General features: G+C 37.3%; 2 protein-coding genes and 1 long non-coding RNA gene across 3 annotated transcripts; all 3 read right to left on the reverse strand.

The window, feature by feature from the left end:
* Positions 1 to 18,679: 18,679 nt before the first annotated feature.
* Positions 18,680 to 19,395, reverse strand: LOC142169607 (uncharacterized). Its single transcript, XM_075231494.1, has 2 exons — positions 19,190 to 19,395; positions 18,680 to 19,070 (listed from the first exon to the last, which is right to left on the reverse strand). The coding sequence occupies exons 1-2, from the start codon at positions 19,393 to 19,395 to the stop codon at positions 18,680 to 18,682; spliced, it is 597 nt and encodes a 198-aa protein (XP_075087595.1).
* Positions 19,396 to 37,928: 18,533 nt separating this feature from the next.
* LOC107801686 (putative 3-hydroxyisobutyryl-CoA hydrolase 3) lies at positions 37,929 to 112,486 on the reverse strand. Its single transcript, XM_075230802.1, has 15 exons — positions 112,393 to 112,486; positions 112,163 to 112,220; positions 93,220 to 93,300; positions 92,270 to 92,338; positions 92,019 to 92,082; positions 85,983 to 86,062; positions 85,795 to 85,878; positions 84,827 to 84,911; positions 84,040 to 84,125; positions 39,337 to 39,479; positions 39,010 to 39,070; positions 38,835 to 38,933; positions 38,639 to 38,743; positions 38,520 to 38,561; positions 37,929 to 38,298 (listed from the first exon to the last, which is right to left on the reverse strand). Exons 2-15 carry the CDS (start codon positions 112,199 to 112,201, stop codon positions 38,167 to 38,169), a joined length of 1,170 nt encoding a protein of 389 aa, XP_075086903.1. The 5' UTR covers positions 112,202 to 112,220; positions 112,393 to 112,486; the 3' UTR covers positions 37,929 to 38,166.
* A 5,855-nt stretch (positions 112,487 to 118,341) lies between these two features.
* Positions 118,342 to 129,745, reverse strand: LOC107773705 (uncharacterized). The gene is made up of 2 exons (XR_001645354.2): positions 129,650 to 129,745; positions 118,342 to 129,477 (listed from the first exon to the last, which is right to left on the reverse strand). It is a non-coding gene; the product is annotated as an uncharacterized LOC107773705 (long non-coding RNA).
* Positions 129,746 to 144,179: the final 14,434 nt, after the last annotated feature.

Raw genomic sequence — 144,179 nt, forward strand, 5'->3', positions numbered from 1 at the left:
CCACGTCTCAAATCCCGAAAAAACTCATGAAATCCGAATACCCGTTCCGATACGAGTCCAACCATACAAAAATTGTCCAATTCCGATATCAAATGGACCTTCAAATTTAAATTTCTCGTTTTTGGAAGATTTTAGAAAAATCTGATTTTTCTTCCATAAATTCACGGATTCATGATATAAACGAGTATGAAATCATGAAATATAATCAATATAGGATAAGGAACACTTACCCCAATGTTTTCCGCAAAAATGCCCAAAATTTCGCCTTAACCAAGCTCAAAATGACCAAAATGAGCAAAAATATCAGACTCTTCGATATATACACTGCCCAGGCATTTTCGCACCTGCGGTGCCTGGGTTCGCATCTGCGAGAAAAATCTCGCATTTGCGAAATGGGGCTGCCAGGCGAGGCCTCGCACCTGCGGAGGAAAAATGCGAACCTGCGCTGCCTTCGCTTCTGCGGACGCGCGGGTGCGTGCAGGTTTCCGCACCTGCAGACTTTTACCCAGCCATGCCCGGGCGCTTCTGCGATCGAAGGCTCGCTTCTCCGAGCTCGCACCTGTGAGAAAAATCCGCAGGTGCGATTACAGCAGAAGGAAAAATACAGATTTTGCTTAAGTCCAGTTATTGATCCGATTTCAATCCGTATCACTCTCGGGGTACTCGGAACCCCGTACGAATATACCAACAAGTCCAATAACATAATACGGACTTACTCGGGATCTCGTATCACGCCAAATAACGCTGAGTTTTAAACTTTCAATTTGCAAATCACGTGCCAAAATATATTAAATGAATTCGGTGTGACTTCAAATTTGGCACATAAGTCAAAAATGATATAACGGAGCTGTTCAAATTTTCAGAATTGGATTCCGGCTCCGATATCAAAAAGTCAACCCGGTGGTCAAACTTGGAAATCTTTAGCCTTTAAATTGCTAGTTCCGTTAAATGGTCATAACTTGAGCTAGGAACCTCCAAATTAAATTCCGGGCATACGTCCAAGTCCCAAATTACGATACGGAGCTACCAAAACTGTCAAAATACTGATCCGGGTCCGTTTGCTAAAAATGTTGACCAAAGTCAACTCACTTGAGTTTTAAAGCTCTATTTTATATTTTAATTATTTTTCACATGAGAACTTTTCGGAAAATTTTACGGACTGCGCACGCAAGTCAAGGAATAATAAATGGTGTTTTTCGAAGTCTTAGAACACAGAATTACTTATTAAATTTAAAGATGATATTTTGGGTCATCACATAAAGAAGATATGCAAGTAAATCAGGTAAACAACCAAGGAAATTGCAAGTAAAGATGAAATGCAAAAATTGGCCAGCCTTTCATCAGAATCTCAATAACCGAACCAAACCACTGATCAGTTTTCATCAAACCGTGTTTACACCATCAAGAAGGAACATGTGAGGGTGACTCTTGGGGGGTGGATCTATATCCACACGCTGCACGGACAACTCACGTGCCAATAATATCAATATATCGAATTCACACGGACAACTCACATGCTGCACGGACAATTCACATGCCAATATCGCAATCTACCCGGCATGTCACAGACTCAGTATCACAATCCGTCCGGTATGGTCACATGCTCAATATCATAATCCGCCCGGCGTGTTCACAAACTCAATTCACAATCCGTCCGACATGGTCACATGCTCAATATCACAATCTGCCCGGCGTGGTCACATGCTACCAGTCCAATCCATATCATAAGAAAGCATATATACAAGAATATATGTACATGATCAAATTTTATACTCCTGGACTCATATAAATAACATGCTAAAGTGTATGCATGTGCAAAGTGTGCTATCACAACTCAATTAGGAAATTTCATCACGAAAGTAGCAAATATTATGTTTAATCAGGAGATTAACCTCTTTGTACCCTCAAAGATGGCTCAAACTGCTCACAACAGGGGTACAAATATAAGAAACACCATAACATTAAGCTTAGCAACCAATTCAAGGCATATCATAACCTAAGCACTAACCCCGAGCATGAATAATACCCTGGTTCACATGCATGAGCTCAACCCCACACATGTGCGCCACCCATAGCTCGTAGCTATCACAAATAACTCAGGCAACGAGTGCCTCAATCAAGTTTAGGTAAGAAACTTACCTCAAGCAAGCTAAATCAGTACTCTAAGAAGCCCTTCCCGCGTGAATCAACCTTCGGACGGCTCGAATCTCGACAAAATAACTTAATATCATCAGTAAAAGCCATAGGAAATGATTTCAAATGATAAAGCTAAGATCTTGAATCAATTATGCAAAGTCAACTCAAAATGTCAACCCCAGGATCGCACCTTAGAACCCAACAAATCTCACAAATTCTGAATACTCATTCCAATACGAGTCCAAATATATGTGTCTCAAACAAATTCGACCTCAATTCGACCCCCAAATCATCAATATATGCTTTAGAAATGTTTTTACTAAAATTCCCAATTTCTTCACTAAGATTCACCAATTACATGCTAAAATCAAAGTTAGAATCATGAATAATGAACAAATCCGAGTAAAAACACTTACCCTAATCCAAATCGTGAAAATTCCCTCCAAGATCACCCAAATTCGAGCTCTATAACTCAAAATGGGATAAAATAACCAAAACCCTCGAAATAGAGTACTTAAATATTCTGCCAGGGCATATGCGTCGCGATCTTGGGACATTTATCGCGATCTCGGAGAACAAAAATAAACCACCTAGAAAAAGGCCTTCACATTTGCGTCCACGCCACCGCGAACGCGATGAAGAACACATCACACTATACGCGAACGCAGCCTAGTCCTCGCGAATGTGTAGGCCAACTCCTTCCAGCTCCCAGCTGCTTCGCGAACGTGGAGCCCCCATCGTGAACGCATAGAAGGCGATTGCCCAGCCCACTCCAACCTTCTGTGAACGCGACAGCCTTGTCATGATCGCGAAGAAGGAAACCATAACTCAGAATTCAGTAGTCTAAAACATAGTGGATTGGTCCAAAACCCGGCCAAAATACACCGGAGGCCCTCGGGACCCCGTCCAATCACACCATTCAATCCCAAAATATAACACAGACTTACTTGAGGCCTCAAATCATACAAAACAATATCAAAACCACAAATCACACCTTAATTCAAGCCTAAGGAACTAATTCAACATTCCATATTTAAAACTTACGCCGAACATGCCTAAACAACTCGAAATAACCTTAAATTTTGCATGTAAGTCTCAAATGACACCACAGAGTTATTCTAACTCCCAAAACCAAAATCCAAACCCGATACTATCAAAATCAACTCTCGGTCAAACCTATCAACCTTCCAAACCTTCAACTTTCCAACTTTCGCCAAATAGAACCAAATCAACCTAAGGACCTCCAAATCTAAATCTGGACATATGCCTAAGTACAAAATTACCATATGAAACTATTGGAATCATCAAAACTTCATTACGGGGTCGTCAACATATAATAAACTCTGATCAACTCTTATAACTTACTTCTAACCTTGGGACTAAGTGTACCAATTCACTCCAAAATCTCCCCGAAATTAAATCAACCACCCTGACAAGTCACGTAATCACAATTACATATGTAAAAAGCATAAAATAGGAAGAATAGGGATAAAATACTCAAAACGACTGGCCGGGTCATTACATTCACTGAGGTTAGTCTTGATACTTATTGGGTATCGACCGTGGTGTACTCATAATACACTTCTACATATTTTTGTGCAGATTCAGGTATTGGTGCCAACGGAGCCCGAGAGTGAGAGCTTTCTTGTTCGCGATGATTCAAGGTAGAGCTGCATGCTGTCACAGTCCCTTGGAGTCTCATCTTTTATATTAATACTGTTAATTTACATTCGAACAGTATTGTAAATTTTGGAATGTTTTGTATGTACTCAGTTATAGCTCATGACTCTGTACTACTTAGTTCTGGGAAGATCTTTGAGTATTGCCTTTAAATTATATTAACTCTATTTTCTCTTTTATATTAATTTTTACCTTATTATATCATTAATTATTAATTTAATATTGTTAAATTATAGACTAACCTAGTCTTAGACTTGAACTCGATTTCTTGGACTTGATCTTGATTGTTTGAAACTTGAAGCTTGTAGAGAAATTTGTGGTGTTTGATCCACGAGCTGTCTCTTGCTTCTTGTTATGATTCATGGTGTCTTTTCTGAGTCATAAAGACCCCTATTTATAGTTGTGGAAAAGAAGAGTTGTGATGAGAACAAACTTTTTCCAACCAATCAGATTGAAGCGTGACAAGACCGTATTTGATTGGCCAAAAAATTCCTCTCTCAGTGTGATAGGGAGGAGCTTTTCCAGAAATAGCTGAGAGAACTGCTCCCATGTAAGTGCAGGCGATCCAACTGGTCTGGTCAATGTATAATCTCTCCACCATCTCTTGGCGGAACCCGTCATCTGAAATACAACAAAATCAACCCCATTGGTCTCAACTATACCCATGTTCCACAACACCTCAAAACAATATTCAAGATAATCCTGTGGGTCCTCAGAAGGTGTACCACTGAAGTGAACTGGAAAGAGCTTGGTAAACTTATCCAGTCTCAATAAGGCCTCAAAACACATGGCGGACCTATCACCGATCTATGCCGCAATAACTGGTTGAACTACCCCAACTGGCGGGGCTGCTGGAGCCTGATTCTGGGGAGCCATCTGCTCCGGAGCAGGAGTAGTGGGAGTTTGTGCTCCTCCCCCAGCTTGTGAGACGGCTGGTGTCACTGAAAATGTACCATTCTGGGCCACGCCCTCCATAAGACTTACCAAATGGACTAGAGCGTCCTGAAGTACTAGAGTGACTATGAATCCTTCCGGGACTTGAACTGGTCCAACTTGTACATTCTGAACTGGAACCTCCTCCTCAAGGTCCACCTAAGGTTTTACAACAGGTGCAGCTGCTTGAGCTCTGGACTGAGCTCTACCTCGGCCTCTAGCACGACCTCGACCTCTACCCCTGGCCATAGTTGCCACCGGGGAATCTGGTCCCTGTCCATCGGTAGAGGTATTACGTGTTCTCACCATCTGCGAGAGAATAAGAGTAGAATGGTTCAATCATCGATGATAGAACAAAATCGCATGATAGAATAAAAAAGAAGTGATATTATTCCTAAACTTCATAGCTTCAGAGAGATAAGTACAGATGTCTCCGTACCGATCCTTCAGACTCTACTAAGCTTGCTCGTGACTCGTGAGACCTATGTAACCTAGTGCTCTGATACCAACTATCATGACCCGAAATTCCCTCCTTCGGACCGTGATGGCGCCTAACATTTCACTTGCTAGGCAAGCCAACGTTAGAATAATATTAACAAATTTTTAAACATTTTTAAATTATTAATAATCAAGGAAACAAAAGCAGAAGCAAAGTTTGAAACATGGTAAAATAATCCATAAAAAGAACGGTGTCTAAATACCATTCCAGAATTGGTGTCACAAGTGCACGAGCTTCTAGAATAAATACAAATAAAGGTCTGAATAAAATAAAGCTGTCTGGAAATAAACACATAGCTATAGTAAAATAGACAGGGACTTCAGAACTACGGACGCCATACAGTTATACCTCAAGTCTCCTCTGGTAGCTGAAATCCGAGCAAGTCTATGGTACGCCGCTGGGACCAACTCCAAAATCTGTACAAGAAGTGCAGATTGTAGTATCAATACAACCGACCCCATGTACTGGCAGGTGCTGAGCCTAACCTCGACGAAGTAGTGATGAGGCTAAGGCGGTTCACTTACATTAACCTGTACGCAATATTAATAACAACAACAAATAATAAATATAAATCAAGTAACTCATTTATAATAATTGAAGCCAACTCAGCAGTCATAATCCATTATTATTTCAACCAATTCTGATGCAGCGTGCAACCCGCTCTAAAAATATATTCACATTCAATTCTGTTGCAGCGTGCAATCCGCTCTCCCAATATTTTCCTTTTAATCAAGTCTTTCATATATTTATTTCAATCAAGTATATATATAGACTTTTAAATAAGTCTGTTGCAGTATGCAATCCGATCCCCCAATATTGACTTTTCAATAAGTCTTTTGCGGCGTGCAATCCGATCCCCCAATATAGACTTTTTAATAAGTCTGTTGCTGCGTGCAACCCGATCCCCCAATATTGACTTCTAATAAGTCTGTTGCGGCGTTCAACCCGATCCTCCAATATGGACTTTTCAATAAGTCTGTTGCAGCGTGCAACCCGATCCTCCAATATTGACTTTTAATAAGTCTGTTGCGGTGTGCAACCCGATCCTCCAATTTATCCATTTCAATCAACTCTTATAGAAGAAATTTTTCCAATAAATGCAACAATTAATATAAAATTATAAGACAACAAGCATACAACAATTATGATTTAATTATGAAACAAGCAATGACAAATAGCAAATTATTATAGAAATCAGGGAGAAAATAGGTAGTTTAATATTTAATATGCTAAATGTTAAATAACAATTAAAACACATAATTCAAATAACATGTAACAATTAATGCAGGAATTCAAGAATTAATATTTGACAAAGAATTGGAGAGAAACAATTATTATAATAATTAATTTATGATTTAAAATAATTTATGATTTTTCAAGTAAGGAGGCAAACAATTAATTTGATGACGTATAGACACTTATCACCTCGCCTATACGTCGTTCACATGCAATTCACATAAGAAATAATTTAAGGGTTCTATTCCCTCAAGTAAAGGTTAACCACGACACTTACCTCGCTTTGCAAATTCTAATCGATTATTCAACCACAGCTTTTCCTTTTAAATTTGACTCCGAAAGCTTCAAATCTATTCACAAATAATTCGATATATTCAATACTAATCATAGAAATTAATTCCATATGAATTTACAAATTTTTCGGACAAAAAATCCGAAATTTATTTAAATATTCGACAGCGGGATCCACGTCTCAAATCCTGAAAAAACTCACGAAATCCGAATACCCGTTCCGATATGAGTCCAACCATACAAAAATTATCCAATTCCGATATCAAATGGACCTTCAAATTTAAATTTCTCATTTTTGGAAGATTTTAGAAAAATCTGATTTTTCTTCCATAAATTCACGGATTCATGATATAAACGAGCATGAAATCATGAAATATAATCAATATAGGATAAGGAACACTTACCCCAATATTTTTCGTAAAAATGCCCAAAAATTCGCCTTAACCAAGCTCAAAATAACCAAAATGAGTAAAAATATCAGACTCTTCGATATATACACTGCCCAGGCATTTCCGCACCTGCGATGCCTGGGCTCGCATCTGCGAGAAAAATCTCGCATTTGCGAAATGGGGCTGCCAGGCGAGGCCTCGCACCTGAGGAGGAAAAATGCACACTTGCGCTGCCTTTGCTTTTGCGGACGCGCGGGTGCGTGCAGGTTTCCGCACCTGCAGACTTTTGCCCAGCCATGCCCGGGCACTTCTGCGATTGAAGGCTCGCTTCTCCGAGCTCGCACCTGTGAGAAAAATCCGCAGGTGCGATTACAGCAGAAGGAAAAATACAGATTTTGCTTAAGTCCAGTTATTGATCCGATTTCAATCCGTATCACTCTCGGGGTACTCGGGACCCCGTACGAATATACCAACAAGTCCAATAACATAATACGGACTTACTCGGGATCTCGTATCACGCCAAATAACGCCGAGTTTTAAACTTTTAATTTGCAAATCACGTGCCAAAATATATTAAATGAATTCGGGATGACTTCAAATTTGGCACATAAGTCAAAAATGATATAACAGAGCTGTTCAAATTTCCAGAATTGGATTCCGGCTCCGATATCAAAAAGTCAACCCGGTGGTCAAACTTGGAAATCTTTAGCCTTTAAATTGCTAGTTCCGTTAAATGGTCATAACTTGAGCTAGGAACCTCCAAATTAAATTCCGGGCATACGTCCAAGTCCCAAATTACGATACGGAGCTACCGGAACTATTAAAATACTGATCCGGGTCCGTTTGCTAAAAATGTTGACCAAAGTCAACTCACTTGAGTTTTAAAGCTCTATTTTATATTTTAATTCATTTTTCACATGAGAACTTTTCGGAAAATTTTACGGACTGCGCACGCAAGTCAAGAAATAATAAATGGTATTTTTCGAAGTCTTAGAACACAGAATTACTTATTAAATTTAAAGATGATATTTTGGGTCATCACATAAAGAAGATATGCAAGTAAATCAGGTAAACAACCAAGGAAATTGCAAGTAAAGATGAAATGCAAAAATTGGCCAGCCTTTCATCAGAATCTCAATAACCGAACCAAACCACTGATCAGTTTTCATCAAACCGTGTTTACACCATCAAGAAGGAACATGTGAGGGTGACTCTTGGGGGGTGGATCTATATCCACACGCTGCACGGACAACTCACGTGCCAATAATATCAATATATCGAATTCACACGGACAACTCACATGCTGCACGGACAATTCACATGCCAATATCGCAATCTACCCGGCATGTCACAGACTCAGTATCACAATCCGTCCGGTATGGTCACATGCTCAATATCATAATCCGCCCGGCGTGTTCACAAACTCAATTCACAATCCGTCCGACATGGTCACATGCTCAATATCACAATCTGCCCGGCGTGGTCACATGCTACCAGTCCAATCCATATCATAAGAAAGCATATATACAAGAATATATGTACATGATCAAATTTTATACTCCTGGACTCATATAAATAACATGCTAAAGTGTATGCATGTGCAAAGTGTGCTATCACAACTCAATTAGGAAATTTCATCACGAAAGTAGCAAATATTATGTTTAATCAGGAGATTAACCTCTTTGTACCCTCAAAGATGGCTCAAACAGCTCACAACAGGGGTACAAATATAAGAAACACCATAACATTAAGCTTAGCAACCAATTCAAGGCATATCATAACCTAAGCACTAACCCCGAGCATGAATAATACCCTGGTGCACATGCATGAGCTCAACCCCACACATGTGCGCCACCCATAGCTCGTAGCTATCACAAATAACTCAGGCAACGAGTGCCTCAATCAAGTTTAGGTAAGAAACTTACCTCAAGCAAGCTAAATCAGTACTCTAAGAAGCCCTTCCCGCGTGAATCAACCTTCGGACGGCTCGAATCTCGACAAAATAACTTAATATCATCAATAAAAGCCATAGGAAATGATTCCAAATGATAAAGCTAAGATCTTGAATCAATTATGCAAAGTCAACTCAAAATGTCAACCCCAGGACCGCACCCTGGAACCCAACAAAACTCAGAAATTCTGAACACTCAATCCAATACGAGTCCAAATATATGTGTCTCAAACAAGTTCGACCTCAATTCGACCCCCAAATCATCAATATATGCTTTAGAAATGTTTTTACTGAAATTCCCAATTTCTTCACTAAGATTCACCAATTACATGCTAAAATCAAAGTTAGAATCATGAATAATGAACAAATCCGAGTAAAAACACTTACCCTAATCCAAATCGTAAAAATTCCCTCCAAGATCGCCCAAATTCGAGCTCTATAACTCAAAATGGGATAAAATAACCAAAACCCTCGAAATAGAGTACTTAAATATTCTGCCAGGGCATATGCGTCGCGATCGTGGGACATTTATCGCGATCTCGGAGAACAAAAATAAACCACCTAGAAAAAGGCCTTCGCATTTGCGTCCACGCCACCGCGAACGCGATGAAGAACACATCACACTATACGCGAACGCAGCCTAGTCCTCGCGAATGTGTAGGCCAACTCTTTCCAGCTCCCAGCTGCTTCGCGAACGTGGAGCCCCCATCGTGAACGCATAGAAGGCGATTGCCCAGCCCACTCCAACCTTCTGTGAACGCGACAGCCTTATCATGATCGCGAAGAAGGAAACCATAACTCAGAATTCAGTAGTCTAAAACATAGTGGATTGGTCCAAAACCCGGCCAAAATATACCGGAGGCCCTCGGGACCCCGTCCAATCACACCATTCAATCCCAAAATATAACACAGACTTACTTGAGGCCTCAAATCATACAAAACAATATCAAAACCACAAATCACACCTTAATTCAAGCCTAAGGAACTAATTCAACATTCCATATTTAAAACTTACGCCGAACATGCCTAAACAACTCGAAATAAACTTAAATTTTGCATGTAAGTCTCAAATGACACCACAGAGTTATTCCAACTCCCAAAACCAAAATCCAAACCCGATACTATCAAAATCAACTCTCGGTCAAACCTATCAACCTTCCAAACCTTCAACTTTCCAACTTTCGCCAAATAGAACCAAATCAACCTAAGGACCTCCAAATCTAAATCTGGACATACGCCTAAGTACAAAATTACTATATGAAACTATTGGAATCATCAAAACTTCATTACGGGGTCGTCAACACATAATAAACTCCGGTCAACTCTTATAACTTACTTCTAACCTTGGGACTAAGTGTACCAATTCACTCCAAAATCTCCCCGAAATTAAATCAACCACCCTGACAAGTCACGTAATCACAATTACATATGTAAAAAGCATAAAATAGGAAGAATAGAGCTAAAATACTCAAAACGACCGGCCGGGTCATTACATTCACTGAGGTTAGTCTTGATACTTATTGGGTATCGACCGTGGTGTACTCATAATATACTTCTACATATTTTTGTGCAGATTCAGGTATTGGTGCCAACGGAGCCCGAGAGTGAGAGCTTTCTTGTTCACGATGATTCAAGGTAGAGCTGCATGCTGTCACAGTCCCTTGGAGTCTCATCTTTTATATTAATACTGTTAATTTATATTCGAACAGTATTGTAAATTTTGGAATGTTTTGTATGTATTCAGTTATAGCTCATGACTCTGTACTACTTAGTTCTGGGAAGATCTTTGAGTATTGCCTTTAAATTATATTAACTCTATTTTCTCTTTTATATTAATTTCTACCTTATTATATCATTAATTATTGATTTAATGTTGTTAAATTATAGACTAACCTAGTCTTAGACTTGAACTCGATTTTTTGGACTTGATCTTGATTGTTTGAAACTTGAAGCTTGTAGAGAAATTTGTGGTGTTTGATCCACGAGCTGTCTCTTGCTTCTTGTTATGATTCATGGTGTCTTTTCTGAGTCATAAAGACCCCTATTTATAGTTGTGGAAAAGAAGAGTTGTGATGAGAACAAACTTTTTCCAACCAATCAGATTGAAGCGTGACAAGACCGTATTTGATTGGCCAAAATATGTCATTGATACACGCAGCACAATTTTATTATCCTTTTAATTTGATTTGGCATGCCTTTGTCATTTTGACATGTGGCATGACTCCTACTGGATCTTCCGTTTGACTTGGCATGCCACATCATTTGACACGTGGCACCAAACTAGGCCTCTAGGAAGATGACATTTTGGGCTTAATGAAGTGGGCTCATCACTTGTAGCCCGATTACATGGGGTAGTCCAATATATTTGGATTTATTTATTTAACCCATATATATTGGATTAATATAGTTAATCTAATTATATTGGCCCATAATATTTATTTGAACTAATATATCTTTAATTTAAATACAGTCCAAATAATTTATGAATTTAAATTCAATTAAATTTAAATACCTACAAATACCCCTACTTCACGACTTGTCGATGCATCTATACTTTGAAGACTAGGCTTGAAGTATTAACTTGATATTTTATTGCTCCGTCTTGACCTTAGTTTTCCTCATGCCCTTTGAAAACTTCACTGGCACTTCGTTCTCCAAATGTAAATTTGATTAGAATAAATTCTCGTTTGGATTTATGCTTTTGTTGCATTCTATTTAGACCAAAATAATGACAGCTCATCACACGCCATAATTGATCCTTAACTGTTTTCCTCTTGTGCTTAAGCACTAAATTTAAAAATGAGTTTCTAAGGGCAAGCAATTCCATTTAAACTTGATTCTGCAAGACATTTTAAAATGGAACTTTTAATGGGCATATAATTGATCTACTACACGTGGCAGTTGCTAGAGATTTTTGAATTCCACAATTGATTGTTGCTAAGATTCAATTGTGACGCCTTAATCTGAGAATCAACCAGAAACTCATTCTCCTTGACACGTATTCCTCTTACTCGGATACAGTATTTTTAATCCGAGTTGGAGTCAAATTATAGTATCCCAATTTATGCTCCAAATCAATTGTTTAAGCCGCCTTAGCCATTTATCCCACGTCGAAAATATACTTTCACCAGCTACATTCCCAAATCTATATAAACCCAATGTTATTTTGTTTGCCAACATCAATTGCAGATTACGAGCCCTGTGAAGCATAGCGTCGAGGTATTTTCCTCTTTTTTTCTTCTGCGTTTTCTTGCTTGTTCCTTTTTTCTTCCTTTTTTTTTTAGGTCAAACGAGAAACATATATTCTTGTTTAAGGAGATAATCCACATATGAAGAAGCACATCATAGGGTGTGAAGGGATAAGTACTCATCCTCACCCGAAAACTGGAAGGCCAATCTTAAGGTGTGAAGGGATGGATACTCATCCCCACCCAAATATCGGAGGGATAACTTAGGGTGTGAAGAGATAGATACTTATCCCAAACCGAAAACCGGAAAGATCACTTAGGGTGTGAAGGGATGGATACTCATCCCCGCCCGAAAACGGAGGGATAACATAGGGTGTGAAGGAATGGATACCTATCCCCGCCCGAAAACCGTAGGGATCACGTAGGATCCCCACCCGAAAATGGAGGGATAATCTTAGGGTTTGAAGGGGTGGATACTTATCCCCACCCAAAAATTGGAGGGGTAATCTTAAGGTGTGAAGGAATGGATACTCATTCCCGCCCGAAAACCGAAGACAATCTTATCTATTAAAATCTTTGTACCTATTCCAATACTCTCGATTTGGATGCTAATGATTTCTTTTGTCCTTTGTAGCTCAAAGAGATGGTAAATTTAAAAAACTACAACTCACCTTTCTCCAAACTTAAATATCTCATAATTGAGACTGAAGATGGCGCGGGACAAACTAAACTTTTGATTCACACCCCACAAGTCGGCTGGTATTCAAGCTCATGGCCTTCCTTGAGGAACACGCTTCATGTAGAAAATTGGACTTTGGATCACAAGCCTACTTCCAATCCATTATCTAAGACGTAGTCTCTCCAAGTGCCAATCCATCACCACGTAAACATTGCTAGCACACTCTTCCGAACTTAGGGCGTCGTATAATTCAAGGAGAAATACATTGGGGAAACAATGTAACAATCGAGGATAAGTATCGTCACATTCCAGGATATTGGGAATGAGCTGAAGATGTACTTGGTAGAAGCCAACAAACTTTGAGTACATAAAGATTTATGATGCTGTATATTCCTCACTTTTTACTTAAGATCGAAACTCGAACATTTTGCAAGCATTTAGTGTGGCTTGGTGCCCCAAGAAGAACACACTTCTTACATCAGTTGGAGAGCTATCTATCTCTCGTTGGGGCTTACATATTCTTGAAGGTTTGCCATTGCGGGTTCTCTGTATGAGGAAGTGGTACCTGAGACAATGGACTCACATGTTTAGAGGAAAAACAGATGAGAGTTGTTCCTCAATCTTGCGAGTACATATTTGTTGCTTTCCATTATCTTAAGAAAGGCATCGGCGTTAATCAAAAGGTCTCCTTGAGCAAGTGGACAAAAATTTATTATAAGAAAGCTTTAATATATAAATATGCCCCAATACAGAAGGAAAATAAATCCACGCGCATAAAATTAAAACATAATCCTAACAAAGTTATTCTTGAGACAACTAGATGGTCAAGTGATGAAGAAGCTGTATTTTCCAACCTTAGGGTGAGGTCTGACAAGAAAGATGAAACATATCTAGCAGCCTTCTTATCATGTTGGCTATGTGATTTTGTATTTCCCTAAAAGGCAGAAAACTATATTCACCCCGATACTTTTAAGATGGCAAGTATGATGGCAAGCAGACGAAAGATTAGCCTTGCGGTCCCAGTTTTAGTGAGTATCTATCATGGTTTGAATAAGATTTCGTGTTCTTCCCAACTTGATCAGGTCAAAATGTATTTTCCCATCCATTATGTTTATGGTTGGCTTGCCCATTATCTCAAAATCATTATGCATTTGCTAAGGGTCCATCTATTTCTTTGATGGTGCATACTCAAGAGAGGGCGCCGCGAGGTACTTTGACAAGAATGATGCAAGAAATGCATCCGCGATGGAGAAAATATAGTTTGGATACCAACAATGCTGAATAATTCTCGTCTTTATTATTATGTGGATAACGAGGCCGCTCAAGAGTTGGAGTCAAATTACTTCATGAGCTTACATATTAACCACCTCTCTTTGAGATATGATAACTCATTCATTATCGAGCCATATAGTCCGCATCGATTTAGTCGTCAATTTCGATTTTACCAAAATATTCCTGGTTTTTTGGAGAATGATATCCACACTGCCTCTTTATATGAAGGACTCAAATTTTGGAGGATTTGAATACTATATCAATCTATATCACGTGCGGCGTTCCCCCCAACGGGATATCCTGTGGAGAAGCTTTTCTCCACTAATTATATATCTTGGTGGGAAAAAGCGTATGGAAGTTCTTTGAGGATAATCTACAAGATGTGGTAGATAATGTTGGGCCAAACTATATTACTTTTCCAGGGGATAAAGATCAAGGTGTTGGAAAGACACTCCCAAAAGTCAATGAACAACCTACTCCAATCCCAAAAGAAGTTACACAACATAAGAAAATGAAGCTTAAATCCTCAAAGGCATCTATGAAAGAGGTGGTGTGCACTTCAACAGATGTCGAGAAACACCCTCAAGTTCTTCCATTTAACAAGTGAGTTCCTCAAGATAGAAGCCAAAGTACCAACGAAGATCAATGCTGGAAAAAGAAAAGGCCTAATCTAATAGAGGTTGTAGAGGTTCCAAGGGTTGATAGTCCCTCAAGAACACCCATAACTTGTAACAAAGAGGTAAAACAAAATAACCTCGCCTCTTTCCTTTTTATTATTTATGAGCAGATGGCTTTACTAAATATCATTTTCTTTCTTTACCCTTTTTTGTGGAGCTAAATGCCATTGGACATCCAGTGGCATCCCCACAGATAAGCTGCAAGTTAGTGATGATTCTATTGCAGGGCCTATGTCTAAAATGAATTCATCTTCAAAGGCATCCTTTATCCCTCGTGACAAAGCCTTAAAAAGACCAATTCCAAATGAGATAGCTCACGTCCTACCAATGACAGATGCATCAATATTTATGTTTAAAGGAAAGAGCATTGTCTTTAATTGCAAAAAGACATTCATCTTAGGCCTTTGGGAGGATATTTGCAACAGACTCTCCAAAACTCATGCAGAATTTCTCTTATCTTATAAAGAGATTTTGAGGATATGAAGAAGGCGGATGTTTTGGATCTTTATCCATTAGAGAGTTTACTAAATTCTATTTTTGAGCTTGTCGCTTCATATGGCCAAGATCAATCCAATTTGGCTGATAGGAAGAGTGAAGATAAGAAGCTAGAGCTGATTTCCAAAGCAAAGGAGTATCTCGAATTGTTCAAACTTGAAGTAAGTGAGAAAGTCACGAAATTTTGCTCTAGTGAAAAGAAACTGAGGAGAGTTGTGAAGAGGTTGCAAACATTACAACAAGAGAAGGAGAATCTAAAAGGTGTTATAGAAGCGACTCAAAAGGAGGTTAAAGAGATTCAAGCAAAAGTTTCAGCTGCCAAGACTGAAGCATCTTCATATGACAACATAAATTTGCTGACTGTTGATGATTCGCCCAATCTGGAGGAGCAGAAGAAGAACCTGGAGGCTAGATGTCAAGAATTGATCAACTACAAGTTCTGTTTAGATTAGACTATTAAAATTATCTCCTATTTTTATCTTTGTATTAGATTGACCTAGTAGATATTTATTTCATTACAAAAAAGAATGTTTCTCTTTTGCTTTACATTGTATCACTTTTATCTTAGTCACATTCATATTTATTAGCTTTACGCACTTGTAACAAAATAATTCATATATTGCTGTGGGAAAGTCCAAATGACGAACCGCTTGATTTATCAAAAATTAGACTTCAATATCTAAAATATAACCAAAATTTAGGATCGAACACCTTCAAAATCATCCAAGATAATATTCTGAAATCTACTTTAAATTTCGATGTGTTGACAATTTCAGATTTGTGAGGCTTCACCAAAACATTTATATCTTAGAGTAGGAACATCAAAATCATGAACCGTTTGATTTTTCGGAAATCGGACCTCATAATATAAAACATATCCAAAATTTGTAATCGAACATATTTAGAATCGTCCCAAATAATATTCTGAAATCAACTTTAAATTATAACGTGTTGATAGTTTCAATGCGAGGCTTCAGCAGAAAATATATATCTTGGTGTAGGAACATCGAAATCATGAACTGTTTGATTTCTTGCAAACTAAACTTCAAAATCTAAAATATATCCAAAATGCAAAATTTAATGCCATAAAGATAGCTTCAGATAATATTTCAAAATCAACATTAGATTATGATGTACCGACAATTCCAATTTGGCGCGACTTCGTCAAAACTTTCATGTCTTGGTATGGAAGCCTCGGAAACACAAGACGTTTTTCTTGCTAGAAATCAGAATTCAAGTGCTTCATTCTCACCAAATATCTTAGGTTTAAGTCTCCCTGAATTTGAAATAACGTGCAAGGTAATCTTCATTTTTATACTTGTGTTCTCTTTTTGCTGCCTCTCTTCCCTTTGTTTAGGGCGGAGAGCGGATTTGAAGACCAACAAACTTGAAGGTTTGGTGAACATGAAGACATAGCGAATCCTCGGAATTCAATGCAAATACTTGGTAGCCTCCTAAAAGACTATAATCATCCCATTGAAGACACTGATTTGCCATAGAGGCTTGCCCCCTTTAAGTCATATGAGATCTAAAGTTCAACAAAAGAATGATATTTCAGTCCAATTTTGCAAGCGCCGATTGAGTGGATTATGTTCCCTCATACTTTATTCAAACAACTATTAGGTAATATGTATATTTTGAACTCATGCGACTGAACTTAGAATGAAACTCTAAGCTACCTACGTACCTCGGTGAAGAGGATCAAGTCATATTATAATTCAGAATGGGTGAGTTTTTTAAATTTATTTTAATGTCCAAACCTTCGTGGGACCTCAGAGATAAACCTAAATCTACCAGAAAAGATGAATTAGAAGGAGAATTTGAAAATTAATTGCTTATCCATAAGAAAGTTTTTTTCTAGTTCCGCTTCGTTCTCTTCCAATTCAGAAAGACTTGTCGAAAATCGCTGGTTGGGTAGGTCTAACCAAGAAAAGCATGGGGCTTTTAGGCCCTGCTTGGACCGAGTGTTGTATGGATACCTAGCACTTTTGCCTAGGCCGCCCCTTTTGAGGTTTTCAACCTAGCAGACCTTTTTGGGGGGGCTGTACACAGTTTATACTCTTGCCGACCAGGAGTATCATGTAGATTATGCTCTTGCGTTAAGGAGCGTAGCGACTTGCAGTTTAAGCTTGTACTTTGATAAGCTTTGCAACTTGAAGATTTAGCTCAAATTCAAAGAGCTTCATGACATGTAGTTTAGGCTAGTACGTCCAAGAGCGTAGCGACTTCAAGGATAATACTTCTTCAAAGAATTTCCATTAATAGGGCCGACTCTCATGCCAACTGCATCAACCAGCTTGTAGGCCCCACTTAAATAAGATTCTTGCATCATATATGGACCATCCCATTTTGAAGTGAACTTCCCTCCAGATTTATGAGAAGTGATAATGGGTCTTCGTACGACAAGGACTTGATCTCCTTCTTGAAAGTTTCTCGGGAGAACTCTTTTATTGAAGGCGCGAGACAATCGAGCTTGATAACATTCAAGACTCTATTTAGCTTCCAACCTCTTCTCATCAAGAGCTTCCAACTCTACTAATCGAAGTCGAGCATTTTTTTCATCAGTGATCCCTTCTTGAATAGTTAGTTACAATAAAGGTATTTGATGCTTGAGTGGAAAAACGACTTCAACTCCATAGACGAGTGAAAAAAGGGTTGCTTGTGTTGGTGCGGTGAGTTGTCCTGTATGCCCATAGAGCTTCTTCCATATGGTCATGCCAAACTCGTTTGGATTTGGAGACGGCTTTCTTCAACAAGTTGAATAGAGTCTTATTGAATGCCTCAGCTAGATAATTGGCAGCAGCATTGTACATAGAAGAGTTATGTTGCTTGAAGTTAAAGAGATAAGAAATCGTGTTCATCAAGTCATTGTCGAATGGCTTGCCATTATCCGTTATTACGTAACGAGGAATGCCAAGCGATAGATGATATTTACTCGGATGAAGTTTGCAACATTCTCATTCTTTACTTCCTTGAGAGCAACAACTTTTGGCCATTTTAAAAAGTAATCGGTTGCAGCCAAGATATACGAATGTCCTCCAGAAGATTTTGGTAGAAGTCCAACAATATCCAATCCCCAAGCGTCGAATGGCCATGATGCAACAGTCGGATGTAGTACTTCAGGAGGTTGATGAATAAAATTTGCCTGGAACTGTCAACTCTTGCATCTTCGAGCGTAGTCCAAGCAATATTTTACCATCGTTAGCCCATAATATCCCATCCTTTTTACATGGAAGTGGAGCTTTGGTCTAGACTAATGTGATCCACATATCCCAGAATGTGCTTCTTGCAAAGCTTGGAGTGCTTCATCTTCCCCTAAGCATCGCAGGTGTACTCTCTCGAATGATCTTCTGTATAGAGCATCCTTGTAGTAAATAAAACGTGATGCGCGACGGCGGATTTCAGTCCGTCTCCTTGGATTTTCTGGAAGTATCCCATAGCTCAAGTAGTCAATGATGAGTTGTCGCCAATCTTCCTTCTCAGCTTCATTAACAATGACAAGATGCTCGAGTTTTTTTTCTTTATTTTCACCCATATTTGGCGGCGGTACTAACCATTTTTGGAATATAGTAACTTGTGCTTGGTCAGGGAGAGTTAACGATGAAACTAGAGCAGCTAAAATATCAGCCTTCTTGTTTTCTTTCCTAGGCACATGTTAAATTGTCAAGTCACCAACCCATCCCATTTATTTATTAGCATAATCATGATATGGGCACAGTTCATATTTCTTGACCTCGTAACTATCTAAAAGCTTGTGGATCACCAACTGGAGTCACCAAAGACTTGCAATTGAAAATGCCTCATATCGACAACCAATTCAAGCCTAAGTATTAATGCTTGATATTCAGCAACGTTGTTGGAGTAGAATTGCGTCAATGTAAAAGAGCAAGGGAAAACCTCATCTTGAGAAGTGACAAATACTACGTCAGCACCGGCTCCTCCGCGATGTGTAACACCATCAAAGTACATCTTCTATGGAGGCTGAAATTCAATGACCATTGCATCCTCATCAGGTACTTCATCAGTTAGCTCCCAATAGTTAGGTATAAGGTGATCTGCCAAGAAGTCCGCTAACGCTTGTCCTTTTATAGCCTTCTGAGGGATGTACACAATTTCAAATTGTTGAAACTGAAGGTACCACCTTGTTAGTCGATCACTAAGGACAAGTTTTGACATTACAAACTTGATGGGATTTGCTTTAGAAATAAGATGAACAACATAAACTTGAAAGTGTAGTGCCTCAACTTTTGAATTGAGGAGACTAGCGCCAAACATAACTTTTCAATTGGCGAATAATTCAACTCATTTGGTGTTATCATCCTGCTCAAGTAGTAAAGGGAGTTTTATTTCCCCTCACTATTTTCTTGGGCCAACAGTGCTCCAACAGTCCTTTCTTGCGATATACAGTATCAATGTCTTTCCAGGTATAAGAGCTGTTAAAACTGGAGGCTTCATCAAGTAGGATATAATGCTCTTAAAGGCATTTCTACACGATTGGTCTCACTTGAAAGGGACACCCTTCTTCATAAGGAGACTGAATGGTTGACATTTCCCATCTAGGTTCGAGATGAATATCCTAAGATACACTATCTTTCTTTGCAAACTTTTCAATTCATGAATATCCCGAGGCTCGGGCATTTTTAAGATTGCATCAACCTTGGATTGATCAATTTCTATCTCTTGATGTCGAACAAAAAAGCCAAGGAACTTGCCAGAAGCAACTTCTAAGACACATTCCAATGGATTCATGCAAAGTTGATATCTCTAAAGTAGCTCGAACACCAATCTTCAAGTCTTGCAAGTGGTCGTTCATCTTTCTTGACTTCACGACCAAGTCATCTACATAGAATTCAACATTCTTGTGAAGGAGTTCATCAAAGATTAGACCATTGATATGTGGCACCAACGTTCTTCAAGCCAAAAGGAATTACCTTGTAGCAATAAATTCCATTTGGGGTGTGGAATGTGATAAGATCTTCATCTTTTGGATACATACGAATTTGGTTATATCTAGACAAACCGTTCATAAAAGACATTGCCTCATAACCAGTAATAGCATCGATCACTAGCTCTGAAATAGGAAGCGGGAATTCATCTTTAGGACACGCTTGTTGAGATCCCTGAAGTCAATGCACACTCGAATCTAGCCATTCTTCTTCCTTACAGGGACAATACTTGAAACCCATGTTGAGTGTTTAACTTCACGAGTAAAGCCATCTTCAATGGGTTTGTTAATTTCAGTTTTAATCAATGGAACCAAGTCCGGCCTAAAGCGCCTTTGAGCTTGCTTAACAGGATGAGCACCATTCTTGACTGCAAGGTGATAGACTTCTACTTTGTGGTCCAAGCCAGACTTATCCTTATAACTCCAATCAAAGACATACTTATACTCCTTGAGAAACTCAATATAATTTCTTTCTTCATTGACTACTAGTAAAGCACTTAGATAAGTGGGCCTTGGCTCTTCATCAGTGCCAAGGTTTACTTTTTTCAAAGCGTCAATTGTTGTCTTTACCCCCTATTCAAGTTCAGGCAGAGCAGCTTTTGCATATTCATCTTCTTAAGGGTCCCCATCATTGAAGGATATGTGATAGCATGATGAAACATCCTCCAATTTCTTGTCATCCTCCATTAGAGATGAAATACCATACTCACCTTGCGCAGTAACATGATACGAAGAACCCACACTTTCATCATCTTCATCAAGTTCCTTAGGGTAGACTACAATATATGGCTTTACCTTCAGTACTTCTTTATATGAAATCACAAGTTTTGTTTGTCGCCTCATTCTAGAAGGAACCAAATATTGGAAATCCTTAGAGATCTTCTAGATTCTGGGTTAAGCGGGCATTCTTATGCTTTGATAATCTCTTTGGAATTTGTTCTTCTTCTTTAGTGGACCTAATCTCTCAAATACGTAAGTCCTCTCAGTTGATTTTTCAAGCTGATGAAAGATAGAGAGCCTATTGGAAGTGGCAGGTTCATCTTCCATAGTGATACAATTATTGCTTGCCTTTCTTATGGAGAAGCGCACTAGTAAGGATTGTTTATATCCCAAACCTTCATGTGGTTGCCTTGTAGCAGCTTCTGATGGGAGATTCCCTAACTTTGATGGCTCATTAGGGTTGTATCCAGCCTTTGCAAATAACTTATAAGCATTAGGATCAAAACCTTCATCTGTACGCTTCGTAGGCAGTGCTATATTTTGTGGTGGATTCTGAGACACAGACTTTCTAAGTAGCTTTGAGGACATCTTTATCGCCTCAATCCGTTTGATCGGAAGAGTTAACCCCGTTTGGAGATTGAATGATTCGCCTTCTTTTTTCTCTATCTTTGGGACGTAACGAAGTACATGGGCTACCTTCTTGCTAGAAGAAATGGCTTTCCCTCTATGATATTTATTTGGATTAGGGTGTGCCTCCTTAGCAGCGACTTTGACTTTACCAGGAGCCACCTCAGCTCTTTTAGTTGTGAACTCATCATTCTTGATCTTCATGACATCATCAGCTTTTAGCTCCTTAACGATGTGGTTCTTCAAGTAGAACTTTGCGTCAGCGAAGTATGACTCAGCCTCGGTGAAGGGCTTATCATCAGTAACTATCGTCTTCTCGACTCCTCCCTCGTAGTACTTCAGACATTGATGGTAGTTAGATGGAACTACCCTATTCTCATGAATCCAAGGCTTTCCAAGCAAGACATTGTATGAATTCTTTGCGACGATCACATACAACCACGCACTTGACTGCATATCTCCAATGGTGAGCCCTAATTTTATTGCGCCTATGGCTCTTTGCCCCCTTGGTTGAATCCTTGAATCATTAAGTGGCTTTTTGAGAGTTCATCCACGGGAATGCCAAGTTCCTTCACGGTGTGAATTGGTAAGATTGCTCACTGAGGATCCTCCATCAATCAAAATTTGATTTACCCTTTCATCGCGTATATAGCCAACCATATAATTACGGGAAATTATGAGGAGTGTCACCTACTAGAAGGTTATCATTCGTGAATGTTACTTTTTCCTCGTAAACATTAATTTCTTGAGGAATGGACTCGATGGGCTTTTCCGAAGATAATGCTAACGGTACGTTATCACTAGTTTCTTCTCCTTTATCGTCATTGCAACAAGAGGCCTCGAACCCATCATGGGAAATCTTTGTGCGTCTTGTCAAGAAATCCTCCAAGGTCACTGGATATCGTGGCTTTTGAGGGTGGTGCACCTCGAATTTTTATTTTCTTCATTTTCTTAATTGGATGTTATTTGCTCGGTCTTTTTACCATCATTTTCCTTGTTGGTTGTTCTATTGATTCTTTTTGTGGACTTCTATTGTGGCACCTACGACGAGTTACTAATGTCCAACCTTCATTATCATTAGGCTGATCAACTTTGATTTTCTTATTCTCCAATAATTCTTCATCTTTGATTTTTTTAACTGCATAGCTCATCTGGACTGAATGAGCCAAAGGTGATAGAGACTTGGTTCGCACTTTCCTTCTCATCTTCAAGCATGATCTTCTTTTCACGAGCCAAGTCCATAACTTTGTCTTTAAAGACGAAGCACTTCTCAAGAGGATGACTCACAAGTCGATGATATTTGCAGTAATTTGGATCAATAGTTTTCCCAGCGTTATTTGGACGCTTCATCTTCGGAAGTTCAATGAGCTTTAACTCGAGGAAATTTTCAACAATGGCAGGCACATCGAAATCCAGAAATGAGTACTTCTTTTCTTGCATTTCTTTTAGAGTCACTTTCCACTTGGCTTATCTTGAAAAGAAGTGGACCTCACACTCTGCTTATTGCTCACATTCATTGTGAACTTCACATGTGATTTATGGACACTCATAGCTTCTTTGTTTTAAGACTTGGGTACGAACTTGCTCCATTTCTTGACTTCTCGCTTGTTGTTCCCTTTGTGAGGCTCGTAGATAGGCATCTTTCATTTCCTGCAGAGGCTATACTTAACTCATGTCCTGGGCACGAGTGGAAAGTTCTTCAAATGTTCTAGGCTTGATGCCTTGCAAGATGTAACGAAGTCCCCAATGCTTGCCTTGGATACACATCTTTATGCTAGAACCTTCGCTAAGCCTATCTTTGCAGTTGAGACTCACATTCCCCCATCGATTGATAAAGTCGATAGCTGGTTCATTCTTCCGTTGACGAGTATTTGTAAGTTCTACCATGCTCACAGTGCGCCTTGTGCTATAAAAGCGATTAAGGAACTCTTGCTCTAGTTGATCCCATCTATCAATAGATCCATCCTCGAGGTCTGTGTACCAGTCAAAAGCATTTCCTTTTAATGAGCGGACAAACTGCTTGGCGAGGTAATATCCATAAGTCCCACCATTGTTGCATGTCTCAACGAAGTGTGCCACATGTTGCTTTGGATTGCCTTTGCCATCAAACTGTTAAAATTTTGGAGGTTGATAGACAACATGCATCTTTAACATATCGATCCATGAAGTGTAAGGCTTTGCGTAAGTAAAGGATGACTTGGAAGCAACTTTATATTTGTTTTTTATAGTCTCTTCAACGAACTACTTTAGTTGATTGATTGGAATCATTCCTTCTAAAGAGACTGGGATTTTCTTGATGGATGCAACTTGTCATGGGGGAGGATCAGTCTCTTGAACTTCTGAGCCCTTGCCACTTGCATGGATGGGTTCTTCTTCCATCAAGAGTCCTATCCTATCCGTTAACTTATCAATTCTAGAATCTTGATTTTGCGTGCATTTGGTCAAGCCAGTGATTGCTTCTGTCAATTTTGCCAATTGCTCCTCCACAGATGAAGCGTTCGTCACCAATGCTTGCATGATTGTTGTGGACGATGGAAAATATAATGGATTATCACATAGATTGATCCTTGATTGCCTCACGCTATGCGGTGTAAGTGGGGAGGATCCATCACTTGAAGTATCATCATCTTCCTTTGCAACAGAATTCTTAGATCCGGAGAGGTTAAGCAGAGGTAGAGATTTCTTAATCTTTTTTAGCAATGTTGCTTCCCCCTTTAGGCGCGTTCGCAGAGGATATTTCTCTTTTTGAGGACAAAGATTCGAAAACAGGGGTTGATACAGACAACCATTGGAGTATTTGTTGTCCTAAAGAGCTTTTTTTGTTCCTTGTAACTAGTCCAAAGCTTTCAAAGGTAACATCGAGGATGTTTTTCACATCAGCATAGAACTTGGAATTAGCAGCCTTAGTGAAAGTTGATCTGGAGTTGATTTTCTTTGAAGCCATTTCGATGTTCTTGAACTTTGATTATTCAAAAGATAAGATCATAGGTAGAGATTGCCCCACCGAGCGTGCCAAAATTTGTAGACAATAAATTGGGTCAAGAAAAATAATAAAGTCTAAAAAATATTGCAACAATCAGAGTATTTGATTTCAAGTAATATGAGTGTACAATCTATATGAATCATCTGATTCTTTGTATAATCTATATGAATCATCTAATTCTTCTTTGATAATATAAATTCAAGGGCTTCCGCGCTTGATCCTGAATTTATGCTTGTTTTTTTTGAACGATGATCTTGAATTCAACTAGCACAACTTTGATTTGAACTGGTACTCCTTGATTCGTTCTTCGTTCTTGAGCTTCAACTCGATTTCTTGGACTTGATCTTGATTGCTTGAAACTTGAAGTTTGTAGATAAATTTTGCGGCGTTTGATCCACGAGCTCTCTCTTGCTTCTTGTTATGATTCATGGTGTCTTTTCTGTGTTATGAAAACCCCTATTTATAGTTGTAAAAAAGAAGAGTTGTGATGAAAATAAACTTTTTTCAATCAATCAGATTGAAGCATGACAAGGACGTATTGATTGGCCAAAATATGTCACTTATACACATGGCGTAATTTTATTGGCCTTTTAATTTGATTTGGCATGCCTTGTCATTTTGACTCATGGCATGACCCTACTGGCTCTTCCGTTTGACTTGACGTGCCACGTCATCTTACATGTGGCACCAAATTGGGCCTCTAGGAAGATGACATATTAGGCTTAGTAAAGTGGACCCATCACTTGTAGCCCAATTACATGGGCTAGCTCAATAAATTTGGATATATTTATTTAAACCACGTATATTGGATTAATATAATTAATCAAATTATATTGGTCCATAATATATATTTGGACTAATATATCTTGAATTTAAACACGGTCCAAATAATTTATGGATTGAAATCCAATAAAATTTAAATACCTATAGTGGGATCTGGGTCGTGAAACAATAAAAGGCAATTGTCATCGAGTCGACGCAAAATTGCTTGATCCCCTGGAGAGAGAAGCTCTCAAGAGGCGGGTGGGGGTGAGTTTTTTTTCTTTCTCTTTTTAGGTTTAATTTTAAATTTTTACCTTTATTTTATTTATAGAAGGTTTTATTTTATAAAACCAAAAACTACAAAAAGAATCATATTTGTAAATGTTAGTTTTACTTTTATTTTGCAAAAGAAAGAAAATCACAAAAAGATCCTAGTAGATATTTTACAAATTATTCCACCATCTCATTGTTCTTATCATCTGCTTATCTCTAAACTAGGCACATTCTAGGAAACTCTCTTTAATTTTATTTCTTTTTCTTTTTTGTTTCTCTCTTATCCCACAAGTATATTCCCTTAGGATTCCTCCACCTCACCTTATGTGAAATTTCCTTCTCTAATCATGCTCCCTTAGAAAGGCCACAAGGTAAGACCCCTCCCTCAATCAAACTCACATGAAGAAACCTAGACTACATTTTACTTTAAAACTAAAAAAGGAAAAGGAGCTCTCTCATCTTCTCCATATACACATTAAGACAAAAAACTTAGAAACTAAAAGAGAAGGGTTGCTGCTTTCATTCTCTTGGATCCTATTTTCTCCATACCTCTTTAACCACTTTCCTAAACCAAAACCAGTTAAAAATCATCCGTTTCAGCCATGTAAAACACCACCGACGACCACATAAACCACCAAATTAAAGCTGTTGTCCTTAATATCTTACCATCACCACAAATCCAGCTGCTTTTTCACCATATAAACTAGCAGTAAACCACCCTTTTCAGCCATAAAAAGCAGCAATTTCAGCTCCAAAAACCAGCAACAGTAGCTCTTAAAATCAGCCACCATCACCCACGAAAACCACCCGAAATATCAGCTCGAAATCATTGTGAAAGTCCCACCAATGCGTCATCCCAGAAACTACGAAATAGCAGCTGAAAATCACCATAAACACCTACAAAACAACACCCTTTTTGCAGCAAAAATCAGCCACAAAATGTCACCAGTTTGCTACCGCAAATCAGGCTAAAACTACTAGTAAAGAACCAACCTTTTCATCGAGAGGTCCGTCCGAGGTTTCAGTCGAAGTACTATTTCCATTTATCCTGTACAATCATGCATCTGTAGCAATGGTATCATTTCAAGGAATTTTCATCTACAAAAAGCTGGTTCTCTATCTCAACTTCTTGGTATTTATTTTAGATAAGTTTCTTGCTTATATGATTTCATCCAATCTTCCAGTGAATGTTGACGTTGTTCGATGAATATTAAGTGATTTTTATTAAATGTTAGAGCTTAAGTAAAATTTGGCGTGAAGTTAGATACATTGTTGTTTGCAATTTTTTAGGTTACGTTTGAATCTTTGCTTCTTATATTTAGTAAGAAACTGATGAAATTCTATAAGATTGGTGTTGAGTATTGAAGTTTTGATGATAACAAAGTGTGACTACCTGCTCAAAGAACCAGGTCCTCAATGTAGCTGCTTAACTGTTGTGAAGAACCAGGTTCTCATGGTTAATACTTGTACGTATGAACAAGACAGTAACTTTATCTCAAAGTTACCCAGGTCCGAGTTTGGTGGAAGATGACTACTATAAGTGATAAGGGTCGTTTCCCAAGAAGATACGGATAAGTCAGTCAGAGACAGAACTCCCAAAGCTTGTGGAATCCTTGGAACAGTAGGAGTCCTATCAAAATTGACAGAAGAAAGGTTGTTGATTAGCTGATCATTTCCATTACTCATTTTATCCATTTCATTCATTAAGGTCACAATTATGGCCATCAGTTGCTTTTTGGACATAGCATGAATATTTTCTTTCAAGTCAGATATACTTACCTGGTTTGCCTCATCTTCAGTTTCTGAATCACTCATGGCCATCATTCCTATCACTTCTTCCTCTGTTTTTTATTCTTCAATCGCCATTAGAGCCACTTCGATATTTTTATTTCCAAAGTCAGTTTCCAAGGTCCTCCATATGTCATGAGCAGATATGCAAGAGGACACTCTGAGGAGGGTGTTTCTAGACAGACTTCTGTAGAGAAAGTCCTTTACTTTAGCATTTTTCTGAACTAGCTGACGATTTTCCTCATCGTATTCCTCTTCTCTTTTGTTGCACTTGTTACCTTCACCATCCAATTTGGTTGGGAGAATTGGTCCATGGCTGACAATTATCCATAGGTCAAAGTCAGTATCCTGAAGAAATATTTCCATACGTAGCTTTCATTTATCATAGTGGTGTTCATCAAACAAAGGAGGTCTTCCAATGTGCATCCCAAGCTGTACTAGAATTCTGTCTTCATAGCTTGGTGTTCATCAATCATAGCATAGAGACTTATAGCCTCATCCTCCTTTTCTTTCTCTTGATCACTCCCACTATCCTCATATGCTGCCAGGAATGCCTGCTTCATGGCTTCAGTAAATCCTTTGCCTAGGATTTTTCCTTTGTTGGAACCCTTTTCTCTCATCTTCTCCCGTTTCTCCTTTGCAGCTCGTTCTTTCCTTCGCTCGATTTCCCATATTGGGTAGTCCTTTACCATGTGATCTAGCTTTCCACACTTGTAGCACCCATCATAGTTAGCTTTGTCGATCTGCTTATGCTTACTACTGGTCTCTCTCTTAGATGCACTTTTGGAATTCTTCATGAACCTTTTGAACATGGCAAATATTGCTAGATCAGGATCATCATAGTCAGATTCATCATCTTTAGATGCTTTAAGAACTAAGGCCTTATCCTTCTTTGGTTCTTCTTTGCGCAGTTCTATCTTTCTCATTTGATGAGTTTTTAAGTTTACAACTAACTCATCAAGTGAGATTTTATCCAATTCCTTGGCTTCCTAGATTGCAGTGACTTTTGATTCTCATGAAGCTGGAAAGATTCTTAGAACTTTGCTAACCAACTCTTCTGAGATAAACACCTTTCCAAGTGATTTCAGTTCATTGGTTATTATAATGGACCTAGTCATCATATCCTGGATGGGCCCAGACTCCTTAATGGAGAAAAACTCATAGTTTCTCATGAGTAGTTCAATCCTTGATCTCTTTACTTGATTTATTCCTTCATGAGCAGTTTGGAGTACATCCCAAATCTACTTCGCATTAGAGCACACATAAATTTTATTGTACTCATCAAGACCAATTCCACAGATAAGGATTTTTTTAGCCTTTGCATTCTTCTCCATCATTCTGAAATCTGCTGCCACAAATTCGGAGGGGTCCTTAGGAACTGTTTCACTTTGTGCATTTTGTTTAGTAGGGAATCAAAGGACCTTGATTTACTATGGTCCATAGTTCATAGTCTTCAGCTGTCAAGAAATCTTCCATCCTTGATTTCCACCAACTGTAATATTTTCCATTGAACAAGGGTGGTCTGTTAGTTGATTGTCCTTCATTAATTCCAGGTGGAGCACTCATCTTTCTTCCAAGATCTCTCTATGTGTTAGCCGTGTAAATGAGAGAAACTGCTCTGATACTAATTGTTAGTTTGAGTCCCCGTACGGATTACTAAAGAACTTGGTTCTTTACCATGTTCCTTAAGCATAAAGTAAGGAAGAAATACAATGAACACTGAGATTTTTACGTGGAAATTCACCCGGCTCAAAAGGTGCAAAAATCACGACCTACCACGTAGGATTTTCAACTCCAACTCTACTAGAACAATGAGCCAAAAATGTATCGATTATAAAACTGTAATTCAATACTCTCCAGTACTCCTACTACTCCTATTTGATTCACAAGTTACTCTAACTTATAAAGAAAAATATTCATTCCAACTCACTAACTGTTTATGACGTTTGATTACAACTCAATTTCCTAAAACACATTCACTAGACTGACTCGAAAGAATACAAAGCAAGTACTCAACACAAGTAAAAATAACTTATGACACTTTAGTTGATGTGTGAAAGGATAGTTCAGAAGTCTAAAGTCAATCCTATTTAAACATGACTTGAGATCTTCTAGGAGTCTATTCATAGTCAGCTTTGACATCAAAGAGCTTGAATCTGACAAAGCTAGTTTAGAGAAATAAGTCAAAGGCCTTAAGAACCAGGTTCTTGAACTTACTTCTGAGAATGAGAAGTCTCCTGATACACATGGAAAAGGAAAAATGAGTGATCTGCAGGATAAGCTTGAAAAGGAACTAAAAATTGCTAATGATAATCTTTATGATGTTGAATGTAGAAATAAAGTCCTGCATGAAAACCTAGAAAAAGCTAATTATGAACTCTCTAGACTAACAAATGACATAGACCTTCTGATGCCTTGAATTGGCTACAGAAAACCTGTCCCTAAGTTTGACCCAAAGTATGTAGGAATTTCTGATAATAACATGTGCACTCATTGTGGAAGAGTAGGACACTTTAGAGACACTCGTCCTGCCTTAATTCATGCTCAGTTTATAAACACCTTTGGTATTGCTAAAAATGTGAAGAAGGAAGAGGAGCCAAAGGTTAATCCTCCTGTCCATAGTAAGTAGATTAAGGTTAGCAAGAAAATAACTTCTAATCCTCTCCCCTTCTGGGCAAGAAGGGATCTGATTCATCCTTTTTCAAATAAAAAGCAACCCAATCTAGTCTGGGTTCCCAAAACTAACTTGTGAATTTTGGTGTAGGCTAAGGTGAAAGGAAACAATCAGGACTGGTATCTAGACAGTGGATGCTCAAGACATATTACTGGAGAAAAGGAAAACTTTCTTTCTCTGACAGCCTTCCAAGGAGGGAGTGTGTCATTTGAAAATAAGAAAAAGGGCCAGATAACACATATTGGCAATATTGGCAAGTCACTCTCTCATGCTATAGAAGATGTGTATTATGTGGTAGGTCTTAAACACAATTTTCTTAGCATATCTCAAATGTGGGACAGAGGAAATGGGGTAAAATTCAATTCCAAAATTTGCACTGTCACTAAGCTTGATACTGATGAAATAGTGCTAAAGGGAAAGAGACATAACAATATCTACAAGATATCTATTATGTCACTTTACCAGAGTGAACGCACATGCTTGAGTGTAGTGGAAGATGATCCACTACTATAGCATAAAAGACTGGGACATGCCAGTCTCTCTCAACTCAATAAGTTGGCAGTAAAGGACTTGGTCCTTAGGCTACCTAAAGTTGAGTTCAGTGTTAGAGGGAAACATGTTAGGTCATCCTTTAAATCTAAGAAGTTTGTAAGTACTTCGAAATCTCTAGAACTCCTTCACATGGATCTATGTGGACCAATGAGAATAAGGAGCAGAGGAGGTAAGAGGTATGTGTTTATGATTGTTGATGACTTCTCCAGGTATACCTGTACTTTGTTTTTGGGATCCAAAGATGAAACCTTTGATGTTTTATGTGAATTTGTCAGAATGATTCAACAAAAGATAAGTTGTAATAATTAAAGTATAAGAACTGACCATGGAACTGAATTTGAAAATTCAAAATTTCTTGAGTTCTGTGGCTCACATGGCATTGACCATAATTTCTCTGCACCTATAACTCCACAACAAAATGGAGTTATAGAAAGAAAGAATAGATCCTTAGAAGACATGGGGAGGAGCATGTTGATTTCCAGTGGACTGCGTAAGAATTTCTGGGCCGGGGCAATCAATACTGCTTGCTATATGCTAAATAGATGCATGGTCAGACCCATTCTTGAGTAAACTCTCTATGAGTTACTTCGAGGAAGAAAATCCAACATTACTCACCTGAGAGCCTTTGGGTGCAAATATTTTGTGCATAATAATAGGAAAGAAGCTCTAGGTAAGTTTGATGACAGAAGTGATGAGGGAATTTTCTTGGGTTACTCTCCACATAGTAAGGTCTATAAGGTTTTTAATAAAAGAACTATGTGTGTGGAAGAAAATATTCATGTTATTTTTGATGAATCTAACAATTTGGCTGAGAAAGGTCTGCAGGATGAAGATTATGATATATGATTCACTGGTGATGGAGATACAAAGGAATCTGATGAAGATGGATCTAAAACCACAAGGAAAATGACAGTGATCATGAGGAACAAGAAGAAGAAAAAACTACTCTAACTGCTGACCAGACAAATGAAGCCACACCTACTGAACCTGCTCCTTTGGATCACTCCCCAAGAGAATCTTCTCTGGGTATACAGATCAGACCATGGAAGCATCAAAGCTCACACCCTCTTGAGAATAACATCTCTAATCCAAATGCAGGGGTACAAACCAGGTCTTCTCTAAGAAATCTATGTACACTCACAACATTCCTCTCACAGGTTGAACCTAAGACCATCAAAGAAGCTCTAAAGGATCCTGACTAGATCATAACCATACAAGAGGAGCTAAATTAGTTTGAGAGAAGCAAGGTCTGGCACCTGGTACATAAACCCAAGAACAGAACTGTCATATGTACCATATGGGTGTTCAGAAACAAGTTGGATGAACAAGGAAATATCACAAGGAACAAGGCCAGACTAGTGATTCATGGATACAATCAAGATGAGGGCATTGACTATGATGAGACATTTGCACCTGTAGCTAGAAGGGAGGCTATAAGAATGTTGATAGCCTTTGATGCCCACATGGAATTCACTTTATACCAGATGGATGTGAAGAGTGCCTTTTTGAATGGGTACCTGAAGGAGGAAGTGTTTGTCAAACAACCTCCTGAATTTGAAAGTGAAGAATTTCCTGACAATGTATTCAAACTGGATAAAGCTCTTTGTGGTCTAAAACAGGCTCCTAGAGCTTGGTATGAAAGGCTCTCAAAATTCCTCTTAGCCAACAACTTTATAAGAGGAAAGGTAGACAACACTTTATTTCTAAGGAGCAAAGGGAAGAATATTCTGATTGTACAAGTGTATGTGGATGATATTATCTTCAAGGCCACCAATGAAGCAATATGCAAGGAATTAGTGTCATTCTCATCTTCACTATACCCCCTCGTTCAAAATAAACTACCCATGCACCTGAGCTTGCTACAAAAAATACCTCTAAGACAGCAAAGGTCAAAGCAACTTCAAGAATATTTGTCAAGATAATGCATGAGGCTGCTACGCAGGGTGACACTAGAGTCAAGGAATCTGTGATTCAGGGGGAATCAGGTATAGGCACTACTGATCAGGTACCACATCCTACTTCCAAGTAATATGTCTTGGTTTTTGCTATAGATGTTGCACCCCTAGATACTCTTCCACCTACGAGTGAGAAGTCACCAGTGGCAAAATTCACGGTAGAAGAGCATATAGGGGATCTAGGAAAGGAGGTAGATACAACGGCTGTGGAGCCTGTGGTTGAGTGGGAAGGACGTAAAGAACCAGTGCAAAAGGAAGCTTCTGATGGCTTTGATTTCAGTTGGACTAAGGACGAGGAAGATGATAAAGGTGAAAAAGAAGAAGAAGTTGTGACCAGGCATGAGGAACATGATGCTCAAAACATAGCCAATGAAGAAGAAAAGAGTGAGAATGAGGGAGTATCTAGAGATAAGGAGGAGAGTGATACATAGGATAAGACAGGTGAACATGATAATAATTATGCAGAAGAAGAAAATCAGAGTGAAGAAGAGGAGGTTTCTGAAAGTGAGGGTGAGGATCAAGAAAATATAAGTGAGAGTGAAGGAGGTGATGACGAGAGTAAGGAAGAAGAGGGGAATGTGAGTGAGGAATCTGAAGGTTCCATGACAATTGGAAACACTGTCATAGCCCCTTTAGAAGAAATTGGTGAAGAGACAATGGCTCAAGAACCTGGGTATATGTTAACTCCTTTCACTGGAGATGAAGAAGTTAGCAGTGACGAAGATGATATGCCACTATCTGAGGTAGGAAAGAAGAACAGAAAGACCACTATGAAAGATACAAAGACAGCAGTCTCAACAAGGAAATGAGTGGTTCCTCCTGCTAGAACTCCCCTCACAAGGAGTAAAATAAAGGTCATTGATGCACAAATCATGAAGGAGTCCAAAAGTGCAAAGATGCCAAAGAAGAAAGTTTAAATTGTGGAACCTTTTGTTGAGGTGGATGAAGAAGATGAATCTGACTCAGCCTTGCCAGCAAAGTCTGCCACACCAAAGAAAAAGGGAGACAAAGTCACCAAACATGCTACCTCTTCTGCAAAGGCTAGTAAGGGTAAGACAAGAAAGAATGTGCCAGCTGCAGTTGATCGACTCACAGAGTTCAGAAACAGAAAAGTGCTAAATTGGAAGATTCTTGCGAACACTGGTGAGAAGGGAATGGCTCAACTGGTTGAGAAACATGAGCTACAGGGGTGGAATCACATATTTGCCAAAGCTTTTCCCCCAGTATGTGTTCCTGCTGTGGTGGAGTTCTACACAAATTTTACTTTTGATGGGAAGTTAGTTAAGAGTAAAGTAGGGGGCTTCGACATGGAGTTTGATGCTGAGGAATTGGGGGCTGCTTCTGAATATCCCTTCTTTGGGATTTGACAATTATTTAAAGAAGAAGTGGCCAGCCATAGACAATGATGCTGACACAGGCATTGTGGTCATCAGAAAGTTCTCCCAAAAGTTTGAACTAGATGCTCCCCAGAAAGTGTACAAGACTGATATGATTCCCTTTCACAAGCTACTGTTTTAGTTTGTCAACTCTTGTATTCTTTAGAGGTTTGAGAGAAGGCATGAAGCCACTCTGCTAGACATAGCTGTGATGGAACTGCTTGACACTGGTCGACCTATCAATCTTCCTAGCCTGATAATTCAACACATGGCAAGAGCTGCAGATACTTCCAAACTAAAGCATGTTATGCCATATGGTTTCATGTTGATTGAGTTATTTGACAAGCTCAACATTGCCTTGCCTGAGCTTAAGTTTGGAAACCACAATGATGTTTTGTATGTTGTTACCCTCAAGCAGTGTGGCTATGAGGACAAGGCTAGATTACCCATAAGATCTGCCATTCTTCCTGGGAGCAGTAAGGTTGCAGAACTCAGCAAAAGGTTGGATTTGGCTGTTGAAGAGAATGCCAAGCTTCGTGAAGACAATAATGAGCTGAGAAAGGAAACAAAGCAACTCAGGGAAGAGCTTAGAAGAGACAGGAGACCCATGCTCAACAGATTGCTACCCTTGTGAAAGCTTTGACCCCCTCTGCTTCTCACCCTTAAACCCGTTCCTTCCCGGTGTCCTTAGTTCTTTTACTATTCTAGTGATGCCTTATCTTTTGTTCCTTTTGTCTTAGTCTGAGTAGTTGGAAGTATGCTTAGTTTATTTTGTTATACTGATAAAGACAAGGCCCTGGGCTTAGTCTGAGTAGTTGGAAGTATGCTTAGTTTATTTTGTTATACTGATAAAGACAAGGCCCTGGGCTTCTTTTGGCACTACTTAATGTCTCCTATTAATCTGCTTTACTGCTTTGTACTCTATTGGATCATCAACCTAGTTTATTTGCCTTTTCTTATGCTTGTGTTGTCGCCTGTTTGGCCATGAATCTTACATTATATGTGCTTAACGTATTACATGTGTTTGTGTTCTTTCGATGATGCCAAAAGGGGAAAGATAAGGTTGGAAGGTTGGTGTGTTGTGAACATACATGTATGTCAAAAGTACTTGTTGTGATCATCTGGCTCTTTGATGTGATTGCCTGCTTCTGTGTACAAAGTTTGTCATCATCAAAAAGGGGAATTTGTTGAGTATTGAAGTTTTGATGATTAATAAAGTGTGACTACCTGCTCAAAGAACTAGGTCCTCAATGTAGCTGCTTAAAACAATGAAGAACCGGCTCCTTAGGTTAAAGGATCAGCTCCTCATGGTTGATATTTGTACGTACGAACAAGATAGTAACTTTATCTCAAAGTTATCCAGGTCCGAGTTTGGTGGAAGATGGCTGCTATAAGTTATAAGGGTTGTTGCTCAAGAAGATACGGATAAGTCAGTCAGAGATAAAAGTCTCAAAGCTTGTGGAATCCTTGGAACAGTAGGAGTCCTATCAAAGAGGAAACTGACTATGAATAGGACTCTTAGAAGATCTCAAGTCGTGTTTAAATCGGATTGCCTTTGGACTTTTGAACTACCCTTTCACACATCAACGGAAGTGTCATAAGTTATTTTTACTTGTGTTGAGTACTTGCTTTGTATTCTTCCGAGTCAGTCTAGTGAATGTGTTTTAGGAAATTGAGTTGTAATCAAATATCATAAACAGTTAATGAGTTGGAGTGAATATTTTTATTTACAAGTTAGAGTAACTTGTGAATCAAATAGGAGTAGTAGGAGTACTGGAGAGTATTGAATTACAGTCTTGTAATTGATACATTTTGGCTCATTGTTCTAGTGGTGTTGGAGTTGAAAATCCTATGTGGTAGGTCATGGTTTTTGCACCTTTTAAACCGGGTGATTTTCCACGTAAAAATTACTGTATTTATTGTATTACTTATTTACTTTACGCTTAAGGAACACGGTAAAGAACCAAGTTTTTTAGTAATTCATACGGACACTCAAACTTACAATTGAATATACAAGTTTTTTTTAAGTCGGTTATTGTTGAATCTCGTCGACACCTATTAATTTCTTTCATTTGCTATTATTTCACCTAATGTAAGCTTCATATTCAAGTTCACTACTTGCATAAATCTTGTCTAATTTGTAAAAACAGATTAACTGATAAGTTTGCTGGGACATAAAGGGTTAAATATTTCTTTATTCTACAGTATGTTTTTCTTGTTGAGAATTGAATTTGAGTGGGCAACAATGAAAGGAATTTGGGTTCAGTAATAGATCATGTTAGCTAGCCTATTTCTTTCGCACTAGTAATATTTTATTCATAAACTCATGCCTCCGTTTCAATCTCAACCTAGGAAAAAACTATACACGCTAGTATGCTTTAGGCACGTTTTTAAATACTATGGTTATATATACGTTTGCATAACATAGCTATGATCCATAATTTAAAGGGCAAAGCACACGTTCACGCGGATTAACTAAAATTCTTAAAATAATAATAAATTATTTTTGATTGTGTATACATACGCATGACATGATTTGAGCATTTAATAAAAGCAAGGATGCGTGACTCGTTCAAAGATATTCTTCCATAATTCTTATAATCAAGCAATTAAAAGCATATAAAGGCAAAGATGCAAAAACTCATAAAATATAGAATATCTGGAATTATTTTAAGACGAGTTTACGTTAGTTAAGAGATCATGCTAGAATCACGGAATTCAAGGAGTGTCTCTCACACATTCTCCCTGGTCAACAGAATTTCTTACCCGGTCTTCTATGCGCACCATAAATTGGAGTCAAAACTTTTCTTGATTAGGGATTTAAATAAAATGTGACTTGGAACATCGAAAATAATCAATTCTAAGTGACGACTTCTTAAAGTAAATAATTTTTATTCTTTTTAAAATAATATCACTTTAATTGAAAAAATTATGACGCATGCATACATATATAGCGACAATATAATAGTAGTAGTTTTGTCAGTGCGGCTAACCGACTCATCCGAGGACATACAAATACGTTAGCTGGATCAATGCTACGGCTAGAGTAGCTGATAGGTTGAGAAGTAGATCGTTTCAAGTGTTGCTCCGGCCTTGGGATTTTGTCTCGGATCACGTAACTATTAAGCTGACTCAAGAGCCCGTTTGGGTTGATTTAAAAAAATAGTTTTTCAGCGAAAATAGTTTTTAAGTCAAAAAATAATAATTTGGGATTGCCTAGCTTACTGTTTTTGACTTGTTTTAAGTAGTTTTTAACTTATTTTAAGCATTTTTTAGTTTTGCCAAACTCTAAAAAAAAGCTAAAAAAAATTTAAAATTGATTTGACCAGCTCAAAAGTCAATCCAAACACACGGAAGCTTTTTGAGGTTTGAAATTAGTTGGACATGGCATGTGCTTGCTATTTCAATAATGTTGTAGGTGATTTGATGGAATGGTGACAACTTTGATACTCTTGTTGCGGGTGAACATTAATTATAGTAGGATTTTCGTAGTGAAAGGAGGTACGCAAACTAGGTAGGTTTAGTCACATTTAACGCGGTCATGTTGAATTGTGACGGAGGACAAAGGTCCTGTTTACCAAAGAACAGTTTACAGTTACAAGCTAAATTGTTACATTTTTATACAGTATAATAATATTCACTCTTCAGTTGTCCAAGTCAATATTTATTTAGGGGGAATCAGGTTTTCAGTATTATTATTTCCTTCAAATCTGTTGACTAACCTAACCGGAAAAAAGGCCTGGTAAAAGATTTGTACTCAATTTTCTTTAACTATGGTTTACCATCTAAAAAAGTGACAATAAAGAAGAAAAAAAAGGAAATTCTTGAAAAGTAATACACAAGGACAATATCAACATCTAAAACGATATTATCTTAGAGAAGTGACTATAAGATTTAATAGTGTTCACAAAAACAAATCACTGTCAAATAAATTTTCATGACATAACTGCTTTCAAAGAGCAATTATATATAGTTTATGAGTTGCAGTAGATCGTAAAAGAACAAATAGAGATCGTACATTTTGATTTATTAAGCACTGTATATATGTGTAAAAGTTCTTTCATATAGTATATATATATATATAATCAAAGTTTGGACCTTTTCAACTCATGTGATCTATCTGGAATTTCCAAGTAGCCCCAGCGATCATCGTGGACCACTTCAAAAAACTGCATTACAGTCGCATCTTGTACTTGCTCCAACTTTGATGGTTCCCACTATATATATGTAGAAAAAAAAAACAGCACTTGACGTATATTTTTCAAAACAAAGTTATAAACTTTGATAATCCCTTTTTTTTAATCACATTAGCACGTTGTTGTAAAGTTAGATGAATATTGAAGATGCAGGACAAAAGGCGCAAATTTGTGCTTGGATTCGCTGAAAGTGCTGATTCGTTTTGCGTACTATACATATATATATATATAATTAATCATACCTTAAACTTTTTGCCTTTGTCAAAAAAGAATGCTTTACCACCCTACAAGTTCAACCAAATCAGGAAGTGAAGATCAAACAAAGACGTAAAATTTATATGATGTGAAGATTGCAATATACCTCATAGAAATCGTTGTAATTGAATGATCTAAGTACGATGCGACTACTAATATTAAATTCGCGAGATAAACACTGTCGAAGTGATTGCTTCCGTCCTTCTCTAATCTGTAAAACAATAATGTGTTAATTGCCTATATTAACTTTTATAAAAGAACCAACATAACAGGTGAATTGAATAGTCGGCAGTTAATATTACAGATCGTAGAGAAATCTTAAGGCTTGTTGGTGAGGCAAACTTCATAGACTTGATTGCATTAGTGATCCACTTGTCATCCATTCTAGTTGCTTCTTTTTCCTACCAAAGAGAAGAGGTTAGAAGTAAATAAATATGTTTAGTTCACTCATAAATAATAAGGAGATGAATAACTTACAAGTGCAGATAGTATATCTTCAACTGTGTCCTTGCCAAAGCAATGATTGATAACTTCAAGTCTATTTTGGTGATTCACAATGTCATGCAAGGAACAAATTAAGATGAAATTAGATTAAGAAAGAAATAATTGGAAACTGCTTCTTGCAATACATGAAGTTACATTGCATCCCATTCCTTTGGAAAATGACACAGATTTTTTCTAATATTTGAAATCAGACATATCCATTTCTTCCTGAGCTAACCAGCAAATAAAAATGTGCTAAAGTCATACATAAAACTAGAAAATATATCAAGAGAAATAAATATTAGAAGAAAAGAGCATTACCTTTTCAAACTACTTCCTTCTTTCAACACTGGATTATGAACGAACTCTTTTATGATTCTTGAAACGTCCGACTCATGACCAAACTCTAATGATGTGTTTGATGAGAATGCTCGACATAATGCATCTTCCATTGACTCTATATCCTACAAAAGGTTCGGTTGTGCTTTTTAGAATATAGGAAACAAGTAAATAACATGAAAAGGACCAATTAACGTGAAGTAAGCTGATCCAAAGAGATGCTAAATGTTTTGCAGGAATGTTGGTGTACAAATACAATTTAATTATGTTTGATTGAATATATGCTCTATTTCATGATTCTCATGATACATATGTGTACTAAGGCTAATCTATGCAAAGATTTAATCCGTAAATACTAGTTAAGAGACTTATGTGTTTTGATGTGTGGCTATAATTTCATAGTTTCGTACATAATGTGCCTTGCATTTTACATGCTTTAATGATAAATTACACTTTATTTGCGCATAATGGAGTCTATTTTATGTGTAGGTGAATTGGACATGAAAGTAGAGCAAAACGGATACTTAAACGTCGAAGGTGTGCTCGAGAACAGTAAAAAGAAAAGACCTGGTGAGGCCAGCCTAAGGCCAGGCTGGACCAGGCTTTAGCCTGGCGAGGCCAGCCAAATTCCAGGCGTTAGGCTGGCGATGCCAGGCCTGAGGCCAGGTCCAATCCGAGTTTTGAAGACTTAATTCATTCCGGATTTGACTAGGACTCGACCCACACGTTTAGGGTTTCTTTTACACATATAAATAGACCTAAAACACCACTTGGAAGGACATTTTTTTTGGCAGCTAGAGGCAAGAAGAGCTTGTGGAATCACTCCTTGGAGTTAGAATCATCATTTTTACATCTTTTCATCTTTACTCTCTATTTTAAATATGCAAAATATTTGAGATATTGTTATTATGAGTATGAGTAGCTAAATTCCTAATCTAGGGTTTTGATGGAACCTATTGAAGGATGATTTTCTTGTTATGTTAATATAGATTTGCTGTAGTATTTTCTCTATTTGTTCAACTATATTATTCTTGTGGTTGATTGAAGGGCCTTCAATTAGCTATGCCTATTTAGTATGTATTACTCGGGAGAGAGTGCATATTTAGGTAGTTATTGAATAACATCACTCCTAAACGTATATGAAGGATCAATACGGAGGTTTAAAGGTGGGTTTAGGGATAACAAAACCTTGGTGCGATCTGAGTGAGTTGTGCTTAATGCTAGCTAGCGTAATTCGGGAGAATATGTCTAGTAATTGTGGTAATTACTCGGGAGAGAGTTACGACAGTTAGAGTGCTCATGATCGGTAGAGAAGACTTAGGCAAATTTGTAGAAAATATAGCGAAAAAGATTCCGACAATAGGGGAAATCACAACCTTAGATCATTCCAATTCTTGTTTACAACCCGTTCGTAGTTAGTTGTTAATTATTACATTTTAATTACGTAATATTTAGTTAGTAAAACCCAATCTGTTACTTAAATCTTTCTGAAGATTGATTGTGTGAATTTGTGCGAGTCTAGCAGCTGTATTTGATAGGTTAATTCCTTGTGGGATTCGACTCCGGACTTATTAGTTGGAATATATTTGTGACGACCGCTTAATCCTTTTTATAAAGCATAGCTGGGCGTGATCAAATTTTGGCGTCGTTGACGGGGAGTTAACGGTATTAATTACAGCTAAAAGAAGTGCTAGAATTCTTAGTGTAGTCAATTTTTCTATTTTAAACCAAATATATTAAAATTTTAATGTTTGTAGTCTTTGGCGTTACAGGTGCATGCCTAGGAATTCCTCAAGAACTGGTGAATTGCTTGAAGCGATATCAGATCCTGAGAAAGTTTTCAAGGCACTAAATTGTGCAAACAAGAGAAGCAAACAACAACGAAACTCGAGAGAACAAATCAAACCAAACATGGCGGAAGGAATAGAAAATCCAATAAACAATAGAAACAATAAGAATGAACCAAACATTCGGGGTGTGGTGCCTCTTGTACCAGAAACAACATTATATGATTGGGCACAACCCACCGCCGACAATCTGGCAACCGCAATTGCGGTCCCTCAGATACAAGAAGAATCATTCCAAATCAGAAATAACATGCTACATTTGTTGCAGAACAACGGACTATTCTCTGGGTCACACATTGAAGATCCTCAACAGCACCTGAAGAATTTCATGTCAATATGTTTAACGCAAAGGCAACCCAACGTAACACCGGACGTAATAAAGCTTTTGTTGTTCCCATTCTCGCTGACAGGAGAAGCTCAGACTTGGCTTAATTCACTCCCCATAAATTTCATCACTACTTGGGAGGAATTAGTCAAGCAATTTTTGAACAAATTCTACCCACCAAATAAAACTGCCTAACAGATTGATGATATATTTAGCTATAGGCAGAGACCAACAGAATCACTACAAGAAACATGGGAGAGATTCAAGGGCATGTTGGTTAAGTGTCCACATCATGGTATCCCAGATCAGATGTTGGGGCAGATATTCTACATGGGACTGGCTGACAGCTTAAAGGCCAATGTTGATGCTTCAGCGGGTGGAATATTTCTGAGTAAAACATTCCTAGAATGCAAGATCCTACTTGATAAGATGGCATAAAACTCAGGATGGATGACTAGAGCTTCCACGATCACTCCGGTAGTTCACTCAGTGGCGTTGGATCCAAACAACTCCATAGCTGAGAATGTGGCCACCCTAATGACGCAAATGAGTATCCTCACCAAAAAGATTGATGAATCAGGCCAGAAGCAGCAGGTTCACATAGTTGACATAACTAATGGGGGCTTATGTACACCATGCATTAACCAACCATATATTTGCTCGTGGAGTGCGGAAGGTGACAACCAGCAATATCATGAAGATATGAATTATGTAGCCAACTATGGGGGACAGAGGCAAGGTGGTTTGAATTGGGATCAACATAATCAACAATATAGACCAGCGCAGCAGCAGTACAATAACAACAACAATGCTGGAGCTATGCGACCAATGGGTCAAGTTGCGCCTTACCAAAGGCAACAAGGCTACATCCAGCAAAATCAGCAGCTGACTTATTCAACAACCTCAACAACAACAGATTATGAGACCAGAGGATGGGTTTACTAAACTTGAGGGAATGCTGCAACAATTGATTGGGTCCACGGGAAAAATGCAATAGAGGGTAGACTCGCATGAATCAGCAATAAAGGGTATTGAGATTCAATTAATACAGATTTCTATGGCCCTAAACAATCGTCCCCAAGGGGCGTTACCTGCAGATACACAAGTCAATCCAAAAGAATAGGGCCCGAAATAGCTTATGGCAGTGAGTCTACGAAATGGTAGAGACCTAGATCTGGAGCAAGAAATGGCTCGCGAAAGCCGGCCTACTGAAACACTTGTGTCTGTGCCCATCAAGATAGATGACTCAACAGGGTTAACAGAGGTGATGGTACAACATGCGCCAGCCGAAACAAGCAAGGAAAAAGAAGTCGCGAAGAAAATTGAGTCAGAGCAAGAGAAGGTAGCAGAAACAGTGCCAGAGCAGCTTCAAAATCAAAGCACATTAAAGAAGCGGCCTCCAGCACCCTTCCCACAAAGATTGGCCAAATATCAAAAAGATGAGCAATATAAGAAATTCTTGGAGATGTTGAAGCAAATTCAGGTAAATATTTCATTGATTGATGCCTTAAAGGAAATGCCTGGTTATGCAAAAAAGATGAAGGACTTGATGTCTCGTAAGTTCGACTTTCAAGACTTGGCCATGGTTACACTGACTCGGACATGTAGTGTTGTTGTGACAAGACCCATAGCTGAGAAGTTATCTGATCCAGGGAGTTTCACAATCCCATGCACAATAGGCAATTATGCATTTGCTAAGGCACTTTGTGATTTGGGGACAAGCATAAACTTGATGCCCTTGACTATCTACAAAAGTTTAGGCATTGGAAGAGCTATACCCATATCTATGTTGTTACAGCTGGCTGACCGGATAGTGAAGAGGCCCTCTGGTGTCATTGATGATGTATTAGTACAGGTGGGGAAGTTTGTTTTCCCAGCAGATTTTGTCATTTTAGAATGCCGGGTTGACGAGGAGATTCCCATAATTTTGGGAAAGCCATTCTTGGCCACTGGGAGAGCCCTAATTGATTGTGAAATGGGAGAGCTAAAGATGAGATTGAACGATGAAGAGATAACGTTTAATGTGCAAAAATCTATGCGGCGACCTAGTGAGTTTGCTAACTGTTCTCTGATAGAAGTTGTGGATGTGATTTTGGAGGAGGAAGATGAGACTCAGAATGCAAAAGACCCTCTAGTCGCATGTCTTATGAACTTAGAAGAAATGAATGGTGAAAACTTGACAGAGTGGGTTTTGGCCCTTGAAGGGCGAGGGTACTGGAAAAGAGAGCTCGAATTTGAGCCCTTACACTTGGAAGAAAGAAAAACACCTCCAGCTAAGCCGTCAATTGAAGAGCCACCATAGTTGGAACTAAAACCGTTACCTTTTCACCTCAGGTACGCTTTCTTGGGACCTAAATCCACTTTACCTATTATTATCTCATCCAGTTTGTTAGATGTGCAAGAAGAACAACTTTTGCAGGTGTTAATGGAATGCAAGACTGCAATTGGCTGGACCATTGCAGATATTAAGGGGATCAGCCCGACATTTTGTATGCATAAGATTCTATTGAAAGATGGGCACAAACCTTCGAGAGAACATCAAAGAAGGCTGAACCCCAACATGAAAGAAGTGGTAAGATGCGGGAATCATCTTCCCAATCTCTGACAGTAATTGGGTTAGTCCAGTACAGTGTGTGCCAAAGAAGGGCGGAATGACTGTAGTGCCCAATGAGAATAATGAGTTGATCTCAACTCGTACAGTAACGGGTTGGCGAATTTGTATGGATTATAGAAAACTGAGCACAGCCACCCGGAAAGACCATTTTCCTTTACCATTCATTGATCAAATGTTGGATAGACTGGAAGAGAGGTCTCACTTCTGTTTTTTGGATGGGTATTCGGGGTACAATCAGATTTCCATAGCCCCTGAGGATAGAGAGAAGACATCATTCACTTGCCCGTATGGCATCTTTGCCTTTCGGAGAATGTCGTTTGGCCTATGCAATGCACCAGCCACCTTTCAGAGGTGTATGTTAGCCATTTTTACTGACATGGTTGAAGATATTATGGAAGTCTTTATGGACGATTTCTCTGTGGTAGGGGATTCGTTTGAAGACTGTCTGCACAATTTAAGAAGAGTGTTAAAAAGGTGTGTGGAGACAAATTTAGTGTTGAACTGGGAGAAGTGCTATTTTATGGTACAAGAAGGTATAGTGCTGGGGCATTGAGTGTCTAATAAGGGTATTGAAGTTGACCATGCTAAGGTTGAGGTGATTGAGAAGTTGCCACCGCCCACTTCAGTTAAGGCAGTAAGAAGTTTCCTTGGGCACGCCGGGTTCTATAGGCGATTTATAAAGGATTTCTCAAAAATTGCTAACCCCTTATGTAAACTCCTTGAAAAGGATCATTCTTTTGTGTTTTCTGATGACTGCAGGAGCTGAAAAGGAGACTGGTGACTGCACCAATCATCGTTGCACCCAACTGGGAGCAACCATTTGAGCTCATGTGTAATGCAAGTGACTATGCTATAGGAGCAGTCATGGGGCAGCGGAAGGACAAACTGGTGCACCCAATTTACTATGCAAGTAGAACGCTGAGCGGTGCACAACTCAATTATACCGTGACTGAGAAAGAGATGTTGGCTGTGGTGTTTGCATTCGACAAATTCAGGTCTTATTTGATTGGTTCAAAAGTGATTATTTATACTGACCATGCAGCACTTAGGTACCTGATAGCAAAGAAGGAGTTAAAGCCACGCTTGATCCGTTGGGTTCTTTTGCTACAAGAATTTGATTTGGAGATCCGCGATAGAAAAAGGGCAGAGAACCAAGTGGTAGACCACCTTTCAAGGTTGGAGGGAGCTGAAAAGAAAGTCGAGGTAGAAGATATAACTAAGACATTCCCAGATGAATAATTTCTAACAGTGATATTGGAGGAAGCGCCATGGTATGCAGACATTGCAAACTACCTGGAAAGCGGTAGTATCCCCTATGATCTTTCCTCTGTTCAAAAGAAAAAGTTCTTTCGTGACTGTCACATGTATTATTGGGATGAGCCTTATCTATTCAGAATTTGTGTTGATAACATGATCCGGAGATGTATTCCCGAGATAGATCAATCTTCTGTTTTGCAGGCTTGTTATGCATCTCCATATGGTGGCCACTTCGGAGGAGAAAGGACCGCCGCGAAAGTGCTGGAATCAGGCTTCTACTGGCCGACAATGTTCAAGGATGCACACTTATGGGTGAAAGGTTGTGACGAATGCCAACGAACTGGGAATATTTCCCGTCTACATGAGATGCCTATGAACCCAATTCAAGAGGTAGAAGTGTTTGACGTGTGGGGAATCGATTTCATGGGGCCTTTCGTCAGCTCATATAGCAACAAATACATACTCGTAGCTGTGGACTACGTGTCGAAATGGGTGGAGGCTGCAGCGCTCCCGACAAATGATGCTAAGGGAGTAATTGGCTTTTTGAGAAAGAATATATTCACCCGATTTGGCACTCCAAGGGTGATAATCAATGACGGAGGCACTCACTTCTGTAATCGAGCCTTCGCAAAGCTGTTAGAAAAGTATGGAGTACGTTACAAAGTTGCCACCCCATATCATTCTCAAACGAGTGGGCAAGTAGAAGTGTCGAACAGAGAGATAAAGAGTGTTTTGACCAAGACTGTGAATGCTACAAGAACGGATTAGGCAAGAAAGTTAGATGATGCACTCTGAGCCTATCGTACAGCTTTCAAAACTCCGATTGGTATGACGCCATATAAATTGGTATTTGGGAAGGCATATCACCTACTAGTGGAGTTGGAGCATAGAGCTTTATGGGCAGTGCGACAGTTGAATCTTGATATAGAAGCTGCGGGCACAAGTAGAGTCATAGAGCTGCACGAGCTTGATGAATTTCGTTACCACGCTTTTGAGAGCACAAGATTATACAAGGAGAGAATGAAAATAATGCATAAAAATATTCTTGAGCGGAGTTTTAAACCTGGAGATAAGGTATTGCTATACAACTCGAGGTTGAGGTTATTCCCGGGTAAGTTAAAGTCACGATGGTCGGGACCATTTAGTGTGGTGGAGATTCACCCCACCGGAGCCATAGAGATTGCTGCATCAACTGACTCTCGCACGTTTAGAGTCAATGGGCACAGGTTAAAACATTATTTGGGCATGGAAGATGTGATGGTAGTGTTGGTGACTCATTTGCTCGAGCCACCAAGGTTAAGCGAGCCTTAAGTGCAATTATCTGCATCGTGCCACGACGTTAAATCAGGCGCTCGTTGGGAGGCAACCCAATTCATAGTTGATTTTTAGTGTAGTTAGAATTTTTCCTTGTTTTGGTTTTGTTTTTAGGTACTAACAAGTTTGCAGGCGAGTTGGGCAAGTCAAACAGGGTTTCAGCATCACCTGACGGACAACAGGCGCTGGGGTTGGCGATGCCTGGCTAACGCCAGGGTCTGCCTGGCCTTAGGCTGGCGACGCCTGGCTAACGCCAGGTACTGGGCCAGGCGACGCCAGGTAAGTTATTTTGGCCCAGCTCACATTATTTTAGTCAAACCTCCTCACATTACACCCCTTAAACACTGAACACAATACACACAACCCTAACCTCACTTAAACCAAAAACATATCAAGCTTTAGAAAAGAAATTCAAAAACACACACATCTTCTCATCAATGTTGCTCTCAACTAAACACACTGCATGAATTGCCCTCACCCACAAACACTCAACAACACATTGCCATAGTGGTATCACCCATCCCCATTGAAGTCAAGTTTAGTCTTGCTATTCTTTCACACTAATCAGAAATTCTCAGGCAGCTTCTTCCACTCAAAAGCTTCAAAGATATGATTTCACTTCTTCCCTTTGCAATTTCGACAGAGGTACATGTATAATATTACACACAAAAATTGGTGGATGTTCTTCATTGTGTTATTGAGTTTGTGTGCCCCAACCCCATAAAACCCCATAGGAATGGTGCTGCGATTATGAAAATATGTGGTAGTACGGAACCCCCAAGCCAATTTGGGAGGATGAGGCAATCCCTCATATCCATAAGAAATACCATGGCACTAATGCACGTTAAGTGTTTGATATAATGCCTCAATGGCATTCCTTGTCCCCATTGGAGCCCGAGTCTCCGGGATTAATAGACTAGTGTTATGAAGTCATACACCACGATAAAATCTTAAGTGTGGGGTGGCTCGCGGGTAGCCCATGTATTGTTCTTTGATTATAATATTAAGGAAAGACGAGGTGAAGTTTGAGTAACCTCGGGAAGTCGGGAAAAATTATGTGTGTAATGTGTAATGCAGTTTTATCTGACCACTGCTTATTTGTGTAGGAACAACGATGCCTCCCAGAAAAGATATCGGAAAAGCCAAGGCTACTTCCACTGCGCCGGCTAAAGTAAAGGCAACCTCAGCACCTCCCCCAAAGAAGAGAAAAGGGGGGGAGCTACCTCCAATCTAAGTGGAGTACAAGCTGTGGCAGCTATAGCAGCTATGCGTCAACAACCACAAGGCCAAAGGAGTTTGGCATCAACAGCATACCACCGCACACTAAGGATTGGTACAGGCATTGTAGGCCTAAACATGTACACCCGGAAGTAGCTATCAATGAACGCAGCTTGAAAGCGAAGTATCAGGCAATTTGGAGGGGCATTCAGGATATGGGGTTGAGCTATGTATTCAAGAACACAGGGAACATTAATCTCAACCTAGTCCGAGAATTTTATGTAAGGTTTGATCCGCAGAGTACTGAACAGCTAGTGCCGATTCGTGGACGATTAATAGATTTCTCACCCACGGCCATGTGTAACTTTTTAGGTGCTCCGGATGTTCCTGTGGATCCATTAGACCACTTCATTCGCCGGCCTACATATAATGAGTTGAGACACATGCTTTGTGGTGCTGATTCTATGGCAGCATGGGTCCGGGATAAGATAACTAATCGGCACAAGAGGTTTCCCAAAAAGAAGATGAGGGCGGAGGCTGAAGTGTGGCTTAAACTGATAAATGCACGGCTCCTACCGTGCAATCATGACACACTCATTAGCCGTGAGAGGACTTGTGTACTCTACTTCCTCATGACGGGTGAAAGGGTAAATATGGGTCATCTGATCCGCTACCAGATGTCTGTAGTCAGAACGAGTAAAAAGATCGATCGAATGCCATTTGCCAATTTTCTAACTCGGTACTTAAGACACGAGGAGGTTGAGGAGGAGCCAGAGTTTGACCACGCCATTGATCAGCCCCTACGACAAACAGACATCACTAGCCTCCGACTGAAAGAAGAGGCTGCCATGACATCGTTGACAAGTACCGAGCACAACGCTCGGGATGATAGTTTTATGGCCCATCTCTATGGGATGATGGATTTGCAGCTAAGGATAGGAGGTCGACAGGCCACATCTGAGGAGAGAACTGAATTGGAGCACCGGTACCCGCTCAATGCTCATGCCCAGCAGCTGGTTGGGTTAGGAGATGGATACAGACTACCCAATGATGAGGATATCAACACACCGGAGCAGTCTGAAGCTGAGCCAGAGCAGTCAGATGGTGAGGGAGATGATGATGATGAGGAGGACGAACATGATGAGGAGTGGAGAGCTTCAGAGGATGAAGACGTTGCTTGATCAGGGAGTTTCTTCACACCCTACTCATTTTTCGTGTTTTGTCATTTTGTGCATGCACTGAGGACAATGCATGATCTAAGTGTGGGGTGGGGACTTGTACATGGTTAATTTTAGTCATTTAGTTATTTAGTGTTAAATGTTTTAGTATGTGTTTTAGTAGTTTAGTAATTGATTTGGCTAAAAAAAAAAATTGGACTCATCCCGACGATGGATCTTCCAGACAGTTTTCTTGAGGGAAGTAAGTCAAAAGAAAATACCAAAAGGTTTTTTTTGTGTGTGCAGGTAGTGTAGTAATTACCCCTTGGTTTTTCTTTGGGCCGCGGTTCTTTTCCATGGGCTTTTAGTTGAACCGGGTGTAGTTAGTTTTAATTTTTAGGAGTAGGAACCACGAAGCTATGCATTTAATTGTAGCAATATCTCTTAGCTTTGTTATGCCTTGAGAATAGTTAGTATTATGGTTGTGACGCTTAGGCTCGGTTTTTGACTCTCACATAAGTACCTTAAATCGTAGATTCCTAATTTTGCTTAACTGCTTTGACTGAAGTGTCGCAATGAAACCAATCCTGAGTGAGTTATGTGCCATGCGTGTGTGAGTTTTGTATGTATTTTGTGCATTGCATTTGATGTCTATAACTTGCCCTCTGTGTGTGCAAAGCGAAATAGTAGTCTTGTTCAGTCTGAGAAGTGATATAGGCGTTTCTTTGTTAAGCCAGATATATATATTTTACCCACCTAAAAGTTATGTAACATAGTTAACCCCTTTGAGCCTGTAATCCTGTTTCTTTGGCAACCACCACACTGCAAGCCTTACCCAATTGTTTGAATTAACCGTCTATTTGAGCCTTTTCACCTCGAATGAGCACTTGAATTGTTATGAATTTTGTAAAATTTAAAGTGTGGGGTGATTGGTTTGGTTTTTGAGTGGAACCAATGAAATAAGGAGAAAGGTGAACTGTTTTGAAAAAGTAAGAGCTGCTTGAATCGAAAAAGAGAAAAAAAAGAAGAAGAAGAGAATATTCGTTGAAAAGTGGCGACTCTTAATGTAATTATGCTTAAATAAATATGGGGTCATATAAATTGAAGTGAAGGTGGAATGTTTGATTTGGCACAAGTATGGGATGTGTATTAAAGTATATGTATTAAAGTGCTAAGGGAGGTGTAGTCACTCATATCCAAATGTATCATATCCGACTCGCAGCCTACATTACAACCAATGAAAGTCCTACTTGATCTTAGACTGAATGAACTCGATTCGTAGAGTATTACACTACGGGCAAGCCTATGGTGCATCATTTGTAGCATATGAATGTTATTTCTGAGAGCGAGTGAATTTTGTCTATCTTGAGTTCCTATGTTCTTAAAAATTCATTGTGTGTGGAACTAAGCTCTTTGATTGGGTGAGGGCATATGACTCATAAAGGAAAGGTAATGTTGTTGATATCCATGTCAGAGTAAGTAAGTGAATTGTGAATAAGGCATGGTATTTGTGAGTCGAATCTTGAGGCGAAGATGTCACACTTGTGTGATTAAACTGTTTTAAAAATTCTTGGTATAATGAGTTAGGAGAATTGCTTTAAAAGGTCGTATCTATAAGTGTAGTTTGATTGCTCGAGGACGAGCAATGTTTAAGTGTGGGGTATTGATGTGTGGCTATAATTCCATAGTTTCGTACATTATGTGCCTTACATTTTAAATGCTTTAATGATAAATTACACTTTATTTGCGCATAATGGAGTCTATTTTATGTGTAGGTGAATTGGAGATGAAAGTATAGCAAAACGGATACTTAAACGTCGAAGGTTTGCTCGAGAACAGTGAAAAGGAGAGACCTGGTGAGGCCAGCCAAAGGCCAGGCTGGACCAGGCTTTAGCCTGGCGAGGCTAGCCTAAGGCCAGGCTGGACCAGGCTTTAGCCTGGTGAGGCCAGCCTAAGGCCAGGCTGAACCAGGCTTTAGCCTAGCGAGGCCAGCCAAATTCCAGGCGTTAGGCTGGCGACGCTAGGCCTGAGGACAGGTCCAATCCAAGTTTTGAAGACTTAATTTATTCCGGGTTTGACTAGGACTCGGCCCACACGTTTAGGGTTTCTTCTACACATATAAATAGACCTAAAACACCACTTGGAAGGACGTTTTTTTGGCAGCTAGAGGCAAGAAGAGCTTGTGGAATCACTCCTTGGAGTTAGAATCATCATTTTTATATCTTTTCATCTTTACTCTCTATTTTAATTATGCAAAATATTTGGAATATTGTTATTATGAGTATGAATAGCTAAATTCTTAATCTAGGGTTTTGATGGAACCTATTGAAGGATGATTTTCTTGTTATGTTAATATAGATTTGCCGTAGTATTTTCTCTATTTGTTCAACTATATTATTCTTGTGGTTGATTGAAGGGCCTTCAATTAGCTGTGCCTATTTAGTTTGTATTACTCAGGAGAGAGTGCATATTTAGGTAGTTGTTGAATAATATCATTCCTAAACGTATATGAGGGATCAATACGGAGGTTTAATGGTGGGTTTAGGGATAACGAAACCTTGGTGCGATCTGAGTGAGCTGTGCTTAATGCTAGCTAGCGTAATTTGGGAGAATATGTCTAGTAATTGTGGTAATTACTCGGGAGAGAGTTACAACAGTTAGAGTGCTCATGATCAGTAAAGAAGACTTAGGCAAATTTGTAGAAAACGTAGCGGAAAAGATTCCGACAATAGGGAAAATCACAACCTTAGATCATTCCAATTCTTGTTTACAACCCGTTCGTAGTTAGTTGTTAATTATTACATTTTAATAACGTAATATTTAGTTAGTAAAAACCAATATGTTACTTAAATCTTTCTGAAGATTGATTATGTGAATTTGTGCGAGTCTAGTAGCTGTATTAGATAGGTTAATTCCTTGTGGGATTCGACTCCAGACTTATTAGCCGGAATATATTTGCGACGACCGCTTAGTCATTTTTATAAGGCATAGTTGGGCGTGATCATGTTTCTCCTGACGGAAGTGTATCGTCTAGCAATGACGACTCGAATTACTGGTCGTTGGGAATTCTCACAAGACAGATAAAATTTCTTATTTCCACCGACTAAAAATCCCTTTGATGAATGCAGAAAAAGCCTTCTTTTTCAACACCCATAATAGTGCTTATATAGGCTAGTACTATAGTTTTAGGAAGAAGACTAGCTAATTGGTTAACGGGCTCATTAAAATTCTTATGGGTGGACCCGACCCAATAGTAACTTTCCAACACACCAGTATTATATGATTTGACTATGCATATAAGATGATACAGGCTATTCGTATACGTGTGACTAGTTATGTGTTCTCCATACACTTGAAATTGTATTGAAAACTATTTTTTTTTTGTTCATAATGATAAAATATTTTATGAATGATTAGTACCAAGAGGTTACTTTACAAAAGACAATGTCAAGGTCACTGCATTAAATACAACATCATAAACTCCAAAGCCTTCCCGAAAAAAAAAACTAAAAAATAGATTTTCCAATGGCTACTTACTACACTAAAAATATTGTGTTTGAAAATTGTTCAACTTGATCACGTATTATGTTTTGATTATTAACAAACCAAAATTGATTGTGTTGAAGAGAACCAGGTTTCATGTTCCAGGTTGGTGCGCTACTAGACGGGTAACTACAGACATGAAATACGAATGCCAAGATGTAATGACTTAGCCGGTGATTTCGTGTATTCTAGCCCCGTTACCTTCCCTATGTGTATTTGTTGTTATGTGACTTGTAGGGATGGTTGATTTGGTTTCAGAGATATTTTGCAGTGAATTGGAACATGTAGTTCTATAGTTGGAAGCTTAAGTTGTAAGGGTTGACTTTTGTGATTCCAATAGGTTCGTATGGTGATTTTGGACTTAGGCGTATGTCCGGATTTGGATTTGGAGGTTCCTAGGTTGTTTTGGCCCTAAATGCCGAAAGTTGACAATTTAAAGGTTTAGAAGGTTCATAGGTTTTATCGTGGGTTGACTTTGAGGTTCTCAGATTCAGATTTTTGTTTGGAAGTTGAAATAGTTCCTTTTGTCATTCGAAACTTGTGTGGAAAATTTGGGTTCATTCTGAATTGCTTAGGCTTGTATCAGACACTTGGTTTGAAGTTTGAATGTTCTTGAACTTAAGAGAAGTTCTATTTGCGTTTTGGCATTTGATTCGTTATTGTAGTATTACCGCATATGTTAGGAGGCTTTGGATAGGTCCGAATAGTGTTTATGGACTTGTTGGTATGATTAGATGGGGTCCTGGGGGGCTCGGGTGAGTTTCGGACCCCTCAGAGCATTATGGACAGTTGAAGATTTTGCTTGTGGCAGGTCTTCATCGCGATCACGGAGTTGGGTCAATTGTGAGCTAGGAAGTTGTCCTTCATCGGGTTTGTGGCTTGGTTTTGCGTTCACGGATCAGCTGAGATCTGGGGGTCTATTGTCTATGCGTTCACGAGGTCCTGTTTGCGTAGGGTCGGGTTGGTTCTTCATCGCGTTCGCGAGGTGGTGTCCCCGAACGTGAAGGTATATTTTGAGGTAGTCATTCTTGTGTTTCGGGAATGCAAGGCACGTGCTGTGTTCACGAAGGGCACACCTGAGCAGACCTTTTAAGAGATGAATTTCAGAACTTTTATCCATTTTATCATATTTTGAGATTGGGAGCTCGGATTAGGGCATTTGTTTAGTCGTTTTCACCCACTTGGATTGGGTAAGTGTTCGTGACTCGGATTTGATTATTATTCATGATTACATCCTTGCATTTGGCATTTGATTGGTGAATCTAAGTGAGAAATTGAGGATTTTGGAAAAACTTTTCTAAAAGAAAAAATATAAATTTAAACCCCGATTTGGGGTCGGATTTGGATGAAATTTGTATGGTTGGACTCGTATTCAAATGGGTGCTTGGGATTTGTGAGTTGTGTCAGGTTCCGGGTGCGGGCTCTGGTTGACATTTTGGTTGACTTTGTGTATTTGTATAAAGATCAAAGCTTTATTGTTTGGGTTTTTTTTTCCTATGGCCTTAATTAATGTTATTAAGTTATTTTTGCCTAGATTCGAGCCGTTTGGAGGCCCCCTTGCACGGGAAGGCAGTTTTAGAGTGTTGATTTAGCTTATTTGAGATAAGTATCTTGCCTAAAATTGATTGAAGCACTAGTTGCCTAAGTTTTTGTTGTTGACTATGTGCTATGGGTGGCGCACATGCGAGGGGTTGAGTCCATGTGCGTACACATAAATTTATCTATGCTCGAGGTAGTGCTTAGTCTATGGTATGCCTTAAATTGATTGCTAGGCTTCATGTATTTGTACCCTTTTTGTGAGCTACTTTAACTGCATTAGAGATCATGTTTAGGATAAACCTCATGTTCAAACATGTTAACTGCTATTTTATGGTGTAATTGCCTTATTGGAGCTTTGATAGTACACTTTGCACATGCATACACCTTAGTATGTCACTTTTATCGGTCTATGAGCTTACAATTTAATATTCATTATTCGTATATATGTATTGTTGTATATGCTTTATGTGTGATATGGACTGGATTGGTAGCACGTGAATTGTCCGTACAGTTTGAGTTCTGATAGCACGTGAGTTGTCCGTGCAACATGTGAATAAGGATCCATACCCCTAGGGTCGCCCTCTCATGTTTCTCTCTTAATAGTGTACACACGATTCGAGAAAAATTGATCAGTGTTTGGTTATTGCATCTCTTCTTTATTTGCAAATACCTTGGATGTATACATGTTTCATTCGTATATCTTCTTTATATGCTAGGTCTGGAATGTATAAATGCCTCGTTTTGCATATCTTCTCTATATGTTGTTTGGTTTGACTAGTACCATTGCTATGTACTTGTGCAATTCATGAACTGAGTAGGTTATTATCGAGTATCATTGGTAATTCTTGCCACTAATACCTTGCCAAGTTTAGTTATGATACTTCTTGAGTACATGGGGTCGGTTGTACTCATACTACACTTTATACTTAACTGTGCAGATCCAGGTGTTGGACCCAGTTGAGAGTTGTTCGCGATTGTTGTGAGCTGCCGAGAGACAAGGTAGAGCTGCATTCCGACTGCAGTCTTTGACGTCTCTTTCCATTTCAGTTACTGTTGTTGTTATTCAGACAATATTTCAATTTCGCATTTTCAGACTTGTATTTCTATTATAGAGCTCATGACTCTATATTTTCAGCTCTGGAATTTATACATTGACGCAGTTTATTTATGACATTTGATTTTAGATTTGTACTAATTTTGTTAATTTTGGATAGTGGCTATGTAGGAAGAACTCAATCAGTTTGAAAGAAAAAAAGTATGGCCCCTAGTCCTAGCCCAAAAGATAGAACAGTCACTGGACCCAGGTGGGTGTTCAGGAACAAACTGGATGATCAAGGGAATATTACCATAAATAATGCAAGATTGGTTGTGCAAGACTACAATCAAGAAGAAGATATTGACTATGATGAGACGTTTTTGCTCCAGTTGCAAGAAATAGAGTCAATACGCATGCTCATTGCTTTTGCATCATATATGGATTTCAAATTGTATCAAATGGATATAAAGAGTGCCTTCCTAAATAGATATTTGAAAGAGGAAGTGTTTGTGCTAAAGGCCCCATGATTTGAGAGTCATGAATTCTAATATCATGTGTATAAATTGAGCAAGGGATTGTATGGCTTAAAACAGGCTCCAAGGGCTTTGGTATAACAGTCTGTCAAAATTCCTCCTGGAGAATGGTTTCTTACGTGGAAAAATTGATAACACATTGTTCCTATTGAGGAGTGGCAAGAACCTGTTGATAGTTCAAATATATGTGGATGACATCATCTTTGGATCCACAAACGAAGCCTTATGCAATGAATTTGCCAAACTAATGGGTAGTGAATTTGAAATGAGTATGATGGGAGAATTAAACTTCTTTCTTGGACTTCAAGTTAAGCAGACTGTAAAAGGAACCATGATACACCAATAAAAGTACATCAAGGAGTTACTCAAAAGGTTTGATATGGACAATGCAAAGATAATTGATACTCCCATTGCTACAACAACCAGGTTGGATATGGATGAACCTGGTACCTTTGTTGATGAAAAGAAGTACAGAGGTATGATTGGGTATTTTCTCTACTTAACTGCAACATGCACGATAGTATATGTAGTGTGGGATTGTGTGCAAGATTTCAGTCAAGTCCCAAAGAATCACACTTGAAGGCTGTTAAAAGATAGAACAGTCACTGGACCCAGGTGGGTGTTCAGGAACAAACTGGAAGGACTGCAAATCCTGGAATGACGGTTCGACCCCGTCCTTGGCCTCGAGGAGTGGTGAGCAGCACGGAACTTGTTTCAATCAAATGGCATAGTATTAGGGTAGGAGGCTTTCCTTTGTTATAGAAATCCACAGACAACATTCTGGAACTTCCAAACCAAAGAAATGCATCCATCTGTATAGATATCATCATCTACATCCAGAAAGCCGTATGCTTTGGAAGAAGCTTGTACAGTTTGGGAAGGGGTTTTGATCAATTCCCAAACTCTTTTTCGAGGGGAATATTACCATAAATAATGCAAGATTGGTTGTGCAAGACTACAATCAAGAAGAAGATATTGACTATGATGAGACGTTTTTGCTCCAGTTGCAAGAAATAGAGTCAATACGCATGCTCATTGCTTTTGCATCATATATGGATTTCAAATTGTATCAAATGGATATAAAGAGTGCCTTCCTAAATAGATATTTGAAAGAGGAAGTGTTTGTGCTAAAGGCCCCACGATTTGAGAGTAGTGAATTCTAATATCATGTGTATAAATTGAGCAAGGCATTGTATGGCTTAAAACAGGCTCTAAGGGCTTTGGTATAACAGACTGTCAAAATTCCTCCTAGAGAATGGGTTCTTACGTGGAAAAATTGATAACACATTGTTCCTATTGAGGAGTGGCAAGAACCTGTTAATAGTTCAAATATATGTGGATGACATCATCTTTGGAGCCACAAACAAAGCCTTATGCAATGAATTTGCCAAACTAATGGGCAGTGAATTTGAAATGAGTATGATGGGAGAATTAAACTTCTTTCTTGGACTTCAAGTTAAGTAGAGTGCAAAAGGAACCATGATACACCAATAGAAGTACATCAAGGAGCTACTCAAAAGGTTTGATATGGACAATACAAAGATAATTGATACTCACATTGCTACAACAACTAGGTTGGATATGGATGAACCCGGTACCTCTATGGATGAAAAGAACTATAGAGGTATGATTGGGTATTTGCTCTACTTAGCTGCAACATGCCTGATAGTATATGTAGTGTGGGATTATGTGCAAGATTTCAGTCAAGTCCCAAAGAATCACATTTGAAGGCTGTTAAAAGGATCTTGAGGTATCTTCAGGGTACTCAAGACCTAGTTCTTTGATATCCAACTTGAGACTCCTTTGAATTGATTGGATACGCAGATGCTGACTATGTTGGATACTTGGTAGATAGGAAGAGCATATTAGGGATGGCTCGTTTCCTTGGGTCATGTTTGATTTCATAGGCATTAAAGAAATAAAATTCACTGCCTCTATCAACCGGTGAAGCTGGGTATGTAGCAACTGCCTCATGATATACTCAGCTACTATAGATTTAGAAATAACCGGAAGACTATGGAGTGATGATTGAACAGTTTCCCATATTTTGTGACAACACAAGTGCTATGAACATGGCCAAGAACCCGGTCCACCACAAGAGAACCAAACATACTAATGTGAGGCACCACTTTTTGAGAGATAATATTGAGAACGGTCACATCTCTATGGAGTTTTGCAAGATAGAGGAGCAGATTGCAAATATATTCACCAAAGCTTTGAGCATGGATCACTTTAAAAGAAACCGCTTGGAGCTTGGTTTGATCAAAATGGATTAGGACATTGTGGACTTCCTTGATGATTGGCTATGTCTTAATAATTTATCTAGTGAGTCAGTGTGAAGAAACAAATTTAACTCAGTCTTATACTGTACTAGGTATGCACGCACGACATTGAATCTAGGGCATGCATGCTCAATCTAATGACAAAATCCTGGACCAAAAAAGTTCTATCTGCCAAGATTAACGAAATTAGTCAAGGAACCTGGTTGTGTGACACTCAGGTACGTACTCCCTATCCAATTGATAGTTGTACTTAATTGTTAAACTTTCACATTACTAAAACCTAGTGTCACTCACCTTGCTTATATTTTATGGCTTATTCCCTTTAACTGATGAAACTAAAAAAATGGATCAGGTTCCAATATAATAACCGTCAGTCGTAGGAAAATCATAACTAGCTCCAGTTCGCGTGTAATCGAGGCACCAGTTTCCTAAACTTTCCTGAACATATCTCTGCCGTCCAATTAAAGTCCCTAACCGCCATTTTTAAAATTCAAAAACTAACAGTTACCCTCATTCCCTCTTAGAATGGGATTAGGTACAATTAAAAGAAAACTCAAAGCCGGAAAACTATCAAATCACCCTTTATAACACCCTCTCTCTTGCCTATTCCCTCTAATTCGAGCAAGATTGGTCAAGAAATACTCAAGCTAAAATTGAAACCCTAACTCTTTCAATACTTCAAAATTTTAAAATTCACAGCTATGTCAAACTCACCAAGCCAAATCACCTCAGAAATTCCTGAACCAAACCCTACACCTAACTCTATTGCACCCTCCTCCATACCTGTAAAGCCCCGTGAATTTTAATAACTAATTCGCACTAATTCAAGCTTAAATACAATTAATCAAACTGAGCCACGGTCTGCACGAGTATAACAGTCATAGGATAACTTGTAACTAATATTGGTATAGATGGAATTCATGATAACTCAAGGGAATAATTGTTTGAATTTCTTGAATGAACCAGAGTTATCAGAATACCTTAGAGTAATTATTCTATCAACGATAAGTTATTGGAACTGTATGAGATAAGTAAATCAATTTGAATGGCCTAAATGAATTAACTTGTGAAGCTTTGGAATTAAATGAGAAAAAAAAGCTTTCAGTTGACTAGCCAAAAAGGAACTGGAAACAAGGTATTACATTGACTAAAGAAAGTCATTGACTAAGCAATTAAAAAGTATTAAACTACAAAGGTCTACGTGCTGGGACTTACGTGTAAAGAGAGTAGTGATTGGATTATTTGGATACTCAATAAAATTGGACTAAGGATCTAAAGGAAAGAACCAAGAAATGACACCAGGGATTTGACGCTTCCTTGGTGCGTTGCGTGTGCTATCGCATCAATAAAAAAAAGGAACTGCCTAGCAGCAAGGCAGTGAACTGGCTGGAGGGCACTAAGCTTGGCATCAATATTGTCCCCGCGCCTGTGGCCTTTTAAAGGCTATCCGTAGAGAGAGAAAGTCCAAATGGCTTAGACTTGTTCTTGAAAGTTAGAGAGAAGAGAGAGCTCCAATCTCATTAATGCTACTTTAAGGTGAGAATTTAATATTATCTTTATTAGATTTGGTCAATTAATTCTATCCCCTACTACTGCAACTACATGGAATTCATAGATTCTTGAAGAATCTCTCGAGAGCATTTCAAGAACACAAGCTTTAAAATTTTAGGGTTTGATAAAAAGATAATCCCTTCACTCCAATTATATACATTATACTCCATGGACTTAGTAGAATATATTTATAAAGAAAGATTTACATTTAAGCATTTATTCATGAAATCTTAGAAAGCTAGTTTTGAAATTAACAAGTTTGTAGGTTGAGAAGATGAATAGTATTGGGTATATTTGAGTGATGTCATGTTGAGCTTCTAATGGAACAACTAGATTCCATAACATGTTAGTGGATGAATTAGAGTTAAAATCCAAGGATTAACCTTTAAATGGTGAGATAAGAAATTTTGTGAAGCTTGTGAAATTAGACCAAGTGTTAGACACTTAGTTGATTTGATTCGTAGTGTTGCGACGCATTATTGATATATGTGAGCTAAAAAATATAGATTATGAATTGTTGACGTCGTTGAGCTTTTGGGTAAGATTTGAAAAGCGACTTGAGGTAAGTCGATTAAAACTTACTCTACTTGAGGAATTTTCTCTAAACATATATTTTGACTTGATACATGAGATTGTTCGTAAACGTGTATCCGTACTCGTGGGGACAAGCGAGAAAGGATGTCACCATGTACTTTTGATTTGTGTTGCATATGAAGTAGTGGCATGTTGTTTTGAAAAATCTTATTTTCAAAAACATGTTAGCAAATGGCACTTGAGGCAAACGCTATAAGTGTTGTAAAAATAAAACTTATGTTGATGATAAAGGGATTAAATATTTGAGTTCTATTGCTACCTTTGTTTTAATAAAACGAGAAATATAATATTTTTAAAATCTTTATATTTTGAAGTAGCACTTGTTAAACATTTAATTAAGGATTTAAATCTCATTTTGTTTTACTGCTTCATGTAAAATGAGAAAGGATACTTATTTGATTTGTTCAAACGATTTGGATTGACTATGAATGTCATGATGTGATAAAATAAATACTTTGAGGCTACTTGGCAATGAATTTATTTTTGGAGCATCAACTGTTTTGGAAATTACTTGTATTCACCGAGATTGGCTTCGAATATATCGTGTTCGTCGTCATGAAACTACACGTGCCGGTGTAGGCATATATGATCACTTTGTGGTATAGACTACGACACAGAATCCTCCTTGAGAGGGTGTTATTTTTGCTATTACTAGCATGGATGAGTTGATTCGTATGGCACTGCGATGAGATGACCTGAGCAAGTAGAGTATATGATACTTGCCGCTAAGTACATAACTTAGTTGACCTTCTTATGTCGGTGATGGTATAGTACTCCCGGTGAAAGGTAAAAGATAATTTTGTTATGTACAGGCCTAAGGAGTCGAAAGTGACTTCAAATGACTTAATTAAGTTGAAATGATTTTGCATGATTTTATAGAATCATCGGCTGATATAAGTATATAAAAAGTTTGTATCATGTTTTACATTTTTACTAGTCTTTTTGTTTAAAATAATAAAGTATGAACTGGTGTAAGGGTTTATCGCTTTATATAAAGTGTTGGTTGCATATGTTTTGTAAAGCCTTGTCCCAGCAGGAACTCGAGTTAAAGAGAGTCTATGACACTTATTGAGTATCATGGTGGTGTACTCAGCCCTTAGGGTCCCCTCTCCAGGGTCCCGCTTTCTTTACATGTTTTCAGGATAAGATGTGGCATGTGATGGGTAGATGAGGCTAGGATGACTCTCTTTCCAAGGTATATAGTGAGACACCATTTCTATTTCGTGGTAGTTGTCGTGTTGATCTTACTTTCTTCTGGTTGGAGTATGCCCCAAGTATTTATTCTATCCTTGTGTCATAGAAATTTCATAGACAATTGTCATTACTTTGGATTGCAATTGAGAGTTATTCATATTGCATGTATGAAAGAAATATTGTCATCTTTATGCATTTTTACTATTAAAAATGGTGGATTTAAAGATTTTGTTTCATGTATAGTCTTAATTATTTAAAATAATTGCGTTTTCTAAAAGGTTTTCACATGCATCTATTAGGCATATAGATGGGTATTCTTGTACGGGTTGGTTCACTCAGGTTGGGTAGTATGCCGGATGCCGTCACGTAGTTTTGGGTCGTGACAAACTTGGTATCAGAGCACTATATTCTTATTCGAGTCATAGGAAGTCTATGGAATCGTGTCTAGTAGAATTCTCTTTATCGGTATTTTATATACCACACTTATATTGGGAAGGCTACATGGACATTTTAAGGTTGTCTCTTTTTTTCTCACTCTAGATTGTGCCTTAAAGCTTGAAACAAGAAGTGGAATTCAAAGCCGTGTAGAATTTTCGACGAGATTAGTAAGGAGAAGTTATGAGCATATGGATTAAGATTTAAGTAATGACTGTAGCTGTTGGAGGAGTAGTGAGGAGGGTGTCCGTGGCCCTTGATATGAATATTACAGCAAAAGTCAGGAATGAATCGAACTGTGCAACCTGAATGAGGAAGTAGTGGGTTGGAGTATATAGCTAAGGGATAATGATTTGTCTGAGGGAAGATGAGATTTGGATATCATTGAATGTTGTAATGACTTCGAGGATTGTAGAAAGTTTGTTCTACCAAAACGAGAAGGACTGATCTTAAATTCTACTAAGGACCAAATGGACTCTCGACATGATGGGTCAAGGTCAATGCCGTATCACATGAGTTAGTAATAATATGGGGAGGACAAAAAGAATGCATAAGTATAGTAAAGAATAATTGAACCATGTCCCATGTAAATGACAAGTGTGGAGTTTCAAATGGGTTTCCAAATAAACAAGACAACTGAATGACGTAAATAAGAAATGATGAGTACAGATATACACAGGAACAATGTAAGTATACCTAAATGGGTAGGTGGATACATGCTAAGGCATGAGGTGTTAAAAAAAAACTTCATTGTTAGAGGAGTGACACGACTTGTCTTAGGCGTCAAGTTGGAATGAGAGGCAATTTATATGTCATTTTGATGTTAATAAAATTCATAAAAGAAGAAGTTCCGAGAATATGCTCCAACACTCCTTTAAGTGAACCTACTGAACAGTCGAGTGCAAATTGATTAAAACCCTTGTTATAAGGGTGGGGTGGAATATTCCGAACGGCATATGAGGCTAAGTTGATACTTCTGTTGAGTTATAAATACTACATGAGCGACATAAAACTATAGAGCTAGAGAACAGTAATGATACATTTTAGAGAAAACAAAAAGTAAGTGTAGTGTTCCAAAAGATATGTAGCGATATCGCATGCATCCTATAGGTTGAAAATGAAGCTATATGAGTTATGAAAGTATGCATTTGTATCCACGCGTTAAATTTCATGGATAGTGAGGGTAACCCGATGATTTGCATATGTAAACGTGAAAAGACCGTAAGTTACTTGTTTATTATTGTGAGAAAACAAGACTTTAATGTGAAAGTGCACGAAGATGATATACTGATTTCTAGTGAAGAAATCGTACTTGTAAAAATTGTTAAGCATGGATCCAAGGGCACCAATGAGTCATACTCACCGATGATATGAGTCAAGTTTGGACGGAAGTAGAAAACTGTAAGATAAGATTACTGGTTGCAGAAACAAATGACCCTTAATATTAGAGTAGACACATAAGTGGTCAAGACAAGTTTATTTGCAGTATAAAGACTTAGTAAATGGGGGAGAGTCGGATATGTAATTTCATCTTAAGGTGATAGGTCGTAAAAGAGAGATCGTGCCTACTGGAAAGAGTAGGACAAGTTAAATGTGTCAAATATCTCCCAGGATGGCCGGAGAAAGTAAAAGACGACAAAGGAGATGGTACTAGGGCTATGTGCTTGCTGTAACCGAAAGAGATATAGTATTTCACCATGGAAGTTAAAGAGACAGATCGTGATTATTCAACTTGCTATCAATGAATGAATGAGTGGTTCAAATGAGTTCGAGAAGTTTGTGTCGGGTATAACTGGACCATGAAAATGTCATAGGCAAACACTTAGTGCAAGATTTAATAGGAAATATTTTTTGTTCCAAGTGTATTCCTAGATGAGAAGTGAGTTATGTAAGTTAAGATATGGTTTCCAAGTAAAAGGGCAAGATGTCGGAAGCGAAATTCTTAAAAGATGTAAATACCATTAGGATCACGTTGTTGACCAAGTATTGAAGGCCTTCACCGGATTGGTTGACTATTCTGACGAAGAATAATAAAGTGAAGGGTCTAAAGGTGGAAACCCAGTGGAGTCACAAATTGAGGGGGAAGATGATGATGAACAGGAGCAAAAGGACGATATTGAAGAAGCAGAAGAGAATATTGGTGTGTTGAACGTGGTTCAAAGGGAAAGGGAAGTAGTAGAAGAGGTAGTAAGTAAGAAGGTGAGTGAGATAGTAGAAGTTGAGACTCATGTAGAAGCAGATGAAGTCAATGAGTCGTTGAAAGAAAAAGAGGTCGATGAAACTGTTAATGATGTGAGTAAGGGAACAACTAAAGAAAAATGGTGGAACCTAGGGAGGAAGATCTAGGGAGAGTGTTTGTGTTATAATAGAAGCATCAGAAGCCCCTAGACGACAACCAGGTCCTTCTGTTGCCGGTGAGGGAGAAATGGCTGAAGTCGGAGATGTTGAAGTGGTTGTTATGCAAGAAACTCATCAGGTTTAAGAACTTGGTTCTTTGAACACTGATCCTATAAAATTAGAATCCTTTGATTAGACTGACTATGAGAAGGAATGAGAGATAAAAGTTGGGAAAGAAAGTAGTGATGATAGTGATGATGAAGCTAAGATAAATTTGATTGCCAGGATGAAGGAGAAGAGACAAGCTGAGGAGAAAATCCTCCCTAATAGGGTAAAAGCAGTGGCAAAGAAGGTTGTTTTAACCCCGAGTCTATCACTCTTCTGGAAAGAACACATGTAACTAGAGGAAAAAGTTAGGCAGCGCTTGAGAAGGCATTAGAGGAGAGTAAGAAAAAAAAGAAAGATAAAGAGGGATTCAGACTGGTTGATGAGTCTGATGTGGAGGAAGTTGACATGGTGAGTGGATATGAGGATGAAGAAGAAGAGGTTTCTATGTACTTGACTAATAAGTACACACAAGAAAGAAAAAAGTTGATTGCAAGGAAGGTAGGAAAGGGGGAGATGAACCAGTTCACAAGGTTTTGTTTGAGTTTGTGAATAAGTTTTCCTCGATCTAAAAGGAGGCATGAGGCCACAACCAGGATTTAGCTATGATGGAAGTGCTAGATCAAAACATGCCAATTAATCTCCCATCACTGATGTTGAAGCACATGACAAGGGTAGTTGATTAAGAGAAGGGTACTCAGGCTCTGCCCTATGGGTTCTTGCTGACTAGGGTGCTTGAACACTTTGAGCTTCTCTTAAGAGGTCCTAAAAAGGGAACTGAAAAGGACATGTTTGATGAGGAGACTTTGAAGGAGTGTAAATATTTTGCTAGACCACCGGGAACTACGAATAAAAGTATGGTCACCAACCTTCTAGAGGAGTTGGCTACTGCCAATGAGGAAAATGAGAAAATGAGAGAAGAAATTCCTGCATTAAATGAAAAAAACAAGAGGCTGAATGAGAAGATAAAGAAAGAGTAGGAGGCCTCCGCTGCTAGGTTTGATAGGCTTTTGGGGCTTATTCATGGAGAATTTTCTTCCAGAAAGAACCTAGTCCTCATTCCTCTTAGGTTTCCTAGTCTGTCCTTACTCAGTCCCTTGCTCTGTCCACTCTATGATCAATTTCTAACTTTTTGTTTTGTTTTTGATGTTATTGGAAGTTTGGCGAGTTTGTTCAACCTTCTTTTGGTTTGGGATCTTTTGGGCTTAATGTTGCACAATAATAAATGAATATAATTTCATGTTTCAGCTAACTACTATGTTTTTGTCTTGGCCAATTTTATTGGATTACCATTCTGTGTTCGTGATGATATGTGCATGTTAGTATAATCCGGTGGCAATGAGTTTTACGTTGCGATATTCTCTCTTTAAATCCATTGATTTCTTACTTTTTCGATGATGCCAAAAGGGGGGATTTAAGTATATGCACACACACTAATTCATAAACCTAGTTCTTTACTGACACTTGGACTAATAAAGGAGGAAGTTATTGAGTTGTCTATTTGCAGGTCTTGTAATGAATCATGCCTAGACATATTTAGGGTTGCGATGAATTGAAGGTGAGACCCTTACGCTTGTGCAAACAAGGACAAAATGAATAAGATTATTGTCAATAAAACTGGTTCTTACGATGAAGATTGATAAAAATAAATTGGGCAAGTTGTTGACTGATTTACACATGGGTTTGTCATCATCAAAAAAAAAAAATTTGTTGAGTTGAGCGCGTATTATTTTGATGATTAACAAACCAGAAATGATGGTGTTAAAGAGAACCAGGTTTCATGTTCCAAGTTGGTGTGCTACTAGACTGGTATGCAGACATGAAATATGAATGCCAAGAGAACCAGATTCATATCAGACTCATGGAAGAATGTTGATCAGACATGGAAGGCTAGTATACCCATGCAAGATGAAAATTTCAGAAGATCATATCCGTATCCTAAATGGAATATGTAAATTAGAGGTTTGTGGACAAAAAGAATTTTATATTTATGGGAAAGACTTGTATGGAAAGAGAATGTTGAAGAGTTAGAAACAAATAAGAAAACCAAATCTGAATAGGAGAGGTTTTCCTCAACCGAAAATTCTAGGTTTTGGAGCATTAATTGAAGATGATTTTCGGCCAACCTTGCAACTATAAAAGAAGACTTTTTGCCGCAGTTCAAGACTACTGCTATTGAGAGAAATCATATAGAATCACCTCTGACAATAGCAATCACAGCAAAAAGATACTTTTGATATTCAAGCTAATTGACTGAAGAACTAGTTCCCGAAGATGAAGCTGCTCAAGTTCTTTAGTTGTTAGGTTGAGTTAAGTGTTCTAAATTGTAACCTATTTACTTTTTGAGAAGTGTAATAGTAGGTTATTGCTGAAACTTTAGTTTGTAAAGCTTTCGAGACTAGAGTTTAGTTTGGGAAGGGGTTGCTACAATTGAGTTTATTGTAGGGATTAGGATACTAGAGTTAGTCCCCTTGGTTATAAAGTTATAACCTAAAAATTGCTCTTTGAAGTTTAGTGGAGACTTTAGAAAAATCTTACTGAGTAGGTCGTGGTTTTTACTCATTTGAGAAAGGAGGTTTTTTGCGTAAAATCTCGGTATTGATTAATTTTTTGTAATTATTTCTATTTGTGTCTGTTTGGATAGTTCAAAGAACCAGATTCTTTGAAATTACGAAAATCGGGTAAGACACAATTCAGTCCCCTTCTTGTGTCTAGGTGTATCCTAAAATAACAAAAATCATAAAAATTCATAGAAAGCTTACATATGTATGTGTAAGCATTATTTGGACTACGATAAAGGTTTACGAGAAGAAACATTGGCAGTTGCTAGGCCATACAGGAGACAACACTGACTCTACGTGTTACTATACTCTAATAAAGATGATGATGTTACACATGCTAGCATCCCCAGCTAAAATAGGTAATTTTCAACTACAACATTGTATACCCAGTCATGTGATCCTAACTAACATGAGTTTTGTCAGACCGTTGCATGCATTCAATTGCTAATATTTTTGACTTCCAAAGTTAATACATTGATTTGACCAACAATACATGATTTCATATGAAGCAAGTATGAATATGCAATGTTTTTGTAAAGACTTATGCATGTATGTGTAAAAGTTCATGGCATGCGGTATAAGTTTTGCTTTTCCCGAAAAGGGTTATTCATTAATTATCATCACTGAGTTGTGAGACTCACTTCTCTCACTCCTATTTTTTACATATATAGATGACGAGCTCGATCAATCAAAAGGTCAGGCATATAGAGCATTTGACCCACCTTTGTCTGTATGGGCTACTTTTTTATGATTTGTTTCATTTCAAGAACATGTTCATACACTAGATGCTCCTTTATATTCAGGATTATAAAAATAGTACAACCATACTAAATTTTGTGTTGTTAGTTAACTCAATCATCATCTTGAAATGTTTAAATGAATGTTAAAGACTATGGTATGATGGGAATAGCTCTAAGAACTTTAATTCATAGATGTGATTGTACATGCAGGCTAAGCATAATGTGGGTTAGGCTAGATGGGACATCATGACGTCCTATACGCTGGTCAAGACTAAGATTTGGGTCGTGAGAACGTTAGTATTACTGATCTAGGTTATTCTTATGATTAAAAGACCAAATAATCTTACTAAAGTCTAATATGGTTATGTACTTCCGCTAGATGACTAGGACATAATCTTCAGGTCGTGGACCTGAGTATGAGATGCAAGACTCACTAGGGATAACTTTTGAAAGAGAGAGGAAGTTACCATGGACCAAGGTGGTGGAAGAGATTGTGGCCAGGCAAGCAAATATGTCGAAGGACCTAATCTTTGGGAGAATGTGATGCCACCTCCTTAGGATTGAGATGGCATCACGGAAGATATTGGTTCAAGGTCTATAGGGCATTCTTCAAGTTATTGGTCTTATTGGGAGACTTGAGTGATAGGAGAGGATTGGGGCGCTTTGAGATGGTGAAATGGGAGCCTAGGTTCAAGGTTAGACATATACCACGAGAGGCACTAAAGGAGTTTCTTTCAAACTTCTTAAAGCTAAAGCCATTACCTTTACTAGACCTAGTACCATAGAGGACTCGCACCAGTCCTCTGATTGAGCAGCATAGGTGTTGTTCGGCGAAAATGTTATACCTTTAGCACATTACTCGCCCTATATTTTATTGGTTTAGTGATTTATTATGCGACATTTGAACTAAATTGTGTTGTTTTATGTGTAGGAACATCGAAAGAAATAGTTGAATGAAAGTTGCACAAAAAGAGGACAAAAATACAAGAAAAGAGCGCAAAGGCAGCCAGGTTGACCGTGCTATAGACCAGGCTTTGCAAGGTCTATAGCCAGGTTGACCGCGCTATAGACCAGGCTTCGCAAGGTCTATAGCCAGGTTGACCGCGCTATAGACCAGGCTTCACGAGGTCTATATCCAGGTTGACCGCGCTATAGACCAGGTTTCGCGAGGTCTATAGCCAGGTGATTAAAAGTCGCGGGGTAAAAGACTCTGACCTAGATTTGGACTCAAGGACTTCGACCCTAACATATAAATACTTCCCAAATGAGTTGAGAAAGGGTTGGACACTATTTTTGTAGAAGAAAAAGGCTACAACACGGTGGAGCAAGAATTAAACGACAATTCCCTCCATTTATCTATGTACTTTGTAGTTTAATGTCTTTGAACATCATGATGATTGTAGATAAATTTATGAGTAGCTAAACTTTCTAATCTAGGGTTTGATGGAACCTATTGGAGGATGATTTTCTACTACGTTTAATATAGATTTGCCTTTGATTTATCTCTACTTGTTCAACTACGTTTACATTGTGGTGATTGAAGAGCTCTCAATCGACTGTGCCTATATAGTGTGTATTGCTTGGAAAAGGATACATATTTAGGTAGTTGACATCACTCCTAACGTATGTGAGGAATCAATATGTAGGGTTTAAAGGTAGGATTAGGTATAACGAAACTTTGGTGCAATTCTAGTGAGTGGTGATTTAAAGCCAACTAGCGTAGTTCTGAAGAATACGTCTAGTAAATTGTGGTAGTTACTCGGAATAGAATTACGACACCCAAAGTACTCACGATCGGTAGAGAATACTTAGGCGAATTTATAGGAAACGTAGCGGGGAGGATTCCGACAATAGGGGAAATCATAACCCTAGACTTTTCCAAATCTTGTCCACAACATTTTTCTCTATTAGTTATAAATTACTGCATTTTAATTACTTTGCTCTTAGTTAGTAAATATTCAAATCGTTATTTAATATTTCTGAAGGTTGAATACTTGAATTCGTACGGAACTAGTGGTTATAATTAGTAGGTTAATTTCCTGTGGGATTCAACTCCGGACTTGTAAACCGGATTATATTTGTAATGACCGCTACACCTTTTAGGAGGCATAGTTGGGCGTGATCAAATTTTGGCGCCGTTGCCGGGGGAATTAAAGGTGTTATTAATTACATCCAAAAGAATTGTTAGAATTCATAGTTTATTCAGCTTTCTCGACTTGAAATTCATTATATTGAAACTCTAACGTTTATAGTATTGTGTATTACAGGTGCATCCTAGAAACTCCTCAAGAACTTGTGCACCCTTCCTACAGAGGTTGGCCAAATATCAGAAGGATAAGCAGTATAAGAAATTCATGGAGATGTTGAAGCAGATCTAGGTGAACATTCCACTGATTGACGACTTGAGGGAGATGTCTGCGTATGCAAAAATGATGAAGGACTTGATGTCTCGTAAGTTTAACTTTCAAGACTTGGAAAATGTTACACTAACTCAGACATGTAGTGCTATCATGACGAGACCCATAGCTGAGAAGCTATCTGACCCAGGGAGTTTCACAATCCCATGCACAATAGGCAGCTATGCTTTTGCTAAAGCATTATGTGATTTGGGGGCGAGCATAAACTTGATGCCCTTGTCTATCTATAAAAGGTTAGGCATTGGAAGAGTAAGACCCACATCTATGTTACTACAGCTAGCCGACCGAATGGTGAAGAGGCCATCAGGTATACTTGATGATGTACTTGTGCAGGGCGAAAAGTTTGTGTTTCCAGCATATTTTGTCATTCTGAGCTGCCAGGTTGACGAAGAGATTCCCATAATTTAGGAAGGCCATTCTTGGCCACTAAGAGAGCTCTGATTGATTGTGAAACTGGGGAGCTAAAGATGAGATTGAACGATGAAGAGATAACGTTCAATGTGCAGAAATCTATGCGGCGACTCAATGAGTTTGCTAAATGCTCTCTGATAGAAGGTGTGGATGTGATTCTGAGGGAGGAAGATCAGGCACTGAATGCAAAAGACCCCCTAGCAGCCTGCCTGATGAACCTAGAAGAGGTAAATGGTGAGAACTTGGTGGAGTGGGTGTTGGCCCTTGAAGGCCAAGGGTACTGAAAAAGAGAGCTCGAATTCGAGCCTTTACACTTAGAAGAAAGAAAGACCCCTCCAGCTAAGCCATCAATCGAAGATCCACCATAGTTGGAGCTGAAACCCTTGCCATCCCACCTCAGGTATGCTTTCTTGGGACCTAGTTCGAAAATGCCTGTTATTATCTCATCTTGTTAGATGTGTAGGTAGAACAACTTTTGCAGGTTTTAAAGGAGTGCAAGACTGCAATTGGATGGACCATTGTAGACATAAAGGGTATCATCCTAACGTTTTGTATGAATAAGATTCTACTGGAAGATTGGCACAAACCTTCTAGAGAACATCAAAGAAGGCTGAACCCCAACATGAAAGAAGTGGTGAAGAAAGAAGTGATCAAGTGGTTAGATGTGGGAATCATCTTCCCCATCTCTGACAGCAACTGGGTCAGCCTAGTTCAATGCATACCAAAGAAGGATGGAATGACTGTAGTGCAAAATAAGACCAACGAGTTGATCTCAACAAGAACAGTTACTGGATGATGAATCTGTATAGATTACAGAAGATTAAACATGGCCACCCGAAAAGACCATTTTCTGCTGCCATTCATTGATTAGATGCTAGATAGATTGGCGGGGAGGTCCTATTTTTGCTTCCTGTATGGATACTCGGGGTATAACCAGATCTCTATTGCCCTAGAGGATATAGAGAATATGTCATTCACTTGTCTGTATGGCATCTATGCCTTTCGGAGAATGTTGTTTGGCCTATGAAATGCACCCGCCACATTCCAAAAGTGCATGATATCCATCTTCACAGATATGGTAGAGGAAATAATGGAGGTTTTCATGGATGAGTTCTCAGTGGTGGGAGATTCATTCAATGATTGCCTTATGAACTTGAAAAGAGTATTGAAGAGGTGTATGGAGACTAATCTGGTACTAAATTGGGAAAAGTGTCATTTCATGGTACATGAAGGTATAGTCTTGGGACATCTAGTGTCAAGTAAGGTCATTGAAGTGGACCGTGCTAAGGTTGATATAATTGAGAAGTTACCTCCACCCACTTATGTCAAGGCCATAAGAAGTTTCCTTGGTCACGTCGGTTTCTACAGGCAGTTTATAAAAGATTTTTCCAAAATTGCTAACCCTTTGTGTAAATTCCTTGAAAAAGCTCACCCCTTTGTGTTTTCTGATAACTGCAGGGTAGCGTTTGAAGAGTTGAAGAAGAGACTGGTGACTGCACCAATCATAGTGGCACCCGACTGGGGACAACCTTTTGAGTTGATGTGTGATGCACGGGACTATGTTGTGGGAGCAGTTCTTGGGCAGAGAAGAGATAAAGTCATGCATCCAACCTACTATGCAAGTAGAACCTTAAGTGGTGTCCAACTGAATTATACGGTGACAGAGAAAGAGATGCTAGCAGTGGTGTTCGCATTTGACAAATTCAGGTCATACCTGATAGGCTCGAAGGTAATTGTTTATACTGACCATGCTGCTCTCAGGTACCTCATTGAGAAGAAGGATTCAAAGCAGCGCTTGATTCGATGGGTGCTATTGCTGCAAGAGTTCGACTTGGAAATCCGTGACCGAAAGGGAACAGAAAACCAAGTTGTTGATCATTTGTCCAGGCTTGAAGAAGCTGAAAAGAGGGTTGAGGTGGAAGAGATCGTAGAGACCTTCCTAGATGAACAACTTTTAGCCACGAGCCTTGAGGTAGCGCCATGGTATGCAGATATTGCAAACTACCTGGCGAGCGGTGTTGTTCCCTATGACTTGTCCTCTATATAGAAGAAAAATTTCTTTCGTGATTGTCGCATGTATTTCTAGGATGAACCATATTTGTTTAGGATTTGTATTGATAATATGATCCGAAGATGTATTCCCGAGATAGACCAAGCTTGTCTGTTGCAGGCATGTCATGCTTCGCCTTATGAAGGTCATTTTGGAGGAGTAAGGACAGTTGCTAAAGTGATGGAGTCGGGCTTTTATTGGCCGACGTTGTTTAAATATGCACACTTTTGGGTGAAAAGTTATGATGAGTGCCAACGGACGGGGAATATTTTCCGTCGACATGAGATGCCCATGAACCCAATTCAAGAGGTGGAAGTATTTGACGTATGGGGAATCGATTTTATGGGACCATTTGTCAGCTCATATAGCAACAAGTACATACTGGTAGCTGTGGACTATGTCTCGAAATGGGTAGAAGCCGTGGCACTCCCAACAAGTGATGCAAAGGGAGTTATTGGTTTTTTGAGAAAAAATATTTTCACCTGATTTGGTACTCCAAGAGCGATCATCAGTGATGGAGGCACCCACTTCTGCAACCGAGCCTTTAGAAAGTTGTTGGACAAATATGGCGTTCGCCATAAGGCTGCCGCTCCGTATTACCCACAAATAAGTAAGCAAGTGGAGGTGTCAAACAGAGAAATCAAAAGTGTTTTGACCAAAACTGTAAATGCTACTTGGACTGATTGGGTGAAAAAATTGGATGATGCGCTATGGGCCTACCGCATTGCATTCAAAACTCCGATTGTTATGTCACCGTATAAATTGGTGTTTGGAAAGGCATGTCACTTACCGGTGGAGTTAGATCATAGAGCCTTCTGGGCGTTAAGACAATTAAATCTGGACTTGGAGGCCACTGGAACGAGTAGAGTCACAGAGCTGCATGAACTTGATGAGTTCCGTTACCATTCTTTTGAGAGTGCAAGGGTATATAAGGAAAGAATGAAGATGATGCATAACAAAAATATTCTTGAGCGAAATTTTAAACCTGGAGATGTGGTATTGTTATACAATTCGAGATTAAAGTTGTTTCCGTGCAAGTTGAAGTCAAGATGGTCAGGACCATTCCGTGTGGTAGAGATGCATCCCACCGGAGCCATAGAAATTGCATCAAAAGATGGCTCTCACAAGTTTAGAGTCAATGGGCAAAGGTTGAAATATTACTTGGGCATGGATGAGGAAAGAGTTGTATCGGTGACTAATTTGCAAGAACCAAAAATGTTTAGTGAACCTTAGGTTCGATTGCCTGCGTCATTCCGCGACGTTAAATCAGGCGTTTTTTGGGAGGTAACCCATTGTAATGTTGTATTCATTATGTCGTGATGTTAACTAAGGCGCTCGTTGGGAGGCAACCCAATTCATAGTTTATCTTAGCTTAACTAGAATTTTCTCTTTGTTTTTAGGCACTAACAAGTTTTAGTTAAGTCTTGGTGTTTGAATAGGTAATGAAGCACGTTGGGAGGTCATTGCGCTTGGAGTCGTGCACAACACGGAATGAAAATCACATGAGTACGCTCCAAACCTCGATGTCTACCTCGTGCCACAAAGCCTAAAGAACAACAGACCTGGCAGCAGACTCGCATTGCCATGTATTCATCTCGCTACACAGCTCGCGCTGCAAGGCATATAGCACGCTAGACCTCGCTACAGATTTGGTGTCGCGTGACCTATAGCTCGCTGCATGCCTCGCGTTACAGTGCTGTCGTGAGGTAAGGTAAGTTGTGAATTTTTTTTTCTTTTTAATCCCCATCGGTTTAAAACACTACACACACACAAAACTTCATTAAAACAAAAACACAAACTCCATTGAACACACACACAAACTCCATTGCTCGCCCAATTTACCCCTCCCCTCACACACAAACTCCATTGAAGCCATTCATTCATCCACTCCTTCACTAACTAGCAATATCAATTGAAGAGTAATTTCCCCTCCTAAGCATCTAAGGTATGGTTTCTAACTCCTTTCTTTGCCAAATTTCGAATTGTGTAAAGTAATGAAATCGGATAACTTTTGGGTGTTTTCTTCATAGTAACAATGTGCTTGTTTGTCCTATCCCTATAAACCCCATAGAAATGGTATTCTTGTTGTGTACATAAGTGGTAGCATGGAATTCCCAAGCTGATTTGGGAGGGTGAGGCAATCCATCACTCCTACAAGCACTTTCATGGAACTAGTACACGCTAAGTATTTGTCAAAATGCCTCAAAGACATTCTTTGTCCCCATTGGAGCCCGAGTCTCCGAGATTGTAATGAGAGTGCTATGCCGCCTTGCACCACTTAAAATTTTAAGTGTGAGGTGGTTCACCGGTAGCTATAAGCTTCGAAATTGTAGTAGACATCATTGTGTCATTGCTTGATTCTCATGCTAAAATAACGAGGTGAAGTCTGAGTAGCCTCAAAAATTGTTGAACATCATGTGATCAACTCTTAAGTGTGGGGTCGCAAAACCATGTTTTGAAGTGATTCAATGCATCTAAGACTGACTAATGTTCACTTGTGTAGGTACGAACATGCCTCCTATGAAAGATAACGGTAAAGGCAAGAGAAAAGCCACTGCTCCCACCAAAGTTAAGGCTTCCTCCGCACCTCCACCGAAAAAGAGGAAATGAGGGGAAGCCACTTCAAGCGAGGTTGAGGGATTGCAAGCAATTGCAGCTCTAGCAGCCTCACGCCCACAACCGGTGGGACAATGAGAATTTGGTCTTAAAAGTATACCCACATCTGCCAAGGACTGGTACAAGCTTTGTGGGCCGAAGCATATATACTCTGAGTCGGATGTTCATGAGCGCCATCTAAAAGATAAATATCACTCAATTTGGAAGGGTATTCATGATCTTGGATTGAGCTACGTGTTTGGAAACACTGGGGATATCAATGTAAACCTTGTCCGTGAGTTTTATGCTGGGTATGATCCGAATGACCCTGAGCAGCTAGTGCCTATTCGGGGGAGGTTGATTGATTTATCTGCATCAGCTATATGCAATTACTTGGGAGCTCCAGATGTTCCCCAGGAGCCCCTGGATAACTTCATTACCCGTCCAACATATCTAGCGCTGAGACATACTCTCTGTGGTGTCAATTTTGTGGTCGCTTGGGTTTGTGACAAGAAAGCCAAACGTCATAGGAAATTTCCAAAGAAAAAAATGAAGTCGGAAGCTTAGGTGTGGTTGAAATTGATCAACACGCGCTTACTACCATGCAACGATGAGACTCTTATTAGCCGTGAAAGGGTATCCTGTTGTACTTCCTAATGATTGTCCAGAAAGTGAATGTGGGCCACTTGATATGCTACCAGATGGCGCAGGTGAGAACAAGCAAGAGAATTGATAGATTGTCCTTCGGTAACATGCTGACTTAGTATCTGAGAAAATAGGATGTGGAGGAGGAGCGAGCTTTTGATGTAGTCATTCCACCACCCCTCTGACTGACAGACATCACCAGCATTCGGACGAAGGAGGAGAGTGCGATGGCCTCACTGATAGGGGCCGAGCGTAATGCTCGAGATGACAGCTTTATGGCCCATTTATATAGGATGATGGACTTGCAGCTTAGGATTGGAGGGAGGCCAGCCACTACAGAGGAGAGGGCCATCTTGGATGAGCGTTTCCTTCTCAATGCTCATGCCCAGCAGCTGGTTGGGCTTGGCAATGGCCAACGACTCCCAGAGGATGAGGATGTCAACACGCCAGAGTATTCCGAGGCTGAGCCAGAGTAGTCCGAGGAGGAGGAGGATGATGATGCGGAGGAGGGAGCAGAAGATGAAGAGTGGCCAGCTGCAGATGGGGCCTTCGAAGATGAAGGCGATGACGATGACTGATCAGGAAGTTTTTCCTACCACCCTACTTATTTTTTATGAATTTATATATGCACTGAGGACATTGCATGAATTAAGTATGGGGTGGGAGGTTTTATTCTCTGTGACTTGTAAATATTAGATACACTAAATACTTCTTATTTTATTTTTTATTTTATTTTTTTAGCTTCGTCTTTTCTATTTTAGCATAGAATATAAAAATTAAAAAAAAAATTGAAATGATTGGACTTTTTCCGACTATGGATCTCCTTGACAGTTTTCTTGAGGGACTAAAGTCTAACAAAAGAAAACAAAAAAAAATGAAAAAACAAAAAAAATCTAAAAATATGTCTTTTTATTATTTTAGGTAGTAATAATCCCTCGTGGTTTTTCTTTGTACCTCAGTTCTTTTTTACGGGATATAGTTGAACCGGGTAGTAGTGTTTTTTTATCTTTAGAGTAGAGTAGGATTTAGGGAATAAAAGGATGGGAAAAATGAGATTTGCTAGGCACCTTTGACCAGTTTGATAGTAGCATATTTAGGCTCTAGTATGTGTAGTACCTTCCCTATGATGTGAAAATGCTTATGATGCCTTGTTGAGTAGATAACATATTTATTGACGTCTATATCTCGTTTTCTTGGCTTGTGTCACTTTGTACTTGATGCTTAATATTTTGTGGTTCTGTGAACACTTGCAATTGTTTGAGAATCGGAATAGAACCGTATTTAGCGAGTCATGTGCCATGTGTGGTAAGAAATTATATAGTCTGTGTATTTGCATTAGAGTCTAGAACTTTTCCGGCATGTGAGTTGAAGTAAAATTTTAGGTTTTGTTCGGTTTGAAAAATTGATTTTAGGCTTTCTTTGATGTGTCTGAACTTAATGCTTACCACAAATAATATTTATCCCTAGTCAATCATTTTGAGCCTATAAACTTTTGTTTGGCAACCATATTACAAGCCTATACTCCTTTGTTCTTAATTATGACTGTTTTGATCCTTTCACCTCTTAAAGCACTTTAATTGTAAAATGAGCGCTAAAAGAAGTAAGGAGGGAACTTGGATGGCTTTTGAGTGGAACCAATAAATGAAAGAAAGGTGTACTTATATTGTAAAGAATATACCACTAGCTGGAATGGTAGAAAAGAAAAAAAAATATTGTTGAAAAGAAAAAAAATGTAGCAAAAAAAAATAAGAATATCTTGTTCTTGCTAGTGAATATGAATTAAAGTAGTGCTTAAAGAAAGAGAAAATACTTTGGGGATGATATTTTTTGTGAAATTGCAGTTAGGTTGAAGAAATATGCGCTTAAGTTAATTTTGTGATGTGTTAAAGTACTTAGGAGGGTCAGCCACTATTTCCAAATATATCCTACCCGTCCTTTAGCCCACATTATAACCATAAAAAGTCCTAATTGATTTTAGATCGAGCAAGCCTACATTAGTAGAGGTTTACATAATGGGCAAGCCTATGGTACTTTATGCATGCATGTGACTTCTTTGCGAGAGTGAGGGATTTCTTTGATATATCTGAGTCCTTAAAATATATTTGAGCATTTGATTCGAATGTGTGGATTCAACTTACTCTCTTGTTCTTGTTGTGAGGGCACATGATTTCGCAAGGGATAGGTGACGTTATTAGATTTCTCTATGATGTTAAGTGTTCAAGACATGAATGCATTGTGATATTGAGTCGGTGTGTGAGGTTAGGATTGTTATAAGTATGTTGTCTTGTTGTTGAATAAATTTTTGAAGTATGGCATAGAGTAAAGGGAAGTGTGTGTTGAGAGCATATGCTAAAGTTTAATTGTTTCTATCAACCATAGTCATAGGTATGGTGTGCTTCGGATGTGCTAAAAGAAAATAAAGCGCTCAATGTTAGTGTGAATTGGTGGTTGACTCGAGGACAAGCAATGTTTAAGGGTGGGGTGGTGATGTTCGGCCAAAATGCTATACCTTTAGCACATTAGTCGCCCTATATTTTGTTGGTTTAGTTATTTATTGTGCGACATTTGAACTAAATTGTGTTATTTTATGTGTAGGAACATCGGAAGAAATAGTTGAATGAAAGTTGCATAAAAAGAGGACAAAAATACAAGAAAAGAGCGAAAAAGCATCAAGTACACAAATTGTGCTCCAGACCAGGCTTCGCGAGGTCTATAGCCAGGTTGACCGCGCTATAGACCAGGCTTCGCGGGGTCTATGGCCAGGTGATTAAAAGTCGCGGGGTAAAAGACTCTGACATGAATTTGGACTCAAGGACTTCGACCCTAACATATAAACACTTCCCAAATGAGTTGATAAAGGGTTGAACACTATTTTTGGAGAAGAAAAAGGCTACAACACGGTGAAGCAAGAATCAAATGATAATTCCCTCCTTTTATCTCTGTACTTTGTAGTTTAATGTCTTTGAACATCATGATGATTGTTGATACATTTATGAGTAGCAAAACTTTCTAATCTAGGGTTTGATGGAACCTATTGGAGGATGATTTTCTACTACGTTTAATATTGATTTGCCTTTGATTTGTCTCTACTTGTTCGACTATGTTTACATTGTGGTTGATTGAAGAGCTCTCAATCGACTGTGCCTATTTAGTATGTATTGCTTGGAAAAGGGTACATATTTAGGTAGTTGTTGAACAACATCACTCCTAACGTATGTGAGGAATCTATACGGAGGGTTTAAAGGTGGGATTAGGAATAACGAAACCTTGGTATGATCCTAGTAAGCAGTGATTTAGAGCCAGCTAGCATAGTTCGGAAGAATACGTCTATTAAATTTTGGTAGTTACTCGGAAGAGAATTATGACATCCAAGGTACTCATGATCGGTACAGAATACTTAGGCGAATTTATAGGAAACGTAGCGGGGAGGATTCCAACAATAGAGAAAATCATAACCCTAGATTTTTCCAAATCTTGTCAACAACATTTTTCTCTGTTAGTTATAAATTACTGCATTTTAATTACTTTGCTCTTAGTTAGTAAACATTCAAATCGTTATTTAATATTTCTGAAGGTTGAATACTTGAATTCGTGCGGAACTAGTGGTTGTAATTAGTAGGTTAATTCCCTGTGGGATCCGACTCCGGACTTGTAAACTGGATTATATTTGCAATGACCGCTACACCTTTTAGGAGGCATAGTTGGGCGTGATCAATAGGACACTAGAACTCTCGCTCGTCTGAACACATGATCCTGGTCGCATCCATAGGAAAAAAGAAGGAAAAATTTCGAATCTACTTAAAAAAAAAGAGAATTTTGGAAGCAGTAAAACTGGGTCAGGTTGAAGGATGTAGCCCATACCTGGTATCAAAATTTATTGTTAGGAATGCCTACTAGTAAATCCCTGATGACATGATTTTCTACTACGTTTAATATTGATTTGCCTTTGATTTGTCTCTACTTGTTCGACAACGTTTACATTGTGGTTGATTGAAGAGCTCTCAATCGACTGTGCCTATTTAGTATGTATTGCTTGGAAAAGGGTACATATTTAGGTAGTTGTTGAACAACATCACTCCTAACGTATGTGAGGAATCTATACGGAGGGTTTAAAGGTGGGATTAGGAATAACGAAACCTTGGTATGATCCTAGTGAGCGGTGATTTAGAGCCAGCTAGCGTAGTTCGGAAGAATACGTCTATTAAATTTTGGTAGTTACTCGGAAGAGAATTATGACATCCAAAGTACTCATGATCGGTACAGAATACTTAGGCGAATTTATAGGAAACGTAGCGGGGAGGATTCCAACAATAGAGAAAATCATAACCCTAGACTTTTCCAAATCTTGTCAACAATATTTTTCTCTGTTAGTTATAAATTACTGCATTTTAATTACTTTGCTCTTAGTTAGTAAACATTCAAATCGTTATTTAATATTTCTGAAGGTTGAATACTTGAATTCGTGCGGAACTAGTGGTTGTAATTAGTAGGTTAATTCTCTGTGGGATCCGACTCCGGACTTGTAAACTGGATTATATTTGCAATGACTGCTACACCTTTTAGGAGGTATAGTTGGGCGTGATCAATAGGACACTAGAGCTCTCGCTCGTCTGAACACATGATCCTGGTCGCATCCATAGGAAAAAAGAAGGAAAATTTTCGAATCTACTTAAAAAAAAGGAGAATTTTGGAAGCAGTAAAACTGGGTCAGGTTGAAGGATGTAGCCCATACCTGGTATCACAATTTATTGTTAGGAATGCCTACTAGTGCATCCCTGATGACATGGAGTTTACCAAGGCTTTCATGGAGTGGTTCTTCCTAATTGCTTTAGAGACGAGTTGACTCAAGCATTCTAGAGACAATCCATATGAAAAATATGATTGTGGATAAATATGATGTTTAAATATACTTAGGGCTATGCCCCTCACTTGGTTCATGATGAGAACATGAGGAATAAGACGCTCGTTGAGGGATTGCGAGATCCATTATTTAGGGTCTTAGAACCTTTGATGTGCACAATGACTTACATTAGAGGCTAGACACTACTAGAAGGATTGAGGCGAGAAGATAGGAGAGAAGCGTGCCTCTCGAGAGGATAGCAAAAAGATAAAGATAATAGGATATACCATTTAGTTGAGGCACTAGTACTGGCTAGGCATCCACGTCATACGAGAAGCAAAAAGGCTCCATGGGTTCATCATTGTCATTTGAGCAATCATCAGCTAGGTTCTTAACTTAAATAGGACTATAGAGGTTATGTATAGTCTGAGTCATCAGAATGTGGATAGTCTACCCTCGCAGTTGATGTTAGATTATAATTCTATATTGTATGGTATTACATGCCTTATATTTTGATGTAACAATAATAATTTGTGAGATATTTGAGCTTAATTAAATTAGTTTTGTGTATAGGAATATTTGGACATGAAGTGGAGAGAAGTTGCATAAAGTGGTACAAAAAATGATTAAGTAGAGCACGAAAGGAACAAGGCCACGAGGCAGCCATTCCTTAGCACCATAGACAGCGCGAGGCGATGTCAAACGCGGAGAAGATGTCGCACCTACAGTGGGAGGCGCCCTTAGACAGAGTCAGTTCAAGGCGCGAAGCGCCAACGACCCTGTCCAAGCTGGATTCTTCTCCTTTTCAGTTTTGGAATTGGCTACTCCGGCCTAGGATTTATCCTACCCTATAAATACTCTCTAAACTTGTTTTTTTAGGGGATTGGACATCTTTCGGAGGCAACAAGGGCTATGAAACACGTGTGGGGCGCGAAACCATAGCATTTGTTTTTCCTTTAACTAGTATTTATAGTTTTATGCTTTCAAACACTATTGTGATTGTTCATATGACTATGAGTGGCTAAATTTCCTTATTCTGAGATTATGGGAAGTTCTTGCTTGTTGACGTTGAACGGTTATTTTGGTTACTCGATTTTATCATATTAGTTTATTTATTTAATCTTGCAGCAATATAATACTATCTACGAACCTATAGTTAAACTCGAAAGTGGAAACTTTAGATTGCATAAAGGTATTAAACAGAGTATGTTCTTGAACCCGTGCATCAAAAAATATATGCGTCATTAGGATAGACATATGCTAATTGCTTTACTTGATTATTGTTGCAGGAATTATGCATGCATTCTAGTTGACTATGATTCTAAGAACATATAGGTATTAGGTTGGCTTGAATAGGCGAGTAAAGCGTTGCAAGAACCTTGTGAGCAATATAAGCCCTGTTAATTAACAAATTAGATATGTCAAGTAATTAATTTAACTGAAAAAACTTAACAGGATTGACATTAATCTCATAATATTGGAATGTCCTCATCTCATTGATCTTGCTCATAAGTTGTTTGTTTGCTTTGCTCGTATTCTTGTTTTCTTGCTTTAATATATTTTTTTTTGTAGTAGTTATAGTTAATTAAAATCACAATCACTTCTCAAAAAATTATTTGAATGAATAATTCATAAATAGTTTAATTTAATTCATAGTTAATCATTAGTCTCTGTGAGAACGCTACTCTACTCATCACTATATTACTTGTCGATCACGTATACGTGCTTGTACGTTTGGCCCTGACAGCAGCACCCTTTTTAGATGTCGTAGACCTTACTAAGGTCAATGTCGACTAGAGACTAGAGTATGTTTCATTGTAGAATATTAGGGCACATTAAGCGGGACAGTCCTACACTCCAAAAGATTTTAGCCATGAACTACTACAAATCATTTTGCGAGGGATATTTCTATTCTCAAGATAGTCTAGAGATTGGGGCAGAACAGGGCACAGGCAGGGGCTGCTCAACAAAAGTTGTAGCCCAAAGCCAAGCTAAAGAGGCCTAACATATTTTAAATAAAATTTTATTTATCTAGATTTTTGAAATGATTAATAAATTTTTCTTTTTACTTTTTTCTGTGTAAATTTTAATATTTTATAAATATTTTTAAACCATCAAGCTATCTACTAGAAATTTCGGGGCCTTAAAGCCAATGCTTTATTAGCTTTGGCCTTAAGCCGACCCTGGGCACGGGAGGTCGAGGTTCTGGGGGATTTGTATTTATACCCAGTTTTTGGGTCACAATTTAACTTATACCCGTTTTGTAAAAAAAATTGCAAGCGTACCCACTTTTCTGGTAACTTCAGATATACGGGGCCTGAAGTAGCAAGAATTTATGTTTGAAGTTTGAACTTCAGAATTTTTTGCCTGAAGTGTGACCTTATCAAAGTAAAACTTCAGATATTTTCGTCTAAAGTTTGGCCTGACTTGCAAAAGCAATTAAAAAAATGTCAGTTCGTAGTGCAAACTTCAGACAAATTAGTCTGAAGTTCTTCAGTTTGTAGTGCAAACTTCAGACAAATTAGTCTGAAGTTCTTCAGTTTGTAGTGAAAACTTCAGACAAAATCAGCTTGTTATATTTGAACTTCAGATAATTTTTTCTGGCATGATAGTTGCAAACTTCAGACAAAATTTAACTTGGTAATGTCTGAAGTTTGGCCCTGCAGTCCCAAACTCCAGTTGATGCTTCTTCGAGTTTTGACAATAAACTCTTGTTTTATTATTTACGTACTTTGTGTTGGGGTGCAAACTTCAGACAAATTAGTCTGGAGTTCTTCAGTTTGTAGTAAAAACTTCAGACAAAATTAGCTTGTTATATTTGAACTTCAGATAATTTTTCCTTGCATGATAGTTGCAAACTTCAGATAAAATTTAACCTGGTAATGTCTGAAGTTTGTCCCTGCAGTCCCAAACTTCAGTTGATGCTTCTTTGAATTTTTGCAATAAACTCTTATTCTATTATTTACGTACTTTGTATTGGGATGTATTAATGTTTGAGAGGCAGTGGCGAGTCTTTCTTTCTTTTTGATTTGTTGCTTTGTCCAATTACCAGAAACGATAACATGTGTAACTTACATGATAACATGTTTGAGAGAGAAAAGAAGAAGAAGAGGAGGAAGAAAGGAGCGCATAGGTCGCAGGATCTGAAATTGTCAAAATTAGGATATAGGTTAAATAATTTTAAAAATATGGATATAGGTTAAATAGGGCCCATGCAATTTTTACCGAGGTTTTGGTCATGCTGAACTCTATTTAGGTTGTGAGGACATTTCATCAACTAGCCTTAAATCAAAGGATAAGATTTTCAATAGCCCTAAGTCACACCTATATCTAGAATTCTTTTAAATTAATTATATCCGGTGTCAAGAATAATACGTATGACATGGAGCGGAAGAAATAAGACTTTCACAAAACAAACATAGAGTGCATCGAGAACTTCAAAGTCATGATGGTATAACTTTAAGATTATTTTAAGATATAATTTCCCAAAGATCTATAGGATCTATTTTAAGTTTGTTGAACAGAATTATAAAATAATATCATACCTTTGAGTAAACAAAATGAGTTGCAAGGCCACATGCAAGCATTTCTGACCCATTTATTTTTGCCCCTGTTAGTCCCAAGCATTCTCCTGTTAACAATAAATCGAAACTAAAAATAAAATATCAATCATATATATAAACATAAACCATTCAAGTGTCAGCTATTATTTTCTTATTAATGTGTAGAATTTCATAATTTATGACAAACCCCAAAACAAAGAATGTAAAACTAATAGCAGACATATTACAAAGAAATAATAAATAAATATTCCTAAAAGCAATATATTTTAAATGATGAGCCCTTGAGTTTTCTTGTTGATTTTGAGATTCATGTTGGGACATATGGTAGTATATGATGTTACATTCAGTACAAATGCTACATGATAATTTAACGTGGCAATTTATGAAACTGTACTCAAGTGACGTCGAAGACATGATCATGCATGCATACATGTTATGTGATTGTACAAATTTGTTAGTGACATTATTATATAACCTAAAGCTATTTAGAGATCTTAATAGAGGATATTTTAAATTTAAGCTGACAAGATATAACCATAAACAACGAAGTCTTATGCCACCGAGGGATGTGGTACAGTGGATGGGGTTGCTCCTTTCTTAATCGGAGGTTTCGGATTCGAGCCCTTGGTATGAAAAAAATTTTGGTATAGAGTACTACCCCCGAATGGGGCCTATCCGGCGCGAATCCGGATATAGTCGGGCTCCAATACGGATATCGAATACCGGGTGGGAAACCAAAAGAAAAACAACCAAGTCTTGTTTACTTTACCAAAATGCCCAGGTAATCTTGAAAGAAAATAAGATGCTCCAACATCCGGATGATGTCCAAATGATGCTTCTGGCATGGCAAACACCTAATTATCCATAAATAATGAAACTATTATGATATACTGTCCAAAATCTACTAAAAGTAAACATATCAAACATTGGAATTAATAAACTCCAAATCGTAAAAAAAAAAAAAAAAAAAAAAAAAAAAATTACACAAGGAACGAAAACAATAAAGGAAAATGCTCACGCATACTATCATGATGACTAGTTTGAAAGAGCCTTCTATAAGGCACATGTATAACGACTAAAGAGGAGAACTAAATGAACTTGCAAAACATAGCCTATAAAGGACAATGCAAGATATTATTATTATTATTATTATTATTATTATTATTATTATTATTATTATTATTATTATTATTATTATTTCAACATTGGAAAAAACTTCTCTTCATTACAAGACTGATCGGTCAGGTACCATTTTGTATGTTTATGTTTTTTTTTTTTTGTGTCACTACCCTTTTAAACCAAAAGGCCAAAGTGCAATATTAAGCTAAAACTAAACCCTTCGCGATTAGTGGTATCCATTCTTTTCTCACGTTGAGTTTTACTTCCTCCGTTTCATTTTAGATGATATAATTTGACTTGGTATAAAGCTTAAAAAAAAGATTTTTGAAATATGTAGTGCTAAAAACTTAGTGGGCTCATGGTATTTGTGTGACTATAAAAGTTTCTCATTAAGAATAAAGTGGGTAGAATGAAAAGTTTAAAGTTAAAATTATTTCTAAATATAGAAATATATTATTCTTTTTGGAACGGACTAATAAGAAAAGTGTGTCATCTAAATTGAAACAGAAGAAGTAATTGATAGTTACGGCGTGCTCTTAATATTTGGCTAAAACATATAATTAGATAACCAAGTTTTAAGGCTATAAAGAAAATTAGTTGTACGTCTTCGAAACGCACCGTATTTTCGGTGATGATTCGGAATTTTGCGTTCATGGATAGTCCAGCACCTCCTCCCATAACGGCTCCATTGATGAGGAAAACCTTCATATTTAACATGGATTATGATGCAAATAATTAGCATAAAATAAAATAACAAGTGACCCCTTTAATTTTAAATTTCCTATGATACTTATAATAAAGCTTACCACTGGTTTTTTGTATGTTGCCACCAAATAATCCAATGTTAGCTGTTTTCTGTAAAAGTCCAGAACAGAACGGTAGTCACCTGACAAATGAGCAACGATAAGAAACACAGAATTTTTGTACGAAATTAGGAGTAATTATTTATGCTTGAAAAATAATGTTAAAAATTGGAATTTCTTGTACCTCTATTGCAATTTAATAAAATTAAATGACCTTTCATTAGACAAATTAAATTTGTTGTGTACACCAACTTGCTTTTGGTTTGGAGTCGTGCACTCATCTCCCTTATTATCCTAATGTCCATATTTTCTATAAAAATCTTCACGCCTTACTTCCTGCGCTTGGAGATAACACTCAACCTCATACTTGCACATTTTTTAAAACACTAGAGATAATAGAAATCAGGAGGGAGGGGTATTTGTAGATTCAAAAAATCAAATATGAAATTCAAGATTTTTAAAACATAAAAATGGATGTATTAGCTATAATTTATTTAACACATATTTTTTATGAGATACTTATTAGATCAAAAAAAATATTTTTCTGAGATTCAAGAAACTAAAATGTAGAAATGAACACATATTTTCTCACAGAATTAGGGAGGATACATAACAAATTAGATTAGAGTAAATATCTCTGGCATTTTTCAAACCAGAGTGAAGGTTTATTTAAGTAAAAGAAATGATCATGTTACTGATAAACACACCAAATAAAAGTATTTGCTAGGATCGGGAATCCAGGTAGTGTGAAATTTAGCCAAACAACGGTATAATGACAATAACAAAGACAATAGAAGTTGATAATAACGGCAATTAAAGAATATAAAGAAGACACAAATTTAACGTGGTTCGGTCAAGGTGACCTACATCCACAAGCGGAGAGGAGCAATTTCACTATACCAACAAGAGTACAAAAGAGAGTACAAAATTAGAGTAAATACTCTAATTAATCCCAAATATCCCAAGAGAATAACCTCACAAGATCACTCCAAAGAAAGGGTTCACACAAATATTTCCCAACACTCACTCTCTTACAAAATACTCTATAATGAAATAAAGGAGGAGAAAGAAAGACAAGAGTAAAAAGCTCTTGAATTGATGTGTTTGCAAATGAGGAAAAACTCCTCTATTTATAGTAAGAAATCCTTGGCCTAATAATGGATATTATGTCATGGCAAATGTCATGATCCACAACTTTGTTATAATGGATATTATGTCATGGCAAATGTCATGAACCACAAATTTGTTATAATAGATATTATGTCATGGCAAATGTCATGAAAATTTGGCCATATTACAAATCTCCACCTTGGCCTAATTTTGGATTATATATAGTAAATTTGCTCCACCTTCTCCGCAAAAACCCCAATGGGAAAAATCATTCTTTATAAATGCCAATCAAGTTCAGGCAAAGCTTGAACTTGGACACTGGAAGAGGTTTTGTGAACATGTCAGCAGGATTGTCTCTAGTGTTGATCTTCTGAATAGAGACTTTTCTTTCAGCAATGGTTTCTCGGATGAAATGATACTTTATATCAATGTACTTCGTCCTCTCATGATACATTTGATCTTTAGTCAAGTGAATGACACTCTGACTATCACAGAAAATGGTAATACCACTTTGATGTAAACTGAGTTCCGCAAATAGTCCCTTCATCCATAAAGCTTCTTTGATCGCCTCGGTCACTGCCATATATTCTGCTTCGGTAGTAGATAAAGCTACTACATGTTGTAATGTAGCTTTCCAACTAATAGCGCAACCACCGATGCAAAATACATAGCATGTCGGTGATCTTCTTTTGTCAAGATCACCTGCATAATCTGAGTCTACAAAACCAACCAAAGTGTTAGTATTTCTCCCAAACTCCAAACATGTGTTTGGAGTACCTCGCAAGTATCTGAGAATCCATTTCACAGCATGCCAATGTGCTTTACCAGGGTAAGCCATATACCGGCTTACCACGCTCACTGCTTGTGAAATGTCTGGACATGTACAAACCATTGCATATATAATACTGCCGACTGCACTGGAATAAAGAACCTGTGCCATGTATCTCTCTTCTTCCTCTGACCGCGGGGACTGAGCAGCTGATAACTTAAAATGAGCAGCAAGAGGGGTACTAACTGGTTTAGCATCTTTCATGCCAAACCTCTCCAAGACTTTCTCCAAGTACTTCTTCTGGGTCAGAAATAACCTGTTGGCTTTTCGATCTCTTTTGATCTCCATGCCAAGGATTTTCTTAGCTGCTCCCAAATCTTTCATCTCAAATTCACATTTCAGCTGACTTTTCAAGTTGTGAATTTCTATTAAATCTTTAGCAGCAATGAGCATGTCATCAACATATAATAATAGGTACACAAATGAACCATCATTTAACTTCCGGAAGTAAACACAACTATTATACATGCTCCTCGAATAACCATGACCCAACATAAAGGAATCAAACCTTTTATACCATTGTCTTGGAGACTACTTTAATTCGTACAAGGATTTCTTCAACAAGCAAACATGATCTTCTTTTCCTTTAATTTCATATCATTCGGGTTGATGCATGTATATTTCTTCCTCAAGTTCGCCATGTAAAAAAGCTGTCTTAACATCAAGTTGTTCTAATTCCAAATCATACATGGCAACGAAGGCAAGCAAGACACGAATAGAGCTATGTTTAACAACAGATGAGAAAATATCATTAAAATCAGCTCCTTGTACCTGACTATAGCCCTTTGCAACTAATCGTGCCTTATGCCTCGCATCTTCAACCCCTGGAATGCCATCCTTTTTCTTGAAGACCCATTTGCAACCAACAATTCTTTTTCCTGATGGCGGCTTCACAAGAGACTAAGTACCATTCTTGTGGAGAGACTCAATTTCTTCATTCATTGCAATCAGCCACTTGGCTGAGTCAGCACTAGAAATTGCTTCTAAATATTTTGATGGTTCTCCAATTTTTTCAGTTTTCTGTGCAACTGAAAAAGAAAATGCAACATAATCTCCAAACCTTAATGGTTGTTTACCTTCTGTTCTTAGTCTATGTTTGGTTGTAGAATACTCCTCTTCTTCTGGTTCAACTTCAGGAGTCTCAACTTCAGGAATTTCAGCTTCTGTCTCAACTTCAGGAGTTTCAACTGTATTTTGCTCCAAAGTTGATGAGCTTGGCTCAGAAGGAATGCCAATCTCAATCTCTACCTGGTTCTGTGTACTCTTTCCTTTATCCGTATTACAAGAACTAGAAGACTCTTTTCTAGAATGTAATATAGAGGATTCATCAAAGGTTACATCTCTGCTAATTATAAATTTTGGTGCTATGCGATCAGGATACCATAGTCGGTATCATTTCACCGCAGATGCACACCCAAGGAAAATGCACTTTTTAGCCCTTGGCTCTAATTTTCCATCATTTACCTTCATGTATGCATGGCAACCAAATATCTTTAAATCAGAATAATAAGCAAGAGTACCTGACCACATTTCCTCTGGAGAGTTAAAGTTAAAAGGTGCATAAGGAGCTCGGCTGACAATATAACAAGCTGTAGAGATAGCTTCTGCCCAAAAGGCGTTTGTCAACTGAACATTTGAAATCATGCAACGAGCCCTTTCCAAAAGAGTTCTATTCATCATTTCTACCACACCATTTTGCTGAGGTATCATTCTCACAGTACGATGTTGAGTAATTCCTTCATTCTTGCAAAATTCGTTGAATTCATCATTACAAAATTCTAAGCCATTATCTGTTCTAAGCCGCTTAACCTATTTTCCTATTTGCTTATCAATCAAAACTTTCCATTGTTTGAAATTTAAGAAAACATCACTTTTATTTTTCAGGAAATAAACCCAAACTTTCCTCGAATAATCATCAATGAAAGTTAACATATACCTGGCACCACTTTTTGATGGGGTACGTGAAGAACCCCAAAGATCTGAATGAATGTAATCCAAAGTACCTTTTATTCTATGAATCGCTGGAGATTTGAAGCTGACTCTTTTCTGCTTTCCGAACACACAATATTCACATAACTCCATATTTTCGGTACTTTGGCCATATAAGAGACCTCTTTTACTGAGGATGGATAGAACTTTTTCACTCATATGCCCCAATCGCATATGCCACAATTTGGTGATGTTAGAATCTGATTTATCTGATATTGAAACTGCAGCAGCACCTGTAACAGTAGATCCCAAAAGAGTATACAACGTATCAGATCTGCGTGCTTTCATGATCACAAGAGCACCATGAGAAATTTTCAGAACTCCACCTTCACATGTGTACTTGCACCTAAGAGATTCTAGAGTGCCCAAAGAGATGAGATTTTTCTTCAAGTCAGGAACATGTCTAACATCGGTGAGAGTTCTCACCACACCATCATGCATTTTGATTCAGACTGTACCTTTTTCAATAACTTTGCAGGTAGCATTATTGCCCATCAAGACAACTCCACCTCCAATAGATTCATATGTGGTAAATAAATCCTGACTGGGACACATATGATAAGAACAACCCGAATCTAAAATTCACTCATTGTTAGATTTGAAACTATTATTAGTTGCTAAAAAAATAGTTCCCTCAGTCTCATCAGCAGCTACACTTGCTTCGGCACTGTCAGTATTTTTGTGCTCATTTTTCTTTTCTGTATGCTTTTCTTTGTTTTTCAATTTAAAGCATTCAGAAATAATGTGACCTTTCTTATGACAATATTTGCACATGACATTTCTGTATCTGGATTTTGACCTTGATTTAGGTTTCTCACTACTTGAATCTTTCTTATTGGATCTACCTCTTATGTATAAGCCTTCCTCTTGGTTCCAACTAGTTTCCCCAGTAATATCTCTATCTATTTGTTCTTTTGATTTCAAAGTAGATTTGATATCTTTATAAAAGATATTATCCTTTCCATAAAACATAGTATCTCTTATATGTTTAAACGACTGGGGTAAGGAAACAAGCAATAACACAGCTTGATCCTCATCTTTGATTTCAGCATCTATGTTACTTAAATCCATAAGAAGAGAATCAAAAGTATCAAGATGAGTAAGTATAGAGGTACCTTCAGCCATACGAAAAGTGTAGAGTTTTTGCTTTAGGTAAAGCCTGTTTTCTACTATTCTTTTCATATATAGGGTTTTAAGCTTTTTCCATATGCCTTTGGCTGAGCTTTCTGCTGCAACTTCACGCAAAACCTCATTTGAAAGATTTAAAATAATACCTACTTTTGCCTTTTTGTCTATGACGGTAAACTCCTCGTCTGTTATTTTATCCGGCATCTTCTCCTTTCCTTGCAGTGCCTAATCTAAGCCATCTTGAATTAGGATAGCTTCCATCTTTAATTGCCACATTTCGAAGTTTGCACTTCGGTCAAATTTCTCAACATAAGACTTTGTTAGAGTCATTTTGGCTATTTAACCTAACCCGATTAGATCTGGCTCTGATATCAATTTGTTAGAATCGAAAACCCGGGTAGTGGGGAATTTAGCCAAACAACGGTATAATGACAATAACAAAGACAATGAAAGTTAATAATAACGGCAATTAAAGAATATAAAGAAGACACAAATTTAACGTGGTTCAGTCAAGGTGACCTACGTCCACAAACGGAGAGGAGCAATTTCACTATACCAACAAGAGTACAAAAGAGAGTATAAAATTAGAGTAAATACTCTAATTAATCCCAAATACCCTAAGAGAATAACCTCACAAGATCACTCCAAAGAAAGGGTTCACACAAGTGTTTCCCAACACTCACTCTCTTATAAAATACTCTATAATAAAATAAAGGAGGAAAAAGAAAGACAAGAGTGAAAAGCTCTTGAATTGGTGTGTTTGCAAATGAGGAGAAACTCCTCTATTTATAGCAAGAAATTCTTGGCCTAATAATGGATATTGTGTCATGGCAAATGTCATGATCCACAAATTTGTTATAAAGATATTATGTCATGGCAAATGGCATGAACCACAAATTTATTATAATGGATATTATGTTATGGCAAATGTCATGAAAATTTGGCCATATTACAAAATTAAAAATAGAGCTTTATGTTATAACCTCCTAGCATGGATTGTATCACTCGAACAACGTCTCCTCCAGCACAAAATGCTTTTCCTTTTCCCTACATTGAAATGAAATCACAAACAAAGCTGCGATTTAGTATCAGAAAGGAGGAGAAGTGATATATATATATATATATATATATATATATATATATATATATATCCTTTACATAAAGAGCATTGGTTCTTGGAGTTGTAAGAAAAAGAGTGAATAAATAGAAATCACAATGTTTGATTGTTATTTACCTTTACTATTACAAGTCTAACTTGTGGATCTTGTTCATACTCTTTGAAAGCTCGTAACAATTGAGAAATCTGCAGAATTCAAAAGAAGAAAACAGGAAAAAGAAAAAACGTAAAACAAGGTTTTGTGTAATTTGTATGTCGTGTCATTCAGCTATATTCACTTTCTTCTTTAACAACTATTATCACTACTAATAAAAATGCTGCGAAAACAAACTTACAGAGTAATTAAATTCAATTACCAATGTGATTTACCTACTAAATAAAAATAAATACTTCTTAATCAAAAAAGGTGTCTAGTCCATTCAAAAAATTCTATATATTGCAAGAAGAGCATATAGATTAATTTGATATGAACTCAAAAAAGTTAAGTATAAAATAGAAAGAACTTGGGTTTAAATTTTTTCGCAAAGGTAGAGGTACCGGGGGTTGGCCGATAGTAAAATATGATTAATGTATAATATAGGAGAGTAACTAAGGACGGTAAATTGCAATACCTTTACGTAAACCATTTTTCTATTTTGAATTGGAAAAGTACGTAAAAAGTATTAACTCCGTTTTAATTTAAATGATATATTTTTTTAATTAGTTCATTTAAAAAAGAATGACACATTTTTGTATTTAGAAACAATTTAACTTTGAACTTTTCATTTTACTCATTTTACCCTTAATGAGAAGCTCTTATAACCACACAAATATTATGGCCCCACCGAGTTTTTACCCCTTAAGCTTTTTAGATCACATGTTTCAAAAAAAAAAAAAATTCTTAAACTTTATGTCAAGGCAAACTATTCATCTAAATTGAAACGGATGGAGTACAAGAAACATAAACCAAATAAAGCTATTCTTTTCCATATCTCTTTTTTCTCGTATAATAATTTCTTCTTTGTTCTCTCTCTACAAAAATAAAATATAATAGATCAGAATAATGATTGGTAGACGCTCAAACATACCATCTCGAAAGTCAAACAATTCAATTGTCTTGGTCTATTTAGAGTGACTTTGCGCACGCAAGACGTAGCTTCAAACACCACCTGGGGGAAGCAAAGGAAAAGTATCTCTAATAATTAACGAAAATTAATATAAGGAATTGAATGAATTATAGGCAAATGTAATGTTATAATGCCAGATTAATCATGTGACTGCCTTAACGTGGTGCAATGCTTTATTAAGCTTACTTTATTTCTTTGAAAAGAAGAAAACCGCACTGATAAATAAAATGACTAAAGCTACTTTCTTGATTATAATAAATAACACTTCTGAATCAATTTAACAAATTCAAACCATCAACCTATACGTATAATCAGGGGCGAATCTGCATTGGATCAAGTGGTTCAACTGAACCCATTTCGTCAGAAAAATTTATTATTTATATGGATACTGTTATAAAGAGGTCTGAATGTATAAGGGCGAAACTACAATATTACATACGGGTTGGAACAAAACTAATAGCTTTTGTTTAGATCATATGCTTGTAGTAGGATATCTATTAAATATGTATAAATATTTAATTGAAAATCCAAAAACTAAAACGAGCTATAAATTCGATATCAAATTTGGAATTCACAAACTTCAAATACTAACTCCATCTCTGTTTTCGTGGTAATGATCTTTTGTCTTTCTCGGTTGTAGGGAAGGTCCGAATAGGGAAAAGGTGAAGGGAAGGAAAGGTTTTGATAAGAATTGAATTTTACAAGTATCTTTGTAGTTTTAAATCCTTTTATATTCTTTATCTACGTATCGTTTCTTAAGAAAAGAATTATAGCTCAATACCAAGCTGTAGCATAATGTCCATATACACCAGGAAATCGCTCGGCAATAGTGCCATAATTTTGTTTGTAGTACTTTTGATCATTAAGATGGTATACGAAATAGATTTTGGCCTTCGTATGATTGATTGTGGTCGAAACATAATGGATCAAAGAAAGACTTCGTAATGTCGAGATGGGTTTCGAAGGTGGTACAAACAAGCTTCAAATTTCGGTTATAGATCAAACACCGAGTTTGAAGTCATTATCGAGCTCGGGTCCGAATCGAACTATGATGAGAAGATTTCGAGCTTAAGGGGCAGAGGCCAACCGGGATCGAGTCCGAATCATCACCTGATCCCGAGTCCATATCGAGTTCTAGAAACAATACTGACCAGCACCGAGGCCGATCGAGCTCGAGCTCACAGACAAGAGCCGTTGCAAACACACTAAGGGAGAGAATCTCGGCAGAAATTAGGAAAAAACTGATTTGTCATGGGTTCTCCACTATGTATTTTTAATTATATCTAAAGTAGGATCCTCCACTATAAAGAGGATGGTTACATTTCTGTAGAAGGCGATTTTTTTTGGCTTACATTGTAATTCAAGCACCATATTCTCATATATTCAAGAGTTACTCTTTTAAGCTTCATAAATTGATTCATCTTCCTTTGTCCTAAAAATCATCTTCTTTACAACCTTGTTTATTTTGCATTCTTTGCAATCCATATTTGATCTTTCTATTTATCCTTGCGATTTGTATTAATCTATATCACATATCCTTATAACTACGTATAAATTCATCTCTATCTATTTTTCGAATAAACAGTTTGGCGCCCACCGTGGGACTAAGGATAACAGTGGTTATTTGATATGAATCTTCAAAAACACACCGTTTTACGCTTGTTTCCGAAAGTATCTCGGATTTCGGAAACGTCGTTGGAGCTCGGATCGGAGTGCCGATAGATATCAATTCGCATGTGGCCATTGAGACGAACATACATTTTGAACCTGAAAATAGCATTCATGGTGGCACTCGGTCTGCAGCTCGAAACACCCATAACATTGAGGAAAATGACGTTAGCTTGCGTATGATTTTTAAATGTTGCAAGCTCAACAGGTAGCGATAGCTCAATTGCAGAGCCAAACCCAGCTACCAAGCAGGCCGGAGCCCAGTCCACCCTGAAAAATTGCCCGCAGAACGGAGCCAGCCATAGTGAGGTCAAATGAGCAAGAATCGGGGACTACTCACGAAATCGCTAAAATACTCGAGCTCACAAAATGAGTCGAAACCAACGATAAAAAAGTAGAAACATATAATTTCAGGGTCGATCAGATCCCGGGGGCTCCACCAATGGTAATAGGGTTGGATTCCAAAAAATTCGTGCAAAAGCCTTTCCCCTCGAGCGCAGCACCAAAATCAATCCCCAAAAAATTTCGTATGCCCGAAATTCCCAAATATAACAGAACGACCGATCCCAACGAACACGTCACCTCTTACACGTGCGCCATCAAGGGTAATGATTTGGAGGACGATGAAATCAAATCTGTGTTGTTGAAAAAGTTCGGAGAGACCCCCTCGAAGGGAGCAATGATTTGGTATCACAATCTACCACCGAATTCGATCGACTCATTCCACATGTTAGCAGATTCTTTCGTAAAGGCACACGCCGGGGCCATAAAGGTCGCAACGAGGAAATCAGACCTTTTCAAGATAAGACAAAAGGATAACGAGATGCTAAGGGAGTTCGTATCTCATTTTCAAATGGAACGAATGGATCTGCCACCAGTCACAGACGATTGGGCTGTTCAGGCTTTCACTCAAGGTTTGAACGAACGAAGTTCGACGGCATCACGGTGATTGAAGCATAACATGATCGAGTACCCAGCTATCACTTGGGCCGACGTGCACAATCGGTACCAATCAAAAATTAGAGTCGAAGATGATCAGTTGGGGGCTGAACCCGCTACTTGAAGGGATATCAATCGAGAACAAGGTCCGATCAGGGATCGATATCGACCGTATAACGGAAACCACATAACCAATGAATCGAGATGTAACCCCGGACAAATTAACAAAATGAGTGATCGAGGTCAAGGGTCTCGGGGACTGATGAACATAAGTGGGTTCGACAGGCCTACCGGATCTAAGGAAGCACCTCGGTAATCGGAGTAAAACTTTAGCATTGATGCATCCGCCATCGTGTCGGCTATCGGACTCATCAAAGACACTAAATGGCCTCGACCCATGCAGACCGATCCTGCCCAGGGAAATCCTAATCAAATGTGCGAATATCATGGCACCCGTGGACACAGAACGGAAGATTGCAGGCAACTAAGAGAGGAGGTAGCACGATTATTCAATAAAGGGCACCTTTCGAGAATTATTAAGCGACAGGGTGAAGAACCATTTCAAAAACAGGGATTTCAGTAAGCAAAACGAACAAGAAGAACCACAGCACATCATTCACATGATCGTCGGCGGCGTCGATACCCCTCAAGGGCCGGTGCTTAAACGCACTAAGACATCATTTGTAAGGAAAAAGTGATCTTGAACTCAGGATTACGCACCCATAGGAACTTTGTCCTTCAATGATGAAGATGCAGAAGGAGTCATACAACCTCATAACGATGCACTGGTAATATCCGTACTTATGATTAAAACTAAAGTTAAGCGTGTGTTAATTAATCTAGGGAGCTCGACCAACATCATTAGATTAAAGGTCGTACAACAACTCGGTCTATAGGACCAGATCGTACCCGCGACCCTGGTCCTAAACGGATTCAATATGGCATGTGAAACCACCAAAGGCGAGATAATTCTGCTGATAAACGTGGCCGGGACCATCCAGGAAATGAAGTTCCACGAAATCAAGGCGACATGAGGTACAATTCCCTTTTTGGAAGGCCATGGATCCACAACATGAGAGTTGTACCTTCGACCCTACACCAACTTCTTAAATTCCCAACATCGAGGGGGGGTCATAACAGTGTACGGAGAGCAATCGGCCGTAAGAGAAATGTTTGCCGTCGAGGAAGCGAATCCAATATCCTCGCCTTCGCCAATAAAGGGATCGAGCTCAAAAGGGGAACAAGATGCTAAATAGCAATCACGGACACTAGATTTAACCCAACCAGAAAATCAGAAGATCGATGAAGATGATGATCATAGGATTCCTCGATCCTTCGTGTTTCCCGATGATTCCGACGCTACCCAATCAACGATCGAAGAATTGGAGCAAGTCATATTAATCGAGCATTTACCCGAACGAAAGGTATACCTGGGAATGGGATTAACCCTCGAACTCAGGAACAAACTTATTCAATTTCTTATCGATAACATGGATTGTTTTGCTTGGTCATATTTAGATATAATAGGAATCCCACTAGATATAACGACGCATCGGCTAAGCTTGGACCCTAGGTTCAGACCGGTGAATCAAAAGAGAAGACCCCAGTCCGAGGTAAAGCACGCATTCATAAAGGAAGAGGTAACCAAACTTCTCAAAATAGGGTCCATTCGGGAGCTGAAATATCTTGAATGGTTAGCCAATGTAGTTGTAGTGCTTAAAAAAGGGAACAAACTTAGAATGTGTGTAGATTATAAGGATTTAAACAAAGCATGCCCCAAAGATTCTTTTCCGCTGCCCAACATCGATCGCATGATCGATGCCACGGCTTGCCACGAGATCCTTAGTTTTCTCGATGCCTATTCCAGGTATAATAAAATCCAAATGAACCCGGAAGACCAGAAAAAGACTTCATTTGTCACCAAGTATGGAACATATTATTATAATGTGATGCCCTTTGGGCTAAAAAATGCAGGAGCTACTTACCAACGCTTAGTAAATAAAATGGTCGAGGAACAAATAGGTAAATCAATGGAAGTTTATATTGATGATATGCTAGTTAAGTCCCTGCGCGCAGAGGACCATTTGACCCATTTGCAGGAAACATTCGAGATTTAAAGGAAATACAACATGAAGCTCAACCCCGAGAAGTGTGCTTTCAAGATCGGTTCGGGCAAGTTCCCCGGCTTCATGATGTCAAATTGGGGGATCGAGATTAAACCCGATAAAATCAAAGCCATCGAAGACATCGCCATTGTGGACAGATTAACGGGACGGACTGCAGCCTTAGGCCGATTCATTTCAAGGTCGTCAGATCGAAGTCACCAATTTTTCTCTCTACTAAAAAAAAGAACGATTTTGCTTGGACCTCGAAATGCCAACAGGCATTAGAGGAATTAAAACGATATCTATCTAGCCCGCCACTGCTTCATACTCCAAAGACGGACGAAAATATTTGCTTGTACTTGGCAGTATCGAAAATCGCAGTAAGTGGTGTCCTAGTTCGAGAAGAGCGAGGTACGCAATTTCCCGTTTATTATATAAGTCAAACCTTAGGAGAATCATAAACTAGATATCCGCACCTAGAAAAATTGGCACTTGCACTGATAAGCGCCTCTAGAAAATTAAGACCATACTTTCAATATCACCCCATATGCGTATTAACCACTTACTCGCTTTGTAATATTTTGCACAAGCCCGAACTATCAGGCCGATTGGCCAAATGGGTTGACGAACTCAGTGGGTATGATATCGAGTATCAACCCCGCACGGCCATCCAGTCTCAAATTTTAGCAGACTTCGTGGCCGATTTCACGCCGACCCTCGTACCCGAAGTCGAAAAAGAACTCTTATTGAAGTTGGGTACATCATCGGGGGTATGGACTCATTTTACGGACGGGGCTTTGAATGTCAAGGGGTCCGGGCTAGGCATCGTTTTAAAGCCACCCACGGGTAACACTATTAGGCAAACTATCAAAACTACTAGGTTGACAACAACGAGGCCGAGTATGAGGCCATGATTGCAGGTCTTGAGCTAGCTAAAAGCTTGGGAGCAGAAGTTATTGAAGCCAAGTGTGACTCTTTGCTGGTGGTAAACCAAGTAAATAAAACCTTCGAAGTTCGAGAAGATAGAATGCAAAGGTATTTGGACAAACTACATGTCACTTTGTACCGTTTCAAAGAATGGACTTTACAGCATGTTCCACGAGAGCTGAACAGTGAGGCTGATGCACTTGCAAATTTGGGATCATCGATAGAGGAAGGCAAAATAAGCTTGGGGACTGTCGTTCAACTCTCGATATTTGTGATCGAAAAAGGTCATGCCGAGATAAATTCTACGAGCCTAACCTGGGATTGGAGGAATAAGTATATTGAATACTTAAAGAATGGAAAGCTCCCATCGGACCCTAAAAATTTGAGGGCCTTACGAACCAAAGCTGCTCGATTCACATTAACTGCAGATGGAACGCTATACCGAAGGACATTCGATGGACCATTGGCAGTATGCTTAGGTCCAGGAGACACCGATTACATCCTACGTGAGGTGCATGAGGGCACTTGTGGAAATCACTCCGGTGCCGATGCATTAGTCCGAAAAATAATCAGGACAGGGTATTATTGGATCAATATGGGCAAAGATGCAAAGGAGTTTGTTCGAAAATGTGACAAATGTCAAAGGTTTGCACCAATGATCCATCAGCCCGGAGAGCAACTTCACTCAGTCCTATCTCCATGGCCATTCATGAAATGAGGAATGGATATCGTCGGCCCTCTGCCATCGGCCCCAGGTAAAGCTAAGATCATTTTATTTATGACTGACTATTTCTATAAATGGGTTGAAGCACAGACGTTCGTGAAAGTAAGAGAGAAAGAGGTTATAGACTTTATCTAGGATCATATCGTATGTCGATTTGGGATACCCACTGAAATAGTGTGTGACAATGGGAAACAGTTTGTCGGCAGCAAAGTGACGAAATTCTTCGAAGATCACAAAATAAAAAGGATATTATCAACACCGTATTCCCTCGGTTGGAACGGACAGGCCGAATCAACAAACAAAACTATCATTCAAGACCTAAAGAAGAGGTTGAACGACGCTAAAGGAAAATGGAGAGAAATCCTACCCGAAGTTTTTTGGGCATATCGAACAACATCAAAATCTAGTATGGGGGAAACCCCGTTATCCTTATTATATGGCTCCGAAGCCTTGATTCCTATCGAAGTCAAGAAACCCAGTGCCAGATTTCGATATACAACAGAAGAGTCAAATAACAAGGCTATGAACACTAGCCTCAAATTATCGGATGAAAAATGAGAAGCTGCTCTCTTCCAATTGGCCGCCCAAAAGCAGCGAATCGAAAGATACTATAATCGAAGAACCAAGCTTCACCATTTTAAAGTCGGGGACTTAGTGCTAAGAAAACTCACCCTCAGTACCTGAAATCCAAACGAAGAAAAACTAGGACCAAACTGGGAAGGACAGTATCAAGTTCTCGAAAATGTCGGAAAAGGATCATACAAGCTCGGTATTGTAAACGACAAACAACTATCAAGCAATTGGAATGTGTCGCACCTAAAACGATACTACTGCTAAGGTACGACCCTCCCATATTCGTTTATATTTCGAAACTAACCCATACAGGAGTCTGATCAGGATCTAGGATGGATCCTTCAATACGAAGCCCTCAAATACTGAGGGGTATTAGACCTCAAATATATCAAGTTCTGATGCAAGAAAGTTATTTCGTAACAACAAGGTTCCAATAGGAAAATTTGTAATAGCCAAATGGTCAAAACGAACCATGCTCATATAGTTGGCCCGAGCCCTGACGCAAAATATGAACATATGTATAATGACTTGCAAAGAAAGTTCTCTTCTTTACCGATATTTTATATCCAAGAAAAATTCCTCTATTTCGAGATTTATTATGCAAAAAGGATTGAGATAAATCTATGAGTCCGAGCAGGCACTCACTCAACTAATAAGCCTACGGGCTACTCTTATTCCGAGTTCGAGCAATAACTCACTTGACCATTATGCCTACGGGCTACATTATTTCGAGTTTTAATCATTCACTCGACCATTAAGCCTACGGGCTACTCTTATTCCGAGTTCGAGCAAGCACTCACTCGACCATTACGCCTACAGGCTACATTACTTTGAATTCGAATCATTCACTCGACCATTAAGCCTACGGGCTACATTTCTTTGAGTTCGAAAAAATTCACTCGACCATTACTCCTACGGGATACATTACTTCGAGTTCGAATCATTCACTCGACCATTAAACCTACGGGCTACATTTCTTCGAGTTCGAAACATTCACTCGACTAATAAGCCTACGGGCTACTCTTATTCCGAGTTCGAAACATTCACTCGACTACTAAGCCTACGGGCTATATTACTTCGAGTTCGAAACATTCACTCGACTAATAAGCCTACGGGCTACTTTTATTTCAAGTTCAAGTAAGCACTCACTAGACCATTATGCCTACGGGCAATATTACTTCGAGTTCGAAACAGTCACTCGACCATTATGCCTACGGGCTATATTACTTCGATTTTGAAATAGTCACTCGACTATTACGCCTACGGGCTGTATTACGTCAAATTCAAACCACTCAACTCGACTACTAAGCCTATGAGCTACCTTATTTCAAGATTGAGTAAGCGCTCACTCGGTTATGAAGGCTACGAAGTCCAAATTCGATCAATTTGCCTAAATCCTTGTGAAAACGTTCATAAGGCATGAACACAATCTTCACAAGGCAGGAAACAAAACAGAAGCAAGTTGGCAAAAGAAAACGATATTTTTATATATACAAGATTGTTTACATGATTGATTACAACATAGAAACTATGGGCTAAGTTTCTTGGTTATCTCCGAGAGCAGTCTCTTCTCCATCGGGCTCCCCCCCGTTCTCGGACCCGCTCTTACTCCCATCATCGTCATCATTATCATCATCGTCATCATCAAAAATCAAGGCTTCAACATCGGCTTCCAGTTCTTTAGCCCTTTTTATCTCTTCAGCGAGATCGAAACCTCGAGCATGGATATCCTCGAGGGTCTCTCTCCGAGATCGGTACTTAGCAAGTTCAACGACCCAATGTGATCGAATATCGGCGGTCTTGGATGCCTGTCTTGCTTGGACCTAGGCAGCTTCAGCGTCGGCCCGATAGATGGCCACGAGTTCATCTGCATCAGCCTTTGCCTTTTCGGCATTAGATTCGGCCTTCGCAAGTTCATAGGCCAACCGAGCCTCGAGCTCCTCTATTCTTCTTGCTTGAACCGAGATTTTCTCCTTCATACTTTGAAGTTGGTTTTCAGCCGATGATAATTGGGCTCGAGCAACTTCTTTCTCTGCAGCAAAGCGATCCGTACCTTCTTTCCACTTCAAAGACTCCGCTTTTATCTCATCGACCTCCTCACAGAGTTTCCCGATCATCTTAATTTTTTGCTGCAGCTGTGAGGCCAAAAAATTAGCCATCGTTCCGATATCGAGCCTATAGGCTTTTAAAAGTATCATTACCTGCTCGGACAGATCGATCTGATCTTGATAAGCCTTAGCCAACTCAGCTCGGAGGTCTTTTATTTCCTCTCCCCTTTTGCCCTAAGAGGAGCTTAAGGGATTTCCTCTCCTCCGTAACCCGTTGAAGGTCGGTCTCATATCGACGCAGCTCGATTCAGGACTGAGAACATGTTTCTCGATGAACTGCCGCGGCCTACAAAGAAAGAAGAAACGAAGTTAGAAAAGAAAAGCAAACATAAAGGTAATGCCATATAATTTAAGGCTTACCTGATTCAAAGCCTGCTGCACTCTGTGAAAAAGATCTGATGCGTCATTTGTACCTGTAGCATCCTCGACACCGGTAAACATTTCACGAAAAGGATCCTCTACATCATGAGGCCTGTCTAATTCGAGGGCCCCCGGAGCTTGGGCTTCCCGAATCGCCCCTGCGAAAAAAGCAGGGAAGGTGGGCGAGTCTTCGATTACTACTGCCCCAAGTGAATCACTTGGAGCATTCTCTTCGGTTCGAAGAGATTCGGGGAGAGCCCCTTCAGACATATCCCTCATCCGTTGGCTTCGATGGGAGGCATCTTCGATCTCCAATAACTCGTGGACTCTGCCTGAATCTTTCTCCGATATATCCTCAGTTCGAGGTAGAGCCTTATGAACCACCATCGATACAGCTAGCTGTGGAACATCGGTGGTCTTCTTTGTTTGGGCCGCCAGCGTGGACCCGTCATTTTCTTCTTCTTCTTCTTCTTCTTCTTCTTCTTCTTCTTCTTCTTCTTCTTCTTCTTCTTCTTCTTCATCCCTCAGACGCAAAATTGATTCTACCGTCAAAAGAATGATATTCTTGTTCGGCTTACGAGCCGTCCTCTTCTTCGGTTTTTGATCTTCGAGGACGAGGGCTCTTTTCCTCTTATTATCTTTCACCGGCTTTGGGACAGAGGCCGAAGCCTCTTCCCCGACGGACGAGGGCCTCAAAACCGTATCTTTGCCCATACCTACATACGGGAAATTTTATTAAAGTGTGTGAAAAGCATATTGTTTGAAACAAATACGAGAAAAGGGCTTACCATGATTTTTGGCCTCCCATCGGCCCTTTGACAAGTCACGCCATGAGCGCTCGGCGTATGAGGAGGTCGAAACCAGATCCCGCACCCAGTTCTTGAGATCGGGCACTACGCCGGGCATCCAGGGAACTACTACATCACAAAAGGGGGAATATCGATGAGAAAGGAAATGAAAGGACAACATAGTAGGAGATAACAACAGAATTACACTTATGCTTCATGTTCCACTCCTCGGGAAAAGGTATCTTTTCAGTTGGAATCAGGTCCGAAGTCCTTACTCGAACAAACCTGCCCATCCAGCCTCGATCTCTATCCTCGTTTATGCTCGAGAACATAGCCTTGGTAGCTCGACGTTGAAGTTTTATTAACCCTCATCCAAAAAGGCGAGGACGGTACAATCGGACGAGATGATCGAGGGTGAAAGGTATCCCCTCGATTTTGTTCACAAAATATCTGATCAAAATAATGATCCACCAAAAAGAAGGATGGATCTGGCCTAGGTTTATTAGGTATTTACGACAAAAATCTATGATAACAAGGTCGAGAGGACCTAACGTGAAAGGGTAAGTGTACACACTTAAAAACCCTCTCACGTGAGTAGTAATATCCTCTTCGGGAGACGGCACTACCACTTCTTTGTTCCCCCAGTTATAATCTTTTTTTATCTGCTCGATATACCCCGGGTTATCGAACAAATATATCTCGATACGGGATCACATCGGCCAGGAACTGGCAAAACTTTCTTGAACCGGCAAACACACGCCGCCGGAACGCACTCCTCAGGCCGTGGATCCACCGGCGTTTTGTCAGCGGCAGACTTGATAGAAGAAGCTTTTTCTTTTTGGGGGACGTTTTTTGATGTCTTTACCATTTTTGGATTTAAAGAAGGTGACAAAGATTTGGTGGTTTAGAAGAAGAATTTTGCATAAAAGAGTCAAAGATCAGCGAATAAACTCAAAAGAGACGAAAAAAAACTTGAAAAATTTTCTGAAGATTGAAGAAGTAAAGGTGATGAATGGTGGACGAAAAGGCTATTTATAGGTTGAAACAATGAAGGTTCAATATCAGCGGTGGCCGACCACCGTCTGACATGCATTAAATGCCTTGAAAAACTAAATAGACGGGACAACTATCACGTGCGTCATGATCGAGCCCAATGTGAACGTCAGCTTATAATCCAATCGAGCCATTGAGAAATCATATCGTTTCTCACTACATCCTTCCCGAGAAACTAGGGGACTATCTGTATACGATCGAAATAGATTTCGGCCTTCGTACGATTGATCGGGGTTGAAACATAATGGATCAAAGAAAGACTTCGTAATATCGAGATGGGTTCCGAAGATGGTACAAACAAGCTTCAAATCTTGGGTATAGATCAAACACCGAGTTCGAAGTCATTATCGAGCGTCCGAATCGAACTATGATGAGAAGATTTCAAGCTTAAGGGGCAGAGGCCAATCGGGATCGAGTCCGAATTATCACCTGATTCCGAGTCCATATCGAGTTTTAGAAGCAATACCGACCAGCACCGAAGCCGATCGAGCTCGAGCTCACATACAAGAGCCGTTGCAAATACACTAAGGGAGAGAATCTCTGCAGAAATTAGGAAAAAACTGATTTATCATGGGTTCTCCACATGTATTTTTAATTATATCTAAAGTAGGATCCTCCACTATAAAGAGGATGACTACATTTCTGTAGAAGGCAGTTTTATTTGGCTTACATTGCAATTCAAGCACCATATTCTCCTATATTCAAGAGTTACTCTTTTAAACTTCATAAATTGATTTATCTTGCTTAGTCCTAAAAAATCATCTTCTTTACAACTTTGTTTATTTTGCATTCTTTGCAATCCATATTTGATCTTTCTATTTATCCTTGCGATTTGTATTAATCTATATCACATATCCTTAGAACTACGTACAAATTCAACTCTATCCGTTTTTCGGATAAACAACAATCTTTCAATAATACCTTTAGTGGATAGTTAGATTTAATTAAGGATTATAAACAGAGAGTTGCTGCACTAAATTTATAAACGGAACCTAAGAAAAATAATTCAAAAATTTATAAAATACTGATAGTAAAACCTTGTGTAATATGGATGCTGATTAGGTTATTGAATGTTATGTAACAATCCATAAACACTAAGTATGTTAAGAGATCACCAATTCTTGAATTAGTAAGGATTAATTTTAACTAAACTGAAGTAAATAATCAGACAACTAGTGTTATAATGATTTACATAAACTATGCGCGTTAACGTATGGACTCTGGTAGTACTTCAAAACATACACACAGAATAGTAAAATTTTATTTAGTGTCTCACATGCGAAGTCATACTTGAGGCTCTTTATTAATTGAAAAGTTGACTCATGTATCCCATTTGCTTACTTTAAGAGATAAAATTAAAAAAGACAACTTAAAATTACAGACTTTTCCTATTTAAATTTCTCAAACTAAGGACCATAATAAGAAATAAAATATTAATAAATATGGTAATAGAATATCTGTAATGAAGAAGCTAACCATTTACGGCAGGTCCGTTTTTTTTCCGATGGGAAAATGAATTCAGTTCATTTGCGTTGAAGATAAAGCGAGGAACTAACATGGAGGATTTATAAGCTGACGCTGTGAACTTGGAAAAAACATGCTTGAATTTAAATTCAATAACAATTTTTCATATTCTTTGGCATATATAATTATCATTTAGCATACTTTTCCAACTCGAATAAATATTTTAGCTTCTCATATATAAGTGCCAATTATCATTAGATAGCATACTTATTCAATTTGAATATATATTTAGCTTCTGAAATTTCTCACGTCGGTCGAAAAAACCATGTTTGCAAAAAGATGAACTTTTTATGGTTCTTAGTTTAAGCATCTTAAATAGAAAAAAGATAGAACTTTTAATTTGCCTTTTTCTAGTTTTGACTCTTGGAGTAAGCAAATGAGACCCATTAGTCTACTTGTCAATTAATAAAGAGCCTCGTATAAGTAAAATTTGGCATGTGAATGAAATTTCACGAGAGAGTAAGAGAGACTAAGAGCCTGTTTGGTCAAGTTTTTGGGAGGCCAAAAATACTTTTTTTTTCCAAAAAAGTACTTTTTAAAATATTTGAGTTGTTTGACCAATACAGAGAAGTACTTTTGACCGGCAGAAGAAGTAGTTTTTCTGTTTTTGAGAAGAAGCAAAAAATTCTAGCTTCTTCCAAGAAGCAGAAGTAGAAGTAAAAAATTAATTTATTCATGACAAAACTATCCTCACCATAAATTTATATTTTTCAAATTATCCCTTACTAATTTAAGTTTTTTTCTTTCATTTTTGTTTCTATTTTTACCATTTTATTAAAATTAAAGATATTATATATATGAATCATATTGTAACTTTCCAAATTCTTTATTGACTTTTCTTATTTTTAATTTTTTTTCTTTGTGTAATGTCTTGTAACTTTCTAAATTATCTTTTTCTTTTTTCACACTAAAGCAAATTATCTACATCCTTCTTTGGATTATCAATTCTCTTCCTACAAATAATCATTATAATTTCTTCTATTATATGTTATTAGTTCCTGAATCTTTAAAACAATTATCAAATCTAATTTGTGAAAATAACCTACAAATACATAATAAATTTACAATTGCATTGCATAATCTATCTATATATTATTAAAAGAAGAAGAAAATATATTCATATTAAGTCAAGTGACAACCTCACAATAGGCCAATTGGCAATTTACGACAAAGTTAGTAAGGTTATGTAATAATTAGTTTCTTTTTAAATTTAAATTTTTTTAAAAAATTATACATTATGTGTTGTTAATAATTAGTTACTCTTTTTGAATTATTTTAAACATACTTAACTATTTATTTTATGATTTATTTTATATATTTAAAATTATTTCTATTTTATGCTCAATGCCATTTTTTAAGTTTGACACTCAGAATTATCTAGTTATAACTACCATGGCTATACATAATTTCATCCGACGATATTCTTCTACCGATAAAGAATTCAACTATTATGCTAATGAAGACATTACTGCAGAGATTGATGAAGGAGATAAGCCTTTTGATATTCCTTTAGAAATGTGAGGCAAGTCTTCTACTAATATGGAGGCGTTGTGTGATAGAAGTAGAGATGAAATTGTTGAGAAATATTATTATGTGTGTGTGACTTTACTTATTATTTCATGATGGATTATCAATATATAGTAATTTGTGGATAGACTTCTAATTTATATTGAATAATGTATTTTAGTTATTCAAATCATCATATAACAATAAGTAATTATACTAGATAATATCATATGCTTTGGTATAACTATATATGTAAAATTGATCTAAATCTGTAATATGTTTGTTTACTTTATATTTTATATTTTAATTAAATATAATAAAATAATAATAAAAGTCTCTTACGATAAATATTTAAGTTCATTTTTCTATTTAAAAGAATCATAAGACATTGGTACTATCCTTTTTGGTAATTTGACACTCAAAAATACTTTTTTAAATGATTGGCCAAATATAATTTGTTTATCAAATGTTGCAAAAAATACTTCTTAAATACAACAACAACGACAACAACCCAATATAATCCCACTAGTAAGGTTTGGGGAGGGTAGTGTGTACGCAGACCTTACCCCTACCCTGAGGTAGAGAGGCTGTTTCTGATAGACCCTCGGCTCCCTCCCTCTAAGAACTCTCCACCTTGCTCTTGGGGTGACTCGAACTCACAACCTCTTGGTTGGAAGTGAAGGGTGCTCACCACCAGAGTAACCCACTTTTGTTAAAAAAAAATACTTCTTAAATGAATTGGCCAAACACAAATAGTTTTTTTTCAAAAGTACTTCTAAAAAAATACTGCTAAAAAATAGTACTTTTCAAAAAAAAAAAAAAAGAAGCAGATTTTGAGCCAAACGGGCTCTAAAGCATCTTATGTTTGATTTTGTTTGATCTAAAGTACAGTTGGCAATAAATTTGCTTCCTTTCTATCTGCAATTAATGAGATTGTACTTAAAGTAGGAATTTCTTTGTTAGGCCAAATTCGTTAGGCCTCTTAAACTTGTTTATAACAAACAAAATGTTTACATTTTATTTTTATTTTTTAAAAAAAATAAGCCAAAATATACGGCCAGGCCAAACGGGAGCTTATTATTTATGGAACACCAACATTACTCAACATCTATTTCAATCAAATACTTTTTTCTTAATGTTGATGCAAAGGGTCAGAGCGTGATGCCAAATGCCTATTACAAAGTGATATGAGCTAATTAATATATGACACGTGTATTTTATTTTTAAAGAGAAAATCATTTTTTAAGATCATCTTCTTCTTTTTTCAAGTTAAATATGTAGATAGCCTCTTAAAGTTGGCATAGTTTATAAGTTAGACCTTGAACTTAACTAGGGACCATATAGACATCTATTCTTGGTAGAAGTATGTCTCGTAAACCCATCATGCCGACATTGCGGAGTGAGTGTTTTTCGCTGAAATTGAGAGCGTAAAATAACTTAAAATTATGTTTTTTCTTTTCTTTTTTTTCCAGAAAATTAACATTCACTCAATAGACCCTACCTTTCACATCCTCCTCCTCTTCAACTTTCCACCACCCTAAGAAATCACCATTGTTTGGCTGTTGAAAACTAATTGCCTTTACATTTAATTTATTCCAGCACTAGATTCAAATATTCACCGTTAGAATTCTCTTATGTTTGAGCAGCGGTATAGGGGCACCGATTTATGACAAGATTTAAAGATCTTCATTTGACACTTGTTTGCCAAGGGTTTTAGTAATACGAACACAGTATCTGCTTAAAAACTTGAATAATTAGGATTGTCACTTTATGGAGCTCTCGAGCAAGAGCTTTAGTTGTTTCATGTATGTGTAATTGGACAAATCTCTTTTTTTCCGAATAACATACTTAAAAAAGCAGTAAATGTGTAAGTGTAATTTTCGGTTTGTGTCGTTTTCAAGTGTATTCAGGTGAATAACCCTCTTTTAAAGTTAATTAATTAAAGAGTTTTTTCCTTTTTATTTTGTTACATTTGGCACCTCAGTAGCAAGTGTATCTCACTCACTGGTTATTTGATACACTTCTACCAAGTCTGGTCACTAGCTAAGTTGCCAATTTTAAGGGACTATCTAGGTATTTGGCCTTTCTTTTAAAGAATTCTCCCGTAGCCCACCGCGGGTCTTTTTCCTGCTTCCGCCTTCTTTCCCTTCCCTGCCACCCTGCCCTTTCTTTTTCCCAACTCCACCAAGAGTGAAAGTGTAAGACACATAAATTTAAACGACGGGAGTATTATGTAATGTTTTTAATTAAGAGGCAAACTTCGTATATGGATACTAACTGAGAAATATTTTAGGCCGTCTGAGTAATCATTAGAAAAACTCTTTAAAACATAAATGTAAATATTATCGATGTAATCTTACCTGTCGTAATAAGTCACTTGTCACAATTTGCAGGTTATTTTAATTAAAAAGTTACACTCTTCGTTTAATTTATGTGATACTGTTGTAACAAGAATGATATATTTTTATATTTAAAAATAATTTAATTTTAAATTTTTTTGTTTACCCATTTTACCCTGAATAAGAAACTTTTTAAGCAACATAAACTGAAAGCCCCACAAAAACATTTATATTTTAAGCTTTTACACTACAAAGTTTGAAAGTCTTTTTTTTCTTAATCTTTATATTGAATCAAACTACATCACAGAATTAAAACAGATGGAGTTCATGCTTGTGTTAAATGAAAAATCTTTATATTTTAATCGTATAAAAGTTATACTCTTGTACTGCTAGCACACCGCCTACTTGTGATGAGATACAATATCTAATATAATTCCGTATTTTACCACAAGAAAGAAAATATGACTCACAAACAAAATTAAATTTTACCTTACCCGCTTAACATTTTAGGGTAGGAAAACAATACTTTTATCACCTTTTGAATGGGAAAGAAAACTCCCTTGACCCAAAAGTTAACAAATGATTGAAAAAATCCTTAAAAAGTCATTACTATTAATCCTTGTTTGTAGGGTAAATTCTAATGATAAAAGTTTATGCACATGGAATGTACTTTAATTTTATTTTTAATTTGCAAGGTTTAACGAGGAAGACTAAGTTGATTTCAAACTTGTTCAGTAATACAACCTAGAGGATCTCAATTGCACAAACAATCAACATCTTTTGAAGAAGTTATAATGTTCTATATTCAAGTTTCAGTAGTTGGACAGATGTTCATAACGATGCAACGAACTCATTGGGTAGTGTCCTCAAATTCGCGTATATTGGATTTTAGAGTGATTAATAGTCATCTTTTGATGGATGCTACTTTTTGGAACAAATTCTTATGACTAGACTAATCATATTTTTTTATCCTTAAAGTTTTCCCTCTAGACAAGGGACAATAATTGTTTTGTAAATTTCGGTTATGACTTTGGGTTCACGTTTGAGTCAAAAGAGGTTATGCCTTTCCTATTCAATACGTGATAGAGATATTATTTTCTTAATTTACCTAAAAGGTTAACCTCTTTTGACCCAAACGTCAATCCCACATGGTAGGGGTAAGGTCTGCGTACACACTATTTTTCCCAGATTTTACTTTGCGATCATACTGGCCGGTTGTTGTTATAATTTACCAAAAAAGTTAAGGGGGTAAGATGAGTTTACTCCACGAACAATCCATGAAATTGTACTTGAATAAGTTCATGTTTAATGCTCTTTCTTTTTAAGTTTATTTTGTACTGCTTTTTTAAAAGTTTTTTTCCTTAAGAAAAAGTAAAACGTGTCTGTCTCAAGGAGCACTTTGTTTTCCAAAACTAAATTCAAGAATTAGATTTTAATAACATCATCTATTATTGAGATCTTGCACACAGTGGGAACCCAACACTTTCACCAAGAGGGATTACAGAAGGTACTAAAATGGTCCTATAATGAGCCTTGAACAGAGATCTCAAAAATCTCTTGACCTTCCTATCTTATGTTAAGTTAATTAATATTCTCCACATCTCAATTTATGAAATAATATTTGACTGATCATGAATAAGTTTTTTTTTGACATACTAAAAGTATATTATACTTTATGATCTTAAGTATGTCATGACTTTTATATGGCTCGAAGAGTATTTCTTTAGAGATAAAACGGAAAGTTAGATTTAAATTATTTTCAAATATAGATGGTGTAAATTTTTTTAAGACAAGATTCGTAAAGAGTATGATATAAAACGAAACAGAAGGAGTAATATATAGATGTACATACTTTTATTTTCTTCAAATGCAATATATCTCTATAGATAGAGAAATTTCCAGACAGTTGCTCTTTCATACAAATAAAACATAGATTAGCTTTACTCTTAATATTTAATTATTTTTCGTTTTATAATTTTTATAGGTGTACTGTTTGAATGGATTATAAAGAAAGAAAGATATTTGGAACACATCAAAATTATCGTTGAAACTTGTGATTTTGAATATGGATGCCATGACATTTATATAATTATAAAAGTATGTTATTAGAGTAAAATAAATAGTTTAAAGTTAGAGAATTCTCAATATAGAATGTCCTATAAAATGAATGTGATCGAATTGTATATTTCTAAACAAACTGGAAATCAAGAAACTGTAAAACCAAAAACGTATACTCTAACGAAATAAACCTTCTTTTTTTTTTTGGTTGATAGGAAAAAGGAGTTCATACCTGATTAACGTCACGATCGGACGAAACACTAGAGGCCATGTCTTAGTTATCTTGTTCTCTGAAAGCAGCTCAAAGGAAAGAAACAAAAGAAAAATCAAATCAAAGAAGAAAATAGCCATCACTAACAACCCAAAAAGAAAAAAAGACAACTAAAAGAACCATTTGAGGGTTTTTATCTTTATTTTTATGGGACGGAGGGAAAGAGAAAGAAAATAGAGTAGTCTAAGAACCTGAAATGGCAGAGCTGAGGAGCAGAGAAAGAATGGCAGATGTAGTGCATGGGATATGTTGATATTTATTGGAGAAACCAGCCAGTCACTTATAATGCATTTATTGTGATATGGAAAGTAGGTCTGGAGACAACAAAAGTGTAGATTTATGGCGCCTCCATTTGATTCCACGAAAGTCGTTGAGAAATAAATTTAACTGATATTCAATGTACGTGTATATATATGAGTATAGTAGACTAGTTAATTTCTAAGTCCCTGGCAACGACGCCAAAAACTTGTTGCTCCCAAACGTACACGCAAGTATACGTGATCGACAAGTAATATAGGATTGTAAGTCCAGATATCGTACCCACAGGGACTTGTGATTAACTATTTATTAAATTAAAATAAGACAATTAATCTATTCAAGCGATTTTCTAAAGTACAAATATTTAACTAAAATTAATCTAGAATAATAAACTATGAAATTAAAGGAAACAAGTCTGCAATTTTAGAGAAGAGTTCAATGGGAGAAAATATTCTAGAGTTATGGGTTAGCTAACAATCACGTTGAGTTTTTCACTTAAATTGTCTAATTAATTTATCTGGTTTATTGGTTGACAGGGTTAATATTGCTCGTAGCCTTCTCCTGAAGTACTACTCGCACATTCAAGCTAATCTAACGCCTATATTCCTATAGAATTAGAATTAACAAAAACGCATTAATAATTCCTATATAGTAACCAAGCAATGCGATTAGGTATATTCCTATCCTAACCGCAAATCCGTCCCCTACTCAGAGTTAAAATTTTGCTCTACTCAATCTTATATGCAATCTAGAATTCCCTCTCCCGAGTTCAATTTTCGATTCGTAGATAGTATTCAATTGGTGATTGTAAGCACGAAATTTTTGACCCGCGCAACTTTTAAAAGTAATATTTTAAAAAAATAATTACTTATTTTTATTTTTTTTTAGGATTTCAATCAAACTTTTAATTTTAATTTTAGAACATAAGTTTAAAAACATAAAAATAGTGTTATAATATTTTTTTCTCTTATTATATATCTTTTCTATTTATCTTTTTTTATTTATTTAAGCTTATTAGTATTTTATAATAATAATATTTTAATTTTTACCATTACTTTAACATAATTTTTTTTTACCTTTTTATAATGATGATAGGAAAATGTGGAGGTCGAGTATTAGGGTTGTAGGTTAGGAGGTAGTTGAGTCGTGCCTTACTTCGTACCATTGTGGGACTAGCCATGTAGGTTTTTGTCTAAGATAGCTATTGGCAATGTTGTGGCTTACTATTTCGTTTTTCAGTGCATGTCCTATTTACTAGCTATCGCTTTTGCTTTGCATCTTTCTTCTAGATTTTATGGTGTTTTTATTTTTCTTATGATTGTTGTGGTGATACTAATATTTACTAATATTGTCTCCCTTTGCTTTGCATCTTTCTTCTGGATTTCATGGTGTTCATATTTATCCTAAGATTGTTGTTGTGATACTAATATTGTTTCCTTTTTGTCATTTTGTCTTTTTATTTTTTTGAGCCGAGGGTCTTTCGGAAACAGTCTCTCTACTCCTTCGGGGTAGGGGTAAGGTCTGCGTACACACTACCCTCCCCAGACCCCATTAGTGGGATTTTACTAGGTTGTTGTTGTTGTTGTTGTTATTGTTATTGTTATAACATTTAAAAAATATCAAAAATATTTTTATTTTAATATATAGTTCACTTTAATAGTTTATTCTTATTAACTAAGATTAATTAATATATTTTGGTAGTATTTTTATTTTTATTTTTATTTTGTTCAATGAGAAAGAATTGAATTTGGGCCAATTGGGAGCTCATTTTCGGATTTTAGTGGCCCAATTTCGGATTTGTCTTCTAAGTCCAAAATCTATTAGCCCAATAACCCCCAGCAAACCCTATTTGATAACTCTCTTTCACCTCTCATGGACGGAGAAAAAAAGAAGAACGAGAGCACAAAGGTTGAGAGAGAAGAGAGATCTGAAAAGAAAAAGAAAAAACAACAGAGAGGGGACGGAGAGAAGAAAGGGGCAGCCACAGTTTCACAAAAATGGAGTTTATGATTTCTTTTTCTTCCGCCATTAATGCAGTTTCACAGTAGTACACAAAGCAGCCCCAAACCCTCTTCTTCCTCCAAAAAGCTCCATCAAACCACCTAAAAAACGACCTCTGAAACTCCATTAAACCAGCCCTCAAATTCGTCCAAAACATCATCATTTTCAACCCAGCTGAAACTGCCTCCAAAACACCTGAAACCACCATGAAAACAGCCCAAAATACAGCATAAAACACTCATAAAATCAGTCACAATTTGCCTTACAAAAGCACACTTGCACTGTCCATCCTCTGTTTCTTTGAGTCGAGTTGCGTGGCGGTCATTCAAGTTCGATATCGTTGGTCCTGTTCACGGTCTCGCTTTTAGTTTGAGTATTCAATATTCGCTATTGTACTAGTTGGTTCGCTCGGAAACTTTCATCAATAAAATGACGAAGAAGCTTCATTGAGGTTAATCTTATTTTCTTTTGCAGGTTTTTTTTTTTTAAGGAAACATTTTATGCCTACTTATAATGCTTTACTACCTTCTCATTTAATTTTAGATAAGTTTAGTTAGTGTCAATATTTTGCTTCTTATTTCTATTTGTTTTGTTTACTGCCTTATCGTTTGCTTTAGGTAGCTTAGTTGGTAGTATTGTGCTTCTTATTTAATTTTGTTTGTGGTCATGTGTTAGAAATTTAGTTTTATTGTTATGCATTTGTTTTAAAATGAATAACTGAGGAAAATAAGTTTAAAATAGTTGAGATGAGATATATTTAGTAAAGAGAATGAGGTTTGGACTTAATTTTACCAAGATTTATGGCTAGTAAGGATTCTGGTCGTTTGGTTTCAAGTGGAAAGTCAATTTGTTGGGCTAGAAATTAAAAGAGTTTTAAGCTTAAAATATTTTCCATGTCTTATTCTTCTAATTGGTCACGTTCATAAGCGTTATAAATAGATTATAGTGTTGGAACATTAACTCATATTTTTAGCATCTTTTCCAATAAATTCATGTCAATTAATTCACATCACCTCTCCCACAATAATCTTCCATAACTTAGCCTCACAATAATCTCAAGGTAGTTTAAATAAACAACCTATAAATATTCGCAGCTTGCTTTAGGTGCGATTAATAAATCATCGTAACTATGAGTATGGTTCCCGTGGCATAGTCATAATACATAATTCCCCAATTCGAGTGTGCGTTTCACGTGACTCGACCATAACTTTAAATAATAATAAAATTAACATGTTGTAGATCGCGGGTGCGTTTCACGTGACGTGATTTGTAATGTGTACAAAACAAACGAATTGCGACATCGCAACTTGTTCAAATAAATCCCATAAATATAGGGAAATTTTTCCAATTAAAGTGATATTAATCGAAATGAGATTATTTATTTAATTCAGAGTCGTCACTTGGAATAATTTATGGTGTCCCAAGTCACCGGTTTATTTTAAATCCCAAATCAAAAATATTTGACTATGTTTTAAAGTCTGCGAAACCAGAAGACCGGGTAAGGAATTCCGTTAATCCGGGAGAAGGTTCTAGGCATTCCCGGATTCTCCGGTTTTAGCACGGTCGCTCCACTATCAATAATTGGCTTAATTATCTGATTTAATACATATTTAAAACTTGTTGTGCATTTTGATTTCTAACCGCTTTTTAATTATTTATTAATCACTTTTAATATTTATGGGATTTATTTGAACAAGTCGCGATGTCGCAACTCGTTTGTTTTGTACACATTGCAAACCGCGTCATGTGAAACGCACCCGCGATCTACAACATATTAATTTTATTATTATTTGAAGTTATGGTCGAGTCACGTGAAACGCACACTCGAATTGGGGAATTATGTATCATAACTATACCACGGGAACCGTACCCATAGTCACGATGATTTATTAATCGCACCTAAAACAAGCTACAAATATTTATAGGTTGTTTATATAAACTATCTTGAGATTATTGTGAGGCTAAGTTATGGAAGATTATTGTGGGAGAGGTGATGTGAATTAATTGACATGAATTTATTGGAAAAGATGCTAAAAATATGAGTTAATGTTCCAACCCCATAATCTATTTATAAAGATTATGAACGTGACCAATTAGAAGAATAAGGCATGGAAAATATTTTGCGCTTAAAACTCTTTTAATTTTTAGCCCAACAAATTGACTTTCCACTTAAAACGAAACAACCAGAATCCTAACTAGCCATAAATCTTGGTAAAATTAAGTCCAAACCTCATTCTCTTTACTAAATATCTCTCATCTCAACTATTTTAAACTTATTTTCCTCAATTATTCATTTTAAAATAAATGCATAACAATAAAACTAAATTTCTAACACATGACCACAAACAAAATTAAATAAGAAGCAAAATACTACCAACTAAGCTACCTAAAGCAAACGATAAGGCAGTAAACAAAACAAATAGAAACAAGAAGCAAAATATTGACACTAACTAAACTTATCTAAAATTAAATGAGAAGGTAATAAAGCAATATAAGTAGGCATAGAATGTTTCCTTAAAAAAAAAACTTGCAAAAGGAAATAAGATTAACCTCAATGAAGCTTCTTCGTCATTTTATTGATGAAAGTTCCCGAGCGAACCAACTAGTACAATAGCGAATATTGAATACTCAAACTGAAAGTGAGACCGCGAACAGGACCAACGACATCGAACTTGAATGACCGCCATGCAACTCGACTCAAAGAAACAGAGGATGGATGGTGCAAGTATGCTTTTGTAAGGCAAATCATGACTGATTTTATGACTGTTTTATGCTGTATTTTTGGGATGTTTTTCGTGGTGGTTTCAGGTGTTTTGGAGGCTGTTTCAGCTGGGTTGAAAATGATGATGTTTTGGACGAATTTGAGGGCTGGTTTAATGGAGTTTCAAAGGTCATTTTTAGGTGGTTTAATGGAGCTTTTTGGAGGAAGAAGAGGGTCTGGGGGCTGCTTTGTGTACTACTGTGAAACTGCGTTAATCAAGGAAGAAATCATAAACTCCATTTTTGTGAAGCTGTGACTGCCCCTTTCTTCTCTCCGTCCCCTCTCTATTTTTTTTCTTTTCCTTTTCAGATCTCTCTTCTCTCTCAACCTTTGTGCTCTCGTTCTTCTTTTTTTCTCCGTCCATGAGAGGTGAAAGAGAGTTATCAAATAGGGTTTGTTGGGAGTTATTGGGCTAATAGATTTTGGGCTTAGGAGATAAATCCGAAATTGAGCCACTAAAATCTGAAAATGAACTCCCAATTGGCCCAAATTCAATTCTTTCTCATTGAACAAAATAAAAATAAAAATACTACCAAAATATACTAATTAATCTTAGTTAATAAGAACAAACTATTAAAATAAACTATTTATTAAAATAAAAATATTTTTGGTATTTTTTAAATGTTATAAAAAGTTAGAAAAAACTATGTTAAAGTAATGGTAAAAATTAAAATATTATCATTATAAAATACTAATAAGCTTAAATAAATAAATAAATAAAGATAAATAAAAAAGATATATAATAAGAGAAAAAATATTATAAAACTATTTTTGTGTTTTTAAACTTATGTTCTAAAATTAAAATTAAAAGTTTGACTGAAATCCTAAAAAAAAATAAAAATAAGTAAATATTTTTTTAAAATACTACTTTTAAAAGTTGCGCGGGTCTAAAATTGCGTGCTTACAGCTTTCCCTCTTTGCTTGAAAATACAAAATATTTTCGGAGCAAAGAACAATAAGCAACGCAATTGATTTATGACCCGACGCTTATTCAAAACGAAACAAAGATGGACAAAAGATTGTGACTGAGCCCTGGTATATGAGTTGCCTACATATTCTTGGCTATAAAGAAATCATGCCACGTGTAGTTCAGAAATGAATAAAGTGATGGAGTGTGTGGTGAGGATGAGAAAGTCGAGTAAGTTTCCGTTGAGGTTCTGGTCCGCGGTACCTGCCATTACATCATGAATTGAAAGCAAAAATTACAGCAAAAATAAAAGAAAAATATACGATCCTATCTACTGCTTGTCTTGAATTTTCCTTAAATCTCCACTTGGTCCTTCAACATGAAACTGAAAATTCACCCCATTATTTAGGTGGGCATCCTGCTGACTTGAATTTGAAGAAAACTAGAAGTTGACCCTATTCTTCAAGCGGGCACCCTGCTTCTTGCACTTGAAATACACTTGAACTTGCGGTAGACTTGAGCTTGCAAACCTTGTTCTTTAGGCGGCTCGTGCTACATCTGATTTGAATTGAAAAACTGGAGGTTAACCCTATTCTTCAAGAAGGATCCTGCTGCCTCTGACTTGAACTTGAAAACTGAAAATTGACCCTGTTCTTCAGGCGGGCTCCTGATGCCTCTCTGACTTGAACTTGTAAACTGAAAATTGACCATGTTCTTCAGGCAGGCTCCTGATGCTTCTATAACTTGACTTGAAAATTGAAAGTTGACCCTGTTCTTCAGGCGGGCTCCTGATGCCTCTCTAACTTGAACTTGAAAATTGAAAGTTGACCATGTTCTTCAGGCGGGATCCTGATGCTTTTCTGATTTAAACTTAAAATTGATTTCTGAAATATTGACCCTCGTTCTCAAGGTGGGTGCCTGCAAACAAAATAACAAAACAAACAAAATTTTCTACCCCATTTTGAACTAGGAAGATTTGTGAGTTGTTAGCAAACCTGTAAATCACCTATGCTATCGATAAATGATGCAATGATGAGACTAAAACTAGAGACTTGACTAGGATGTGCGTCTCCTGTGAGTAAAACCAAGAAAACTTTGACTTGCAAATGGTCTGCTAAAAATAAAACTTGAATGACCCAAACTAGGAAGTGCGTCTCCTAGGGGTGACACTTGAATGACCCAAACTAGGAAGTGCGTCTCCTAGGGGTGAAACTTGAACTAGGAAGTGCATCACCTAGAAACTGAATAACTCAAACTAGGAAGTGCATCTCCTAGATGTAAGATTGAGCCTGAGGAAAACTATAAACTGAGCTTGACTTAGAATAAAAATTGACTCTATTTTCCAGGCGGGACCCCTGAACATAAGGAGCGCTAAAGATTAACAACTAAGAACTGAAAACTGACCTTATTTTTCAGGCAGGACCCCTGAACTAAAGGAAAACTAAAATTAACAACTTAAGAGAATTAAGGACTGACCCTATACTCCAGGCGGGATCCTGAACTTAAAGAAAGCTAAAGACTCTTCCGGCTAGGGAAACTGCCTAGGAGGTACATTTTTTTTCAACTATGGAAGATGTCTAAAAGGTAAAAACCTTCTCAAATAGCCTTTGTGCTGACAAAATCTGGCACGACACCCGAAAGTTTCAAGCTTCCAAGCTTTGATTTGGACATAGTCTTCGTCCCTGTTTCAAACAAAGAAAACTTGTGAGTTTAAAACATGGTGGTTGGTTTGTGGCCTTGATCTTGAGGGCGTTGCTCCTACACTTGCCATGGTAACTTTGATTTCAACTTGGAAGACCTTGATTGTTATTGGCTAACCACTTTATCTGTCAACCCTTGTCCCAGAAAACACCTCTGATCTGTTCATAACCAATACCTTCTATCTCTTGCATTGTGCTCATGAATTGACATTTACCAAACCTTTACATTTCACATGAATCCCAAAGCACGCCAATTGTCGCCAACTCAGTGCGCATACTACTCTTTCCTGACTTATGCCACTTTGATGTGCTAGCCAAACTCCACTTTGTGCAATTGGAAAGATGGTAGCAAATTTTGAAGTCATTTCTCACTTGTTTTGACAAAACATACTCAAGAGGACTTAAACAAAGCAAGAAAAATAGATAAAGGGGACAATGGAAAGAGATAACATCTAACAAGAAAATTACCAAGTAAAAGCTTATCAAATGTGGATACCAACTCTAATGACTATGACATGCATTTTGGATTAAGTGGCCTGATATGTCACGTAAGTCTGATCTTCAACTATTGTTGTACCTCTAAGCCGTGAAACTGGGCTTTAATGCTCCGATAATCCTATTTGATTCACGATCCTTATTCGACTTGTAGTGCCATAAGGGTTTTCACCATCAAGCCTCTCTCATTTTGTTCTTTCTCTCAACTCACCGTCACCTTATGGTGCCTGTAAAAGTTTTCACCGATAAGACTCTCATTTTATTTTTTTCTTCTTATTTTCTCTGATTCTGCAGATGAAAAGGCATTAACCATGGTAAAAATATCATATGTTCCTGGAATGTCTAACTCGGCACTCTCAAAGATTATCTGGAAGGTCTTTTATGGACTATAATGTGGCTTTTGGACAGGGTTAGAAAGAAAGAAAAAAAGCATGAAGGCTCAAATTCAAACTAAGACAAAATGGGGTATAACTTTATAAATTTTGGAATCTTCTTTTATAGAAAATAATACTCCTGCCCCAATTTCTTTTGAAGCGAGGAATTTTGATTTTTTTTCTTTTTTTTTTGAAATGGAATTTCTAAGAAAAATTGCCCCACTCTTGACTTTGTGGGATTATGAAATAATTTATTTGGTGCGACCGAACCGTAAGGCTGCATACATATCTTATGATGATAAGAATCAGGTCGAACGTAGTTCAAAAGAATACTTTTTGTTGTTGCTATTTTTTTTTCTCTTCTTTTTTGTTTCTTTTTCTCTTTTTTTTTTCTTTTTGAATTTTTCTTTTGGAATGAACTTTCTAAAAGAAACCTTATGGGGACATGACCTTTTTTTTTAAATGACTCTATCTTGATTCCAAAAGAGGGGAGGTCAAAGAAATCAATACGGGCTCAAAAGGGTATAAAGTATTTGGGTAGCTGAAAGAGGGCCTCCCAATCTCTGAAAATGCCAAGTATAACACATGCAACTTGAGGGTGAAAAATTAAGATCATACACAATATTTCTTTTGCCGCTTCGGTATTGATATCACTGATATGCCTTCCATCTCTCTTTAGTGCCATGTCAAGTACAAAACTCTCGATGTGTGATTTCTTCTTCACAATAGATACCCTTCATCAGTTTAGGACAAACTCCCTTGGCTTTATCTTGTAACTTGAGATGAACTTGAACTCAAAGTTACTTGCTTCAAATTGTCCAGGACGCACTCTCTTGTAACAAATTCTTGTCGTCCTCTTAACTTCCCAAACTATCCGTCCCAGTTTCACACAATTCGGGCTTTAAATAATTTCACAATGTCCAAATCTTTACTTGTTTCCCTCAAATGTCTCTGTCATCTTCAAAACTTGTTTCATTACTTCATGATTAGACTAACTTTCAAGACCAGGCTGAGAATTATGCGTGCATGTCATATCACTAGAGTCACCATGAAAAGAAGTATAAAAGGAAAAGATAACTAAACAAAAACTGATTAGAAATAACAGAAAACAGGAGGTTGCATTAGAGAGACGGTGAAATGGTTTGAAAAACAAAACAAGCAAAATAGACATGGGTTACAACCCTGGAACAATCCTAGATAACACTAGATGAGTTACTACAACTAAACGAGCTAGCCAAAATAAGAGGAACACGGGTTTGAGCCACAAGACAATATCCGGATTATAACCCTGAAATAATCCGGACAACAGAAACAACAACAAAATAAACTACCAAGACTCCTTTATGGCTAACCAAGAAAGGAGTGTCTTTCCAATTTCCAAGCTCGACATCTTAGACACTGAGTCGCACATCAACATTACTGGGACCTTTACCAATTTCAATCACATTGACCTCAGCAGGTGGCTTTGGGGTCCCTTTTTCCATACTGTGCCCCGAGGCATTAGAGCAATATGCACACCTTTGAAAATAATCGAAATTTTTTGGAAGGGGGTTCGGAATTTTTATCTGAATCGGCTTTAACATGTCCAATTACCTCAACTTTTGGAACAAACTGGCATATGATCCTCTAATAGGCGTGAAAAACCTTTCCTTTTATTGCTGCCTTTTCATTTTGTACTCCGGCCTCGGTTGGAACCTCTTGCGGGTAGGTGGTTAATATGCTTGTATAAGTGGGTAAGACATTTGTAGAGGTGGTGCAGGCCATTGCGGGTCTTCTGGATGTGGAGCATATGGCGGTGCATTGTGGATAGAGTACTGGAAGGGTAAGGTATGGCTTTAGGAATTTTGTGGAGAGAAATAGCATCGGGGAGGATTATTCAGGAGTACGGGGATATTCATGGGTTCGATATTGAGGCTGAAAGCATTGAGCAGGAACGCCCGCTAGGACTTGTCGTTGGCGGGGCTCAGCAATATCTTTTCTATTTCTCTTTCTTCCACCCAAACTTACTGAGATGTTCTGAATGTTTTTCGTAGTACCTTTTAATGCAAAATAGCCCATGATTTTGCCCGACTTGATTCCTTCTTCTACCATCTCCCCTATTTTTACCACATCATTGAAATGTTTACCTAAAGCCGGGATCAAGTGACTGAAGTAGGTGGATCCCTGAGCTTGTAGGAAAAGTTTAACCATTTCTTCTTCATCAATAGGGGACTGACCCGAGCAGCTTGTTCCCTCCATCTGAGCCCAAACTCCCTAAAACTTTCCTCGGGTTTCTTTTCCATCTTAGATAGGGAGGAACGGTCTGGGATAATGTCTATATTATACTGAAAGTGCCGAACAAAATCTCGAGCTATGTCATCCCATGCATACCACTTACTCACATCCTGGCGAGTATACCATTCCAAGGCTGCCCCATTCAAGCTCTCACTGAAATACGCCATCAACAACTCATCTTTCCCGCCAACACTTCTCATTTCACTGCAGTAACCCCTCAGATGGGCTACTGGATCTCCACCCCCATCATACAAGTTAAACTTTGGAATTTTAAACCCCTCGGGTATATGCATATCAGAAAACATACACAAGTCATTGTAAGACATGTTAATCTGATTTCCCATCCCTTGTATGTTCTTTAAGGATTGTTCTATACCTTTTAGCTTTCTGGATATCTCATCCCGTCCTTCTTTTCCTGCGAACTTTTCATTTTCAACATACGGCTCATTCTGAGGGTTACGATTATACGAGTTCGGGACCTGGTGGGCTAACTCTAGGGAGTAGTATTGGGCATCATGAGGTTTGAACTGGTATTCACTATTTAGCTTCTGAAATTTCTCACGTCGGTCGAAAAAACCATGTTTGCAAAAAGATGAACTTTTTATGGTTCTTAGTTTAAGCATCTTAAATAGAAAAAAGATAGAACTTTTAATTTGCCTTTTTCTAGTTTTGACTCTTGGAGTAAGCAAATGAGACCCATTAGTCTACTTGTCAATTAATAAAGAGCCTCGTATAAGTAAAATTTGGCATGTGAATGAAATTTCACGAGAGAGTAAGAGAGACTAAGAGCCTGTTTGGTCAAGTTTTTGGGAGGCCAAAAATACTTTTTTTTTCCAAAAAAGTACTTTTTAAAATATTTGAGTTGTTTGACCAATACAGAGAAGTACTTTTGACCGGCAGAAGAAGTAGTTTTTCTGTTTTTGAGAAGAAGCAAAAAATTCTAGCTTCTTCCAAGAAGCAGAAGTAGAAGTAAAAAATTAATTTATTCATGACAAAACTATCCTCACCATAAATTTATATTTTTCAAATTATCCCTTACTAATTTAAGTTTTTTTCTTTCATTTTTGTTTCTATTTTTACCATTTTATTAAAATTAAAGATATTATATATATGAATCATATTGTAACTTTCCAAATTCTTTATTGACTTTTCTTATTTTTAATTTTTTTTCTTTGTGTAATGTCTTGTAACTTTCTAAATTATCTTTTTCTTTTTTCACACTAAAGCAAATTATCTACATCCTTCTTTGGATTATCAATTCTCTTCCTACAAATAATCATTATAATTTCTTCTATTATATGTTATTAGTTCCTGAATCTTTAAAACAATTATCAAATCTAATTTGTGAAAATAACCTACAAATACATAATAAATTTACAATTGCATTGCATAATCTATCTATATATTATTAAAAGAAGAAGAAAATATATTCATATTAAGTCAAGTGACAACCTCACAATAGGCCAATTGGCAATTTACGACAAAGTTAGTAAGGTTATGTAATAATTAGTTTCTTTTTAAATTTAAATTTTTTTAAAAAATTATACATTATGTGTTGTTAATAATTAGTTACTCTTTTTGAATTATTTTAAACATACTTAACTATTTATTTTATGATTTATTTTATATATTTAAAATTATTTCTATTTTATGCTCAATGCCATTTTTTAAGTTTGACACTCAGAATTATCTAGTTATAACTACCATGGCTATACATAATTTCATCCGACGATATTCTTCTACCGATAAAGAATTCAACTATTATGCTAATGAAGACATTACTGCAGAGATTGATGAAGGAGATAAGCCTTTTGATATTCCTTTAGAAATGTGAGGCAAGTCTTCTACTAATATGGAGGCGTTGTGTGATAGAAGTAGAGATGAAATTGTTGAGAAATATTATTATGTGTGTGTGACTTTACTTATTATTTCATGATGGATTATCAATATATAGTAATTTGTGGATAGACTTCTAATTTATATTGAATAATGTATTTTAGTTATTCAAATCATCATATAACAATAAGTAATTATACTAGATAATATCATATGCTTTGGTATAACTATATATGTAAAATTGATCTAAATCTGTAATATGTTTGTTTACTTTATATTTTATATTTTAATTAAATATAATAAAATAATAATAAAAGTCTCTTACGATAAATATTTAAGTTCATTTTTCTATTTAAAAGAATCATAAGACATTGGTACTATCCTTTTTGGTAATTTGACACTCAAAAATACTTTTTTAAATGATTGGCCAAATATAATTTGTTTATCAAATGTTGCAAAAAATACTTCTTAAATACAACAACAACGACAACAACCCAATATAATCCCACTAGTAAGGTTTGGGGAGGGTAGTGTGTACGCAGACCTTACCCCTACCCTGAGGTAGAGAGGCTGTTTCTGATAGACCCTCGGCTCCCTCCCTCTAAGAACTCTCCACCTTGCTCTTGGGGTGACTCGAACTCACAACCTCTTGGTTGGAAGTGAAGGGTGCTCACCACCAGAGTAACCCACTTTTGTTAAAAAAAAATACTTCTTAAATGAATTGGCCAAACACAAATAGTTTTTTTTCAAAAGTACTTCTAAAAAAATACTGCTAAAAAATAGTACTTTTCAAAAAAAAAAAAAAAGAAGCAGATTTTGAGCCAAACGGGCTCTAAAGCATCTTATGTTTGATTTTGTTTGATCTAAAGTACAGTTGGCAATAAATTTGCTTCCTTTCTATCTGCAATTAATGAGATTGTACTTAAAGTAGGAATTTCTTTGTTAGGCCAAATTCGTTAGGCCTCTTAAACTTGTTTATAACAAACAAAATGTTTACATTTTATTTTTATTTTTTAAAAAAAATAAGCCAAAATATACGGCCAGGCCAAACGGGAGCTTATTATTTATGGAACACCAACATTACTCAACATCTATTTCAATCAAATACTTTTTTCTTAATGTTGATGCAAAGGGTCAGAGCGTGATGCCAAATGCCTATTACAAAGTGATATGAGCTAATTAATATATGACACGTGTATTTTATTTTTAAAGAGAAAATCATTTTTTAAGATCATCTTCTTCTTTTTTCAAGTTAAATATGTAGATAGCCTCTTAAAGTTGGCATAGTTTATAAGTTAGACCTTGAACTTAACTAGGGACCATATAGACATCTATTCTTGGTAGAAGTATGTCTCGTAAACCCATCATGCCGACATTGCGGAGTGAGTGTTTTTCGCTGAAATTGAGAGCGTAAAATAACTTAAAATTATGTTTTTTCTTTTCTTTTTTTTCCAGAAAATTAACATTCACTCAATAGACCCTACCTTTCACATCCTCCTCCTCTTCAACTTTCCACCACCCTAAGAAATCACCATTGTTTGGCTGTTGAAAACTAATTGCCTTTACATTTAATTTATTCCAGCACTAGATTCAAATATTCACCGTTAGAATTCTCTTATGTTTGAGCAGCGGTATAGGGGCACCGATTTATGACAAGATTTAAAGATCTTCATTTGACACTTGTTTGCCAAGGGTTTTAGTAATACGAACACAGTATCTGCTTAAAAACTTGAATAATTAGGATTGTCACTTTATGGAGCTCTCGAGCAAGAGCTTTAGTTGTTTCATGTATGTGTAATTGGACAAATCTCTTTTTTTCCGAATAACATACTTAAAAAAGCAGTAAATGTGTAAGTGTAATTTTCGGTTTGTGTCGTTTTCAAGTGTATTCAGGTGAATAACCCTCTTTTAAAGTTAATTAATTAAAGAGTTTTTTCCTTTTTATTTTGTTACATTTGGCACCTCAGTAGCAAGTGTATCTCACTCACTGGTTATTTGATACACTTCTACCAAGTCTGGTCACTAGCTAAGTTGCCAATTTTAAGGGACTATCTAGGTATTTGGCCTTTCTTTTAAAGAATTCTCCCGTAGCCCACCGCGGGTCTTTTTCCTGCTTCCGCCTTCTTTCCCTTCCCTGCCACCCTGCCCTTTCTTTTTCCCAACTCCACCAAGAGTGAAAGTGTAAGACACATAAATTTAAACGACGGGAGTATTATGTAATGTTTTTAATTAAGAGGCAAACTTCGTATATGGATACTAACTGAGAAATATTTTAGGCCGTCTGAGTAATCATTAGAAAAACTCTTTAAAACATAAATGTAAATATTATCGATGTAATCTTACCTGTCGTAATAAGTCACTTGTCACAATTTGCAGGTTATTTTAATTAAAAAGTTACACTCTTCGTTTAATTTATGTGATACTGTTGTAACAAGAATGATATATTTTTATATTTAAAAATAATTTAATTTTAAATTTTTTTGTTTACCCATTTTACCCTGAATAAGAAACTTTTTAAGCAACATAAACTGAAAGCCCCACAAAAACATTTATATTTTAAGCTTTTACACTACAAAGTTTGAAAGTCTTTTTTTTCTTAATCTTTATATTGAATCAAACTACATCACAGAATTAAAACAGATGGAGTTCATGCTTGTGTTAAATGAAAAATCTTTATATTTTAATCGTATAAAAGTTATACTCTTGTACTGCTAGCACACCGCCTACTTGTGATGAGATACAATATCTAATATAATTCCGTATTTTACCACAAGAAAGAAAATATGACTCACAAACAAAATTAAATTTTACCTTACCCGCTTAACATTTTAGGGTAGGAAAACAATACTTTTATCACCTTTTGAATGGGAAAGAAAACTCCCTTGACCCAAAAGTTAACAAATGATTGAAAAAATCCTTAAAAAGTCATTACTATTAATCCTTGTTTGTAGGGTAAATTCTAATGATAAAAGTTTATGCACATGGAATGTACTTTAATTTTATTTTTAATTTGCAAGGTTTAACGAGGAAGACTAAGTTGATTTCAAACTTGTTCAGTAATACAACCTAGAGGATCTCAATTGCACAAACAATCAACATCTTTTGAAGAAGTTATAATGTTCTATATTCAAGTTTCAGTAGTTGGACAGATGTTCATAACGATGCAACGAACTCATTGGGTAGTGTCCTCAAATTCGCGTATATTGGATTTTAGAGTGATTAATAGTCATCTTTTGATGGATGCTACTTTTTGGAACAAATTCTTATGACTAGACTAATCATATTTTTTTATCCTTAAAGTTTTCCCTCTAGACAAGGGACAATAATTGTTTTGTAAATTTCGGTTATGACTTTGGGTTCACGTTTGAGTCAAAAGAGGTTATGCCTTTCCTATTCAATACGTGATAGAGATATTATTTTCTTAATTTACCTAAAAGGTTAACCTCTTTTGACCCAAACGTCAATCCCACATGGTAGGGGTAAGGTCTGCGTACACACTATTTTTCCCAGATTTTACTTTGCGATCATACTGGCCGGTTGTTGTTATAATTTACCAAAAAAGTTAAGGGGGTAAGATGAGTTTACTCCACGAACAATCCATGAAATTGTACTTGAATAAGTTCATGTTTAATGCTCTTTCTTTTTAAGTTTATTTTGTACTGCTTTTTTAAAAGTTTTTTTCCTTAAGAAAAAGTAAAACGTGTCTGTCTCAAGGAGCACTTTGTTTTCCAAAACTAAATTCAAGAATTAGATTTTAATAACATCATCTATTATTGAGATCTTGCACACAGTGGGAACCCAACACTTTCACCAAGAGGGATTACAGAAGGTACTAAAATGGTCCTATAATGAGCCTTGAACAGAGATCTCAAAAATCTCTTGACCTTCCTATCTTATGTTAAGTTAATTAATATTCTCCACATCTCAATTTATGAAATAATATTTGACTGATCATGAATAAGTTTTTTTTTGACATACTAAAAGTATATTATACTTTATGATCTTAAGTATGTCATGACTTTTATATGGCTCGAAGAGTATTTCTTTAGAGATAAAACGGAAAGTTAGATTTAAATTATTTTCAAATATAGATGGTGTAAATTTTTTTAAGACAAGATTCGTAAAGAGTATGATATAAAACGAAACAGAAGGAGTAATATATAGATGTACATACTTTTATTTTCTTCAAATGCAATATATCTCTATAGATAGAGAAATTTCCAGACAGTTGCTCTTTCATACAAATAAAACATAGATTAGCTTTACTCTTAATATTTAATTATTTTTCGTTTTATAATTTTTATAGGTGTACTGTTTGAATGGATTATAAAGAAAGAAAGATATTTGGAACACATCAAAATTATCGTTGAAACTTGTGATTTTGAATATGGATGCCATGACATTTATATAATTATAAAAGTATGTTATTAGAGTAAAATAAATAGTTTAAAGTTAGAGAATTCTCAATATAGAATGTCCTATAAAATGAATGTGATCGAATTGTATATTTCTAAACAAACTGGAAATCAAGAAACTGTAAAACCAAAAACGTATACTCTAACGAAATAAACCTTCTTTTTTTTTTTGGTTGATAGGAAAAAGGAGTTCATACCTGATTAACGTCACGATCGGACGAAACACTAGAGGCCATGTCTTAGTTATCTTGTTCTCTGAAAGCAGCTCAAAGGAAAGAAACAAAAGAAAAATCAAATCAAAGAAGAAAATAGCCATCACTAACAACCCAAAAAGAAAAAAAGACAACTAAAAGAACCATTTGAGGGTTTTTATCTTTATTTTTATGGGACGGAGGGAAAGAGAAAGAAAATAGAGTAGTCTAAGAACCTGAAATGGCAGAGCTGAGGAGCAGAGAAAGAATGGCAGATGTAGTGCATGGGATATGTTGATATTTATTGGAGAAACCAGCCAGTCACTTATAATGCATTTATTGTGATATGGAAAGTAGGTCTGGAGACAACAAAAGTGTAGATTTATGGCGCCTCCATTTGATTCCACGAAAGTCGTTGAGAAATAAATTTAACTGATATTCAATGTACGTGTATATATATGAGTAGACTAGTTAATTTCTAAGTCCCTGGCAACGACGCCAAAAACTTGTTGCTCCCAAACGTACACGCAAGTATACGTGATCGACAAGTAATATAGGATTGTAAGTCCAGATATCGTACCCACAGGGACTTGTGATTAACTATTTATTAAATTAAAATAAGACAATTAATCTATTCAAGCGATTTTCTAAAGTACAAATATTTAACTAAAATTAATCTAGAATAATAAACTATGAAATTAAAGGAAACAAGTCTGCAATTTTAGAGAAGAGTTCAATGGGAGAAAATATTCTAGAGTTATGGGTTAGCTAACAATCACGTTGAGTTTTTCACTTAAATTGTCTAATTAATTTATCTGGTTTATTGGTTGACAGGGTTAATATTGCTCGTAGCCTTCTCCTGAAGTACTACTCGCACATTCAAGCTAATCTAACGCCTATATTCCTATAGAATTAGAATTAACAAAAACGCATTAATAATTCCTATATAGTAACCAAGCAATGCGATTAGGTATATTCCTATCCTAACCGCAAATCCGTCCCCTACTCAGAGTTAAAATTTTGCTCTACTCAATCTTATATGCAATCTAGAATTCCCTCTCCCGAGTTCAATTTTCGATTCGTAGATAGTATTCAATTGGTGATTGTAAGCACGAAATTTTTGACCCGCGCAACTTTTAAAAGTAATATTTTAAAAAAATAATTACTTATTTTTATTTTTTTTTAGGATTTCAATCAAACTTTTAATTTTAATTTTAGAACATAAGTTTAAAAACATAAAAATAGTGTTATAATATTTTTTTCTCTTATTATATATCTTTTCTATTTATCTTTTTTTATTTATTTAAGCTTATTAGTATTTTATAATAATAATATTTTAATTTTTACCATTACTTTAACATAATTTTTTTTTACCTTTTTATAATGATGATAGGAAAATGTGGAGGTCGAGTATTAGGGTTGTAGGTTAGGAGGTAGTTGAGTCGTGCCTTACTTCGTACCATTGTGGGACTAGCCATGTAGGTTTTTGTCTAAGATAGCTATTGGCAATGTTGTGGCTTACTATTTCGTTTTTCAGTGCATGTCCTATTTACTAGCTATCGCTTTTGCTTTGCATCTTTCTTCTAGATTTTATGGTGTTTTTATTTTTCTTATGATTGTTGTGGTGATACTAATATTTACTAATATTGTCTCCCTTTGCTTTGCATCTTTCTTCTGGATTTCATGGTGTTCATATTTATCCTAAGATTGTTGTTGTGATACTAATATTGTTTCCTTTTTGTCATTTTGTCTTTTTATTTTTTTGAGCCGAGGGTCTTTCGGAAACAGTCTCTCTACTCCTTCGGGGTAGGGGTAAGGTCTGCGTACACACTACCCTCCCCAGACCCCATTAGTGGGATTTTACTAGGTTGTTGTTGTTGTTGTTGTTATTGTTATTGTTATAACATTTAAAAAATATCAAAAATATTTTTATTTTAATATATAGTTCACTTTAATAGTTTATTCTTATTAACTAAGATTAATTAATATATTTTGGTAGTATTTTTATTTTTATTTTTATTTTGTTCAATGAGAAAGAATTGAATTTGGGCCAATTGGGAGCTCATTTTCGGATTTTAGTGGCCCAATTTCGGATTTGTCTTCTAAGTCCAAAATCTATTAGCCCAATAACCCCCAGCAAACCCTATTTGATAACTCTCTTTCACCTCTCATGGACGGAGAAAAAAAGAAGAACGAGAGCACAAAGGTTGAGAGAGAAGAGAGATCTGAAAAGAAAAAGAAAAAACAACAGAGAGGGGACGGAGAGAAGAAAGGGGCAGCCACAGTTTCACAAAAATGGAGTTTATGATTTCTTTTTCTTCCGCCATTAATGCAGTTTCACAGTAGTACACAAAGCAGCCCCAAACCCTCTTCTTCCTCCAAAAAGCTCCATCAAACCACCTAAAAAACGACCTCTGAAACTCCATTAAACCAGCCCTCAAATTCGTCCAAAACATCATCATTTTCAACCCAGCTGAAACTGCCTCCAAAACACCTGAAACCACCATGAAAACAGCCCAAAATACAGCATAAAACACTCATAAAATCAGTCACAATTTGCCTTACAAAAGCACACTTGCACTGTCCATCCTCTGTTTCTTTGAGTCGAGTTGCGTGGCGGTCATTCAAGTTCGATATCGTTGGTCCTGTTCACGGTCTCGCTTTTAGTTTGAGTATTCAATATTCGCTATTGTACTAGTTGGTTCGCTCGGAAACTTTCATCAATAAAATGACGAAGAAGCTTCATTGAGGTTAATCTTATTTTCTTTTGCAGGTTTTTTTTTTTTAAGGAAACATTTTATGCCTACTTATAATGCTTTACTACCTTCTCATTTAATTTTAGATAAGTTTAGTTAGTGTCAATATTTTGCTTCTTATTTCTATTTGTTTTGTTTACTGCCTTATCGTTTGCTTTAGGTAGCTTAGTTGGTAGTATTGTGCTTCTTATTTAATTTTGTTTGTGGTCATGTGTTAGAAATTTAGTTTTATTGTTATGCATTTGTTTTAAAATGAATAACTGAGGAAAATAAGTTTAAAATAGTTGAGATGAGATATATTTAGTAAAGAGAATGAGGTTTGGACTTAATTTTACCAAGATTTATGGCTAGTAAGGATTCTGGTCGTTTGGTTTCAAGTGGAAAGTCAATTTGTTGGGCTAGAAATTAAAAGAGTTTTAAGCTTAAAATATTTTCCATGTCTTATTCTTCTAATTGGTCACGTTCATAAGCGTTATAAATAGATTATAGTGTTGGAACATTAACTCATATTTTTAGCATCTTTTCCAATAAATTCATGTCAATTAATTCACATCACCTCTCCCACAATAATCTTCCATAACTTAGCCTCACAATAATCTCAAGGTAGTTTAAATAAACAACCTATAAATATTCGCAGCTTGCTTTAGGTGCGATTAATAAATCATCGTAACTATGAGTATGGTTCCCGTGGCATAGTCATAATACATAATTCCCCAATTCGAGTGTGCGTTTCACGTGACTCGACCATAACTTTAAATAATAATAAAATTAACATGTTGTAGATCGCGGGTGCGTTTCACGTGACGTGATTTGTAATGTGTACAAAACAAACGAATTGCGACATCGCAACTTGTTCAAATAAATCCCATAAATATAGGGAAATTTTTCCAATTAAAGTGATATTAATCGAAATGAGATTATTTATTTAATTCAGAGTCGTCACTTGGAATAATTTATGGTGTCCCAAGTCACCGGTTTATTTTAAATCCCAAATCAAAAATATTTGACTATGTTTTAAAGTCTGCGAAACCAGAAGACCGGGTAAGGAATTCCGTTAATCCGGGAGAAGGTTCTAGGCATTCCCGGATTCTCCGGTTTTAGCACGGTCGCTCCACTATCAATAATTGGCTTAATTATCTGATTTAATACATATTTAAAACTTGTTGTGCATTTTGATTTCTAACCGCTTTTTAATTATTTATTAATCACTTTTAATATTTATGGGATTTATTTGAACAAGTCGCGATGTCGCAACTCGTTTGTTTTGTACACATTGCAAACCGCGTCATGTGAAACGCACCCGCGATCTACAACATATTAATTTTATTATTATTTGAAGTTATGGTCGAGTCACGTGAAACGCACACTCGAATTGGGGAATTATGTATCATAACTATACCACGGGAACCGTACCCATAGTCACGATGATTTATTAATCGCACCTAAAACAAGCTACAAATATTTATAGGTTGTTTATATAAACTATCTTGAGATTATTGTGAGGCTAAGTTATGGAAGATTATTGTGGGAGAGGTGATGTGAATTAATTGACATGAATTTATTGGAAAAGATGCTAAAAATATGAGTTAATGTTCCAACCCCATAATCTATTTATAAAGATTATGAACGTGACCAATTAGAAGAATAAGGCATGGAAAATATTTTGCGCTCAAAACTCTTTTAATTTTTAGCCCAACAAATTGACTTTCCACTTAAAACGAAACAACCAGAATCCTAACTAGCCATAAATCTTGGTAAAATTAAGTCCAAACCTCATTCTCTTTACTAAATATCTCTCATCTCAACTATTTTAAACTTATTTTCCTCAATTATTCATTTTAAAATAAATGCATAACAATAAAACTAAATTTCTAACACATGACCACAAACAAAATTAAATAAGAAGCAAAATACTACCAACTAAGCTACCTAAAGCAAACGATAAGGCAGTAAACAAAACAAATAGAAACAAGAAGCAAAATATTGACACTAACTAAACTTATCTAAAATTAAATGAGAAGGTAATAAAGCAATATAAGTAGGCATAGAATGTTTCCTTAAAAAAAAAACTTGCAAAAGGAAATAAGATTAACCTCAATGAAGCTTCTTCGTCATTTTATTGATGAAAGTTCCCGAGCGAACCAACTAGTACAATAGCGAATATTGAATACTCAAACTGAAAGTGAGACCGCGAACAGGACCAACGACATCGAACTTGAATGACCGCCATGCAACTCGACTCAAAGAAACAGAGGATGGATGGTGCAAGTATGCTTTTGTAAGGCAAATCATGACTGATTTTATGACTGTTTTATGCTGTATTTTTGGGATGTTTTTCGTGGTGGTTTCAGGTGTTTTGGAGGCTGTTTCAGCTGGGTTGAAAATGATGATGTTTTGGACGAATTTGAGGGCTGGTTTAATGGAGTTTCAAAGGTCATTTTTAGGTGGTTTAATGGAGCTTTTTGGAGGAAGAAGAGGGTCTGGGGGCTGCTTTGTGTACTACTGTGAAACTGCGTTAATCAAGGAAGAAATCATAAACTCCATTTTTGTGAAGCTGTGACTGCCCCTTTCTTCTCTCCGTCCCCTCTCTATTTTTTTTCTTTTCCTTTTCAGATCTCTCTTCTCTCTCAACCTTTGTGCTCTCGTTCTTCTTTTTTTCTCCGTCCATGAGAGGTGAAAGAGAGTTATCAAATAGGGTTTGTTGGGAGTTATTGGGCTAATAGATTTTGGGCTTAGGAGACAAATCCGAAATTGAGCCACTAAAATCTGAAAATGAACTCCCAATTGGCCCAAATTCAATTCTTTCTCATTGAACAAAATAAAAATAAAAATACTACCAAAATATACTAATTAATCTTAGTTAATAAGAACAAACTATTAAAATAAACTATTTATTAAAATAAAAATATTTTTGGTATTTTTTAAATGTTATAAAAAGTTAGAAAAAACTATGTTAAAGTAATGGTAAAAATTAAAATATTATCATTATAAAATACTAATAAGCTTAAATAAATAAATAAATAAAGATAAATAAAAAAGATATATAATAAGAGAAAAAATATTATAAAACTATTTTTGTGTTTTTAAACTTATGTTCTAAAATTAAAATTAAAAGTTTGACTGAAATCCTAAAAAAAAATAAAAATAAGTAAATATTTTTTTAAAATACTACTTTTAAAAGTTGCGCGGGTCTAAAATTGCGTGCTTACAGCTTTCCCTCTTTGCTTGAAAATACAAAATATTTTCGGAGCAAAGAACAATAAGCAACGCAATTGATTTATGACCCGACGCTTATTCAAAACGAAACAAAGATGGACAAAAGATTGTGACTGAGCCCTGGTATATGAGTTGCCTACATATTCTTGGCTATAAAGAAATCATGCCACGTGTAGTTCAGAAATGAATAAAGTGATGGAGTGTGTGGTGAGGATGAGAAAGTCGAGTAAGTTTCCGTTGAGGTTCTGGTCCGCGGTACCTGCCATTACATCATGAATTGAAAGCAAAAATTACAGCAAAAATAAAAGAAAAATATACGATCCTATCTACTGCTTGTCTTGAATTTTCCTTAAATCTCCACTTGGTCCTTCAACATGAAACTGAAAATTCACCCCATTATTTAGGTGGGCATCCTGCTGACTTGAATTTGAAGAAAACTAGAAGTTGACCCTATTCTTCAAGCGGGCACCCTGCTTCTTGCACTTGAAATACACTTGAACTTGCGGTAGACTTGAGCTTGCAAACCTTGTTCTTTAGGCGGCTCGTGCTACATCTGATTTGAATTGAAAAACTGGAGGTTAACCCTATTCTTCAAGAAGGATCCTGCTGCCTCTGACTTGAACTTGAAAACTGAAAATTGACCCTGTTCTTCAGGCGGGCTCCTGATGCCTCTCTGACTTGAACTTGTAAACTGAAAATTGACCATGTTCTTCAGGCAGGCTCCTGATGCTTCTATAACTTGACTTGAAAATTGAAAGTTGACCCTGTTCTTCAGGCGGGCTCCTGATGCCTCTCTAACTTGAACTTGAAAATTGAAAGTTGACCATGTTCTTCAGGCGGGATCCTGATGCTTTTCTGATTTAAACTTAAAATTGATTTCTGAAATATTGACCCTCGTTCTCAAGGTGGGTGCCTGCAAACAAAATAACAAAACAAACAAAATTTTCTACCCCATTTTGAACTAGGAAGATTTGTGAGTTGTTAGCAAACCTGTAAATCACCTATGCTATCGATAAATGATGCAATGATGAGACTAAAACTAGAGACTTGACTAGGATGTGCGTCTCCTGTGAGTAAAACCAAGAAAACTTTGACTTGCAAATGGTCTGCTAAAAATAAAACTTGAATGACCCAAACTAGGAAGTGCGTCTCCTAGGGGTGACACTTGAATGACCCAAACTAGGAAGTGCGTCTCCTAGGGGTGAAACTTGAACTAGGAAGTGCATCACCTAGAAACTGAATAACTCAAACTAGGAAGTGCATCTCCTAGATGTAAGATTGAGCCTGAGGAAAACTATAAACTGAGCTTGACTTAGAATAAAAATTGACTCTATTTTCCAGGCGGGACCCCTGAACATAAGGAGCGCTAAAGATTAACAACTAAGAACTGAAAACTGACCTTATTTTTCAGGCAGGACCCCTGAACTAAAGGAAAACTAAAATTAACAACTTAAGAGAATTAAGGACTGACCCTATACTCCAGGCGGGATCCTGAACTTAAAGAAAGCTAAAGACTCTTCCGGCTAGGGAAACTGCCTAGGAGGTACATTTTTTTTCAACTATGGAAGATGTCTAAAAGGTAAAAACCTTCTCAAATAGCCTTTGTGCTGACAAAATCTGGCACGACACCCGAAAGTTTCAAGCTTCCAAGCTTTGATTTGGACATAGTCTTCGTCCCTGTTTCAAACAAAGAAAACTTGTGAGTTTAAAACATGGTGGTTGGTTTGTGGCCTTGATCTTGAGGGCGTTGCTCCTACACTTGCCATGGTAACTTTGATTTCAACTTGGAAGACCTTGATTGTTATTGGCTAACCACTTTATCTGTCAACCCTTGTCCCAGAAAACACCTCTGATCTGTTCATAACCAATACCTTCTATCTCTTGCATTGTGCTCATGAATTGACATTTACCAAACCTTTACATTTCACATGAATCCCAAAGCACGCCAATTGTCGCCAACTCAGTGCGCATACTACTCTTTCCTGACTTATGCCACTTTGATGTGCTAGCCAAACTCCACTTTGTGCAATTGGAAAGATGGTAGCAAATTTTGAAGTCATTTCTCACTTGTTTTGACAAAACATACTCAAGAGGACTTAAACAAAGCAAGAAAAATAGATAAAGGGGACAATGGAAAGAGATAACATCTAACAAGAAAATTACCAAGTAAAAGCTTATCAAATGTGGATACCAACTCTAATGACTATGACATGCATTTTGGATTAAGTGGCCTGATATGTCACGTAAGTCTGATCTTCAACTATTGTTGTACCTCTAAGCCGTGAAACTGGGCTTTAATGCTCCGATAATCCTATTTGATTCACGATCCTTATTCGACTTGTAGTGCCATAAGGGTTTTCACCATCAAGCCTCTCTCATTTTGTTCTTTCTCTCAACTCACCGTCACCTTATGGTGCCTGTAAAAGTTTTCACCGATAAGACTCTCATTTTATTTTTTTCTTCTTATTTTCTCTGATTCTGCAGATGAAAAGGCATTAACCATGGTAAAAATATCATATGTTCCTGGAATGTCTAACTCGGCACTCTCAAAGATTATCTGGAAGGTCTTTTATGGACTATAATGTGGCTTTTGGACAGGGTTAGAAAGAAAGAAAAAAAGCATGAAGGCTCAAATTCAAACTAAGACAAAATGGGGTATAACTTTATAAATTTTGGAATCTTCTTTTATAGAAAATAATACTCCTGCCCCAATTTCTTTTGAAGCGAGGAATTTTGATTTTTTTTCTTTTTTTTTTGAAATGGAATTTCTAAGAAAAATTGCCCCACTCTTGACTTTGTGGGATTATGAAATAATTTATTTGGTGCGACCGAACCGTAAGGCTGCATACATATCTTATGATGATAAGAATCAGGTCGAACGTAGTTCAAAAGAATACTTTTTGTTGTTGCTATTTTTTTTTCTCTTCTTTTTTGTTTCTTTTTCTCTTTTTTTTTTCTTTTTGAATTTTTCTTTTGGAATGAACTTTCTAAAAGAAACCTTATGGGGACATGACCTTTTTTTTTAAATGACTCTATCTTGATTCCAAAAGAGGGGAGGTCAAAGAAATCAATACGGGCTCAAAAGGGTATAAAGTATTTGGGTAGCTGAAAGAGGGCCTCCCAATCTCTGAAAATGCCAAGTATAACACATGCAACTTGAGGGTGAAAAATTAAGATCATACACAATATTTCTTTTGCCGCTTCGGTATTGATATCACTGATATGCCTTCCATCTCTCTTTAGTGCCATGTCAAGTACAAAACTCTCGATGTGTGATTTCTTCTTCACAATAGATACCCTTCATCAGTTTAGGACAAACTCCCTTGGCTTTATCTTGTAACTTGAGATGAACTTGAACTCAAAGTTACTTGCTTCAAATTGTCCAGGACGCACTCTCTTGTAACAAATTCTTGTCGTCCTCTTAACTTCCCAAACTATCCGTCCCAGTTTCACACAATTCGGGCTTTAAATAATTTCACAATGTCCAAATCTTTACTTGTTTCCCTCAAATGTCTCTGTCATCTTCAAAACTTGTTTCATTACTTCATGATTAGACTAACTTTCAAGACCAGGCTGAGAATTATGCGTGCATGTCATATCACTAGAGTCACCATGAAAAGAAGTATAAAAGGAAAAGATAACTAAACAAAAACTGATTAGAAATAACAGAAAACAGGAGGTTGCATTAGAGAGACGGTGAAATGGTTTGAAAAACAAAACAAGCAAAATAGACATGGGTTACAACCCTGGAACAATCCTAGATAACACTAGATGAGTTACTACAACTAAACGAGCTAGCCAAAATAAGAGGAACACGGGTTTGAGCCACAAGACAATATCCGGATTATAACCCTGAAATAATCCGGACAACAGAAACAACAACAAAATAAACTACCAAGACTCCTTTATGGCTAACCAAGAAAGGAGTGTCTTTCCAATTTCCAAGCTCGACATCTTAGACACTGAGTCGCACATCAACATTACTGGGACCTTTACCAATTTCAATCACATTGACCTCAGCAGGTGGCTTTGGGGTCCCTTTTTCCATACTGTGCCCCGAGGCATTAGAGCAATATGCACACCTTTGAAAATAATCGAAATTTTTTGGAAGGGGGTTCGGAATTTTTATCTGAATCGGCTTTAACATGTCCAATTACCTCAACTTTTGGAACAAACTGGCATATGATCCTCTAATAGGCGTGAAAAACCTTTCCTTTTATTGCTGCCTTTTCATTTTGTACTCCGGCCTCGGTTGGAACCTCTTGCGGGTAGGTGGTTAATATGCTTGTATAAGTGGGTAAGACATTTGTAGAGGTGGTGCAGGCCATTGCGGGTCTTCTGGATGTGGAGCATATGGCGGTGCATTGTGGATAGAGTACTGGAAGGGTAAGGTATGGCTTTAGGAATTTTGTGGAGAGAAATAGCATCGGGGAGGATTATTCAGGAGTACGGGGATATTCATGGGTTCGATATTGAGGCTGAAAGCATTGAGCAGGAACGCCCGCTAGGACTTGTCGTTGGCGGGGCTCAGCAATATCTTTTCTATTTCTCTTTCTTCCACCCAAACTTACTGAGATGTTCTGAATGTTTTTCGTAGTACCTTTTAATGCAAAATAGCCCATGATTTTGCCCGACTTGATTCCTTCTTCTACCATCTCCCCTATTTTTACCACATCATTGAAATGTTTACCTAAAGCCGGGATCAAGTGACTGAAGTAGGTGGATCCCTGAGCTTGTAGGAAAAGTTTAACCATTTCTTCTTCATCAATAGGGGACTGACCCGAGCAGCTTGTTCCCTCCATCTGAGCCCAAACTCCCTAAAACTTTCCTCGGGTTTCTTTTCCATCTTAGATAGGGAGGAACGGTCTGGGATAATGTCTATATTATACTGAAAGTGCCGAACAAAATCTCGAGCTATGTCATCCCATGCATACCACTTACTCACATCCTGGCGAGTATACCATTCCAAGGCTGCCCCATTCAAGCTCTCACTGAAATACGCCATCAACAACTCATCTTTCCCGCCAACACTTCTCATTTCACTGCAGTAACCCCTCAGATGGGCTACTGGATCTCCACCCCCATCATACAAGTTAAACTTTGGAATTTTAAACCCCTCGGGTATATGCATATCAGAAAACATACACAAGTCATTGTAAGACATGTTAATCTGATTTCCCATCCCTTGTATGTTCTTTAAGGATTGTTCTATACCTTTTAGCTTTCTGGATATCTCATCCCGTCCTTCTTTTCCTGCGAACTTTTCATTTTCAACATACGGCTCATTCTGAGGGTTACGATTATACGAGTTCGGGACCTGGTGGGCTAACTCTAGGGAGTAGTATTGGGCATCATGAGGTTTGAACTGGTATTCACTATTGGACCTAAGGAGAGATTGTTGAGAGGTTGTGATAGTGGAGGTAGTGGATATGACAGGAGGGCTATTTTCGGAAAATATAGTTGGAGGACGAATGATGGAGCTACTAGGGATATTGGGAAGGCTATGATAAGCGGGAAAATCTGGAGAGTACGGTGGATCATCTGACACTATGACCGGAGCTTGGGTGAGGATGGCATCTAGGAATCTAGGTGGTGGCGGGGGTGGTGCCTTACTAGTCATCCAAACCTGATGTATGTCTGTCATGTATTGTCTTAACATCTTTACCTCTTCAACCAATCTAGTGTCTTGTTCAACCAATTGCTTTTGGGCACCAGTATCAACCCACTCAATTTCGTTGTCGTCTGCCATTGCTTTTCGACTTTATGTTGTAGGAAAGAGTTACCAGTTTAAGAACCACAAACCAACCACCCTTCTGTTATAATGAAGATAACAAAGAGGAACAAAATGAAGTCATCACGTTAGCGTTAGGGCATTTAACATAAGATGATCTCACATTATATGCAATGCACCCAGTCACAGTTAACGGTTCTAAATGACTTTGAGGGTACGAAGGTCATATTGGCATCATCCCAAGTTCACTCTTCTTATTTTTTTTTTCCTTGGTTTTTTATTTTCTTCCCTCTCTTTTCTTTCTGATTATCGCTCTTTTCTTTTCTCACTTCTCACTTCTCACTTCCCACAATTTCATCTTTTTTTCTCTTTTAATTTCAAAAATGATTTGATCGAACCCGATGTAGGTTGCCTACGTATCATGTTCCACATGAATCAGACCAAGCGTAGTTCTGAAAAAGTAATGGACAAAATAAACTAAAAATAAAATCTTTTTGGATTTTTCATTTATAACTTTTTTTTGTTTTCACATACAAAATAGGAAGTACAATAACAAAAGACTCGACGAACTCAACTAGACTATGACATACTCTGACACCACCTAAAAGACTCAATACTACTGTACAAGACTAGAAAGTAAAAGAAAACATAAAACAGACTCAAAAAATAAAAAGTCCCCTCAAACAGCTCCTGAAGGCAACAGTCCTTGCTGGGATGGTCCTGGGGCGTCTGTCATGCTCAAGCTCTGGTAAATGAATCCATACCTGAATGAGAAGAATAAGACTAAATAGATTTAGTGACTCAAGACACTATGCGACGCCACAAAACCTCCTATTGGACACATGCAAGACATGATTGGGCTATTTTTGCAAAATGGCCTACGTGGCCAAGGGTGGCTATTACTGCAAACTCAACAACAATGACCTATAAGACATGGAAATATCTCACTAAGGTTTATATGACTTCAAACTCCCAATAATCATGGCCCTAGAAATTACTTTGCAAAAATAACCCATTTTGCAAAAATGGCCTATGTGGTCAAAAATGGCTAAGCTTGCAAATTCAACAGGAATGGATCTTAAACTAAGAGGATGCCTTGTTGTGGACTCATGACTCTGAGACATTGGTTAACAAGCCACTTTGAGAAAATAATCCAGTTTTGCAAAAATGACCAATAGGGCCAAACGTGGCTAGACATGCAAATTTAACAAGGATGGGCCTTAAAGTAAAGAGATAACTAATTGTGGATTCAAGACTCTCTGAACACGGTTCAACAAGCCACTTTGCAAAAATAGCCCTATTTTGCAAAAAGGCCGATGTGGTCAAAAGTGGCTAGACATGCAAGATTTGGCTACAACCCCCAAAGCCAAGAATTTAAGACTCACTAGGAAGACCAGGCCCTATGTGGGTTGCCTACGTATCCCGCCCCGAAAGACGAGAATCAGGTTCGCGTAGTTCGTAAAAATTGGATACAGAAGAAGATTAAAAAAATAACTGATTTGGAGAAAACATATTTTTTGTCTTTTATAAAAATGATGGAAAATGTAAAATCTTTTTGGATTTTCTTTTTCTCTTTTTGTTTTTGATTTTTGGGAAAAACTATGAAAGAAAAATGTGGATGGGCCCAACTTGCTTCATTTTATACTTCACCCTCTTTTCTTTCTCACTGGTCCGCCAAATGATCCCTTCACCCTTAAAGAATACAACATATAGCACATAGGGATGATTAAATATCTTTTTGGGCCATGGGCCCGGTTTGACATAATTTGGATAGACCTCCTACAAAGGGACACAGTGCTTGGGACCGAGCCTTGCTAGGTCTAAATGACATGATGCAAATAAGCATGACCTAAAAGATGACCTACGTTTGGGATTCACTAGACAAGGTAATTCAGGGCGACACGTGGTCGATAGCGGCTGCTCTAGCTGTCCGCTCACTCCACGCTCCCACGCCCCCCTAAGTGACTCACAAAAGGCCGTGTACGCTCAAACGTACTCCGGAAGACTTGTTGCGGAAAAAAGACCCATGGTTATGCAAATGATGACCGTTATAAAGCAGTAAACACATAAGAAAAAGCGATAAACAAATAAACAACGAAACATGGAACGAAATAAACAAACCAAATAAAGAAAACAAACACCTCAACCGAATATTCTAAAAAGCCAACAAGATCAAGTACCAACTCGAACCTGCAACTCTCCAGCAGAGTCGCCAAAGCTGTCACACCCTTTTTTCACCTCACTAACCCTCTTTAAAAGATATAAAAAGATTTTTGAAGCTCAAAAGGGTTTTCAAAATCGGAAAGTGACAAAGCTTTGTTTAAAAGGGATTAACTCAGAGTCGCCACTTGGCATATAATCTCGGTGTGCCAAGTCACCATTTTAAAGCAATTTTCTCTTAAAAACATATTTGACTCTAAATTAGTTTGCACCAGAGATTCAGGTAAGGGGGTTCATTTGACTCGGGAAGAAGGTGTTAGGCATTCCCCGAGTCCCGTAACTAGTACGGTTACGTATATGACCGAGTTGGCTTTAAAGGATATTCTAATTGAGGCAAAAACACACAAAAATGAAATAAACACACAAAAGGCTCGAGATCGTCCATACCTAATTAAAAAAAAATAAAAAATAAAAAATACTAAAAGTTCTATACTATGCTAGGCTAATGCTCCATCGATGATGTCTCGGCCTCCTTTTACATTCGCTTCAGGGTATACCCCGGATAAAAATATATACAAAGTCTATGGGGCATTCCCATGAGTATAAACTAAATAGAACGACCTCTTGCCTCGAATAAGATAAAAGAGAAAGACCTAAAGTTTGCCTACCCGAGTGTGGTCGGCCTAAACATGCTACTAGCGGAATATTGAAAAAGGTAAAATAAAATACTAAACATGATAATGTTAGACTTCTATTCAATTTTGGTGCCATGCCGCATCTATTTTGCTTTTACCCCAACACACTGCCATCTACTTTTAGTTGAATTTCTTGCATGAGGCTATGCCAATTCCCAATACATGGACGTCTAAATTACTTACCAAAACAGAATGATTCTACTAGTAA

The sequence above is a fragment of the Nicotiana tabacum genome, chromosome 15, assembly GCF_000715075.1.
Source record: "Nicotiana tabacum cultivar K326 chromosome 15, ASM71507v2, whole genome shotgun sequence".
Taxonomy (NCBI): Eukaryota; Viridiplantae; Streptophyta; class Magnoliopsida; order Solanales; family Solanaceae; genus Nicotiana; species Nicotiana tabacum.

Bases quoted from the DNA above. Each gene is read 5' to 3' on its own strand.
- LOC142169607 (XM_075231494.1), bottom strand. From the start codon at position 19,395: ATGTACTTTGATGGTGTTACACATCGCGGAGGAGCCGGTGCTGACGTA. The intron at 19,071-19,189 runs GTGATCCACAAG...ACATGTGCCTAG, and splicing joins GTCTTTGGTGACTCCAGTTG to GAAAGAAAACAAGAAGGCTG.
- LOC107801686 (XM_075230802.1), bottom strand. From the start codon at position 112,201: ATGGCCTCTAGTGTTTCGTCCGATCGTGACGTTAATCAG. The intron at 92,083-92,269 runs GTAAATAACAAT...ATTTCAATGTAG, and splicing joins TTAGACTTGTAATAGTAAAG to GGAAAAGGAAAAGCATTTTG. The intron at 84,912-85,794 runs GTGCGTTTCGAA...ATGGATAATTAG, and splicing joins GAATCATCACCGAAAATACG to GTGTTTGCCATGCCAGAAGC.